General features: G+C 36.7%; 1 long non-coding RNA gene across 5 annotated transcripts; it reads right to left on the reverse strand.

The window, feature by feature from the left end:
• Positions 1-45,268: 45,268 nt before the first annotated feature.
• Positions 45,269-102,004, reverse strand: LOC123573042 (uncharacterized). Of its 5 annotated transcripts, none has more exons than XR_012433420.1 (8): positions 101,973-102,004; positions 97,972-98,166; positions 89,179-89,246; positions 73,110-73,150; positions 72,373-72,476; positions 71,211-71,275; positions 53,457-53,559; positions 45,269-52,493 (listed from the first exon to the last, which is right to left on the reverse strand). It is a non-coding gene; the product is annotated as an uncharacterized lncRNA (long non-coding RNA). The 5 variants fall into 5 exon arrangements; XR_010586225.1 differs by having other exon boundaries at positions 97,937-98,166; XR_012433421.1 differs by lacking the exon at positions 73,110-73,150.
• Between the last annotated feature and the right edge of the window lie 39,914 nt (positions 102,005-141,918).

The following is a 141,918-nucleotide window of genomic DNA, read 5'->3' on the forward strand; positions in this document are numbered from 1 at the left end:
GAATATAGGAGGAATTGACATCCACGGCCCAGGTTCCCATCATCAAGTGTTTGTCCTTTGTTTACACCCTTCCTTACTAGCTCCTCTGTGGACCTTATGTACGTTCTCCCCAGGTTGTGAGTACCTGGAAGACAGGGGACATCTTTTTCCCTTAAATGTTTACTTTCTTGGAAAACCTAACCTAATCATGTTTGTAATAATTACCAGTGATTTTTCAAAAATCCACATTTAGGTGCTTTTTTTCAACTATCATTGATTCTATTATTCGAACTTGTACTATAATTCCTACAGTCTGTTTTTTCACCATGGGAATTTTTAAGGTTCCTAAATTCTAAGGTTTCTAAATTTTGGCCCTGGAGGTGATTTTAGGACCATTCAGGGACAGGGTTTTTCTTTTCCATATGCAGTTAAGGGATTCCTACTCATTGGGAATCCTCTAACTTGTAAGATTTAGCTGAAAAGGTCACAGGCCTGGATTTTCATATCATTTAATCACATACTACTTAGAAATTCTCACAAATCAAAATTTTTCTAACAACCACTGGGACCCTGAAATGTATTATGGTTTGTTTTTTTCTTGTTCTGGATATTTAGATGGTCTCTAAGATATAAAGCAAACCATACGTATTGCACCATTTTTACATGAAAGCTGCATCTTTGTAGGACACAGGCAGAGTATTTAACCAATGATATACCTGATTGCGTTCCAAGCCAAACAACACAGCCTTTTTATTTTTGCCCATGCCGCAGGCTCTCTGAAAGTATTAGAGTTAATATGCAATCAGGTAACTAAACCCATATAACATATCTGTAATTTTCATCCAGTAGAAAGAAAATCTTATATTACAAGCCTCCGTAATTGCATTCAAATGTAATCAAATACAAGAGTTTAAGATCCCAAATCCTTTGAGTTACAAGATCTCTTTTTCTATACATATAACCAAACTTATAGCTGCAAAATGAAATTGAAATAATTCTCTAGGCATTTTTTTAAAATAACAAGATTAACTCATAGTGTACTCTCTGCCCCAGGCTCTGATTCTTTTATAGCACTGTTGGCAGCAGCCATTTATCTGCTTGGGCAACAAAGGCCTGGACAAGGATAGGACTAGAAAAATAGCCCTCTGGAACTAAATAAAGTTGCTTTGGTTGGGGGCGTTGGGTGAAAACCAATACTTTAATAAACAGAAGTTATATACTGTTTTGATCTCCGAACCAAGAACGTAAGACTAGAGGGTTCTTGCTTAGCATCAAAATTGAAGGAATCTGATTTAAAAGAACAGTCTTAGAAAGGAAACTCATCAAAACTATAAATAAGAATCAAGCTTTGAAAATTTAAAGTAGATTAAGCTAACAATAACTACATATTTACTATGGCATTCTTCCTTTCTTCCTTTATTAGTTTTTTTTTTTTTTTAAATCATGGAGGAAATACAGAACCACTTGAAACATAGGAATGGGATGTGAGGGTAGATGCTATTAACCAATGCTAAGTGCATCTGTTTCACTCTATTCTAAACTAGCTAAAGGAAAACAAACGTTGAGTGTGTAAAGGGGTTGGAGATACTGGGTACACTAAAATGCTACAAAACTACTTGGCCAAAAGAGTTTTTCCTCAAAATCTAGGTAATCAAATTACATGAATTAGAGACTTATTTGTTAAAAATTTCTACCTTTAAAATACAAATGCAATTTTCATGCTATGATTTCCTACTGTAAGACGTGATATCAGATGACCCTTTTCCCTAAGAACAATTACGAAAGCTGGACAGCACACACAACAAGCATTCGGGAGAGTCCATGGCATCCATGGGGGAAGACAACTGACCTGGTTCTTCAAAAAGTCAATATCATAGGAAAAAAAGTAAGAAAGATTATAGTATGATAAAAGAGACATGAAAACTAAATGCAGTATAAGAACATTGATTGTATGCCGATTCTAAAAATAGCCATCAGATATCTTGAGGACAGGTGGGAAAATCTGAATATTGACCAATTGTATATTATATTAGAGAAATGTTAATTTTTGTAGATGTGATAACGTGGTTATACAGGAGAATATCTTTTTTTAACTTTTAAGTTCGGGATAAAAGTGCAGGTTTGTTATATAGGTAGTGTCGTGGGGGTTTGTTGCACAGATTATTTCAGAACCCAGGTATTAAGCCTAGTAACTATTAGTTATTTTTCCTGATCCTCTCCCTCCTCCCACCCTTCAACCTCTGATAGGCCCAAATATCTATGAATGCATGTGTCCATGTGTTCTCTTCGTTTATCTCCCACTTATAAGTGAGAACATGTGGTATTTGTTTTTCTGTTCCTGCCTTAGTTTGTTAGGGATAATGGCCTCTAGCTCCACTATTGTTCCAGCAAAGGAAATGATCTCATGCGTTTTCTTTCTTTTTCTTTATCTTTTTTTTTTTTTTTTTTTTTTGAGACGGAGTCTTACTCTGTTGCCCGAGCTGGATTGCAGTGGTGCTATCTCGTCTTACTGCAACTTCTGCCTCCCAGATTCACGTGATTCTCCTGCCTCAGTATCCCAAGTAGCTGGGACTACAGGCACACACCACCACGCCCAGCTAATTTTTATATTTTTAGTAGAGATGGAGTTTCACCATATTGGTCAGGCTGGTCTTGAACTCCTGACTTCGTGATCTGCCCACCTCGGCCTCCCAAAGTGCTGGGTTTATAGGCATGAGCCACCGCACCTGGTGATCTCATGTGTTTTTATGGCTGCATAGTATTCCACAGTGTATATGTCATGCATTTTCTTTATCCAGTCTACCATTGATGGACATTTAGGTTGATTGCATGTGTTCACTATTGTAAATAGTGCTGCAGTGAACGTTTGTGTGCACGCATTTTTATGATAGAATTATTTATATTCCTTTGGGTGTATACCTAGTAATAGGATTGCTGGATGGAATGCTATTTCTGTTTTTAGGTCTTTGAGGAATCTCCACACAGTTTTCCACAATGGTTGAACTAATTTACACTCCCATCAACAGTGTATAAGCATTCCTTTTTTGGAGAAAAAAAACTTTATTCTTAGGAAATGAAGTAGTTAGGGGTGATATCTCAATATGACTGCATCTTACTTTCAAATGGTTCAGCACAGAATAATAGAAAAAAGACAGAAGGAAAAAAGAAAGGAAGAAGGGGGTGGAGGTGATGAAGGAAGAAGGGGAGAGAGAGAAAAAAATAGAATAGTGTAGAATCATGACGGTGGTTATGAGAGTATATTTTATATTACATATTCTTTCTTGTTTTGAATGCTTGAAATTTTTCATGATGAGAATCTGAGAAAAAAAATTCTTGTAAGTCTGGTACAGAACAACTGCTATCTTCAAGAAGACGTTGCCATTGTCTACAAGGAGAGAGTTTATTAGGGAAAACAAACCTCAAATCAAAATTAAGTCGATTCCTCCAAGTATTTTTTTAGAATGCCCCCAGGTGTAATAAACACTACAGGTAATCATGTACTCAACAGAAACAGAGCTCTCACTTTGCTCATATAGTATTAGAGCAGAAGAATTAGAAGGAAGGTTAACTTTTCTTCTATTCATTTCTGAACTAACTTTATAAAACTGACTCCAATATTCCTTTTTCAATTGCGAGCTTTTAAGGGTCAAATAGGTATATATTTCTACAAACGTATAAACATGTTCTCTAGAGAAGTTGGAAAACAGTAGCTTTCCCTCTTACTACAATTCATGTGCTTTTTATGAAATCGCCTGAAAATAAGTCTCTTTATTTTCTTGTTTCAAGTATTATTATAAGAACAAAAAGATTGCATGACAAATTGAGATCCTTCTTTACTTTCTGTCACTAGAATGTTTCAAGAGATACATACTATAAGATTTGAGTGGGTTGATAAAACTAATCAATTCTAGCAATTATGATTTTTCATACTTAGCCTTTGATTGTTTGTTTACCAGGGGGAAGGCTCAGATGACTTTCAATCCCTAAGGACCAAGTTCAACCATCAGTTATCCATGCACGGATCCCATTGGCTTCAGTGAGTCCCACTGCCTCCCATGGAAGAAAGCCAAATTGTACTTGAGGACGTGTGCGTGCAGCTCTATTTGAAGTTAGTGGAGATCACATATGTATTCTAGGGCAGAACTGGGCCCCAAAATTATATACTAATCAATAGCTGTCTTAGTATGCAAAACAATGGAAAAAAATATTGCCACTAAAAAAGTAAACCAAATGTTAATGACAATACTCCAAGAGATATCTAGAAAAGATTCCTTACAGAAATACAAAAGCATTGTTATGCCATTACTGCTCTGCTGGAGACTGAAAACAATTAGGATTCTAATAAGATATATGTTGCAGTAAAAAAAAGTCTTGGATAATAGAACATTCTCACACAGATCTGGCCCACACAGCCATTTCAAGCTTTGGCTTTCCCCTCTATGAATGTGTTATTCTTCTGACCTTCCTCCATCCTTGTTTCCCACTAATTACTTTAAATGACATCATATTACTTCGTATAAATCTAAATACAATACTAAAAGTGGATAGCCAGTTTAGTGTCTTCTGTTTTTTTTTCCAATTAGTTTCTTAACATTAGATACTCCCTGTTGGAAAGCAACAAATAAACACAGTGCAATTACTATGGTGGAAAGAAATATAACAATAATTATTTTGAATCTGTAATTTTCATCCTTTTCGAACTCCATTCATTGTAAGCATACAACTCCAACCAAATATACTCGCTTTATTCGTATAAGCAAAGAATGTGATGAAACATCCCTCTTTGTTACTACCTTAGCAATATTTCATCTTTTTTATAGTAAGCAATGCTGATTTTCCATTCTATCAGAGGTTAACCTATGCAAATCACAAGTGTATTTATGACGCTTCATAAAATTAACATGGTCATGTAACTACCACCAGATGAAGAAATTCGTCATTGCCAGCACTCCAAAAGTCTTCCTGTCCCCCTTTCCCAGGCACTTCTCTCTCAAAGATAATGACTATTCTGACTTTTATCGGCATAGATTAGTGACAGCCTGGAGTGTTTACCAGGGTCTCTCCTCTTTGTGTCCCTTTCCAGTTAAGACCAAAAAACCTCAGGCTGAGTTTTTATACTTTACCTATCCCTTTCGACTTGACTGTCTTGGCCTGGAAGAGTTTAGATATAAGCAAATTCCTCAAAAGAATTAGGAATGCAGAATGTCAGACTCGTTATCTGTGTTACCTTGTCTCTGGGATTTTGTTCACTAAAGTCCTGGCTGCCTTGGTAGCCCTGGACTCCAATTGTATCTCCCTGAACTGATTAGACAGCTAAAAGGCCTGAATTACTTATTTTTGCTAGGGCTCTTGGATCCCTGCTTAGGAGTCACAAATGCTTACAGGGAAAAAGTAATAGTGAATGCTGGGTCCATCTCAATGTGTTTTCCTTCTCTCCAGGATCTTAGCACCTCAAAACCAGGTTGCTTTGATTGCTCTCCATGACTTTAAAGAGCTGTTAAAACAATTGTATTATTCATCGTTATATTTATTTTCAGTGAGCAGGTTGACATAATATAAGCTACTTCATTCTATTCACAGGGCAAATATTTTAATCTATTTTCATCTGTTTCTCTACTAACTTCTTCAACTCTTCCCCTTGGAATACAAATTTACACGATTGTCTTCCTGGTTGCTTCCACTCAGTCATTATTATCACATCTTTCTTTGTTCTGTATACTTCTGTTGTTTGAGTTATTTAATTGATTTATATATTATTATTTTTACATTCCTATCTCCTCTACTGGCACTAGTAGTTTTACATTTTTGACCATCATCTATATAAGAAGTACAGTTGATATATTAGCCCAAAACACATACCTATTGTATAGAACTGATAATTTTACCAAACATTTGGTAATCTTGCATAACCTTGTTGCCTATGATACATCCTAACCTATTCTACTTCATTGTAGTCAATTTTATTTCAGTTTTAAGAAGTGCTTGCGGGGGCGGAGCAAGATGGCCGAATAGGAGCAGCTCCAGTCTCCAACTCCCAGCGCGCCAGCGACACAGAAGACCGGTGATTTCTGCATTTTCAACTGAGGTACTGGTTTCATCTCACTGGGGAGTGCCGGACGATCGGAGCTGGTCAGCTGCTGCAGCCCGACCAGCGAGAGCTGAAGCAAGGCGAGGCATTGCCTCACCTGGGAAGCGCAAGGGGGAAGGGAGTCCCTTTTCCTAGCCAGGGGAACTGAGACACACAACACCTGGAAAATCGGGTAACTCCCACCCCAATACTGCGCTTTAGGAAACAGGCACACCAGGAGATCATATCCCACACCTGGCCGGGAGGGTCCCACATACACGGAGCCTCCCTCGTTGCTAGCGCAGCAGTCTGTGATCTACCGGCAAGGCAGCAGCGAGGCTAGGGGAGGGGCGCCCGCCATTGCTGAGGCTTAAGTAGGTAAACAAAGCTGCTGGGAAGCTCGAACTGGGTGGAGCTCACAGCAGCTCAAGGAAACCTGCCTGTCTCTGTAGACTCCACCTCTGGGGACAGGGCACAGTAAACTAAGACACACAGACACCTCTGCACAGACGCAAACGACTCTGTCTGACAGCTTTGAAGAGAGCAGTGGATCTCCCAACACGGAGGCTGAGATCTGAGAAGGGACAGACTCCCTGCTCAAGCGGGTCCCTGACCCCTGAGTAGCCTAACTGGGAGACATCCCCCACTAGGGGCAGTCTGACACCCCACACCTCACAGGGAGGAGTACACCCCTGAGAGGAAGCTTCCAAAGCAAGAATCAGACAGGTACACTCGCTGTTCAGAAATATTCTATCTTCTGCAGCCTCTGCTGCTGATACCCAGGCAAACAGGGTCTGGAGTGGACCTCAAGCAATCTCCAACAGACCTACAGCTGAGGGTCCTGACTGCTAGAAGGAAAACTATCAAACAGGAAGGACACCTACACCAAAACCCCATCAGTACATCACCATCATCAAAGACCAGAGGCAGATAAAACCACAAAGATGGGGAAAAAGCAGGGCAGAAAAGCTGGAAATTCAAAAAATAAGAGCGCATCTCCCCCGGCAAAGGAGCGCAGCTCATCGCCAGCAACGGATCAAAGCTGGACGGAGAATGACTTTGACGAGATGAGAGAAGAAGGCTTCAGTCCATCAAATTTCTCAGAGCTAAAGGAGGAGTTACGTACCCAGCGCAAAGAAACTAAAAATCTTGAAAAAAAAGTGGAAGAATTGATGGCTAGAGTAATTAATGCAGAGAAGGTCCTAAACGAAATGAAAGAGATGAAAACCATGACACGAGAAATACGTGACAAATGCACAAGCTTCAGTAACCGACTCGATCAACTGGAAGAAAGAGTATCAGCGATTGAGGATCAAATGAATGAAATGAAGCGAGAAGAGAAACCAAAAGAAAAAAGAAGAAAAAGAAACGAACAAAGCCTGCAAGAAGTATGGGATTATGTAAAAAGACCAAATCTACGTCTGATTGGGGTGCCTGAAAGTGAGGGGGAAAATGGAACCAAGTTGGAAAACACTCTTCAGGATATCATCCAGGAGAACTTCCCCAGCCTAGTAGGGCAGGCCAACATTCAAATCCAGGAAATACAGAGAACGCCACAAAGATACTCCTCGAGAAGAGCAACTCCAAGACACATAATTGCCAGATTCACCAAAGTTGAAATGAAGGAAAAAATCTTAAGGGCAGCCAGAGAGAAAGGTCGGGTTACCCACAAAGGGAAGCCCATCAGACTAACAGCAGATCTCTCAGCAGAAACTCTACAAGCCAGAAGAGAGTGGGGGCCAATATTCAACATTCTTAAAGAAAAGAATTTTCAACCCAGAATTTCATATCCAGCCAAACTAAGTTTCATAAGTGAAGGAGAAATAAAATCCTTTACAGATAAGCAAATGCTTAGAGATTTTGTCACCACTAGGCCTGCCTTACAAGAGATCCTGAAGGAAGCACTAAACATGGAAAGGAACAACCGGTACCAGCCATTGCAAAAACATGCCAAAATGTAAAGACCATTGAGGCTAGGAAGAAACTGCATCAACCAATGAGCAAAATAACCAGTTAATAGCATAATGGCAGGATCAAGTTCACACATAACAATCTTAACCTTAAATGTAAATGGACTAAATGCTCCAATTAAAAGACACAGACTGGCAAACTGGATAAAGAGTCAAGACCCATCAGTCTGCTGTATTCAGGAGACCCATCTCACACGCAGAGACATACATAGGCTCAAAATAAAGGGATGGAGGAAGATTTACCAAGCAAATGGAGAACAAAAAAAAGCAGGGGTTGCAATACTAGTCTCTGATAAAACAGACTTTAAACCATCAAAGATCAAAAGAGACAAAGAAGGCCATTACATAATGGTAAAGGGATCAATTCAACAGGAAGAGCTAACTATCCTAAATATATATGCACCCAATACAGGAGCACCCAGATTCATAAAGCAAGTCCTTAGAGACTTACAAAGAGACTTAGACTCCCATACAATAATAATGGGAGACTTCAACACTCCACTGTCAACATTAGACAGATCAACGAGACAGAAAGTTAACAAGGATATCCAGGAATTGAACTCATCTCTGCAGCAAGCAGACCTAATAGACATCTATAGAACTCTCCACCCCAAATCAACAGAATATACATTCTTCTCAGCACCACATCGTACTTACTCCAAAATTGACCACGTAATTGGAAGTAAAGCACTCCTCAGCAAATGTACAAGAACAGAAATTATAACAAACTGTCTCTCAGACCACAGTGCAATCAAACTAGAACTCAGGACTAAGAAACTCAATCAAAACCGCTCAACTACATGGAAACTGAACAACCTGCTCCTGAATGACTACTGGGTACATAACGAAATGAAGGCAGAAATAAAGATGTTCTTTGAAACCAATGAGAACAAAGATACAACATACCAGAATCTCTGGGACACATTTAAAGCAGTGTGTAGAGGGAAATTTATAGCACTAAATGCCCACAAGAGAAAGCAGGAAAGATGTAAAATTGACACTCTAACATCGCAATTAAAAGAACTAGAGAAGCAAGAGCAAACACATTCGAAAGCTAGCAGAAGGCAAGAAATAACTAAGATCAGAGCAGAACTGAAGGAGATAGAAACACAAAAAACCCTCCAAAAAATCAATGAATCCAGGAGTTGGTTTTTTGAAAAGATCAACAAAATTGACAGACCACTAGCAAGACTAATAAAGAAGAAAAGAGAGAAGAATCAAATCGACGCAATTAAAAATGATCAAGGGGATATCACCACCGACCCCACAGAAATACAAACTACCATCAGAGAATACTATAAACACCTCTACGCAAATAAACTGGAAAATCTAGAAGAAATGGATAATTTCCTGGACACTTACACTCTTCCAAGACTAAACCAGGAAGAAGTTGAATCCCTGAATAGACCAATAGCAGGCTCTGAAATTGAGGCAACAATTAATAGCCTACCAACCAAAAAAAGTCCAGGACCAGATGGATTCACAGCTGAATTCTACCAGAGGTACAAAGAGGAGTTGGTACCATTCCTTCTGAAACTATTCCAATCAATAGAAAAAGAGGGAATCCTCCCTAACTCATTTTATGAGGCCAACATCATCCTGATACCAAAGCCTGGCAGAGACACAACAAAAAAAGAGAATTTTAGACCAATATCCCTGATGAACATCGATGCAAAAATCCTCAATAAAATACTGGCAAACCGGATTCAGCAACACATCAAAAAGCTTATCCACCATGATCAAGTGGGCTTCATCCCTGGGATGCAAGGCTGGTTCAACATTCGCAAATCAATAAACATAATCCAGCATATAAACAGAACCAAAGACAAGAACCACATGATTATCTCAATAGATGCAGAAAAGGCTTTTGACAAAATTCAACAGCCCTTCATGCTAAAAATTCTCAATAAATTCGGTATTGATGGAACGTACCTCAAAATAATAAGAGCTATTTATGACAAACCCACAGCCAATATCATACTGAATGGGCAAAAACTGGAAAAATTCCCTTTGAAAACTGGCACAAGACAGGGATGCCCTCTCTCACCACTCCTATTCAACATAGTGTTGGAAGTTCTGGCTAGGGCAATCAGGCAAGAGAAAGAAATCAAGGGTATCCAGTTAGGAAAAGAAGAAGTCAAATTGTCCCTGTTTGCAGATGACATGATTGTATATTTAGAAAACCCCATTGTCTCAGCCCAAAATCTCCTTAAGCTGATAAGCAACTTCAGCAAAGTCTCAGGATACAAAATTAATGTGCAAAAATCACAAGCATTCTTATACACCAGTAACAGACAAACAGAGAGCCAAATCAGGAATGAACTTCCATTCACAATTGCTTCAAAGAGAATCAAATACCTAGGAATCCAACTTACAAGGGATGTAAAGGACCTCTTCAAGGAGAACTACAAACCACTGCTCAGTGAAATCAAAGAGGACACAAACAAATGGAAGAACATACCATGCTCATGGATAGGAAGAATCAATATTGTGAAAATGGCCATACTGCCCAAGGTAATTTATAGATTCAATGCCATCCCCATCAAGCTACCAATGAGTTTCTTCACAGAATTGGAAAAAACTGCTTTAAAGTTCATATGGAACCAAAAAAGAGCCCGCATCTCCAAGACAATCCTAAGCCAAAAGAACAAAGCTGGAGGCATCACGCTACCTGACTTCAAACTATACTACAAGGCTACAGTAACCAAAACAGCATGGTACTGGTACCAAAACAGAGATATAGACCAATGGAACAGAACAGAGTCCTCAGAAATAATACCACACATCTACAGCCATTTGATCTTTGACAAACCTGAGAGAAACAAGAAATGGGGAAAGGATTCCCTATTTAATAAATGGTGCTGGGAAAATTGGCTAGCCATAAGTAGAAAGCTGAAACTGGATCCTTTCCTTACTCCTTATACGAAAATTAATTCAAGATGGATTAGAGACTTAAATGTTAGACCTAATACCATAAAAATCCTAGAGGAAAACCTAGGTAGTACCATTCAGGACATAGGCATGGGCAAAGATTTCATGTCTAAAACACCAAAAGCAACAGCAGCAAAAGCCAAAATTGACAAATGGGATCTCATTAAACTAAAGAGCTTCTGCACAGCAAAAGACACTACCATCAGAGTGAACAGGCAACCTACAGAATGGGAGAAAATTTTTGCAATCTACTCATCTGACAAAGGGCTAATATCCAGAACCTACAAAGAACTCAAACAAATTTACAAGAAAAAAACAAACAACCCCATCAAAAAGTGGGCAAAGGACATGAACAGACATTTCTCAAAAGAAGACATTCATACAGCCAACAGACACATGAAAAAATGCTCATCATCACTGGCCATCAGAGAAATGCAAATCAAAACCACCATGAGATACCATCTCACACCAGTTAGAATGGCAATCATTAAAAAGTCAGGAAACAACAGGTGCTGGAGAGGATGTGGAGAAATAGGAACACTTTTACACTGTTGGTGGGATTGTAAACTAGTTCAACCATTATGGAAAACAGTATGGCGATTCCTCAAGGATCTAGAACTAGATGTACCATATGACCCAGCCATCCCATTACTGGGTATATACCCAAAGGATTACAAATTATGCTGCTATAAAGACACATGCACACGTATGTTTATTGCAGCACTATTCACAATAGCAAAGACTTGGAATCAACCCAAATGTCCATCAGTGACAGATTGGATTAAGAAAATGTGGCACATATACACCATGGAATACTATGCAGCCATAAAAAAGGATGAGTTTGAGTCCTTTGTAGGGACTTGGATGCAGCTGGAATCCATCATTCTTAGCAAACTATCACAAGAACAGAAAACCAAACACCGCATGTTCTCACTCATAGGTGGGAACTGAACAATGAGATCACTCGGACTCAGGAAGGGGAACATCACACACCGGGGCCTATCATGGGGAGGGGGGAGGGGGGAGGGATTGCATTGGGAGTTATACCTAATGTAAATGACGAGTTGATGGGTGCAGCACAGCAACATGGCACAAGTATACATATGTAACAAACCTGCACGTTATGCACATGTACCCTACAACTTAAAGTATAATAATAATAAATAAATTAAAAAAAAAAAAAAAAAAAAAAAAAAAAAAAAAAGAAGTGCTTGCAGCCGGGTGTGGTGACTCACGCCTGTAATCCTAGCCCTTTGGGAGACCAAGGTGGGCTGATTACTTGAGGTCAGGAGTTTGAGACCAACCTGGTCAATATGGTGAAACCCCATCTCTCCTAAAAATACAAAAACTAGCTGGTTGTGGTGGCTCATGCCTATAATCCCAGCTACTTGGGAGTCTGAGGCAGAAGAATTGCTTGAACCCAGGAAGTGAATATTGCAGTGAGCCAAAATTGTGCAATTGCACTCCAGCCTGGTCGGCAAGAGCAAAACTCCATCTAAAAAAAAAAAAGTTCTTGCAACCCAATTAAGTTGATTTTAGTGACCATTAATTTGTTGTTGCTTAAAAACAATGAGCTCCCTGAGGTTAAGCTACCTATTTGTTTTATTCATATCCATTTGTCCCCTGGGCTCAGAAGAATGCTAGGCATATTGTAGGTGATTAATAAATGTTTGAGGCCTGAGCAAACCCTCGAAGTATACCCACAGGCCCTTCACTAATTTAGTGAAGATAATATTAGAAAAAAAATGCTAACTGAATCAGAGCTATTTAGTGTCATTAGAACATAGTTCCTATGGAAATGTATTTCTGAAATATGGTAATAGTAATTTGTCATTCTTGCACAAAGACTCTACAAATATCTGTGTGGTTTTAATTTTCACATTTATTTTTTATAATATTACTGAGTTATATGTGACATACAGTGAAGTGTACAGATTTGATACGTTTTAATATATTTGTAAACTTGTAAGAGCATTACCACAATCAAGACAATGACTAGTTCCATCACTTCTAAAAATCTCCTTTTGCCATTCTCTAATGGCATATATCCTATACCCCTATCCTCAGGTAGCAATTTATTTGACTTCTGATACTGCTATTTTTCTGGTTTTTTTTTTTTTTAATTACACTTTATGTTCTGGGGTACATGTACAGAACATACAGGTTTGTTATATAGGTATACACATACCATGGTGGTTTGCTGCACTCATCAACCTGTCATCTACATTAGGTATTTCTCCTAATGCTATCCCTCCACTAGCCCCCCAACCCACTGAGAGGCCCCAGTGTGTGATGTTCCCCTCTCTGTGTCCATGTGTTCTCATTGTTCAACTCCCATTTATGAGTGAGAACATGGCAGTGTTTGGTTTTCTGTTGTTGTGTTACTTTGCTGAGAATGATGGTTTCCAGCTTCATCCATGTCCCTGCAAAGGACATGGACTCATCCTTTTTTGTGGCTGTATAGTATTACATGGTGTATATGTGCCACATTTTCTTTATCCTGTCTATCACTGATGGGCATTTGGGTTGGTTCCAAGTCTTTGCTATTGTGAACAGGGCTGCAATAAGCATATATGTGCATGTGTCTTTATAGTAGAATGATTTATAATCCTTTGGATATATACCCAATTATGGGATTGCTGGGTCAAATTGTATATCTGGTTCTAGCTCCTTGAGGAATCATCACACTGTCTTCCACAATGATTGAACTAAATTACACACCCACCAAAAGTGTAAAAGTGTTCCTATTTCTTCATATCCTCCCCAGCATCTGTTGTTTCCTGACTTTTTAATGATCACCATTCTAACTGGTGTGAGATGGTATCTCATTGTGGTTTTGATTTGCATTTCTCTAATGACCAGCGATGATGAACTTTTTTTCATACACATATTGTTTAATCTATCTTGAGTTAATTTTTGTATAAAGTGTAAGGAAGGGGTCCAGTTTTAGTTTTCTGCATATGGCTAGCCAGTTTTCCCAACACCACTTATTAAATAGGGAATCCTTTCCCCATTGTTTTTGTAAGGTTTGTCAAAGATCAGATGGTTGTAGATGTATGATGCTATTTCTGAGGCCTCTGTTCTGTTCCATTGGCCTATATCTCTGTTTTGGTACCAGTACCATGCTGTTTTGGTTACTGTAGCCTTGTTGTATAGTTTGAAGTCAGGTAGCATGATGCCTCCAGCTTTGTTCTTTTTTTCTAAGGATTGTCTTGGTTATGCAGGCTCTTTTTTGGTTCCATATGGAATTTAAAGTAGTTTTTTTTCTAATTCTGTGAAGAAAGACAATGGTAACTTGATGGAGATAACATTGAATCTATAAATTACTATGGGCAGTATGACCATTTCACAATATTGATTCGTACTATCCATGAGCATGGAATGTTCTTCTACCTGTTTGCATCCTCTCTTATTTTTTTGAGCCACAGTGATTTGTAGTTCTCCTCGAAGAGGTCTTTCACATCCCTTGTAAGTTGGATTCCTAGGAATTTTATTCTCTTTGTTGCAATTGTGAAAGGGAGTTCACTCATGATTTGGTTCTCTGTTTGTCTGTTATTGGTGTATAGGAATAGTTGTGATTTTGCACATTGACTTTGTATCCTGCGACTTTGCTGAAGTTGCTTATTGGCTTGAAGAGATTTGGGGCTGAAACAATGGGGGTTTCCAAATATACAATCATGTCATCTGCAGAGACAATTTGACTTCCTCTCTTCCTATTTGAATACCCTTTCTTTCTCTTGCCTGATTGACCTGGCCAGAACTTCCAATACTATGTTGAATAGGAGTGGTGAGAGAAGGAACCCTTGTCTTGTGCCGGTTTTCAAAGGGAATGCTTCCAGCTTTTGCCCATTCAGTATGATACTGGCTATGGGTTTCTCATAAATAGCTCTTATTATTTTGGCATATGTTCCATCAATACCTAGTTTATTGGGAGTTTTTTAGCATGAAGGGGTGTTGAATTTTATCAAGGGCCTTTTCTGCCTCTGTTGAGATAATCATGTGGTTTTCGTCATGGGTTCTGTTTATGTGATGGATTATGTTTATTGATTTGTGTATGTTGAACCAACCTTCCATCCCAGGGATGAAGCTAACTTGATCGTGGTGGATAAGCTTTTTGATGTGCTGCTGGATTCAGTTTGCGAATATTTTATTGAGGATTTTCGCATCAATGTTCGTCAGGGATATTAGCCTGAAATTTCCTTTTTTTGTTATGTCTCTGCCAGGCTTTGGTATCAGAATGATGCTGGCCTCATAAAATGAGTTAGGGAGGAGTCCCTTTTTTCTATTGATTGGAATAGTTTCACAAGGAATTGTACCAGCTGCTCTTTTTACCTCTGGTAGAATTCAGCTGTGAATCTGTCTGGTCCTGGACTTTTTTTTGGTTGGTAGGCTATTAATTACTGCCTCAACATCAGAACTTGTTATTGATCTATTCTGGGATTCAACTTCTTCCTGGTTTAGTCTTGGGAGGGTGTATATGTTCAAGAATTTATTCATTTCCTCTAGACTTTCTAGTTTATTTGCATAGAGGTATTCATAGTATTCTCTGATGGTAGTTCACATTTCTGTGGGATCGGTGGTGATATCCCCTTTATCATTTTTTATTACATCTATTTGATTCTTCTCTCTTCTCTTCTTTATTAGTTTGGCTAGCAGTCTTGTGTATTTTGCCCCAATTAAAGACACAGACTGGCAAATTGGATAAAGAGTCAAGACCTATCGGTGCGCTGTGTTAAGGAGACCCATCTCAAGTGCAAAGAGACACCTAGGCTCAAAATAAAGGGATGGAGGAATACTTACCAAGCAAAAAAAGCAGGAGTTGCAATCCAAGTATCTGATAAAACAGACTTTATACCAACAAAGATTAAAAGAGACAAAGAAGAGCATTACATAATAAAGGGATCAATGCAACAAGAACTATCTTAAATATATATGCACCCAATACAGGAGCACCCAGATTCATAAAGCAAGTTCTTAGACACTTACAAAGAGACTTAGACTCCCACACAATAATAGTGGGAGACTTTAACACCTCACTGTCAATATTACACAGATCAACAAGACAGAAAATTAACAAGGATATTCAGGACTTGAACTTAGCTCTGGACAAGGAGACCTAACAGACATCTACAGAACTCTCCACCCCAAATCAACAGAATATACATTCTTCTCAGCACCACATCACACTTATTCTAAAATTGACCACATAGTTGGAAGTAAAACACTCCTCAGCAAATGCAAAAAAACAGAAATCATAACAGTCTCTCTGACCACAGTGCAATCAAATTAAAACTCAGGATTAAGAAACTCACTCAGAACTGCACAACTACATGGAAACTGAACAACCTGCTCCTGAATGACTACTGGGTACATAACGAAATGAAGGCAGAAATAAAGATGCTCTTTGAAATCAATGAGAACAAAGACACAACATACCAGAATCTCTGGGACACATTTAAAGCAATGTGTAGAGGAAAATTTATAGCATTAAATGCCCACAAGAGAAAGCAGGAAAGATCTAAAATCAACACCCTAACATCTCAATTAAAAGAACCAGAGAAGCAAGAGCAAACATTCAAAAGCTAGCAGAAGGCAAAAAATAACTAAGATCAGAGCAGAAATAGAGGAGATAGAGACACAAAAAATCCTCAAAAAATCGATGAATCCAGGAACTGGTTTTTTGAAAAGATACTACTATTTTCTCAATTTTTGTATGTGGGAATCAATCAGCATAATTGTTTTGAGATTCATCCATATTGTTGCGTTTATCAATAGTTCATTCCTGTTCATTCTATCATACGGATGTACTACAATTTGTTTATCCATTCAGCAGTCAATGAACATTTGGGTTTTTTCCAGTTTGGGACTATTGAAGCTGTTATGAAAATTAATACACAAATCTTGTTTGAGAATATGCTTCCATTACAGAAAGAAGTAGATTGGCTGGATTACAATTGCTTCTTAAGAAATTATAACATGTTTTCCAAAATATTTTCCAAAGTCTATAACTTTAATAGTTATGGACTTCAATGGTATAAATTATACATACCATTTTACATTCCTACCAACTGTATATGAGTGTTACAGGTTCTCTGCATCCTTATCAACAGTTGATTAGTCTTTTAATCTTAGTCACTCTAATGGAGATTTTATGTAAGTAGAGCAAGCCTTCCCATCCACCATTTTAGATACTTATTGCAGTGTACTAATTAAAAGCCTGGGTCTGCAATTACACAGACTTGACTTCAGCATGCTCCTCTCTAGTCATATAGGCTGGAAGGAATTAACATCTTAGAGTCTCAGTTACACATATTTAATGGAGGAACATTTATAATTTCTAATTTCTAGAGATGCAGTCAATTCTATAAATAATATTTTATGTCATCATTCTTCTCTCATTTCTCCTTTCTTGTAGGAGTGTGTGTGTGTATGTGTCTGTCTGTCTGTGTGCATGTGTGTGTGTATAACATTTCGGTCAATGATGGACTGTATATACAATAGTGTCCCATAAGATTATGGTGGATTTACCCTATATAGGTGTACTTTTTTCATTTATATTTCACTGTATTTTTATTGTATTTTTACTGTATCTACAGTAAAAATGTTACAGTTGTGGACAGTATTCAGTACAGTAACATGCCATATGAGTTAATAGTCTAGGAGCAGTATACATGTATACAGGTTATACCATGCAGGTTTGTGTAAGTACACTTTATGATGTTCACACAACAATTAAATCACTTAACAACACATTTCTCAGAAAGTACCCCTGTCATTAAGCAATGCATGGCTATATAAATTATTTTTCCAAAAAACTGAAAAAATATATTACTTTTGCTCCATAATTTAAAAAATAGTTATACACACTGTTCATTTCAGCTTTAATCACAGTTGACTTAAGCCACATTTTAAAATTATAGTCGATTACATCAAATTAAATAAATCTGTATTTTTTCATTACTCATAGCAGTATTTCTTTTTACTTCTCCCAAAATGCAGTGATTTGTTTTTTAAAAGGTCTAGTCATACAGTGATTAAAAGTTGAGTTCCTTTGTATTAAAACTTTTTGGCGTGTCATACTTTCTTATCTCTGAATTATGCCTTCCTGGAAATATCTAAAACAACAGTAATTTATTTTAGATTCAAAAGAAAATTTTTATAACTTTTGTTTCAAAAAAGTATTATAATTATAAAAACATTAAAACAAGAAAAGGAAAATTTGTGAAACTGAGAACATTTATTCATTAGCATTTCTTTCTTAATAGACTGCAATTAATCAGTTTTTATTCAATTTATGTTCAGGGTTTAATGAATTATTATACACAACATGAGATGAAAGTTTAGAGCAAAGGCAAGGTACAACACTGACACTGTAAATGTGAGCAGTTCTTAAGAACAGACAGTTCTTGGCAACTACAATTAAACTCACCACTCTAGCAACAACACCAATTCTGACAATTTGCAAATTAATTCTATTCTAAGAAAAACGTAAGTCATAAATAAACACATATGGTTGATTGCCATCAATGGTTAACTTTCACTGGTTGTCTCACCTCTTTTCAAATAACACCAACTTTCAAATTAAGACTACGTTCTTTTCATATATTTTTCCTTTTATTTTGTCACATGAATTCCATATGTTTTTAAGTTCTTCATTTACCTTCAGGATGAACAGTTTTATGTAATAATTTTTTATTAATACAGAATATCCAATGAATGCTTATGGAAAGAGCTTTCACTGATTGATTCTGTCTTTACTGCCATCTTATCTCCACTTCGAAAATTATGGAGCGTAGGTTGGTAATGCAAGGTCAGCAAACAAAGAAAATATTTCTCAAACATAAACTGATACTACACAGCGAAGTGCTACACAATGACATTTCAAACAATGATGGGCTACACATACTGCAGTGTTCCCATTGATTATAATACCGTGTTTTTGCTGTAACTGTTCTATGTTTTGGTATGTTTAGATACCCAAATATTTACCATTGTGTTCCAATTGCTGACAGTATTTAGTTCAGTAACATGCTGTACAGGTTTGTAGCCTAGGAGCAATAGGCTACAATATATAGCCTAACTTGTAGTAGGCTATACCATGGAGGTCTGTGTAAGTACACTCTATGATGTTTGCATAACAGTAAAATTGCCCTCCAAAATCCCTGTTGTTAAGCAATGCACGACTATTCTATACTCTCTTCCTAAGAATCATTCACTTGACCCTCTTTGCGTAAGGTTAATTCATACTCACTATCTTCTAAAGTGTAAATTAAATTCTGGACTACAAATATTTGCATGTGAATAGCCCCTGAACTGCACAGGTCCACAAAAAATACCATGTCTTATCAAATCTAAGATATTATCAATTATAAGATACACTGTTATATGACTAAAGAAGAAAATAACATTGAAAATTAAGGTATTGCACACATATTAAGTGTTACTGATTACAATATGCATCCCAAGTTAAGAGGTAAAAAAACTTGTAGGAAAATGTTCAGGTTAAAATTAATGAAATATGGTAGTTCACGTTAAGACTTCCGTGCAAAATGAGCACATCACTGTGTGAAGTTGGATGAGTTATTTAACTCCCTGTGCCTCACCTGTTTTATCTATGGAATGAATATAATACAGATTGACTATCCCTTATCTGAAATGCTTGCAACCAGAAATGTTTTGATTTCAGATATTTTCTCCAATAGTAGAATATTTGCATATGCATAATGAGATATCTTGGGAATGGGACCAAAACCTAAAAAAAAAAATTCATTTATGTTTCATATACACCTTATAAACACAGGCTGAATGCAATTTTATAGAATATTTTGTGTGTGAAACAAAATTGGTGTACATTGAACTATCAGAGAGCAAAGGGATCACTCAGCCACACAAGAGGACAATCTGTGGTTGTTTGGCATCGCCATCATTCCTGACTCCTAATTTATATGCTACTGATAAGCAATAATTTTCTTACGCTTATTCATGTATAAGTACTTAATAGTAAAAAATATGTTATTAATACAATGAAAAAACAATGTGTTCAGTTAACCAAACAGCACAGAATCATCACTAGAATACTTGTATCAGCTGCTAAACAACAGCAATAACAAATAAAGCAGACTTTCAGTCTCCACCTACAACACTGTGTTTGATTAAAAGGTTGCTGTACACTGTATTTTACTTTTCTAGATGAGAAGAAGTATCAGAAGCAGTTGGCAGACCAGGAAGTGGGTTCTCTAGAGATGAGGAAGCATTCTGCTGGATGGCTTTTTAATGCATTTTCTTCAGGGTTATCTGCCTCATTAACAACACTTTTGTCTTAGAGGTCCCTCTTTGATTTTATAAATGGATGCACGTTCTTATTCTTCTATGAATGCAAAGTGCTCTAGTCCCTCAATAAGCCCATAACACATTTTTGCTATGTTGTCTATAGGCACTTTTTTCCTTGAGGACATTTGGTAAACTATATGTTGTGTGCCAGCGTTTTGACTGTAGCCCATCACAGGATGTTAAGTGTGGACTTTTCCACTTGTGGTGCTATGACAGCGTTCCAAAAGTTTAGGATTTGGGAGCATTTCAGGTTTCAGATTTTCAGCTTAGAGATGCTCAGCCTGTAACTGTTTCTCAGTCAAAGGGATGAAAGGAGCTTGTAAAACTGTGATGTGTCAGATACATAGTAAGTTGAAAATAATCTTAAGTGATACGTTAGTGTTATTATCTTTTTTTACATTGATCTCTCACAGCAAAAATAAAAGGAAACAAACGTAAAATAGAACAGACACAATTGAGAAATTATGAAATAGACAACGGTTATGTTAAGAAGTAGGACAAGGCAGACATATGCAGTAAACCAGAAAGCTTGACAAGAGCTGACAAAAGGTTTCAATTTTACATGGGCAAAGTAGAAATAGAGTGAGAAATCCTAGTCTTAAGAACAAAGTGAGCAAAGGCATTGAGGTGAGAACAATGTGATACTTAGAATAAGTTCAATAAAAGAACTCCAGGTGTAATACATGAGAGCTGGATTTTACCCTACACTGTCATCAATAGACATGAGTCTTTGTAAAAGTAATTCATCCTCTTTTGGCATCATTTTTCTCATCTCTATAATGCTGTGTCTATAGAGATGACTTGTCATGACAATAATTTTAATGATCTCTTCTACCTCTAAAATTTCCTATGTCCATGTATACACATGTATGCACATAGAGAGAGGGAAAAAGGGAAACTTCCCAAGAGAAAGGGAAGAGAAGTAAGAAGGAAGGTGGACTATTGTGTCCTAAGATAGTAGATTTTTATTTTTATTATTATTGTTATTATTATTATTATTATTATTATTATTTTTGAGACGGAGTCTTGCTTGTTGCCCAGGCTGGAGTGCAGTAGCGAGATCTCAGCTCACTGCAAGCTCCACCTTCTGGGTTCACACCATTCTCCTGCCTCAGCTTCCAGAGTAGCTGGGACTCAGGCGCCCTCAAAAACGCCTGGGTAATTTTTTTGTATTTTTAATAGAGATGGATTTTCACTGTGTTAGCCAGGATGGTCTTGATTCCCTGACCTCATGATCTGCCCACCTCGGTCTTCCAAAGTGCTGGGATTACAGGCTTGAGCCACCGCGCCCGGCCAACAGTAGATGGTTTTTAACCAAGATAAAAGGGCAGACATGATGTAGGCTATTCAATTGATATTTACATTCCGTCGTTCCCAACATTATTCGTGAAAGTATATAAATATACACGTAAAAATATATATATATCCTCACATGTATTCACATATGCTGATAGAGATAGATTAGATAGATAGATAGGTATATAGATAGATAGATAGATAGATAGATAGATAGATAGATAGATGACAGGTAGACAAGGCAAACTGTGGAAACTCTTATAACAGAGAATTAATTCTCTGCCTAGCAGAATTTAAAATGGCATCTTCTTTTTAATTCAATATTTTGCTTGAGTTACTACAAATATATGTAAATTTTTAATTTTTAAAATACGATAAAAAGCAATTAACAATGATGGTCTGTTAAAATAGTTTATATTTTAACTGATAAATTGGGAGCCAATTTAGGAACTTTGAGGATAATTTTAATAATGTAAACTATTGCTTCCCAAAGTTGTGTGGAATTGCCATTTTAAGCGCTTGTCAATGAAATTTCCGTATACAGATTAGAACATATAACAATGGAAATTACTATGTCCCTTCCAATATTATACTGATACACATGAAAAAACATATAAGTTTTTTTATTCCATTATTTAGATTTCAATAATGATGTTTTAGTCCCCCAAAAAATTAAATCTAAAGAAGAAATCATACACAATGTAGTGTGGGAGAAGGTGGTAAGTAGAAAACAAAAAAACATGATGCAAAGACCATCTGATTGTAGTGGGACAGTCTTACAGATTGTAAGACCTAGAAAATTTTCTTTTTTTGAATATAACTCTAGTATTTATGAGAATGAATATCTGTGTGTGTGTGTGTGTGTGTGTGTGTTTATGTGTGTGTGTGTGATTTGACACTTACCAGCCACTATGGATAGAGAAGCACATTATCACATACTGATGGAGACACCTTGAAGAGGTACCTTGCTTGGAGATTTTGTTCCTACACTGGCCTGCACAACAAGGTCTAGGGTGCTAAGATGATCCCTTTCCGTATGGAGTGAACTGGATCACCCCAAAATGCATATGGTGATGCTCTAAGCCCCGGTGTGGCTGTACAGGAAGATAAGGATTTTAGGAATTAATTAAGGTTAAATAACATCATATGAGAAGGGTTCTAATCCAAAGGATTGGAGGTCATATAAGAAGAGGAAGAGATTTCCCCCCATACATACACCCTGGGTATACCAGCCAGGAAAAGAGCTCTCACCAAAACAAAACCATGCTGGCACCCTAATCTCAGACTTCCAGCCTCCAGAACTGGAAAAAAACACATAAATTTCTGTTGTTTGGGCCACCCAGTCTATGATATTTAGTTATGTCAGCCTGAGCAAACTAAGACACTCTCCTTCCTCTGAATTTATCTGACACCACAGTTTGTCTCCCTCAAGCTCTCTGGAGTGTTGGACTAACTCAGCCTTTTTCAGTCTTTTAACTATGGAGGAACATTTAAAATATCTTTCAAGGCTCAGGGAAACCTGCGTACAAATAATTGTATCTACAACTCATGTTACATTAGCATTAATCATTTGTAGACATAATAATTCAATAATAATTGTCAATGGTCTCTTGAGTTGAGAATGATGGTTTTCAGTGGATGTTTATTTAGGCTGTCTTCCTAGCCTACTCCTTTTGTGCGGCTGCAACTCCCCACAAAGGATTATCCACTCGAATGCAAGTCAGTAGTGTTGGGTATTGGAAACCTGAGTTTTACCTTTAAAAAATTTTTATCTTGATTTAACTATTTTATCCAAATAGCTCTAAAAGTCATATCACAAATTTCCACTATGCAAGATTCTCCAAAGATACAGCCCATGATGCATGGTATATACAAAAGTAGTTTTTTCTTTCATATTTAAAACTAAGAATTACTATCTAGTCAAACTTTCTAGAAAAAAAAATGTTAAACATAGTTCATCTTTCTTGAAATAAATCTTTCTTTCCTTTTTGTAAGTTAGGCAAACATAATAAATTTTTACATAACCTGCTAAAGCCAAATGGAATATTTTTCTAAAAGTAGGCTCAATAGATTTAATTTCAATAACTGTTGTAAATTCATTTTAGTGTTATTTACAACAGAAAAATTTATTAACAATGTTGAATAGTAAAGCTACTAAATCTATAAGTCGAAGAAGTAAAAATTTATAGCCTGACACAATTTTACAGACCTATAGATGCACAAAAAGTGTGTCTCCTTAATATGAAAATCATGCTATACAAATACACAATTATTGACTGAGCTTCAGATAGCTACATAAAGATTCGATTTCCAACTGAAATAGGAAGATTTCTGTACTTCTCATCCTCAGGAATTGGCTTATCTGACCATAAAACAAAACATAGTTATAATTAAAATATAAGGTATCACAAATAAATGATAAAAGCATTTAAAAAGTTAAACGATGAAATGGCAAGAATATAAAAGTTTCACAATGCAATTCTCTTCTAAACTACAAAATCCAGATTTTGTAACATTAGCAATAATAGCTAAGTGTCTGGAAATCAGCAAAGTCACTGCATATAACATTGTCTTCTTTCAAATGAAGTATCCTTAAATTTTGTTTATTACCCCAGAGGAGTTTGTTTGCTTTTGAATGTTCAATGGCAGCAAATAAGAGGCAGGTATGGCATGAGGGAAGATCTGACATTACTAGCCTTCCTTCCTTCCTTCTATGCAATTCAATGCTCATCAATTATAAATAGCCTTCCCCATGTCATATCAAAAGTGGGAAGAGGACTCAATCATTGGAACATGGCCCTACTGTGTGCTCACAAATGAAGCTGATGAACATTAACAAAGCTACAAATGGGATGCTTATTAAATGTCTGTCACTCTGAGTGCTCCTATCACATGGCAATCAAGAGCGTAAATTTTTGTTTTAAAAAATGTGTATTTTTTATTTCCCTTTCAGTCACAATCTCTTGTGGAATCCCAATTTACATTTCCTAGAATCCTAGAGTTCTGCAGAATCTTTGTTGACAAACAGACTTGACCAATTGCTCGTAGAGGAAGGTGCATTTATGAAAGAACTAAACATCATAACCAGGAAATGGGATTTTGTGAAAAATGATAGAGAACTGTAGAAAGGTGATTTAAAGAAGGATATACCTTCCAAAGGGAAGCAAGGAGCAAGGACCTGAGGACAGGGATGCAAAGTTAGAAATTTGGGATTCTCACGAGAGAGTCTCTGTAAAGAACTTTACTTCTTGTGGCTTTGCCTTTGAACTGTAAGAATAGTCATCAAAACATAATACTTTTTTCTTGATAGTTACCCTGATCAGGTCAGCAAACCTGATACATTTGTGCAAACTTATGTGATGGCATTGTAGAGAATAAGGTCATGAGGCAATCATGAGAAGCCTGGCTCCCCATACTTTCATACCTCCATTGGTTCCTGGATAGAGAAAACAGAGTCCAACCTAAAAAGGGAACTGAGTACAACCAGCAGTGAAGTGAGGAGTGGTTCCAAGCAAAAAAAGAAGGGCAGTTCCTGAATCTACAGCTTACAAGGAATTATGTGTAACCCTCCACTTGTTCCTTACTCTCTCCTTACTCTCTCCTCTACCTTACCTCTCATTTACATCTCATCACCTTCTATAATCTACTGTAGCATTTCTTGTAATCAACTGCCTTCTAATCACCAAATCCAGGAAATATTTTCCAAACACTATTTTTTGAAGCCCTCTCCTCATTTGGCACTATGATCTCCTTAAAATTTACAACTACTTTCACTTTCCAGGTATCACTCTCTCCCCATTCTCTTACTTCCCTGCTTCTTCTGTGAGGCTTTATTCTCTACTTCCTTTCCAGATTCATTTTCCTTTGCCCGCTGTTTTAATGTTAGCCTATCCCAAGCCATCTTCCATAGTTTATAACTTTACTCACTCTGCACAAAGTCCCTGGATCATCTTATCTACTTTCACACATACATACACACACACACACACACACACACACACACACACAGAATGGTTAATTCAGAAAGCCAAGTCATGGAATTGCTAGAAAAGATGCAAAAGCAGACTTTGGTGACCTGAATTAGTGGAAGGACACTAGGCAGCAGAGAATGTGGCCAAGGCCACCCAGCAGGAAGTTGGTTTGACTACTTTGCTCATATTGCCCCGTGTGATACTAGCTGCCATAATTGGTGGACCACCATGGGCCAGCTACCACTGTTATGAGCACTCACTCAATGTTGTTCCATCTTGGCACATCGGATTCAAAATCCTGAGCAGGCACATGTGAAACGGTCATACTACTTTGCCGAGAGATAATGTTGAGTCCTTCTGGGAGCCCTGATTCCCATCTGAACTCACACAATGGGGAATTCCTCAAGGAAAAATAAACACACTGAGGTAACAAGAACCTAGAACAATACATACATACATACATACATCAGAGCATCCCAGAGTTCTCATGGCCCTAAACTGCCCCCCTCATCTCCATGGTAATCACTGTCTTCATTTTCAACAGCATAATTTAGTTTTCTCATGTTTTGAACTATTTGTGAGAATTACTAGTGGCATCATATGTGTTTTTAAATCATTTATTCCCATTTTACATAAAATTCAATTATACAGATTTGTCAAAATGTGTTTTCATTTTGTCCATGTTCAACTAATATGATTAGTGTTACTATGACCATTCTTGTATATGTTTTATGGTAAATGGGTGAGCATGTTTCTGCTAGGCTTATACTGAGGAAGAGAACTGTGCTTTTTAACATTTTTCACGATACTATTTTTGCTCACATTTATTTTATTTTATGGTTTTTGTAATTTTAATTTCAATTTTAATTTTTTTTTTTTTTGAGACAGAGTCTCTCTCTGTCACCCAGGCTGGAGTGCAGTGGCACGATCTCGGCTCACTGCAAGCTCCACCTCCTGGGTTCACGCCATTCTCCTGCCTCAGCCTCCTGAGTAGCTGGGACTACAGGCGCCCGCCACCAGGCCTGGCTAATTTTTTGTATTTTTAGTAGATAAGAGGTTTCACCTTGTTAGCCAGGATGGTCTCGATCTCCTGACCTCGTGATCCACCCAATCCCAGCACTTTGGCCTCCCAAAGTGCTTGGGATTACAAGCATGAGCCACCGCTCCCAGCCCATTTTTGCTTAAATTTAGAACTACACTGTAGATATACACATTATTTCAGTTTCCAGTACAACACAAAAGTACAATGGAAAGAAAAGTGCAAAAAATTACTTAATGGATGTGATACATTCTGTTTCCCATTCTATTTTTTAATGCGTTCAATTTTTTTTTTTTTCAAACCTTGAGCTACAGGATTCAAAGCCAGAGGCCTTGGAGTGGTACCCATTGCTGCTTCCATCCCTGTCCATCTTGTCAGCCTCATGTCCTGTCCTTCCCTATCCAAACTTTTTCTGTCTTAGCCATAAATGACTTCTTAGGATTTCCTGCTTCTCCGCTCCATACATGCATTTGCTCATTTTCCCCCCTCTGTCCTTAGTGGGCTAATCCTCATCTCCATTTTATCCAAATGCCTTCTCTTAACCAGACCTCCCACCCCAAGGCAACTTTAGGTGGCCTCATGAGTATTCCATCATGCATTGGAAGTATCTCTACTATTTTATGAACTACTCTACATGATACTGATTTGTGTACCTGTGAGGCCCTTGAGGGCAGCAACTGCTTCTTTCATTATTATAGCTCCAGGATTTAGCAGAAAACCAGCACGAAACATATAGTCAATAAATATTTATTATATAAATGATTTAACTTAAATTCAGAAACTGGGTTTCAGTTCCAGGTCTGCTTTTTATTATCAACTTGTGTTTTGGCAGGTTGCTTATCTTAAGTGAGACTTGGTTTTCTTATCTGCTAAAGAGAGGGATCATAATATCCATCCAACTGACTGAGGTTGTTAAGATCAAATAAGACAATGCAATTACACAACCCCTTATAAAAGTATATATATAGATATATACACATATATACACATGTATGTGTATATATACTGTGCTAACAGATTAGAACATTAAGATTCATGTCATTTTTTTGTGTGTTTTATTCTTGGTACATTACATTTGTTACTTGATGTTTCAGTTAAGTTGAATCTGCTTTATGAAACTTAAAATCCTCATGTTATTAAATGTCAGACACGGTGCTTAAATATATAGTTAGGAGAGTCAAGGAGTCAAGTATTCCATCAACCGGTTGAATCTAAACTAAGACCATATCTAACTGAAAATACATAAATTTTTTTAGTAGATATTGCTTATCCAAACCAAATCTTCAGCTTTCAATGTGTGTGGTAAGCTGTAATATATCTTAGAAGAAATTAGGACACATGCAACATGATACTTCTGAAAAGGTTCACACTGTGTAAAAAGTCCATTTGTGTCCATACACCACCTGATATATAATCCCAGCCGCATTCTGCATTTTTAATACAGGCAAAATTCCCATTAAAACAAATACATTGGTAACATAAAAGTAGCTATTATTCACCCTATTGGCTGAGTTAATCTTTAAATATTAAAAAGCAAATATAACTTTCTTTTACTGAAAAAAGCATGGTAGAAACAGGATAAAGTCATCAGGAATAAAGGCAAGATGCTAAATTGAAGAATGGAAAAGGATTTTTAAAATCCAGATAAAACTAGGGAAATTTAGGACAGGGTTATAAACTAAAATGTAGATGTTTACATACAATATGTCCAGGCAGATGTTTCTGTAAGTAAGTGAAGCCTGTAGCGTCCGAGGGTTGCAACTTCTGAGTACTGGTGATTGCGGCAAAGCAGCTCAAGCCCAGGCTGAAGAAGGCAGGCTCTATCAGCTTTTGCTCATAACCATGCCGGAAATACAGACCCAGCATTGCCAAAAGTTCTGACTTTGCACAGAAAATTATTTCAATTTTATGTCAACTTTCTAGATTTTAAATGTTATTTGCGTTTTTAAGCTGTACAGGCCAAAAAATACAGCTTTGAATCAGATCCAGGCTTCTCATTTACCAGTGTGAAAAATTTAGCATGCCCACTCCCCAAACCAAAACCAGAACAAATAAGGATAACACTGAATATAGATTATCTGCCAATAATAAAGTGATTTTTAAGTGAAGAGAATGCTTATTATTATGGCTAACAAGCATTGGTATTATAGTTAATATTAGTTGTCTCATTAGGTTATTTGATACACTTTATTTTTTTAATTTTAGAGGAATATTTAGCAATTAGAATATGTCTAGAAAAAATAATCTAAAATAGCATGTCTGGAAACACTAGGGAAAGGTTACACCAACTTCTGTCAAGAGAGTTGTAGTTGTTTACCCAACTTCTCATGAAAATTGAGTAGGGTGACTGATTGCCTCCTCTTTGGGCTTTTGCATTTGCTGTTTTCTTTACGTGAAATGTCCTTCTGTCTAGTCTTTTACCTGATTAATTCTACATGGATAACATCTCCAGAAAATCTTCCCTGCACTCCCAAAACTCAGCCACTCTTATGTCTTTTATTACATTTAGTGTATATTCTTACTGTAGTACATCCCCCGTTGTTCCTTCTTTATTTCTCCTTCCTCCTCTAGATCATTCATTCCTTGGGGATTATGTCTTGTTCATTTTTAAATCCTAGGACCTAGCCTAATGGTAACATATAAAGGATACATAATAAATATTAATGAACAGATAAATCAATGAATAAATAAATCAATGGACAGATGACTCTTTCATCTGACATGGATATACATAGGCTACTGTTATTTTGTAAGTTTCTCACTAATTTACATTCTACCCAGGAAATATACTTGGTCTTGCAAACATTTATAACATGTTGAAAAAGTATACTTGCAGATGTTATAGGAGAGTTAAAGGTACTAGCATTTATTGATTATCAATGATATGCCAAATTTCTTTCTTTTTTTTTTTTTTTTTTTTTTTTTGAGAGGGAGTTCCACTCTGTCACCGAGGATAGAGTACAGTGTCGCGATCTCTGCTCACTGCAATGTCCACCTCCTGGGTTCTAGTGATTCCCCAGAGCCTTAGCCTCCCAAGTAGCTGGAATGACAGGCATGCACCACCACACCCAGCTAATTTTTCTATGTTTAGTAGAGACAGGGTTTCACCATGTTGGCCAGGCTGCCCTTCAATTCCTGACCTCAAGTGATCCACCCGCCTCAGCCTCCCAAAGTGCTGGGTTTACAGATGTGAGCCACCACACCCAGCCCCAAATTTCATTATGTAGTCTTCAAAATAACTCCAAAAGTTAGTCATTATTATTCTTACTTCACAAATAAATAAAAAGGGTTATACAAATTCAGTAAGTTGCATATGATCACAAATTAATAAAGTGAGGGAACCACAATTCTAAAGGTTCTTTTAGGCTCCAGAGTTCATGATCATTCCCTGATAGCAATGCTGCTTTTACATAAGCTCTGATGGAAAGGAGGGCTTCCTTGATAGAGTTGCACTGACTTTCACAGGATGTTTCTAAGAATAATTTACTCTTAAAGAGCCATAACTGTGTGCATGGTAAGATGGATGCACATGTATCTGTTAAAAAGAGGCTGTTACTTAAATTTCACTTAAAATATGCTATAATGTTCTTGTTTCTGGAAATTTATTTGTTCGGATGAAACACTTCGTGGTCTCTATTATTATGTAATATTTTTCATTATCTTTCCATTATCTCAACATCTAATCTCTTGCTAAGTGGAACACAGATGAGAAGAAGTGGACACATCTGCATAGGAGTTCTAAGAGTCTACTGAGAGGAAAGGGGTTAAGTCATTGATAAAGCTCCTTCCCTTTCATGTTGAACATCTTCAGAAACTAAGTTAACATGCTTCAATTTGGACTCTTGTCATCAGATTTGAACAAAGTCTCTGTCTGATTCTCTTATTTGCTTAGATAATGCCTTCTATCCTTGAAAGACTCAGTTCAGATTTTACCTACTTTAAAAAATCTGTATGTATCAGGATCTAAAGAGAAAAGCAGATACAAACTAATCTAAGTATGTAAAACACAAGAAATTAGAACAGGAAATTGACTTTGCATAAGAGAAAGAGTCTAAGAATCTAGCTAGGGCAGAGCAGGTCAACCCTAAGAATAAGGAAAACAGGAAACTATCCCTAAGCTTAGAAGACCAAAGGAGAAAATGGCATTACTAGAAACAACTGCAGGAAGCTGGAATTCCAGAAGGGTTTGCCTGGTAGAAACTGGAATCACAAAAATAACCTCCCTCCTCATGTCCCATCAGCGGCAACCACTGATGACTAGTCTCGTTTATAAGGTGGGTTGACTCAGGAGGCTAGGAAACAGAGCTTCCTGAGGTTAGTCCTGAGAAAAAGAACAGAACAAGGTAAGGGTGAGGAGTGGAAGGAAGAATAAAAACCCTGTCTCTAACCCTAAACGCTATCCCAGCTTCTCCACTTCCATACATGTTAGTTGTCCTTCTTATGCTCCCGTGAAATATGATTACATCTCTTTGCACTGTGGTCCTCTCACTTGTGTGGGAGATGATGAGGTGCATGAGATCAGGGACTGTGAATATTTTATGACTAAATGAATAAATGAATGAATGTCCCATAGTGCTTTCCTGCTAATAGATACTACTGCTTTATTTTCGGTTTCATATTACTGATTGTTTTTCAAAAGTGCACACCACTGAACACTGAGGCTTGCCCATGTAGTAGAACCTGGAAATCAGTTGGGCCTAACTCCTGGATGTTATAACTGAATGTTATAGGGGATTTTAGTAATTGCTTTCCATCCTGTCGTACTATAAATGTACTGCTATGCCTTAGGGTATTTCAAAATAGACAGTATAAATTTTAGGAGTCTTAAAATATTTACTAAATAAGGAATAAGATGCATCATTTATGCAAATTTTGAGAAAAATGCCTGAGAAACAATAAAATACTTCCCTTGTATTAGAGAACTGACAACCATATGTTTTCCTGTTAATCTTTCATATTATATTATTGAAAAATCATGTGATTTTCTTGTAAAATATTTTCAATATGTAAAATATCTTCCTTCTTAGATGAAAAAGAAAATAAGATATCACATTAAAAATTATTTAGTTTGGCCGGGCGCGGTGGCTTAAGCCTGTAATCCCAGCACTTTGGGAGGCCGAGACGGGCGGATCACTAGGTAAGGAGATCAAGACCATCCTGGCTAACATGGTGAAACCCCGTCTCTACTAAAAAATACAAAAAACTAGCCAGGAGTGGTGGCGGGCGCCTGCAGTCCCAGTTACTCGGGAGGCTGAGGCAGGAGAATGGTGTAAACCTGGGAGGCGGAGCTTGCAGTGAGCTGAGATCCAGCCACTGCACTCCAGCCTGGGCGACAGAGCCAGACTCTGTCTCAAAAAAAATAATAATAATAATTATTATTATTATTTATTTTAATTACAAGACACAGTTTCTACTTTCTTTTTTTAATTATTATACTTTAAGTTTTAGAGTACATGTGCACAACGTGCAGGTTTGTTACATATGTATACATGTGCCATGTTCGTGTGCTGCACCCATTAACTCATCACTTACATTAGATTTATCTCCTCATGCTATCCCTTCCCCTTACCCCCACCCCACAATAGGCCCTGGTGTGTGATGTTGACCATCCTGTGTCCAAAGGTTCTCATTGTTCAATTCCCACCTGTGAGTGAGAACATACGGTGTTTGGTTTTCTGTCCTTGCGATACTTTGCTCAGAATGATGGTTTCCAGCTTCATCCATGTCCCTACAAAGGACATGAACTCATCCTTCTTTATGACTGCATAGTATTCCATGGTATATATGTGCCACATTTTCTTAATCCAGTCTATCATTGATGGACATCTGGGTTGGTTCCAAGTCTTTGCTATTGTGAATAGTGCTGCAATAAACATACGTGTGCATATGTCTTTATAGCAGCATGATTTATAATCCTTTGGGTATATACCCAGTAATGGGATGGCTGGGTCAAATGGTATTTCTAGTTCTAGATCCTAGAGGAATTGCCACACTGTCTTTCACAATGGGTGAACTAGTTTACAGTCCCACCAACAGTGTAAAAGTGTTCCTATTTCTCCGTATCCTCTCCAGCACCTGTTGTTTTCTGACTTTATGATCACCATTCTAACTGGTGTGAGATGGTATCTCATTGTAGTTTTGATTTGCATTTCTCTGATGACCAGTGATAATGAGCATTTTTTCATGTGTCTATAGGCTGCATATATGTCTTCTTTTGAGAAGTGCCTGTTCATATACTTTGCCCACTTTTTGATGGGATTGTTTGATTTTTTCTTGTAAATTTGTTTAAGTTCTTTATAGATTCTGGATATTACCCCTTTGTCAGATGAGTAGACTGTAAACATGTTCTCCCATTCTGTAGGCTGCCTGTTCACTCTGATGGTAGTTTCTTTTGCTGTGCAGAAGCTCTTTAGTTTAATTAGATTCCAGTGGTCAATTTTGGCTTTTGTTGCCATTGCTTTTGGTGTTTTATTCATGAAGTCCTTGCCCATGCCTATGTCCTGAATGGTATTGCCTGGGTTTTCTTCTAGGGTTTTTATGGTTTTAGGTCTAACATTTAAGTCTTTAATCCATCTTGAATTAATTTTTGTATAAGATGTAAAGAAGGGATCCAGTTTCAGCTTTCTACATATGGCTAGCCAGTTTTCCCAGCACCATTTATTAAATAGGGAATCCTTTCCCCATTTCTTGTTTTTGCCAGGTTTGTCAAAGATTAGATGGTTGTAGATGTGTGATGTTATTTCTGAGGCCTCTGTTCTGTTCCATTGGTCTATATATCTGTTTTGGTACCAGTACCATGCTGTTTTGGTTACTGTAGCCTTGTAGTATAGTTTGAAGTCAGGTAGCGTGATGCCTCCAACTTTGTTCTTTTTTTCTTAGGATTGCTATGCAGGCTCTGTTTTGGTTCCATACGAACTTTAAAGTAGTTTTTTCCAATTCTGTGAAGAAAGTCATTGGTAGCTTGATGGGGATGGCAATGAATCTATAAATTACCTTGGGCAGTATGGCCATTTTCATGATATTGATTCTTCCTATCCATGAGCGTGGAATGTTCTTCCATTTGTTTGTTTCCTCTTTTATTTCATTGAGCATTCTGTTGTAGTTCTCCTTGAAGAGGTCCTCCACATCCCTTGTAAGTTGGATTCCTAGTTATTTTATTCTCTTTGAAGCAATTGTGAATGGGAGTTCACTCATGGTTTGGCTCTCTGTTTGTCTGTTTTTGGTGTATAGGAATGCTCGTGATTTTTGCACATTAATTTTGTATCCTGAGACTTTGCTGAAGTTGCTTATCAACTTAAGGAGATTTTGGGCTGAGATGATGGGATTTTCTAAATATACAATCATGTCATCTGAAAACAGGGACAATTTGATTTCATCTTTTCCTAATTGAATACCCTTTCTTTCCTTCTTTCTCCTGCCTGATTGCCCTGGCCAGAACTTCCAACACTATGTAGAATAGGAGTGGAGAGAGGGCATCCCTGTCTTGTGCCAGTTTTCAAAGGCAATGCTTCCAGATTTTGCCCATTCAGTGTGATATTGGCTGTGGGTTTGTCATAAATAGCTCTAATTATTTTGAGATATGTCCCATCAATACTTAGCTTTTTGAGAGTTTTTAGCATGAAAGGCTGTTGAATTTTGTCAAAGGCCTTTTCTGTATCTATTGAGATAATCCTGTGGTATTTGTCTTTGGATCTGTTTATATGATGGATTACGTTTATTGATTTGCCTATGTTGAACCAGCCTTGCATCCCAGGGATGAAGCCGAGTTGGTTATGGCAGATAAGCTTTTTGATGTGTGGCTGGATTCAATTTGCCAGTATTTTATTTAGGATTTTTACATTGATGTTCATCTGGGATATTGGTCTAAAATTCTCTTTTTTTGTTGTGTCTCTGCTAGATTTTGATATCAGGATGATATTGGCCTCATGAAATGAGTTATGGAGGATTCCCTCTTTTTCTATTGATTGGAATAGCTTCAGAAGCCATGGTACCAGCTCCTCTTTGTACCTCTGGTAGAATTTGGCTGGGAATCCGTCTGGTCCTGGACTTTTTTTGGTTGGTAGTCTATTAATTATTGCCTCAATTTCAGAGCCTGTTATTGGTCTATTCAGGAATTTATCTTCTTCCTGGTTTAGTCTTGGGAGGGTGTATATGTACAGGAAATTATCCATTTCTTCTAGATTTTCTAGTTTATTTGCAAAGAGGTGTTTATAGTATTCTCTGATGGTAGTTTGTATTTCTGTGGGGTCGGTGGTGACATCCCCTTTGTCATTTTTTATTGCATCTATTTGATTCTTCTCTCTTTTCTTGTTTATTAATCTTGCTAGCTGTCTATCAAATTTGTTGATCTTTTCAAAAAACCAACTCCTGGATTCATTGATTTTTTGAAGGGTTTTTTGTGTCTCTATCTCCTTCAGTTCTGCTCTGATCTTAGCTAATTCTTGCCTTCTGCTAGCTTTTGAATGTGTTTGCTCTTGCTTCTCTAGTTCTTTTAATTGTGATGTTAAGGTGTCGATTTTAGATCTTTCCTGCTTTCTCTTGTGGGCATTTAGTGCTATAAATTTTCCTTTATACACTGCTTTAAATGTGTCCCAGGGATTCTGGTATGTTGTGTCTTTGTTCTCATTGGTTTCAAAGAACATCTTTATTTCTGCCTTCATTTCGTTATGTATCCAGTAGTCATTCAGGAGCAGGTTGTTCAGTTTCCAAGTAGTTGAGCGGTTTTGAGTGAGTTTCTTAATCCTGAATTCTAGTTTGATTGCACTGTGGTCAGAGAGCTGTTTGTTATAATTTTAGTTCTTTTACATTTGCTGAGGAGTGCTTTACTTCCAACTATGTGGTCAATTTTGGAATAAGTGTGATGCGGTGCTGAGAAGAATGTATATTCTGTGGATTTAGGGTGGAGAGTTCTGTAGATGTCTATTAGGTCTGTTTGCTGCAAAGCTGAGTTCAATTCCTGGATATCCTTGTTAACTTTCTGTCTTATTGATCTGTCTAATGTTGACACTGGGGTTTTAAGTCTCTCATTATTATTGTGTGGGAGTCTAAGTCTCTTTGTAGGTCTCTAAGAACTTCCTTTATGATGGCTGCTCCTGTATTGGGTGCATATATATTTAAGATAGTTAGCTCTTCTCGTTGAATCGATCCCCTTACCATTATGTAATGACCGTCTTTGTCTCTCCTGATCTTTGGTGGTATAAAGTCTCTTTTATCAGAGACTAGGATTACAATCCCTGCTTTTTTTTTTGTTTTCCATTTGCTTGGTAGATCTTCCTCCATCCTTTTTTTTGAGCCTTTTTGTGTCTCTGCAACTGAGATGGTTCTCCAGAATACAGCACACTGATGGGTCTTGACCTTTATCCAATTTGCCAGTCTGTGTCTTTTAATTGGAGCATTTAGCCCATTTACATTTAAGGTTAATATTGTTATGTGTGAATTTGATCCTGTCATTATGATGCTAGCTGGTTATTTTGCTCGTTAGTTGATGCAATTTCTTCCTAGCATAATGGTCTTTATAGTTTGGCATGTTTTTGCAGTGGCTGGTACTGGTTGTTCCTTTCCATGTTTAGTGCTTCCTTCAGGAACTCTTGTAAGGCAGGCCTGGTGGTGACCCAATCTCTCAGCATTTTCTTGTCTGTAAAGGATTTTATTTATCCTTCACTTATGAAGCTTAGTTTGGCTGGATATGAAATTCTGGGTTGAAATTCTTTTCCTAAGAATGTTGAATATGTTGAATATTGGCCCCCACTCTCTTCTGGCTTGGAGAGTTTCTGCCGAGAGATCTGCTGTTAGTCTGATGGGTTTCCCTTTGTGTGTAACCTGACCTTTCTCTCTGGCTGCCCTTAACATTTTTTCATTTCAACTTTGATGAATCTTACAATTATGTGTTTTGGAGTTTCTTTTCTGGAGGAGTATCTTTGCAGTGTTCTCTGTATTTCCTGAATTTGAATGTTGGCCTGCCTTTCTAGGGTGGGGAAGTTCTCCTGGATAATATCCTGAAGAGTGTTTTCCAACTTAGTTCCATTCTCCCTGTCACTTTCAGGCACACCTATCAGATGTAGATTTGGTCTTTTCACATAGTCCCATATTTCTTGGAGGCTTCGTTCATTTCTTTTTCCTCTTTGTTCTCTAAACTTCTTTTCTTGCTTCATTTCATTAATTTGATCTTCAATCACTGATACCCCTTCTTCCACTTGATCGAATCGGCTACTGAAGCTTGTGCATGTATCATGTAGTTCTCATGCCATGGCTTTCAGCTCCATCGGGTCATTTAAGGTATTCTCTATGCTGTTTATTCTAGTTAGACATTCATCTAATCTTTTATCAATGTTTTTAACTTCTTTGTGATGGGTTCGAACATCCTCCTTTAGCTCGGAGAAGTTTGTTATTACTGATCATCTGAAGCCTTCTTCTCTCAACTCATCAAAATCATTCTCTGTCCAGCTTTGTTCCATTGTTGGCAAGGAGCTACGTTACCTTGGAGTTAAAGAGGCACTCTGAGTTTTAGAATTTTCAGCTTTTCTGCTCTGGTTTCTCCCCATCTTTGTGGTTTTATCTACATTTGCTCTTTGATGATGTTGATATACAGATGGGATTTTGGTGTGGACATCCTTTCCGTTTGTTAGTTTTCCTTCCAACAGCCGGGACCCTCAGCTGCAGGTCTGTTGGAGTTTGCTGGAGGTCCACTCCAGACCTGTTTCCCTGGGTATCACCAGTGGAGGCTGCAGAACAGCAATTATTGCAGAACAGCATATGTTGCTTCCTGATGCTTCCTCTGGAAACTTTGTCTCAGAAGGGCACCTGGCCGTATCAGGTGTCAGTTGGCCCCTACTGGGAACTGCCTCCAGTTAGGCTACTTGGGTGTCAGGGACCCCCTTGAAGAGGCAGTCTGTCCATTCTCAGATCTCAAACTCTGTGCTAGGAGAACCACTACTCTCTTCAAAGCTGTCAGACAGGGATGTTTAAGTCTGCAGAAGTTTCTGCTGCTTTCTGTTCAGCTATGCCCTGCCCCCAGAGGTGGAGTCTACAGAGGCAGGCAGGCCTCCTTGAGCTGTGGTGGGCTTCACCCAGTTCGAGCTTCCTGGCCCCTTTGTTTACCTAGTCAAGCCTCAGCAATGGTGGATGCCCCTCCCCAGCCTGGCTGCCGCCTTACAGTTCAATCTCGAACTGCTGTGCTAGTAGTGAGCAAGATTCTGTGGGCGTGGGACCCTCTGAGCCAGGAGCAGGATATAATCTCCTGGTGTGCCGTTTGCTAAGACCCTTGGAGAAGCACAGTGCTAGGGTGGGAGTGTCCCGATTTTTCAGGTACCCTCTGTCACAGCTTCCCTTGGCTAGGAAAGGGAATTCCCCAATCACTTGTGGTTCCCAGGTGAGGTGATGTCCTGCCCTGCTTTGGCTCATGCTCTGTGGGCTGCATCCACTGTGTGACAAGCCCCGGTGAGATGAACCCCGTACCTCAGTTGGAAATGCAGAAATCACCCATCTTCTGCATCGCTCACGCTGGGAGCTGTTCCTATTCAGCCATCTTGAAACCTAGTTTCTACTTTCTTATTGTGAAAATACATCCTGTAAAGTCATTTGGCGTAAAATATTTGTTCAGCTTGTGTGTTTCTGAATTGAATCATGCTGTTTTACAGAAGGGCTTATTAATTGAACATTGTTTCCCAAATTATGTTCTGTGGTGCACAGCAATGCAGGGATTTAAAAAGGTGTTATATTAATAGACAATTCCATGGCCAATTAATTTTGGGAAATGATAGATTAAAAAATGAATAATCACGTTTATTTACTGGAGCAATTATTAAGAGTCTGATATGTTAATACACTGTGAATCTCCAAGGAAGAAAGAGAATATCATTTTTGGCAGAATACTTATATAATGTGAGAAATTCTATAAAAGAAGAAAATACAAATTTACAGTAAGTTACAGAACACAACTAACAAAACATTACTTTCTATTGAATAAATAAATGAATATATAACCATAGTGAATAGAAGTTTGAAACTGATTGGATGAAAATGTTCTGTCTAGAGGGAAGTTCGATGAGTAAAACAAAAAATTTACAGGCAACATCTCAAATAAAATGAGGTGATAACATATCCACAAGAAACCCAGAATATGGGCAAATAGAGCTAAATCACCAGCAGTAAATGTAAATGCTACAAACATTTTGGAAAGTAAAATTCAACAAATTCTAATACAGTAGACATAGGTGTCCTAGGCTCAGTCTCATTTCTAGGTATGTATTTGGGAACCTAGAAAAAATATCTTAAAATGTCTGTAGAAACATTGTTTTTAACATCAAAAAACTGGCAACAACTTAAATGACCCTCAGCAAAAGAATGGATAAATGAACTGCTATATAATCATACAGTGAAATAAAATAGATTAAAAATTAAAGGAACATGGATGAAGATAAAGAATTCTCACAAATTATATTGAATAAAAAATTGTTAAAAATAGACTGCAGAATAATATAAGAGAATTATAACTATGAAAATTTAATAACTTGCAAAGATATTATATATGATTTAAGAATATGCCCTTATTTAAGAAGATATATGTGTATATATGTGTGTATATAAGTATATATATAGATGTGTATATACATGGATTTGTGTTTACATATTTATATTTTTTTATATATATATGCATGTATATGTATATATTTACATGAAAATTGTGGGAAAAGATACACCATGGTAGCATATTGGTAGCTCCGGAAACAGGGAGAAAAATATTGTTGGAAAAACTTATCAGCCAGGCACGGTGACTCATGCCTGTAATCCCAGCACTTAGGGAGGCTAAGACAGACTGATTACTTGATGTCAGTAGTTTGAGACCAACCTAGTCAACATGGCAAAAACTTGTCTCTACAAATAAAACAAAAAAAATTAGGTGGGCATGTTGGCACATGCTTGTAATCCCAGCGACTCAGGAGGCTGAGGCACAAGAATTGCGTGAACCCAGGAGATGGAGGTTGCATTGAGTCAAGATCGTGACACTGCACTCCAGCTGGGAGACAGAGTGAAACTGTGTCTCAGAAAAAAAAAAAGAAGAAAAGAAAGACTTACTAACCAATTTTACATGCATTAGTAACATCTCATTTCTCAACTAGGTGGTGGCTCCATATGCAATAACTGCATTATCTTTATACTTTTCCATGCATTAAATACTTTATGATAAATTCAAAAGCCAAGCAAATCCATATTTCTTCTATGACTGTATGACACAGGGTTCTCTAGTTACACCCGTAATCTGGAGCAAATTTCTCTGTAGTTTCTTTGAGTTCCGAACCCCAGTGCATTTACTCTCCTGAGCTACAATCCCTTCTCTTTCCTTTCTCCTCAGAAGAAATTAATCGTTAGTGTTTAGTAACAAATGCCAGGTAGGTATAAGTAATAAGTTGCTCAGAGCCATCATAGAAAATGGTCTTTGCCAAGAAGTTGTATTTATGCCCTGCATAGTATACTGGTACCAAACCAGTTACGACAAATACACTTTCTCTGCTCAGTATTGCAGAAAGATAATTAAATAATGATCTTCTAGTTACCAACTCTCTTGCACTACCAGACATTCTGCCCTCCAATGTCTCAGGTTTCTTTAATGTTCCTCTAAATATCAGAACTTCACACGTGGTTTTGCACTAGCTTCTTCTTTCCATTTAAAACAGAATGACTAAAATATACAAAGTTCCAATGTGGTTGCCTCATACCACTCTTAGGCTTCAAGTGGCTATTGTCATATTATCCCAAATGCTGTCTCTGATTTTATTACATAAACCTTGCCATTTTTCTTTAGGGGAATAAAAGGCAATTTTGTATAGGATGGCCCTGGTCTATCTCTGTTATTTTCAACATACCCAGATTTTTTTTTCATTGTGACATGCTTGCAATTCTGGGAGACAGTGTATACTGACAAGGAGATTTATCGCCAGAAGCTCCCTAGTGGAGTCAGCGGCAGGAGATAAAATTTGGTCACAATTCACATGTGTTTGAAATGAGCATTCCAAGAGAAGATGATTAATTTTCCTTTAAAACCCAGAGGATAAAAATGCCATATCCATAGGCATTACCACCTCTCCATGGGCTCTGGTTTTCCTTTTTCATTTGCTGTCATATTTACATTTCCCTCACTTTTGTTGCTTTTTTTTTTTCAGGCAAAAAACCACCAAATTATTGTTATTCAGGAGAAAAACATTATAAACAATGTAAAAGGACTTTATTCTGTCATGGATGCCCTTAGAAAACAATGGAATGGAGTTGGAAAGTTGATGAAGTACCATAAAATGCTAACACTAAAAAGTACGATAACAACCACCGAGTTCAAGACCCTTGTTTTGTAAATGTGGAAACTGAAACCTAAAAAGATAATCTGCCTTCTCCAAAATCCTTTCACCCATGTAGAAGGCTGAGGAGGCATCTAGGGAACCAAGATCTTTTTGACGATAAGGAATCACCACTCTTGAAGGATGATGCCAGAAGTTTGACTACCAAGCCTTCATGTTTTTAGCTTAAAAGTTTAATCAATATTAAAAATTTGCCTGCTCCTTCCCTCCCTCCAAGAAATCCCTGGAATAATTAACATTTAAGTCTCTGTCAAATATACCGTGCCACAAAGTTGCTACAGATAAGAAGAGGAAGAGAAGAATTTTCAAAATAAATTATGTTAACCATCAGAATATCTGATATAACTGACTTATAAGTCAGATTGCCTAAATATTTGAACTACATTAAAGAATACATGTATATATTATTGCCCCATATGGGCAAGTAAGGTACAAGGATTAACTAAGAGGATGCGTGGTAAGATTTTTGTTTATGTAGTAACTATAAGGTACTACTTGTCTATTTTTTTAGCATTGATATCTCACTTTCAAAAATATTTTAAGAGCTAATGACATAGAGTATCTTGAAATAGTAAACTGTCAAAACTATTAAAACAATGATTTAAAAGAAAAAAATATAAGAGCCAAGACACTGCCATTAAATTCTGTAGGCTGATCTTCCTTCCTGAGGATACAAAGGTGAATAAAATCTGGTTCTTATCATGGAGCAGCTCATATCCTAATAGCCTATTTTTATAATGCAAGTAAACTCTATCTATAGAAAAAATCGATAAAGCACTTGTCAGAATGTCTACAAAAGAAGTAGGCAGCCTGTAAGTAGAAATAACTTTTATCTAAAGTTCTAAATGGTTTTAGAGCCAAAGAATATCAGAGTTAGAAAGAATCTTAAGAGGTCATTTATTTCTATACTTTAAAGGAATCCTTTATCTAATATATCTCCACTGAGTGACTGTTCAGTCTCTGTAACCAACTCCAGTTATCGATGCTTTATTCCATTTTGGCACCTCTTTGATTATAAAATTGTCCCTTAATGTAAACTGAGTTATCCTACACAATAACCATCTATGGATTCAAATAGGGTCCCATTTAAAGCAGTATCCATATTCCACAGCCTGCTGCCCCACACTGGCTCACATAGTAACCTGAATCTTTCCACAATGCTTCCACTAAGTCCTTGAATTTCTAGTTGTTCCAGAAAATATCTCACAAGCATTGATCAACAGGTTAGATTGACAGTTGTCATGTAGAACCTACCACTTCTGCTGGGCATGGTTGTCTCACACTGGGAACTTGCTACCTTCCACTCCGTTCACTGCGATGGGAGTAGTTAAGGCAGCCCTGAGCTGTGCAGTAGCTTGTGGAGCAACCAGGGACATGTCTTGGCCCTTCCTGTTGTTGTGGTGCCCTCTGTCATTACTTGTGTGCTAAATGCCACCTCTTCCCACCTCTGTGTCTCTCAGGGTTTTTTTCTTTTTTTTTTTAGACAGTCTTACTCTGTTGCCCAGGCTGGAGTGCTGTGGCGCCATCTCAGCTCACTGCAACCTCTGCCTCCCCAGTTCAAGCGATTCTCCTGCCTCAGCTTCCCGAGTAGCTGGGATTACAGGCATGTGCCACCACAACCACCTAATTTTTGTATTTTTAGTAGAGACACGGTTTCACCATATTGGCCAGGCTGGTCTTGAACTCCTGACCTCAAGTGATCCACCTGCCTCTGCCTCCCAAAGTGCTGGCACAATAGGCGTGAGCCACTGCGCCTGGCTCCTCTCAGGGTTTTTACTTTAATGCCCAGTATCATCTCCATTCACAGTCAGGCAGATATGACTCCAAAGGGAGTTAAGTGCCAAATTAATGTTATTGACAGATACAACACTGCACTCAGAAAACCTCCTCTCATACAATTTCTAAGGCTTTATAATACTAGATGCTCCTGAGTTCTTCCTGCCCATATACTTCTGGAAGGACCCCTCTCAATCAACGGACTAGTCAAGTCTAAATTCCAGAAATAGGCACAGCTTAGTCTCATGCTTGCATCTGTGATAAATTTGAATTGAGTAAGTAGGTGCATCTTATTCATCCAAATATCCCCTACAGGTAGCACAGAGCCTCACATGTAGAAAAAAATAAAAATAAAAATAAACATTTACTGAATATTGCAGCCTTGTAGGTAATACTTTATTTAATCCTCATAGAAATTCTATGAGGCAGATACTACTATTATTCCTACCTTAAAGATTAGTATACTGAGTTATGAAAGGGTTAATTCATGTGTTCAAGGTCACAAGGATAATAAGTGGTGGGACTGGGTTTTGAACCCAGGCAGTCTAACTGCTGAGCTTGTGGGCTTACTCACCCACCACATATTCTTCCTTCCTACCCTCCACACAGAAGCAGCTCAAGAAGTGTTTTGAGGAAATGATTGTAACTGCCTCTTGCAAAGTAAACACATTGATTCTTGACTTTCCCCTAGGGATATACGTTAAACACAGTGGTATCACAAAAGAAACATGTGTTTGAAGATAATTCTTATGCCCCTTGGCTCTTCTGTTTCAGTCCTAAAGAGAGTTTAGATATTGGGTTCCCAAGAGCTTCTTGGGGTGACTTGAAGCTCAGAATGGCTGAAATATTCCAGGAATCTGAACATTTTTCCATTTCTTTTGGAGTGAGTGGCTTGCTTGAGCACGTATCCATTCCTTTTTAGAAAACCTTTCCAACATTTTGCTTCTTCTGTCCTTCCCTGCATCCTATTTCCCACCAAAGCCTTTAAACCTCTATTGGCCAATACCCAGAGATGCCCTGCTGCATAACAACCCAAGTTCTTCACCTTTCTCTGCCTTTCTCTACACTGCTTCTCCTGTATCTAATCACTGGCTCACCATGGCCTCCAGGCGACATGCTATTTCGCTCTATCCCTTCTTGGAAATATGTAAAGGGGATACAGTTACAGGAGGATTGTAATTTATAATCCTTAATGTAATTTGTAAACCATAATGTATTGACTCCAAGGGGGTCTTTGGTTTAAACAGTGTTTATAAATAGATGAGCCAATGCTGAATCCAAAAAAATTAATCTCTAACAATCTTAATTGAGAATTGAGAATTCCTAAAATTCCCAATAATTTTAGGAATTTTGAGACCTAGAGAGGATTATAGTAGGATAAGATGTCATCTGGAATCCCAAAAGAATAACAACTACTTTGAGATGTGGGCATATTTGGAGGTAAGTGAGACTTCCTCTCAAAGCACAGTGTGGGAAAAGAGCTCTTTGACTATAAAGGAACTCAGTTCTGCTCTGGGAATCTGTTAGAGAAAGTGATCTCTACCTAAATGTGGAACGACGTTGGTTGTATCAAAACTTCCTTTTGTCAGTAACATGCTGTGTGATTTTACTTAGCTTGTCTGTTCTTTTGTTTCCTCTGTGTAAAGTAAGGATGTCAGACTGGATCAGAATGCCTCAAATCTGCGAGCCCACAGAACCCACCGGCACGTCATTTCCCAAAATATTCATATCTGTTTTCCTTTTCTGTCTTCCAAAATTCTCTTTCAAAGCCTCTATGCATCCCTATGAACAGTACTTACATAATGACTGACTTTATTAATTCCTAAACTTTTGAGAGTTATCACTCTGGGCATAACAGGGAAATTAAAATAAATCTTAGCATGTCAAAATAAATTTGTACTAGCAGAACTTCCTTTCCACGATAATTATTTTTACTAAATATCAGAGCAACTAGGTAAAAGGTTAACAAAAATGTATATAATGTCAGCGGTTTGGCCGGGCACGGTGGTTCAGCACTGTAATCTCAGCACTTTGGGAGGCCGAGGCGGACAGATCACCTGAGGTCGGGAGTTTGAGACCAGCGTGGCCATCATGGTGAAGTCCCATCTCTACTAAAAATACAAAATTAGCTGCGAGTGGTAGTGCATGCCTGTAGTCCCAGCTACTCAGGAAGCTGAGGCAGGAGAACTGCTTGAACCCAGGAGATAGAGGTTGCAGTGAGCCAACATTGTGGCACTGCACTCCAGCCTGGGTGACAGAGTGAGACTCCGTATCAAGAAAATAAAAATAAAAAGTCAGAGGTTTGTTTGGCCACTTTGCATTTTACTTGTTAAACAAGAAATATCTACGTATGATGTTGATACACTGCCATGATTTAAATCACCTCAAGTTACTTTCATCTTCTCTTTGTTTTCTTATGAAAAGATTTAATCTTACACCTGGCGGTTTTTTTTTTTTAAATTGAATTATATAGAAATGTTCTCAAATTCAGATAATTCTATATTGCGCACATGATGTCAAATAACACACTTAGTTAAATTTTTTCATTTTTAACCAGTTACTTCAGCAACATTTATTTTCCATGTTTATTCTGTTCTTTCAACATTTTAAATTCCTTAATTATTGTGATATGATTTGGATATTTGTGCCGCACAAATCTCATGTTGATAGGTAATTCCCAATGTTGGAGGTGGGACCTGGTGGGAAGTGCATGAGTCATGGGGGCAGATCCCTTATGGCTTGGTGCTTTCTCCAAGATAGTGGGTGAGTTCTTGTGAGATCTGGTCATTTAAAAGTGTGTGGAACCTGCCCCCGACTCACTTGCTCTTGCTTTCGCCATGTGATGTACCTGCTCCTGCTTCACCCTCAGCCATGAGTAAAAGCTCCCTGAGGCCTCCCTAAAGCTGGGCAGATGTTGGTGCCATGCTTCCTGTATGGCCTGCAGAAACGTGAACCAATTAAACCTATTTTCTTTATAAATTACTGTCTCCAGTATTTCCTTATAGCAATACAAGAATCACTTAATACATACTGATATCATGAGTTTCACTGGACATTTAAAATACTTTCTTCATGAGGGAAAATTCCCACCTTGACCTGACCTCTCACCAGTTTTATATATCTGCAAAACAATCCTTCTAAAAGATTGAGATGAACAACAATAGGACAAACTTTCAAATGGTACTGTTGACTGAGAATACAATGGACAATGCCAAAGTGTTTACAGATGTTACACTTGGCCTCTTTCCCAGTGCCAGATATTTGCATGAAAGATGAAGAGCATAACCTATTTACATACAATGGTTTTCTTCCCCAAAACCTTTGAGCTTTGTTATGCTTTAATAACCATTTGTTCTTGAAAACTGATTTCTTTTTTGAAAACCATCTGCATCTAGCTAGGCACCTATTTCTTACATTTCTTCAAAACGGAATGTTGCCCTCTTTTCACACTGCATTCTCCTCACACTACCAGTGCCCCAGTGGATTATGTTTTGCTACAGTGAAGGAAAATAAAACTCTGAAAGATGTAGTGTAGTTGCTGTAGGTTGAATGTATTCCTCAAAGTTTATCTCCAATGCAACAGTGTTGGGAGGTGGGGTTTAATAAGGTGATGATTAGTCATGAGAGCTCTGTCTTCATGAATGGATTGATGATGTCATTATCACAAGAGTGGGTTGGTTATCATGCGAGTGGGCTTGTTATAAAAGCAAGTTCGGTCTCCTCTTGCTCTTGCTCTTGCTCTCTTGCCCTTCTGCCTTTTGCCATGAGATGACACCAGATGCAGACCCCTCAACCTTGTACTCCTCAGTCTCCAGAACTGTAAGACATTTCTTTTCCTTATAAATTTCCAGTCTATAGTATCCTGTTATAGCAACACGAAACAGACCAAGACAGTAGGGTTGAATTTTTTTCTTCGGGGCATGATATAACCATGTAGAGCAGTGGATAAGAGGACAGGTTTTGAAGTTAAAGGATCCATCTTCTTATTCTGGCTTCACCAGTTATGTAATCTTGTATACATTACTTACCTTCTAGGCTCCTTATAATTCATCTTATGAAGGAGATGATGCTACATATCTCTTTAGAGTTGTTGGGATGATTAAATAAGAGAATGTATACAAAGGATGAGTGCTTAATAAAAGGTAGTAGTTAAGCTCCTGCAGTTTTACAGCCTTCAAACTCATGTAGCACAAAAAGTGCTAATGTGGAAGAAAAAGTGGCTGTCCAATATAGTGGGAGGGGGCAGCTAATTTATTTTCTGGAAGTGAAGAACCTATGTCTTAGTTTCAAAGAGTCTGATGAATGAACTAAAGTATATTTATACATTAAAACTTGAGGTGCATAAAACCTTCTTTGAAGAGTTATATACAGGACAGAGATGAGAGAATGTAATTTTCACATGCATCTCTCTTCTAAGAAGAGCTTAATATTCTTTAGCCAAGTGGTTCTCAAACCTACTTAATTATAATTATTAGCTGTAGAGCTGTAAATACAAATAAAAATAGATAATATAGTTGGCCCAACCATAGGCCAACACTCTCAGGAGTTCAGTGGGTAGGGAAACAAAAGGTAATTTTTTAAGAGCTCCACAATTAATTCTGATACCTATTATTCTCTCGGTATGCCCAGAACAAGATACTAATTATGACACAGATAACTCAGGGGAATCATATTCTTTAGGTAATTTCTCTATGAAAATAGAAGAAAACATAATCTATTTCTTTTATATTTTTCATAAAACAGTGTTTAGATGAGGATACAAGAACAACTGATGAAAATATGTCAGCAAGTATTAATTTTGGGCTAGTTAACAGGCAGTTTGAACCAAAATGACAAACCAATTCATTGAAAAATATTTAAAAGTTTAAAAAATAATAAAAGTGTCAGACTATTATCAGAAATACAAAGATAATTGAAGGCAATAAGAAAGAACAGAATTATGGAAGCAGAAAATTGAACCAGTAATATAGAAGTAAATTTGATAAAATTTTCCATTATATAGGGTGTCTTAGCACAACTCTGCTGCTATAACAAGATACCTAAGCTGGTATTTTATAATAAGCAGGAATTTATTTTCTCACAGTTCAGAAGACTGAGAAGTCCAAGATTAATGCATCAGCAGTTTTCTTTTCTTTTTCTTTTCTTTTTTTTTTTTTTTTTTTTTTGGTCCAGCGAGGGATGCTCTTGCTGCTCCCTTAATGGGGACTTGTTGCTGCATCCCCAGAGGGAAGAAATGCTGTTTCCTCATGTGGCAGACGAGACAGAAGGGCAAAAATGAATGAACTCCCTCCATCACACCCTATTTTAAGGACACCGGATCCTAGTCATGAGAAACTCAATCATCTTCTAATGGCGACACCTCCTAATACTGTTCTATTGGGAATTAAGTTTCAACATGAATTCTGAAAGAGACAAAAATATTCAAGCCATATCATATAAATTACATGAAAATAATAAGAACAAATAAAAGAGACAAAAACATATGGAGAAGATATATAACTTAGAATGAACATATTCAATGTAAGAAAGAATAGAAACAAAACAGAAAGCAATAATCAAACATATAATTGAAGAAATGTTCTGAATTGGAAAAGAGAAAGGGTTTTGAAATATTTTTGATCACAATAATAATAACAGCATACCAAAAATAATAATAATAACAGCATACCAACCAATAGCAACATCTAAAAATTTTAATATTAAATAATTTTTTAAATCCAGGTGAAAGAACAGATTATCAACAAAACACAAAAATTAAGCTGGTTTAAAAATTCTCCACAACAACATGAGAATCAAATGAAATGATTTGTACAGCATTTGTATTTGAATAACCTAATACACATTCACTATATGGAAGCCACAGAAAATATTCTCAGATTCATTAGAAAAAAGAAAATAAGCCACCCATAAATGTTTCTGGAAATATTTTGTTCAGTTTTGGTTTTTGTTTTTCAAGATTATTGAGATATAATTCACAAATAAAAAGCATACCTATTTAGAGGTATAGAATGTGAGAATGTGATGTTTTGATAAAATAGTCCCCCCTTATCTGTAGGGCATAGATTCCAAGATTCTGAGTGGACACCTAAAGCCATGGATAGTACCAAACCCTAAATATATTGTCTTTTCATATGCATACATACCTATGATAAAACTTAATTCATTAATTAGGCACAGTAACAGATTAACAACAATAGCTAATAATATAGTAAACCTATTATTAAAACAACATACTGTAATCAAAGCTATGGGAATGTGGTCTCTCTCTCGCTTTCTCTCTCTCTTTCTGTATCTCTCTCTCTCTCAAAATATCTTATTGTATTGTTTTACAGGTAACTGACACCACAGAAAGCAAAACTGTGGGTAAGGGTGAACTACTGTATATGTATACATTGTGAAAAGATTACCACAATCAAGCTAATTAACATATCCATCATCTCACAAAATTATCTATTGTGTATATGTGTGTGTTTGTATGTGTGTGGTGAGAATTTTTTAGATGTACTCTCTTAGCAAATTTCAAGTATGTAATATGTTATTATTAACTATAGTCACCATACTGTATATTAGGCCTTCAGAATTTATTAGTCTCATAACTGAAAGTTTGTACCCTTTGACCAACATCTTCCATTTTTCCCACACCTTCACCCTTGCTTCTGAGTTTGACTCCTCTCCTCTCCGCTTCTGTTTGACATTTTTAGATTCCACATATAAGTGAAATTATTCAGTATTTGTCTTTCAGTGTCTGGCTTATTTCTCTTATTATAATATAGTACAATATGGCAGGGTATAATATTGTACATGTTCATCCATGTTGTCACAAATAGCAGGATTTCCTTACTTTTTTGTTTGAATAATATGCCATTGTGTAAATATATGATGGAATTGTATATCTGTACACACCACATTTTCTTAATTTTATCTGTCAATGGACACTTACCTTTTTTTCTATTATCTGTTAGAGCAGTGCTTTGAAATGCTCAAGTTTGTGTGTCTTTTTTCTATCCTTCTTTCATCCAGGCGGTGGGAGAAGTGTGAAAGGCATTTGCAGTGGTCTTGGGCCACTGGGGGTGTCCGTAAGTGAGACATCTCGAGCGCCTCATGGACAAACTTCCTGATGGAGTCCACTGGAGAAATTATGAGAGTCCACAGCCTCTCTTCTCTGGTTCTACCCTCTCCCAATCTCTCACCTGTGCCGAATCACCTCGGTAATTTGGGTAAAACAAGAAAGAAGTGGGGCTCTTGGACAGCATCTAACACAGTCAGGGAACTGACAGTTTATTTACTATACTCTCACTTTCCTTTATGGGAGAAATGGGCTTAAGGAGGTCTCTCTTGGCACTGAGCTTTGACACCTTGGAGGAGAAAAGGTGCAGGTAAAGTGCAACTGTTCTTACTGTCTTCTCTGTATGCATACTGAAACCTTTTGCTCTGAGAATGTGCTGGAACTTCTTTGCTGAACTCAGACTCCTACAAAGATAATCTTGTCCATGGGTAGTTGCAAAATTGATGCTTCTGTTGAGGAATAACAGTAGAAAACTCTCTTTTCATCATCTTGCTGATGATCTGAAAAAATTTCTTAAGAATATATTCTGGATACACTCAAAAGCAAAACACTCATAGCACTAAAAAAAGTAGCAGTAAATATTGGAGACATTTCAGTAAAGGAGATAAGACTGTGTAAGTACAATAACTATAATTTAAAATGAGTGCAAATATCATAAAAAATAATTTTACAATATTTGTGAACATTTACAATTTTTGATTAAATTTACAAAAAGTGATAATCATATATGAGGAGAAAACAGCGAAAAATTCAAATATATATCTTATAAAGTAAAAAGTCATATTTTTTTCCTGCAGTAAGTTCTTAAAAAAAGTTTGTTTAATTTGACTTCAAAAACTTAAAGATAACACTCACAGAATTTTAAGTACCCACTGGAACATAAAAACAAAGGAAATGTCAATCATGGAGCAAATGACAGACCACAAGGAAAACAGTGTAAATGTTTACAATACAAAACAAAAGCACTCTATTAGGAAGTCAGAGACACAAACTTTAGCAATAACCATGAATATGACTAATTTAACTTCCTTTGTTAAAGGGGAAGGCAATTTGTTCAATAAGTAAATTTAACTTTTGCTTTTCAATTTGCTTATTGAAAGCAGCATAAGCAAATATGCTGCTCACAAAAGGTATCTGGAAACCAAAATGGTACAAAAGGTTGATAGTGTTTATACTTTATATAAATGGTTTAATAGATAAACATAAATAGATATTAGAAATGGTTATATTAAAATCAAACAAATAAAATTAATGGTACAACAAATTAAAGGAGCAAGAAGGGATCATACTAATTTGATCTTAGACACAATTCACAATTAAGGCAAAATAGTGATTTAGGCAAGAATAAATTGACTAAGAAAAGCTTTAGTACTATGAATTACTACTGCTATATGAGTTCAGGTCAAATGTGATAAAAATTAATGATATAAAGGATTTGATTATTTTAACGCTAATAGATTAAGAAGTAAAAGTAATGCTAATAGATTAAGAAGTAAAATTAATGCTAATAGATTAAGAAGCAAGTATCATATTTATATACACACTCATAAAACACACTGAAAATTCTCAACAAATTCCAAATAATACAAGTTTTTAGGTAATATTTGACAATGATACTGACACATCCAAATTTAGTAGCAAAATTGTAAACATAAGCATCCTTTTATCTGGATATGTAATTAAAATTTTTGTATACAACTAGAACAATAAAAAGAAAAATATAAATTCACTTTAAATTCAATAAATCTAAGAATAATAATATCCACATATATAGTATGTGACCAAAGCTATATTAAAAAGTAATTGCATGGACTTAAGGAATTATGTTGTTTCCTTCTGTTTTAGGAGATGATAAATAAACATAAACACCAAAATCATTTACTTAGAAGGTAGTAAAAATGAAATAAAAATATAATTAATAAATAAGTCTAAGAAGTAATTCTTAGAAGAAAGCAAATAAACTGAAAAATACAAAATTTATTTCAAGTTCTAATGAAGAAATTAAAAACAACATATTATATTAAAATACAACAATATTAGAAATCAGAAAGAAGATATAATAAAACTGAATTCATAGTAAGCTTCTTAATATCAGGGCATTGTTTTTTTCATTTTATTAATTTATAAACTACCACATCCTTAACCTAACAACTCATAGGCATAGTAGGCTCCTACAAATATTTATAGAATAAATGAAAATGGAAGACATTCAAAAATTGAAAGAGAATACATTGCAGAGCCATGTAGTCATTAACTCTTAAAAAAAGTTTCAATTTCAAGGAGTCATATGCTTAATTTTTCAGTCTTTTAAGGGTTAAATGCTTTTTATTTTATAGGACATAGAAAACACGAAAATGTTCTTAGTTATTTTACAAAGTAGAAAATACAAAGAAAGTTTGACCAAAATAGAAAAGAAAGAAAACAAATTTTCATGTGCACACACAAACACAATAATAATAAAAAAAGAGAACAGTTGCACTTATGCACAGGGAAAGAACAATAATGTGCTAACAAACTTAATTAAAATATTAAATATATAGTTCACCATATGAAAATAGGATTTTTTTCCATGGAGGAAATCTAATATGAGGCTGTTTAGTCTCCAGTTGTCAGCATGACCTTGGGATCCAGGCAGCTTGATTTAATTCTCTGTTCTCTCACTTAGTAGCTGCCTGACCTTGAACAAATGACTTCACTTCTTCATGCCTTAGTTTCTTAATCTGAAAAATGAGGATAATAATAGCATAGATCTTAAAGAATCACTTGTGAAAATTATATGATATATAAAATGCTGAGCAGGGTACCTGGTATATAATCAGCATTATTACTATCGTTGCTGCTACTAATCACTATTATTATTTTAATTCATAATATCAGGAGCCATCTTTATTAGATTTTTATTCCAAAGCAGTAATGCATACAATTGCTGCAATGTGTTGTTTTATGTTATTTGGATTAGCAATATAAGTAAAGAAAATCAAAAGAGCAAAGGAATCGTGTATTATGTAAATGAAAATATGTCAAATTCCAATATTCTTCTTTTTGCAGGACCAGAAAATCTTTCTCCTGCAGTCTGTGTGATTCATTTATGCCCAGCGGTTGAATCTAGCCTGGTAAAGTCTGAAGCTCCAGGGTACCTCTACATCATTGGGCCTATGATACACTGTTTCAGAACGTACTTACACATGGGGTGGGAAGATTTTCTTAACTAATACTTGTGACTACTCCACAGTAAAGCTGGAAACAAGGTATTGGGTGAGTTATCTTCCAAAATCTGGAGATGGTTTTGAAGATAGTACCATTGCCATAAATTTAAAGGGGGATTGGATTTACTCAGGAAAAATTGCAAATAGGGGTAGGAGATAAACTAGCAAATGTCATATTTGGCCCATCGGGCACAAAGAAGGGCTATAATTGGCTCCTTTAAGTCCTATATGCAGATATCAAATCCCTATGCTTGCTCTTTATTGTATAGAATAAATTTACCTCACTCCTTACCTTGAAATATGAAATGAGAATCAAATTATACTTTCAATTATTGCAAATAGTTGTGCAAATGAAAAGATTGTCTTATTGTGGGCACTACACAAACCTACCAAGGAATAAGTAATCTTTAAATTCTATGAAGTGATTTGTAATCTGATACAGTAAGAAAAAAAAAATCTAAGACTTTGATTCATTACCACCATGCTCACTGCTGTATAACTGTCCAATATCATCATAATTTTGGTGCCACTTAAAACTACACTGCAGCCATAGGAAGGTAGAAGTTGGGGCACTGGCGACCTGTTCAAAAAAAAAAAAGAAGCAGGAAGTGGAGAAATACCACCTCATAAATTTCACCCAACCACATTTAACAGCCACCTGGAGTTCACACCAACTAACTGTTGGATCTCCTATGACGAATATGCCTCTATCACAATGTTGAGGCCACTGAGTTTCTCATGTCCTAAAATTTGGCTTAATGTGGTTACTCTTTCTGTCTGGAAGTTTTAAGAACGACTTCATGGTCATAACATTCTCTTTAATAAACATGATTCATCTGAATGTTAGATTCATATTTAAGTACCAGGATCTTCAGAAGAAAGGTTATAGCTCTTACTGACTTCAGAAGCTGCTCTGGACAACTTTATAATTTATCCAAATGGAAGACATTTGACAGTGAAAGGAAGCACTAAAATATTAAATGTCTATAATTTTTGGAAAATGTTTATTGCTTGAAAATATTGTTTATTGTATGAAACTTTGTTTATTTACATTCATGTATCTATAAAAACAAATCTATTCAAAAATTACATTTAAAAAAGGTCTTTAAAGATATAAATATATTTGTATACTTTAAAAGAGGTTGAAATATTGATTATATAAACTATTAAAAATTATATAAGCAGGGGGATCCTGAGCAAGATGGCCAAATAGGAACAGCTCCAGCCTCCAGCTCCCAGTGCAAGCAACACAGAAGGTGGGTGATTCTGCATTTTCAACTGAGGTACCGGGTTCATCTCACTGGGGAGTGCCGGACAATCGGTGCTGGTCAGCTGGTGCAGCCCAACCAGGGACAGCTGAAGCAGGGCAAAGCATAGCCTCGCCTGGGAAGCACAAGGGGGAAGGGAATATCTTTTCCTAGCCAAGGGAAACTGAGACACACAACACCTGGAAAATCTGGTAACTCCCACCCTAATACTGCACTTTACCAAGGGTCTTAGCAAACAGCACACCAGGAGATTATATCCCACACCTGGTCCAGAGGGTCCCATGCCCATGGAGCCTCCCTCATTGCTAGCACAGCAGTCTGAGATCTAACTGCAAGGCGGCAGCGAGGCTGGAGGAGGGGTGCCCGCCATTGCTGATGCTTAAGTGGGTAAACAAAGCCACCAGGAAGCTCAAACTGGGTGGAGTCCACCGCAGCTCAAAGAGGCTGGCCTGCCTCTATAGACTTCACTTCTGGGGACAGGGCATAGCTAAACAAAAAGCAGCAGAAACCTCTGCAGATGTGAATGACCCTGTCTGACAGCTTTGAAGAGAGCAGTGGGTCTCCCAGCAGGGAGGTTGAGATCTGAGAATGGAGAGATGGCATGCTCAAGTGCATCCCTGACCCTTGAGTAACCTAACTGGGAGACATCCCCCACTAGGTGCAGACTGACACCTCACACCTCACACGCTTGGGCACACCTCTGAGATGAAGTTTCCAGAGCAAGAATCAGACAGCAACATTCGCTGTTCAGCAATATTCTATCTTCTGCAGCCTCCGCTGCCAATACCCAGGCAAATTGGGTCTGGAGTGGACCTCAAGCAAACTCCAACAGACCTGCAGCTGAGGGTCCTGAATTTTAGAAGGAAAACTAACAAATTGAAAGCACACCCACACCAAAACCCGATCAGTACGTCACCATCATCAAAGACCAAAGGCAGATAAAACCACAAAGACGGGGAAAAAGCAGGGCAGAAAAGCTGGAAATTCAAAAAATCAGAGCGCATCTCCCCCTCCAAAGGAACACAGCTCATTGCCAGCAACAGATCAAAGCTGGACAGAGAATGGCTTTGACGAGTTGAGAGAAGAAGGCTTCGGTCGATCAAACTTCTCAGAGCTAAATGAGGAGCTACGTAACCAGTACAAAGAAACTAAAAATCTTGAAAAAAGAATGGAAGAATGGATAACTAGAATAATCAATGCAGAGAAGGGCATAAATGAACTGAGAAAGTAGAAAACCATGACACGAGAATTACGTGACAAATACACAAGCTTCAGTAACCGACTCAATCAACTGGAAGAAAGAGTATCAAGGATTGAAGATCAAATGAATGAAATGAAGTGAGAAGAGAAGTCTAGAGAAAAAAAGAGGAAAAAGAAATGAACAAAGCCTCCAAGAAATATGGGATTATATGAAAAGACCAAATCTACGTCTGATTGGGGTGCCTGAAAGTGAGGGGGAAAATGGAACCAAGTTGGAAAACACTCTTCGGGATATCATCCAGGAGAACTTCCCCAACCTAGTAAGGCAGGCCAACATTTAAATTCAGGAAATACAGAAAACACCACAAAGATACTCCTCGAGAAGAACAATCCAAGACACATAATTGTCAGATTCATCAAAGTTGAAATGAAGGAAAAAATGTTAAGGGCAGCCAGAGAGAAAGGTCAGGTTACCCACAAAGGGAAGCCCATCAGACTAACAGCAGATCTCTCCGCAGAAACTCTCCAAGCCAGAAGAGAGTGGGGGCCAATATTCAACATTCTGAAAGAAAAGAATTTTCAACCCAAAATTTCATATCCAGTCAAACTAAGTTTCATAAGTGAAGGAGAAATAAAATCCTTTACAGATAAGCAAATGCTTAGAGATTTTGTCACCACCAGGCCTGCCCTCCAAGAGACCCTGAAGGAAGCACTAAACATGGAAAGGAACAACCAGTACCAGCCACTGCAAAAACATGCCAAAATGTAAAGACCATCGAGGCTAGGAAGAAACTGCATCAACTAATGAGCAAAATAACCAGCTAATATCACAATGACAGGATCAAGTTCACACATAACAATATTAACCTTAAATATAAATGTACTAAATGCTCCAATTAAAAGACACAGACTGGCAAATTGGATAAAGAGTGAAGACCCATAAGTTTGCTGTATTCAGGAGACACATCTCACATGCAGAGACACACATAGGCTGAAAATAAAGGGATGGAGGAAGATCTACCAAGCAAATGGAAAACAAAAATAAAGCAGGGGTTGCAATCCTAGTCTCTGATAAAACAGACTTTAAACCATCAAAGATCAAAAGAGACAAAGAAGATCATTACGTAATGGTAAAGGGATCAATTCAACAGGAAGAACTAACTATCCTAAATATATATGCACCCAATACAGGAGCACACAGATTAGCAAGTACTTACAGACTTACAAAAGAGACTTAGAGTCCCATACAATAATAATGGGAGACGTCAACACCCCACTGTCAACATTAGACAGATCAACAAGCCAGAAAGTTAACAAAGATATCCAGGAATGGAACTCAACTCTGCACCAAGTGGACCTAATAGACATCTACAGAACTCTTCACCCCAAATGAACAGAACATACATTCTTCTCAGCACCACATCACACTTATTCCAAAATTGACCACATAGTTGGAAGTAAAGCACTCCTCAGCAAATGTAAAAGAACTGAAATTATAACAAACTGTCTCTCAGATCATAGTTCAATCAAACTAGAACTCAGGATTAAGAAACTCAATCAAAACTGCTCAACTACATGGAAACTGAACAACCTGCTCCTGAATGACTACTGGATACATAACGAAATGAAGGCAGAAATAAAGATGTTCTTTGAAAGCAATGAGAACAAAGATACAACATACCAGAATCTCTGGGACACATTTAAAGCAGTGTGTAGAGGGAAGTTTATAGCACTAAATGCCCACAAGAAAAAGCAGGAAAGATCTAAAATTGACACCCTAACATCACAATTAAAAGAACTAGAAAAGCAAGAGCAAACACATTCAAAAGGAAGCAGAAGGCAAGAAATAACTAAGATCAGAATAGAACTGAGTGAGATAGAGACACAAAAAACCCTCCAAAAAATCAATGAATCCAGGAGCTGGTTTTTTTGAAAAGATCAACAAAATTGACACACAGCTAGCAAGACTAATAAAGAAGAAAAGAGAGAAGAATCAATTAGACGCAATAAAAAATGGTAAAGAGGATATCACCACCAACCCCACAGAAATACAAACTACCATCAGAGAATACTAGAAACACCTCTATGCAAATAAACTAGAAAACCTAGAAGACATGGATAATTTCCTGGACACTTATACTCTCCCAAGACTAAACCAGGAAGAAGTTGAATCCCTGAATAGACCAATAATAGGCTATGAAATTGAGGCAATGATAGCCAACCAACCAAAAAAAGTCCAGGACCACATGGATTCATAGCCGAAATCTACCAGAGGTAAAAGGGGGAGCTGGTACCATTCCTCTGAAACTACTCCAATCAATAGAAAAAGAGGCAATCTTCCCTAACTCATTTTATGAGGCCAACATCATCCTGATACCAAAGTCTGGCAGAGATACAACAAAAAAAGAGAATTTTAGACCAATATCCCGGATGAACATCGATGCAAAAATCCTCAATAAAATACTGGCAAACCAAATCCAGCAGCACATCAAAAAGCTTATCCACCATGATCAAGTGGGCTTCATCCCTGGGATGCAAGGCTGGTTCAACATATGCAAATCAGTAAGCGTAATCCATCATATAAACAGAACGAAAGACAAAAACCATGTGATTATCTCAATAGATGCAGAAAAGGCCTTTGACAAAATTCAATAGCCCTTCATGCTAAAAACTCTCAATAAATTTGTTATTGATGGAACGTATCTCAAAATAATAAGAGCTATTTATGACAAACACACAGCCAATATCATACTGAATGGGCAAAAACTGGAAAAATTCCCTTTGAAAACTGGCACAAGACAGGGATGCCCTCTCTCACCACTCCTATACAAGATAGTGTTGGAAGTTCAGGCTAGGGCAATCAGGTAAGAGAAATAAATAAGGCATATTCAGTTAGGAAAAGAAGAAGTCAAATTATCCCTGTTTGAACATGACATGATTGTATATTTAGAAAACCCCATCATCTCAGCCCAAAATCTACTTAAGTTGATAAGCAACTTCAGCAAAGTCTCAGGATACAAAATCAATGTGCAAAAATCACAAGCATTCTTGTACACCAGTAGCAGACAAACAGAGAGCCAAATCATGAATGAACTCCCATTCACAATAGCTTCAAAGAGAATAAAATACCTAGGAATCCAAATTACAAGGGATGTAAAGAACCTCTTCAAGGAGAACTACAAACCACTGCTCAGTGAAATAAAAGAGGACACAAACAAATGGAAGAACATACTATGCTCATGGATAGGAAGAATCAATATTGTGAGAATTGCCATACTGCCCAAGGTAATTTATAGATTCAATGCCATCCCCATCAAGCTACCAATGACTATCTTCAAATAATTGAAAAAAACTGCTTTAAAGTTCATGTGGAACCAAAAAAGAGCCCACATTGCCAAGACAATCCTAAGTCAAAAAAACAAAGCTGGAGGCATCACACTACCTGACTTCAAACTATACTACAAGGCTACAGTAACCAAAACAGCATGATACTGGTACGAAAACAGAGATATAGACCAATGGAACAGAACAGAGCCCTCAGCAATAATACCACACATCTACAGCCATCTGATCTTTGACAAACCTGACAAAAACAAGATATTGGGAAAGGATTCCCTATTTAATAAATGGTGCTGGGAAAGCTACTTAGCCATAAGTAGAAAGCTGAAACTGGATCCTTTCCTTACTCCTTATATGAAAATTAATTCAGGGTGGATTAGAGACTTAAACGTTAGACCTAATACCATAAAAACCCTAGAAGAAAACCTAGGTAATATCATTCAGGACACAGGCATGTGCAAGGACTTCATGTATAAAACACCAAAAGCAATGGCAACAAAAGCCAAAATTGACAAATGGGATCTAGCTAAACTAAAGTGCTTCTGCACAGCAAAAGAAACTACCATCAGAGTGAATAGACAACCTACAGAATGGGAGAAATTTTTTGCAATCTACTCATCTGACAAAGGACTAATATCCAGAACCTACAAAGAACTCAAATTTACAAGAAAAAAACAAACAACCCCATCAAAAAGTGGGCAAAGGATATGAACAGACATTTCTCAAAAGAAGACATTCATAAAACCAACAGACACATGAAAAAATAGTCATCATCACTCGCCATCAGAGAAATGCAAATCAAAACCACAATGAGATACCTTCTCACACCAGTTAGAATGGCAATCATTAAAAAGTCAGGAAACAACAGGTGCTGGGAAGATGTGGAGAAATAGGAACACTTTTACACTGTTGGTGGGACTGTAAACTAGTTCAACCATTGTGGAAAAGAGTATGGTGATTCCTCAAGGATATAGAATTAGAAATACCATATGACCCAGCCATCCCATTACTGGGTATATACCCAAAGGATTATAAATCATGCTGCTGTAAAGACACAAGCACACATATGTTTATTGCAGTACTATTCACAATAGCAAAGACTTGTAATCAACCCAAATGTCCATCAGTGACAGACTGGATTAAGAAAATGTGGCACATATACACCATGAAATACTATGCAGCCATAAAAAAGGATGAGTTTGTGTCCTTTGTAGGGACATGGATGCAGCTGGAAACCATCATTCTTAGCAAACTATCGCCAAGAACAGAAAACCAAACACTGTATGTTCTCACTCATAGGTGGGAACTGAACAATGAGATCACTTGGATATGGGAAGGGGAACATCACACACCGGGGCCTATTGTGGGGATGGGGGAGGGGGAAGGGATGTCATTGGGAGTTATACCTGATGTAAATGACGAGTTGATGTGTGCTGACGAGTTGATGGGTGCAGCACACCAACATGGCACATGTATATATATGTAACAAACCTGCACGTTGTGCACATGTACCCTAGAACTTAAAGTATAATAAGAAAAAATCACATAAGCAGAAAGAATACCACCTCCACATATTTATGTACTTTAATCTGCTCCTTAGCTGAATCTGTCTCTAATATGTTTTTTAAAAATATTTTTAAATTATTTTTATTTTTCCTATAAAATTGTCTGCAATATTTGAAATCTGAAAATTAAAATTCTTCATTTAAAAATTTCAAGTCACTGATATCCTTACTCACTAGACACGTCTTTGTAAAAGAACCAAAAAAAAAAATGAAATCTCTGTAAATGTCCCAAGGGAACTGCTTATCTCCAAATAAATTCTGCTAAATGTGATATTATCTCAATTTCAATTTATTTTAAGCTGAAATGCATAAATATTTCAGCCCAAATATTTTCATGGGCACTGCCTCTTTTGCCTCCATGTAGCACAGCTTCCTCCAACAAATTTTTTTTAAGACACACTTGTCAAATAAGTTGTCTCTATTTACAATATCTTTGAAAACTTAGCCAAATTAAGACGCCGAAATATCGTAGGCTTTCTCACTTTTCTGTCATTCTGATACAAAATACCCATTTATTCAATTAAAATTAGGAAATCTATCAACAAATTCTTTCCACAAGTCAGATGTTCCAAAGCTGTTACGTAATTTCAAAACTAAATGTTAGAGCTTGTCTATGAGCTCATTCTGCAGTTCGTTCAGCTTCCCCTTGCTTTTGTAGAGATAAATGTTTTCCTGCTTGCAAGATATTGTCTTCAATAATTTCAGTTTGCAGAAAGCTTCAACCAGAATTGCTGTTTTTTCTTGCCACATCATTTTTAAATATGTTGTTTAAAATTTTTCAGCCGATTTTGCATACAGTGCAACCAAAAGTTAGATAACTCATTTATCAAAATATGGATATCATTGTAGGACATTAAGGTTGATTTAGAAACTAGTTATTCAAATGATCCAGCATTCCTAAAATCTTACTGATAAGAGGCTGCAGAAAAAGCATACTGTTATGCTGGAGATTTTTAAATTCAATATTAGCTTTATCACAAAAGTTTAATTATTCTAGTTGTGTAGATATAAACATATTTATGGATTTTGACATCTTTAGTTTCTATTTCAATTGGTACATTTTTTTTTATTATACCTAAGTTATGAGATACCTGTGCAGAACGTGCAGGTTTGTTACATAGATATACATGTGCCATGGTGGTTTGCTGCACGCATCAGCCCGTCATCTACATTAGGGATTTCTTCTAATGCTATTCCTCCCCTTCCCCCCAACCCCCTGACTGGCCCCAGTATGTGATGTTCCCCTCCCTGTGCCCATATGTTCTCATTGTTCAACTCCCACTTTTAAGTGAGAACATGGGGTGTTTGGTTTTCTGTTCCTGTGTTAGTTTTCTGAGAATGATGCTTTCCAGCTTCATCCATGTCCCTTCAAAGGACATTAACTCACTCTTTATTATGGCTGCATAGTATTCCATGGTGTATATGTGCCACATTGTCTTTATCCAAATCGATCATTGATGGGCATTTGAATTGGTTCCAAGTCTTTGCTCTTGTGAATAGTGCTGCAATAAACATACCTATGCATGTATCTTTATAGAATGATTTATAATCCTTTGGTTACATATCCAGTAATGGGATAGCTGGGTCAAATGGTATTTCTAGTTCTAGATCCTTGAGGAATCGCCACACTGTCTTCCACAATGGTTGAACTAATTTACACTCCCACCAACAGTGTAAAAGCATTCCTATTTCTCCACATCTTCTCCAGCATTTGTTGCTTCCTGACTTTTTAATGATCACCATTCTAACTGGTGTGAGAAGGTATCTCCTTGTGGTTTTGATTTGCATTTCTCTAGTGACCAGTGACGATGAGATTTTTAACATATGCTTGTTGGCCACATAAATGTCTTCTTTTGAGAAGTGTCTGTTCATATCCTTTACCTACTTTTTGATGAGATTCTTTGTTTTTTTCTTGTAAATTTATTTAAGTTCCTTGTAGATTCTGTATATTAGCCCTTTGTCAGATGGGTAGATTGCAAAAATTTTCTTCCATTCTGTAGGTTGCCTGTTCACTCTGATGGTAGTTTCTTTGGTTGTGCAGAAGCTCTTTGGTATAATTAGATCCCATTTGTCAATTTTGGCTTTGTTGCCCTTGCTTTTGGTGTTTTAGTCATGAAGTCTTTGCCCATGCCTATGTCCTGAATGGTATTACCTAGGTTTTCTTCTAGAGTTTTTATAGTTTTAGGTCTTACATTTAAATCTTTAATCCACCTTGAGTTAATTTTTGTATAAGGTGTAAGGAAGGGATCCAGTTTCAATTTTCTGCATATGGCTAGACCATTTTCTCAACACCATTTATTAAATAAGGAATCCTTTCACCATTGCTTGCTTTTGTCAGATTTGTCAAAGATCATATGGCTGTAGATGTGTGGTGTTATTTCTGAGGCCTCTGTTCTGTTCCATTAGTCTATATACCTGTTTTGGTATCAGTACCATGCTGTTTTGGTTACTGTAGCCTTGTAGTTTGAAGACAGGTAGCATGATGCCTCCAGTTTTGTTCTTTTTGCTTAGAATTGTCTTGACTATACAGGCTCTTTTTTGGTAGAATATTACAGCTTGTTTGGATAAAATTACAAATTATGAGGATACTACATCCAACTCTAAATACATTTCTCCTCCATAGATTTCTTAATTTAGTAAGAACATTACTGTTACCAGGATGATGTGCTCCATCAAAATTTATATCTGTATTATCACCACAAAAGCAGATACTTTAATTTCAGGGTCACACTTTTAATATTCACAATAATCTCAAGATATTTCACCTTTGAGAATGAATTTTAAAAGCACATGGGGAAAAAACATATATTGGAATTAAATGATTTTCAATGTGAAGCATCTGCTGATACAAAACGGACATCCTTTGAGCTTAAGAAATTCTGCTACTAATGGAGCCACATTTTCTGCTGTTGCTTCCTGCTTCATGCATACACAAAAACTTGAAAGTGAAAATGAGCAAAATTAACTTAAACCGACAGCCAATTAGTAGAAATAAAAACTCATGCTTTAAAGAGTGATATACAGGCACACCTTCTGTGGTCACATATGTAAAATTCTCCTCTTGAGCATAATCTTCCCAAAAATAATAACTTTGAAATAACTTTGAAGGCTGATGCTACTGACTTCCCAGAAGACTTTTTGTCTGCCAATTGTCAGTTGGTGTGTGAAATCATTATGGCTTTAATGATGTATGAAAATCCTACTTGTATTATTATTATTATTATAATTATTATTTTTTTTTTTTTTTGAGACGGAGTTTTGCTTTTGTTGCCCAGGCTGGAGTGCAGTGTCACGATCTCCACTCACCGCAACCTCCACCTCCCAGGTTCAAGCAATTCTCCTGCCTCAGCCTCCCAAGTAGCTGGGACCACAGGCATGCACCACCATGCCCAGCCACTTTTGTATTTTTAGTAGAGACAGGGTTACTCCATGTTGGTCAGGCTCTTCTCGAACTCCTGACCTCAGGTAATCTGCCTGCCTCAGCCTCTCAAAGTGCTGGGATTACAGGTGTGAGCCACTGCACCTGGCTTTACTTTTAATTTTTAAATTAAACATGCACTTTCATTTTTTAGTTCATTGTTGCATGTATTGCAAAATTTAGAAAGTGTTGCCAAATAATGTGATAGATAAATCACTACACACTTAAAACTGGTAGATGACAAAATCACTGTAACAACAGTATCCAAACTACTTCGCTATACATTTTAAGACTGGACTGTTCAGTCTCTATGTTTTACATGTATGTGATGATGTTTATTTAGCTATAATATTCTACGTTTCCCAGTGACTTTTCTAGGGTCCTGGTGGTTTTGGTAGCTTGCAGTCCCCACAGGCTGCAACAAAACTTGCTGTTACACTAAGGGGAGCAGCATCTAATACTTCTTCCATGATCTCCAACACAAAAGGAATTTGTTACTCATACCTGAGTGCCTTGCCCATTCTTCTCGCATCTGGAAAGGTCTTAAAAAAAATTAAAGGTAGACAAATAGGCTACTGCTGATTATGCTTCCATGTATGTATGTCTCATACCTACTACCAGTAAGAAAATGACAGAAGCTGGAAATAAAGTAGAGGTCTACCAAACTTATTCTGACTTATTTTTGTACAACTATTAATAATAATACTTGAATAAAAATTAAGAGACTTGGATATATACCAGCTGAACAGGATGCAAGGACAATAATGTGAACTAAGACTGTCTCATGCAAACTGGGATGGGTGATCACCCTTCATAGAAGCAAGCTTCTAATGGTATCAGATATTTAAGGACCATTTGCTAAGGGCCAAGCCTTATGGTATTTTGATGATAAAACAGTAATGAAAATAGAATCCCTATTTCTTTCAGTAGGCCCAGTTTTCAGAGTTCACCTTTGTAAAGCATACAGTTTTTAAAGACCATTCTCACCATTAACTCCTTTGTTTCAAGAAGCACACTGTCCCCTCTAACATCACTGGCTTCCAGAGCTTTCCCAACAATCATCCCAAAGGCAGCCAGCATAGTGGAGCACAATGGGCAGCACCTCTGTTTACACCGCTGTGAGTATAGTACACCCTGCCAGCACCGACAGGATGGGCCATTGCTATAACCAGGCTTTCTCACTCAGCCTCTTCTCTTGGTGCAATTCAGCAGCTTCAAAAGCAGCCAAAGCCACAGGAATGTCAGGGTGATTATTGGCCAATGTCAAACTTACTTTAGAGCAGAGGCCCCTTGAGTTCAGGAGACAGATTTACCTTTCTTACAGGCTTAATAGAATTAAGCAAATCAGCACTTCCTGCTAAAGGCGGACTCCACAGCCACCATGCTACCAGGATCATTAAGGAACCACATGTGTTTAAAATAAAATTGTTTCTAACAGTGGGTCTCAAATACCTGCTATTCTGACATACTTTTTGACTTTTAGATTGCTGTCAAGCTGTGATGACTTTAACCTTATTCTTTGAAACATTCTCCTTTCCCCTTTCTTTCTCTATTCATCTCTCAAATTAAATTTCTTCTAATGAAAAGAGAAATAGAATATACTCCAAATACACCTGCGGGCCAAGTTGGTGTCATTTTTTTCCCTTTCTTCTAAGACATTTGCACTCCATTTCAACCAGTGGTCCCATTATTCCTCATGTTTCCAAACAAGGAACACTGGCCTTCTCACCTTTCTCAGATCATGTAAGTTGCCAGTCTCCAGGCTTTGTCATATTTTTCAAAGTTCCGACTCTTAAATTTCCTGCTTACTCATCATTCCCGTGCTATCTGTCCAGTCTGAGCCTTAATAACCTCTTCTCTGTGGGAATGAACCCAAACTTCCTCTTTTACCACCCTGGTGTTAAAAGCAGGAGAAGCCAGAATGGCTTGGTTTCTATCCCCATTCTGTTATCTAGTAGGTAAACTTTGATTATTTAATCTCTCTCTGCCTCAGTTTCTATCTGTAAACTGGGATTGATAATAGTACTTGTTTCATAGCAAGGTTGTAAGGATTAAATGAGTTATATGTAAAGTACTTAGCTCTGAAGTACTTGGCTGTTATTTCACCCCTTATATCTCCAATCTGAGGCTCTACAGGGGAACAAGTAGTATAGAGACACCATCCACCAACAGTGAATGTAGGAAAGCTTTGCAAAGTGCTTAAGGCAACTTTCTTGTCTTAACAAGGCCAAGGTTGCTTGGTATAGAATCAGAGTAGTGTTATAAGAAGGAATATGAGTTCCTCAAATAGAAGAGAGGGTGGTCTTCAGAAGGAAATCAGTCCTCAGGGTTTGGGAATATATGTTTGATTTCAGATACTTCAAAAAGAACTGGACCTCAATCCAGAATGCAAACCTTGCACAAAAATCAGAACTTTTCCTCCATAATTTATCCAAGTAATTTAATTTAGCACACTGATCGCTGTTCTTTTCTGAAGGAAAGTAATTAACTTGCTTTTGCACACCATAAATGTTCAAAAAATTTTCTAAAAAGCTGTTACCAAATACACATCTATCAGGTTTTTTTCCCTTTTAATGGGTCACACACTTATAACAAATTTGATACTTTATACTTATTTTGTGAGACACACAGCAAAGGCGTCTCAAGGATCCTGGCAGAAGATAGGCAGAAACACATCCCTGAAAAAACTTCAATCATTTATTTACTCCATGTTACCAATAACCAAGCACAAATTCAAGCTATTGAGAAGAGAGGCTGAGGACTGATAATCCTGTGTTCTTAGTCAAACTCAGCCCTACTATGGTTGTTCTTGAGCCTGCAGCCTCACTACCCAGACCTTCAGTGTGATCCTTTTATGGGCATCCCTCAGCTGGACATTCCTCCAGGGAGCCCTCTCCATGCCTACCCACTTGACCTTCCACTTGACCTCCAACCAAACCAGTGCCTTGGTTCATTCATGCTCTCATCTCCCTTCCTTTCTGGGCTCTGGTCCTTCACCAGTAGTCATCATACCCCCTTCCTCATCTTATATCTTATACATCCTTATGGCATCCTGAGATTAATCATAGCATTTTTATCTCCCATCTGTTTCTTCTACCAGGTAATTAGAAAGGGAAACTAGAGTTTTGAGAATAAAAGATACCAGGAAAGGCACCAGGGTGAGTGTCTGCTTTGGTTTGCTGCATATTTTGGTATTTACTGTTTTCCTTTGCATATTTGTTCACCTATTCCTCTTGTCTTAAAAAAAAAAAGTGTTTCATCTCCTGCCACCAGAACTCACTAGTTCCTCATAGAAGATCCATATCTCCTTGAAATCATAATGTTTGGATCTTATTAAATAATAAGAAAACCATTTCCTTCCTAAATGTGAGCTACATTAAAATCCCTCTTCAATTAACTTCCATTATTGAGAAGAATCACTATTCTAGGACTGAATCACTTCTTCCTGTTTGTTTGCCCTTTTATTATATGGAAAATGAGAGAGTTCTGTTATAGAAAAATGTGTCTCTAATCCTCACATCAACATTCCAAATTGGGCACTGGGTCTTAATATATGAAGATCTGCTAAATTTATTCAAATTTTATACTAAATCATTGGCAGAAGTAGAAAGTTCGATGCAACGTTTATTAAACCAAGTTTTTGGAGAGGAAATGGCATCAAAATATATTCAGAAGGAAATTTTAAAATATCTGAATTTCTGACAATATGCAGAGTACTACTAATACTGTTACTATTACAAGTAACTAATACCATAACGATCATGTGATATAAGGCTCCTCAAAGAGACATGTTGACCTCATTTGCTCAGAGTGATAAAGGAAACGCCTCTCACTATTCTTATCACGCTCAATCTTTTATTCTCTTGTGGCCCACTACCTTGTTGTTCTCTTATCTGTGCTTCATGAACTGGCCTGTCCTCCCTATTATCAGAAACCAATTTACAAAGAACAGTTCTCGTGAATGTCACCCTGCTAGGTAATCAGAGAATTATTACTACAGAAAATCATTAAGAAATGATGTTTAAAACTACAGAGAGCTAATTAGTTATATTTCTAAAAACAGAAAAGCTGACTCTGGGAATTTCATTGAGCTAACTTTGCCTGTCAGTATGCGGCTAGAGATAGAAGTTGTAGTCTGTACTGATTGTAATCTTTACCATGGTTCTTATGCAAATGTCTACACTTGGAGGTAATCAAATGTTTACTGTTTTTGGTTTGCATCAGTCAAGATATTCTTCTATCTTTGGGGTCTAAACAGAAACAAAGTTACCAAAGTCACTTTAAGTAATTTTACTTCTTACTAAACATAAATTATTTAGTGATTTTAAATGAAGTTAAATACTACAGATACAAGATCAGGCTATAAGACTGTTCTTGGCACTTGATATGGATAATTACACCCTATATTTTATTAATCAGTGTGGCTTTTATAAGGGGACATCACCATTCTGGGATGACACAGTTATGTTTAACTTTGCCTGGTGATTCTGCTGCTGCCTGATGGAAAGGTCAGGGCCCTGCAAAAGCAGCTGGCACCTTGCCAGGTGGGATCCTGGAGTAGCAGAACCTGGCCTGGCAGCAGCATGGCTGACCCCAGCCTTGCAATGCCGTGATTTCATATGATCCAAGATGTACCCCAAATCAGGAGGAGTGACTTTTGGTATGCATGACTATCACAAACATTTTAATGTATATTTAGCAACAGCCTATAACAGCAACAAGGATTCGTGGAAAAGCCAAGTCAGTCTGATCCAGTAGTCTTCATTTCTTATTTAAATAGAAGTTCCTATCCATTTTGAAATCACTGCCCAGATTTTTTTTTTTTATCTTGAATATATACTATATTCTGGCTAAGCACAAAGTGTCTTTATAAACATTTTACAGAACGTTTTGCCTAACTCTAGTAGAGTAAGGTAGAAGACAGCCAGTAGAGGTTTCTTTTTTTTTTTCTTTTTTTTTTTAATGCAGAAGTTTTAATGAGTGGGTTCAAATAAAGTATTCTGGAAGATATTGTTCAAAATATTGTACTTACTCCTGAATTTAAAGCTCCTGAAGATAGGGCCGGGCATGGTGGCTCACGCCTATAATGCAATCTCAGCACTTTGGGAGGCTGAGGCGGGCAGATCACGAGGTCAGGAGATCGAGACCATCCTGGCTAACACGGTGAAACCCCCATCTCTACCAAAAATATACAAAATTAGCCAGTTGTGGGCACCTGTAGTCCCAGCTACTCGGGAGGCTGAGGCAGGAGAATGACCTGAACCTAGGGAGGCAGAGCTTGCAGTGAGCTGAGATATCATCACTGCACTCCAGCCTGGGCGACAGAGTGAGACTCCATCTCAAAAAAAACAAAACAAAACAAAAGATCCTGAAGATAAATAGAGATTGCCAATGAGAGTGAGGAGGTCTGAGCATGGAGATCCAGGGCTACTTATCCTAAAGTGAAAGAAACCAAATTCAAAAGGCAGGCAAATGAGTTATTCCTCTGTAGGAGCAGGGGAAAACTCTTAACAGAGAAAGGAGTGTTTGGAAACAAGCAGGATGAATGTTTTGGCAAAAGAATGAATGCTGATTTTTTTTATGTGAAGAAACTTGTGAAAACACAATCAGTTTCAGAAAAGAACACGGAAGAGAAAATTAAGTTCATATGGAAGAAATTGAAAATAAAATTAGCTGAGTCATAGGTTGTAAAAGTGATTATCTACCTGCTCCTGATTCTCTTGCATTCGCCACACTAACAACGTATCTGTGAAAAATCTTTCAACATGCCAAATTTCAAAAGCACTCTAATTTAAACTTACTGATCAATCTTTTTAATTTTTGGAAATTATAATCTGTAACTGCTGCAACATGGGTATCCATTAGCTGACTCAAATTTAGACCTCAGAAACACAGCAACCCGGTGACGTGGTTAGGCTGTGTCCCCACCCAAATCTCATCTTGAATTGCAGTTCCCATAATCCTCACATGTCATGGTAGATATCCAGGGATAGGTAGTTGAATCATGGGGTGGTTACCCCCATGCTATTCTCTGATAGTGAGTGATTTCTCATGAGATCTGATGGTTTTATAAGGGGCTTTTCTCCCTTTGGCTCAGAACTTCTCCTTTCTGCCATCATGTGAAAAAGGATGTGTTTGCTTCCCCTTCCACTATGATTATTAGTTTCCTGAAACATTCTCAGCCGTTTGGAACTGTGAGTCAATTAAACTTCTTTTCTTTAAAAATTGCCCAGTCTTAGATAGTCCTTTATAGCAGCATTAGAACAGACTAATACAGTAAATTGGTACCGGGAGTGTGGCACTGCTATGATACCTAAAGATGTGGAAGCAACTTTGGAACTGGGTAACAGGGAGAGGTTGGAACAGGTTGGAAAGCTCAGTAGAGGACAGGAAAATGTGGGAAAGTTTGGAACTTCCTAGAGACTTGAAGGGCTCAGAAGACAGGAAGATCTGAGAAAGTTTGAAACTTCCTAGAGACTTGTTGAATGGCTTTGGCCAGAATGCTGATAGTGATATAGACAACGAAGTCCAGGCTGAGGTGGTCTCAGACAGAGATGGGGAACCTTTTGGGAACTGATGTAAATGTCACTCTTGTTATGCAAAGAGATTGGCAGCATTTGTCCCTGCCCTAGAGATCTGTGGAACTTTGGACTTGAGAGAGATGATTTAGTGTAAGCAGTGGAAAAAAATTCTAGAGACAAAGTGTTCAAGAGGAAGCAGAGCATAAAAGTTTGGAAAATTTGCAGGCTGGCAATGCAATAGAAAAGAAAAACCCCTTTTTCTGGGGAGAAATTCAAGCTGGCTGCAGAAATTTGCATAAGTAATGAGGAGCCAAATATTAATCACCAAGACAATGGGGATATGTCTCCAGGGCATGTCAGAGTTCTTCCCAGCAGTCCCTCCCATCACTGGCCCTGAGAACCAGAAGGGAAAAATGGTTTCATAGGCCACGCCCAGGGCCCCCTTTCTCTGTGCAGCCTCAGGACATGGTGCCCTGTATCTCAGCTGCTTCAGTTCCAGCTGTGGCTAAAAGAGAGCAAGGTAGAGCTCAGGGCATTGCTTCAGAGGGTATAAGCCCCAACCTTGGCAACATCCACATGGTGTTGGGCCTGCAGGTAGGCAGAAGTCAAGAATTAAGGTTTGGGAACCTCTGCCTAGATTTCAGGGGATGTACCGAAATGCCTGGATGTCTGGCAGAAGTTTGCTGCAGGGGCAGAGCCCTCATGGAGAATCTCTGCCAGGGCAGTGTGGAAGGGAAATGTGAGGTTGGAACCTCCACACACAGTCCCCATGGGCACACTGTCTAGTGGAGCTGTGAGAAGAGGGCCACCGTCCTCCAGACTCCAGAATGGTAAATCTACCAACAGCTTATGCCATGCACCTAGAAAAGCCACAGACACTCAATGCCAACCCGTGAAAGCAGCCAGGAGGGGAACTGTACCTTGCAAAGCCACAGGGGCAGAGCTGTCCAAGGCTGTGAGAGCCCACCTCTTGCATCAGCGTGACCTGGATGTGAGACATGGAGTCAAAGGAGATCTTTTTGGAACTTTAAGGTTTAATGACTGCCCTATTGGATTTCGGACTTGCATGGGGCCTGTAGCCCCTTTCTTTTGGCCAATTTCTCCCATTTGGAATGGGCGTATTTACCCAATATGTAAATTTAGGTATATAGGTGTATTTACCCAATGTCTTTGCCCCCATTGTATCTAGGAAGTAACTAACCGGCTTTTGATTTTACAGGCTCACAGGTGGAAGAGGCTTGCTTGCCTTGTCTCAGATGAAACTTTGGACTTGGACTTTTGAGTTAATGCTGGAATGAGTTAAGACTTTGGGGGACTATTGGAAGGGTATAATTGTTTTGAAATGTGAGGGCATGAGATTTGAGAGGGACTACAGGTGGAATGATATGATTTAACTGTGTCCCCACCAAAATCTCATCTTGAATTATAGTTCCTATAATCCCCACTTGTCACGGGAGGGATCCTGTGGGAGATAATTGAATGATGCAGGAGGTTACCCTTATGCTGTTCTTGTGATAATGAGTGATTTCTCATGAGATCTAATGGTTTCATAAGAGGCTTTTCCCCTTTTTGCTTGGCACTTCTCCTTCATGCTATCAAGTGAAGAAGGTTGTTTTTGGTTCCCCTTCTGCCATGATTGTAGGTTTCCCGAGGCCTTGTAGGTCATGTGGAGCTGTGAGTTAATTAAACTTCTTTCCTTTAGAAATTACTAGTCTTGGGCAGTTTTTTATAGCAGCATGAAAATGGACAAATACACCTGGCTAGGCAGATGAAGAGTAAGACCAAGCATCCACTCTATTTCCTGGAATATCAGAGGCTCAGGTGCCGGACCACTGGTCAGAAAGCCTGGAAGCTACTCTTCTCTTATGAGGTGTCCATGGTGATTTATTTCTTCCTCACCCACACATCTATCCAAATGCTTTTAAACCTTAATACACTGACTTCATTATAACTTGAACTTCTACTCATCTTATATTGACCTGACTAAATTCCCTCTCATTCACAAAGTGTCATCTTTCATCAACTGCCTGATGAATGATGATTTTTGAGAATTACCAATAGTCTGGGAATTCTGCTGCTTACCTGGGAGAAAGGGGTCTCTGTCTAAGAAGTAGTGAACAATATTTGGATGGAGCTGGTGTTAGTACCAGGCCCTTGCTAGGAAGAAGCAAATCTGTGGCTCTTTCCTACAATACAAAAATAACAAAAAAAAGTTTTTTTAAGGAAATAGTTTCATTGATATGCAATTTATATATCATAATGTTCACCTATTTAAAATGTACAATTCAGTCAATGATTTTAGTATATCTACAGAGTTTTACAGAGGAATGAATTCAAATGGTTCAGGAAGAGTGGAGTTGACATTTAAGTCCTACTCACCCACACCAAGGGGTTCAGACAACATACCTTTCCCCAATACTTTGTGAAATACTTTGTGAAGGGAGTCCTAGTATCCCTGGAGAGCTTGGTGATAGTGATTGTGCTTCTCTGTAGGCCAAACTTTAGAGAGTGAGAACCACATCCAGCCACTCAACTGGAAAATCTAAATGCAACAGGAGTAATTGGATCCTGGGGTGCCCAAGTGGCAGCACTCAACAAGCAAGGACAAGGCGATCATAGTTACTCTAGTGCTCGGAAGAGTCACAGCAGCATCAGAAGACTGACGCACAGACCTATAGCACTAGCTAATTGATCATGGTGTTCCTGGAAGGGAAACACATCGGAAGCCTACTACATTTTTACTTGGTCTGTATAAGCAGAAAAATTCTGGGTCCAGTGAGCAAAAGTCTAACTTGAATCATAAAGACAGAGTTACTGACCTCAATTCCCGGATTTGAGCCAGGTTGCAGACCGAGAATCCCTTGAATAAAGGAGAGGATAGGTTCACTCGAGAAAGGACCCTGGTACACTACCAAAAATGTATATTGTTAATCTTTCTCCCAGCCTTCCCCAAACAGACCCACGGCCTTTTACTAGGTAACTATGCGTTGAAAAAAAGGAAATAATCAGACTTTTCAGGGATTTTTGGTCACTGGCTCTAAACTTATACTGATTTCAGGATATCCAAAACATTACAATGGCTCTCCAGTCAGAATAGGGCTTTATAAAGATCAGGTGCTTATAATAGTTTTAGCTTAGGTCCATCTTAAACTAAAGTGGGTCCTTGAGTGGTCACTAACTGGGTCCCTGAACCCATCCTGTGATCTCTTCCCCAGCTACTGAATGCATAATTGGAATAGACTCACTTAGAAGTTAGCAAAATTCCAAAATTCATTCCTTGATCCGTAAGATGATGGCTTCTATTGTGGGAAAGGCCAAGAGGAAGTCATTAGAACTACCTGTACCTAGGAAAGCAGTAAATCAAATGCAATACTGCACTCCTGGAGGGATTTCAGTGGTTACTGCCATCACCAAGGACTTGAAAAATGCAAGGGTGTTGATTCCTATCACATCCCCATTCAATTCTCCTACTTGTCCCTGTTCAAAAGACAGATGGATCTTGGAGAATGACAGTGGATTATCATAAGCTTAACCAAGTGGTGACTCCAAATGCATCAACTGTACCAGATATGGATTTATTGTTTGAGTAAATTAACACATGACCTGCTACCTGACATGTAGCTATTGATTTGGCAAATGCGTTTTTCTCCATCTATGTTCACAAAACCTACTAGAAGTAATTTACTTTCAGTTGGAAAGGCAAGAAACACTTCACTGTCCGACTTCGGGGGTCTATACAGCCCTCCAGCTCTATGGCATAATTTAGTTCACAAGGATTTTGATCATCTTTCCCTTCCATAAGATATTACACTAGTCCATTACATTGATGACATTATGTTAATCGGACCTAATAAGCTAGATGTTGCAGCTTCTCTACACTAACTGACAAGACATTTGCATGTCAGAGAATGGTAAATAAATTTAGAATCCTTCTACCTCGGTGAAATTTCTAGGGCCCCAGTCATGTGGAACATATTGAGATATTCCTTTTAAGGTAAGAGATAAGTTGTTGAATCTGGTCCCTCCTACAACCAAGAATGAGGCGCAACATCTACTGGGCCTATTGGGTTTTTGAATAAATTGTATTTCTCAATTGGGTGTGTGACTTCTACCCATTTACTGAATGACCTGAAAAGCTTTTAATTTTGATTGGTGCTCAGAAAAAGAGAAAAGCTCTGCAACAAGTCCAATCTGCTGTACATGTTGCTCTGCTACTTGAGCCATACAGTCCAGCAGATTCAGTGGTATTTGAAGTGTTAGTAGCATGTAAGTATGTAGTTTGGAGCCTCTGACAGGATCTTACAGGTTACCTGCAGCACAGGCCTTCAGAATTTTGTAGCAAGGTCCTACCATCATCCCCAAATAACTACTTTCATTTCGAGAGAAAGCTCTTGGCCTGATAACAGACCTTGGTAGTAACTGAATTTCTGACGGTGGGCCATCAAGTTACCATATGATCTGAGCTGCCCATCATGAGCTGGGTATTATCTGACCCAACAAGCCATAAAGTTGGGCATGTACAGCAGCACTCCATATCAAATGGAAGTGGTATATATGTGATGGAGCCTGAATAGGCCGTGAAAGCACAAGTAAGTTACATGAAGAAGTGGCTCAAATGCCCATGCTTCCTACTCCTGCTACACTGCCTTCTCTCTCCCAGCATGCACCTGTGGCCTCATGAGGTGTTTCCTACAATTAGTTGATAAAGGAAGAGAAGACTCAGGCCTGGCTTATAAATGGTTCTGCATGATATATAGGCACCACTCAAAAGTGGATACTATAACACTACAGCTACTCTCTGGCACATCCCTGAAGGGCTGTAGTAAAGATTAATCTTCACAGTGGGAAGAATTTCAGGTAGTACACCTGGTTATGCACTTTTATTGGGAGGGGAAAGGATTAAATGTGTGATTATACACTGACTCATACACTGTAGCTAATGGTTTAGTAGGAGCATCAGGGACTTGGAAGGAATAAGACTGGAAAACGTAACAAATGGCTGGGCACAGTGGCTCACGGCTGTAATCCAAGCAGTTTGGGAGGCCGAGGCATGTGGTCACCTGAGGTCAGGATTTCGAGACCAGCCTGGCCAACGTGGCAAAACCCCGTCTCTACTAAAAAAATACAAAAATTAGCTAGGCATGGTGGCATGTGCCTGTAGTCCCAGCTACTTGGGAGGCTGAGGCAGGAGAATCGCTTGAATCCAGTAGGCAGATTCAAGTGACAGAACAACACTCTTTCTAAAAAAAAAAAAAGAAAAAGAAAAGAAAACTGGTAACAAATACATTTGGAGAAGAGGTATGTGGATAACCCTCTTTTAAATGGGCAAAAATTATACAGACATTTGTGTGGTTGTGAATACTCACCAAAGGATGACATCAGAAGAGGAATATTTTAATAATCAAGTGTCTGGGATTACTCATTCTATGGGTACCAGTAAGCTTCCTTCCCCACTCACCCCTGTCATTGCCCAGTGGACTCATGAGCAAAGTGGCCCTGATGGCAGGATGGATGTTATGCATGGGCTTAGCAACATGGACTTCTATTCAGCAAGGACAACCTGGCTGTAGCCACTGATTAGTGCCCAATATGCCAGTAGCAGAGACCAACACTGAATCCCTGATATGGCACCATTCCCCAAAGTAATCAGCCAGCTATCTGGTGGCAAGCTTATTACATTTGACCACTTTAATCATAGAAAGGGAAGTGTCTTATCCTTACTGAAATATGCACTTACTCTGTATATATATTTGCTTTCCCTACACAAAAAGGTTCTGCCAAAAATACAATCCACGAATTTACAGAATGAATGATGCACTGTAATAGTATTCCATACAGCATTGCTTCTGATTAAGGAACTCACTTCACAGAAAAAGAGATAAAGCAATAAGCCCATGCCCATGGAATTCACTGGTCTCACCATGTTCCCCACCATCATGAAGTGGCTGGCTTGATAGAGTGGTAGAATGACCTTTTGAAGACACGGTTACAGTGTCAGCTATGTGGTAATGCCTTGCAGGTTGGGGCTAGGTTTTCCAGAAGGCTGTATATGTTGAGTCAGTATCTAATATATGATGCTGTTTCTCTGATAGCTGGGATTTATAGATCCAGGAATCAAGGTGGGAAAATGGGAATGAGATCACTTCCTCTTACCCCTAGTGACCCACTAGCAACGTTTCTGCTCCATGTTTTCGTGACTTTATGCTCTGCTGTCCTAGAAGTTTAAGTTCCAGACGGAGAACTACTTCCACCAGGAAACACAATAATCCATTGAACTGTAAGTGAAGACTGCCACCTGACCTTTGGGCTCCTCATGCCTCTGAGTCAACAGGCAAAGAAGAGAGTTATGATATTGGCTGGGGTGATTGATCTGGATTAGGAAAGGGTACTTGGACTACTTCTATACAATGGAGGTAAGTAAGAGTATGTCTAAATACAGGAGATCCCTTAGGGCAGTGGTACCCAACCCTTTTGGCATCAGGGAGTGGTTTTGTAGAAGACAATTTTTCCATGGATGGGGTACGGAGATGGTTTCAGAGTGAAATTGTTCCACCCCAGATCATCAGGCATTAGATTCTCATAAGAAGCATGCAACCTTGATCCCTTACATGTGCATTTCACAATATAGTACGTGCTCCTGTGAAAATTTAATGGCACTGCTGATCTGACAGGAGGCAAGCTCAGGTAACAATGCTCACTCACCCATCATTCACCTTCTGCTGTGTGGCCTGGGTTCCTAACAGGCCACAGACCGGTATGGGTTCAGAGCCTGGGGGTTGAGGACCCCTGCCTTAGGGTGTCTCTTAGTATTGCCATGTCCTGTGATTATGGTCAATGGAAAACTATAACAACATTACAACTAGCCTAGACTCTTCAGGAATGAAAATTTGGGTCACTCCATTAGATAAGGACCCATGATCCACTGAGGCGCTTGCTGAAGGTAAAGGAAATAGAATGGGTAGAAGAATGAGTGACAGAAGAAGGAGTTACAGGCATCAGCTGTGACCACACGACTAGTTATAGCAAGAAGGACTGTAATTTTCATGACCATTTCCTCTTTTTATGAATATATTTGTGTGTGTCTCTCTCTCTATATATAGACACATACACATATATAAAGCAAATATCTTCATTTTCTTTCCCTTCTAATTCTTTTATCATGTAACATGAGACGTGTTGACTTTACATTGTATTTAAGTATTATTAATTTTACATTATAGTATTTGAGTTATAGGCTATCAGGAGAAGAATAGACATCACTCAGGTACTTTACCTTCCCTCCTAGGGAAGGAGTTAGTACATTTTTTATTGTATGCAGGATAATTGTGTCATGTCAGGCAGAATTATGACCTTGTTTTTGGAGATTAAGTATAGTTTAGGAAGATGTATACAGGTGTCAAGTTAACAAGGCATTAGTTTGTGATTATTAATTTTATGTGTCAACTTGACTGGACTAAGAATTGCCCAGATAGCTGCCTAAACATTATTTCTAGGTATGTGCATGAGAATGTTTCTAGAAGAGATTAGCATTTGAATTAGTGGACTAGGTAAATAAATTTTCCCTTACCAATGTGGGCCTGAATAGAACAAAAAGGTAAAGGAATGGGTGGATTCATTTTCTTTGCGGGAGCTGGAACATCCATCTTCTCCTGTCCTAGGACATCGGCACTCCTGGAGCCTCTGGACTCAAACTGAGTTACACTACTAAGTTCCCTGGTCCATCAACTTGCAGATGACAGACCATGAGTCCTCTGGCTTCCATAATCACATGAGCCAATTCCTACAATATATTTCTATGTCTACATTAATATTGATATCTATCATTGCAAACACGCTCATCTGCCAAAGCTGAAGTATGGCACCCCTACTCAAGGAAGCAGTGTGGCTTCTACCTTCCAAATCTCATGTGAATGACCCTCATCAGCAGAACTTAAACAGTATCCAGAGTCCTGCTGGCAAGGGATTTTGGGAAATTCAGTTTCCACACTTCCAGACCTTGCAATACAATGAGACCAGAGGTGAATGGAATGAATGCTGTTTGCCAAAGACAATATCCAACATGAAACCGTTAAGGAAAAGAATCAGCATTGTTTGAAGAACAGATAGAGTGTAAAAAGTACAAGATATAGTAGGTCTCTGAGAATACAGAGGAAAAGAACCTTAGAAAAAGATGAAGGGGTTATAGTAGATGTGAATGACAGAGACTAGTACTCCAATCTCATTCCTGAGAGGTGAGAAGCAACACTGAAGACTATAGTAGAAATAAATTGTCCTCATTTGAAAAAAATATGAGGAGGTAGATTGAAATTCATTTTAAAAATTCACACTTAGATGTTCCTAGCAATGTTCGATAATTTCAAGTATTATAAAAGAAACAGGTCGAGAAGCATCTCAAGCAGATTTTTTAAAACTAATTTGCAAATGCAGAAAATTTATATGCTATAAATGAATGTAAATTTACACACAAAACTTTCTATAACTGTCATCTTGATATAAAGTCTATTGTCACTAATGGTTAAAACATAGGTGTATTGAAATGAGCTAATTTTAGATTTGTCTGATGTTCTTTTGGGTTATATGTTTAGGTATCTTTCTGTCAGGTGATCTCCATTCTCAAGGATTCTCTTTTCCCTCCTTTTTCCCCAGATGACATATGCACAGGGAAAAGTATCCATGTCCTCACAATAAGACAGAGGCCAGAAAATGGCCTCTGAGCTGCATAGATCCTCATGTGCTCCACTGGAAAGTAAATTCCTTATTTCACCCAGTTATTGGACATGCTACATCTGTGTTTACAAAGTCACTGCTGTCTCCGTTGGTTTTGGGGAGATACTGTGCAGAAATACCCCGCCGAAGTCTCTGACTTTGGTATAGCCTGCTTTCAAGAGGTCCCAGCATTCCAAAGCTTCCTTTTCTGGACCTCAGGCCTTTTTTGGTTCACAGTTCTTTTTGCCTGACTGTTTTCCCAAACAGAAGTCTCCTAGATGCCAAACAAAGGCAATGGTAATCTTGAATCTAACTAAGGGCTCTCCGTCAAGATACCTCCCTCGGGTACTTCTACTATGTCACTTGGTTGACATCATTTTTCTTTTAGACAGTGCCAAACACAGAGTTTCTCTATGTTTTTCAGTTTTCTGGTCCACTCTTTAAAAAGTGAGACACTAGGCTTTCTGCTTAGGATTTTTTTTTAACTTTCCATTTTTATTGTGTACCTTTCCATGCCTCTTTGAGATCTGACCATAGGGCAGGGATGAAGAATGAAGAGAAAAGAACAAATAGAAACATTTAACAACAACTTGGTCCTTCTCAAACCTTCCTCTTTCCTATTTTCTGGAATTTTCCGACAGCAAAGCAAACTTCACTCTCTATTTTGGTGCAGAGTAAAACAGTGATCAGATTTGCAAAATCTACTCTGATATCTAAAAGGAAGATTTGGAATTTATGGAATGCAACAAAGCCTACCTTTCAAAATTAGTGTGTCATTATATAGACTGTGTTTTAAATTTAAAACTCAAAGCTGAATAATCACTTTTTAAAAATCTTTAGGCCCTTCTCTACCCATGAGCAATGATGATTGTCAGTGGGTGTGAGAGCTGTGAGAAACCTAAGAAAAAATATATGGCTTAAATATCTCAAAAATTATTCCTGTACATGCTCAAAGGAACAAAACTACAATTAGACTTGTCCTATACAAAATGGAAGAAAGTGGAACTATAAATAATATTGTGAGATAAAATATCATAATTCGTGAATTCCATATGAAGTCAATAGTAAAGTATGATCAACCATACAAGAGGTCAGAAAATATACAATTCATATTCTCCTCCTGAAAAACTCAAAATCACTGAGTGACAGACTAATTTATTAATTTAAATTTCAGTATGAGAAAGTAGCTTTAAGAAGATTCTCATTAGCATTCTATTCCAATGAAATGCTTTAACTTAAGTGTAATTGTTTTATAAACAAAATATTATTGAATTCAAATAAAAACTATTCTTAAAAATATATATAACGTAAAAATATAATTTAATAACAAAAAGAACTCAAGTATGTAGGCCTAGATTTTATTTTCAAGGTTATTAAGTAGTAGTGGTAGACATAACAAAATTACTAAATTTCTTATTTTACATAATAAACAAAGTCTTTATATTGTTCTTTCCCTATATTATACTTTTCTCTTTGTAACAAAATTATGATGATAACATAAGCTCGTGAAAACAGGTTAAATAAAATGTTGGGTGAGAAAAATAGCTTATTTTATTTCATCACATCCTGAATAAACTTCTACTAATTACTAGCAGTTTCTTCTTGCCTTGACTTTCTAATTATTTTGTTTTTAAATTATATCAGAAGAGAAAATGTAGGTTCTTTTTTGTAATTAAAAGTTTGAACTTAAAACAGAATTTAACATCAATGTTTGTGAACTTTTAAATACTGTAGTGAACTTTCAAATACATGGGACAACATGAAAACAAATAAAACATAGTTTATATCACAATAAGAAAAAATAAATGTTAATGGTGTTAATATGGCATAAAAAATAATAATAAACAAAAAACATCACCCACAGCTCTTGAACTAGTTAAATCCTCATATGCAAAGCTTTGCAGATTAGGATAGAACAATTCAACTCTATGCTACTTCCAATAACCGCAATGACAAAGAATAAAAATGAAAGGTAGATCAAAGAGTTATCTGGCAAAAACAAAATAATAGGAAACAGTCCTAGAGGAGTCAATGAAAAAGCCCACATTCATAGGAAACTTCGCAACTTTAAAGATATACATTATCAAGCAAAAATTAACAAAACAATAAAATAAAATAAAATAAGAATAAAAGAAAAAATATCTTAAAAGAAAAAATAAATGTATTAAATCAGGAAAAAATAGAATAAATGAACCCATGAATTATTGGCAATAAAATTAAGTCAGACAGGTTTCTTAAAAATCTGATTAAGGAAAAGAAGACAAATAAATAGAATTAGAAAGAGAAAGGGTAGAGACAGCAAATAGAATAAAATGTATAAGAGATTACAATGCAAGACTATGTAATTGTAATAAATATGTAAACTCTGAAAAGGAAGATGTTCTTGAAAGATATAAACTAGCAATAAAAATGTATAAAAATTAGAAAAACATGAATTGAATAAGAACCACTGGCATAATGGAAAACTTTTCAAAAAATTACTCCAAATTCTCCAGGGATTGCTTTACTAGTGAATTGTTCGAAACTTTAAAGGAACTAGTAAATTCAGTTCTTTATAATTTGTTCCAGAACATAGGGAAAAAAAAACATGGAAAGCAATCAAATCTATTACATAAATCGAGGATAATTCTGACAGCAAAATCTGACAAACATTACAGAAAAAATTCTGCTAAATACAGATCTCTCGTAAATGTAGATTCACAGATGAATCAATATTTGGAAATGTATATGCCTGGCATTTATTAGCTACCCAATTAATGTCTCCTACATCACTAAAGAAAGCAAGAGTATCAGAATGAATTTTCTCAGCTTCCTGACCTGACATCTACACATTTGATTCACATATGAATCTATCCTCATCTCATTTCCATTTCAGAGGGAAAAATATCTTTTCTTTGTGCAAAAATAAAAACTTCCAACTATGCTTTGGACCCCAATCTACAGGCAAATAAGGATCCCTGCTCTGTCAGTTACTTCTTCGTGACTTTATCTTAAGCCTCTTTCGCTCTATTGATTATTTCCTTTCAGCTATTGAAAAATTATCCCTCAGTTCCACATCCTCCTCATTCATGACTTACTTAGTGAGCACTTACAAAGCATCAGATGGACTTAAGAGTCATAACCAGATAAAATACACTCCTTGACTTCAATAATCTTTCCCTCAGAGGAAACCAGCTAAGTCCACCAATTGCAGGGCAAGAAGGTTAAGTGTTAAAATGTGGCTATGCTCAGGTACCACTGGAGCTAATGAAAGAAGGGTTTGGGAAGTCTTCCTCTCTAGTCAGTGCCATGTCTTTATTCTTTCCTCCATTGATTATTTTCTAAAAAACAGTAGATTCCATTTGTCATCTCAATTCTTTACCTCCCATTAATCCTTCCTTCCACTGCTCTCAGAAATTCCCTGAAACTCCCTTGCCAGAGTCAAAAATAATTTTGTGTTGAAAATCCAATGATATTTTATTCCACGTGATGTTTTCCTTCCTTGTTGCATTTTATACTATAGATCATTACCTCCTTGAGACTTCCATAACTACAAGCACTTCTGCTTTTATTTCTTCCACTTTGGCCATTCTTACTTACTCTTTTTGACAGATTCCTATTCTTCCAGATAGCTCTTTATTATGGGTGAACTGTGCTGTCCAGGAACACTGGCTGCTTTCATTTTCTCAATCTGCACACACTCTCTCAATACACATTCCCTCTCATCAAGTTTCATGGTTCCATCCACTACCCAAATGTGGCTTCTCAGTCCCTATCTACAGTCCAGATTCAAAACTACAGCCCTCTACTGAATTTCTCCAAATGAATGACTAATTGGTATCTCAAAGACATGTCCAAAATGAACTTAGTATCTTCTCAAATCTTGCTGCTCTCTACGCATTCTACCACAATGTAAAGCATCACCGTGTACTCCACTGGTCAAACTGTCCTCTGTTCCCTTCTCTAGTCCGCTCCCCAATCAATCTTGGACATCAGGTCCAAGTCTCTGTACTTGTTTGTGTCTTTTGAATTTGTCACCTCTCTGCCATGATATCCTCAGGTTCAGGCCATCAGTAATTATTACTTGTATTACCACAAAAGCTGTGTACATTGTGTCCTTGTACATTAGCATCCTGCTAATATACCTTTTTAAAAATTTTCCACTAGGAATATATTTTAAAGGGCAAATCTGCTAACTAAGGTCACTCCCTATGTGTAAATTTCTTCAATAATACTTCCAGATTTTTAGCAAATTATACAAGGCCCTCATGACATCACTCCTATGTCCCTCCTGTCTCATCTCCTGTGGTTGATAGTTTTGTGACTATGGTTTTTATTTCTTAGCCCACAGTAGGTATATGTTTTGACCAGAGTTTGAAAACCAAAGTCTACATGCACATGAATGCCCTCAGCTAACTCCCATCTGTTCTCTTCACTCTCCTTGTGACTATGTCAATCACTTTTTTACATAAAAACTGTCATTTCCCACTCCTCCCCCAGATTATTTACAGGTTCTGATTTCTCTTAGTAGTGAGATACTAGTGGCCCTTTAGCAGCTGGTTCTATCTCTACACCATCAGTAAACACTCTTCTCTAAGTATTCTGCACTTCAGGTACACTGGACACGCCTAATTTGTAATATATTGCAAGGCAGTTAGATGTTCTCTAAAAACTTGAAAATTTGTTTCCAATTAAGGATTCAAATATTAAAATCAATATAAAATGAATAAGAAAACATACAAAATCAACATAAAACCAGAAATACATTTCATTATTAACTTCTTGGAATAATGGAATGACCTTTTGGTTTTTGTTCTTTTTAGAGACAGGGTCTTGCACTGTCACCCAAGCTGGAGATGGGAGTGGGGAGCTATTTGGAAGAGGGGAAGCAAGAGGACATAAGTTTGGCCATAAACATTTTATAAGGAGATAGTGTCCTGTGGGCCAGGATGTCACTGACATAGGGACACACTCTTCATGTTATCACGGTGAAAGGCTCACATGCCTTCTGCATTTAAAGCAGATGACCTTCCTCTGATCTCACAAAGCAATTTTTGATCATCCTAGTCTTTTACATGGGGACAGACTTCTCTGTATAGGATGACACAAAAGTTTTGGGCAAATAAATTATATTTATCATAGTAGATAAATAAATTGGAATTCTATTTCCTTATATTGTGTTTTGTGAGTGAGATTTGCTGGTCTGCATTTATGTTCCCCATTCTTTTAAATCTGGAACACTAAAGAGACTGAATGATTAAGTCCGCAGGGCTGAGTATAGACTGAAAGGTACTGAATTCGCCAGGAAAAACAAACAAACAAACAAAAAAACCGATAAAATACTATGAAGGACTTGGATGGCCTTTCCAGGTGACACTTCCTTTGTCTCACTCTGAGTCTGTGTACACATTGCCCTCTGTCAGCAGAAATGTGATCTTCTCTGAATCTTTCCTCTCTCAGGGTTCAGTCGCTGCCTGGTGCACTCTCACACCACTTTCTTATTGCCTTTTCTCCCTTTATCTTGCAATCACTTGTTTATATGTCTGTGAACTCCCATGCCTGGCACATACTAGATACTCATAAATGTTCATTTAATCAACTAACTCACATCCTGGTCTTTGGTACAATTCTTTTCCCTTTATTTTCCTTTAATTATTAGACTGAACACGAAACAAGGTGCTTTCTTGGGAACCAAGACTGATGCTATTATCAAATAAGACTTTTTCAATTCACTGCATCTACTCATTTATCTTCCAATTATTTTCAGCCTCAGTTAAGCACAGCAGCCTCTATGGCATGGTTACTTAACTCTTCTTGCCATAGGATCTAGATGTGACTATAATTTTTTTTTGTTTTGGTTTGGTGTGATTTGTAGCCATTAATACCACTGGGCTCACCGTCATGTACCATTTTGTCTTTCAGCAAAGTAGCCATTTAATATATAATAGAGGAAGGCTTTGAGTTCTAAAAGGTCTTGACTGTGTAAAATACTCTTGTAACCTGCAGCTTATAGAATCAGGGCATGTCCTAATGGTTCAGTAGTTTAAGAGGTGTTTGAATTATTAGGTGAGGGAAGTCACTGTAACAGTTAAGCAAAATAACTAAATACATCTGAAGCTATATAATTTAATGTATTAGGAGCAGATCTTTTGAAAATTTCCAGAAAGTTATCCAATATCCTATTGACCAGCATTTTAAGACAAATTTTATAGCTCAAACCCTCAACTTAAGTGCCTATGTCGTCTACTGAGGGAGAAAGAAATGGCATAATGGTAAATCTAGCCATAGAAAAAGAGCTGTTTTTTTGGTACGCTACTGTTTCCCAGCAAGTATTGTAATTGAGAAGAAACTTCCCTTAAATGTGCTAAATCAATTAATTACCCCCACACACTTGCTTTAATATCCTGCACTATTGAAACAACTTCCAGATGTCACATTTGCTAATAATTCTTTGTTCATCATGTTTCAGTAAGTCTACTGTATTACTGCAGCTAGGAACGAAGAGAGGCACAGAACCGTGGCCCTTTGATATTTTAATCACTCTGGTGATCAGCTATATCTTGGCATGGACACAAACTAATTTGCTATCTTGGGTAAATAATTTACTCATTTTCTACCTTCCTTGTCTGTAAAAAATGGGAGTAGTGATTGGTGGTGCTGAGGAAGCATTAACAAAAATGGATATAAGGAATTTAGTGTTTTGCAAAGAACTACACATGTGCTTAGTAGTAACCATAGTTTGATGTTCCTCATGTTCTTGCATGAGGAGGACCTCATTAACTCATTTTCCCATTGAGAAAGTGTGTATGGCAACATTGTGCTCTGTTTGCTATTAAATGCAGTCTCTTTTTGTTTAGAGTCAAATGCTTGTTTTATTTTAGCACACTTTAAAAAAATGTTATTCTAACATACTCAACAAATTAGATTTCTGAAATCCACTGTTGTGAAGAATCTGAATAACATCGTGTTTACCCTAATAGTAAGTTTTATTCATTAAATGCCATTTTACAACATGAAGAGATACATTTGGAGTTGTTTTGCTGCTTTAAATTTTTTAGAACCTTTAAAATCACATCATCATTAGTTGAACTTATTCTTAAGTTTTGGACATTCTACTAACATAAAAGCATGAGGCAAATTTGCTTTCAATAATTTTCTTCAAGCTTTGTATTATATTAGAAATAACTCATTTATAGAAAATCTTTTATTGGATTGGTGGTGAGAATAAATACATAGTTCTCAGTGACTTTTATTATTTATTATAAAGTAATTTGGCAGGGTGTTGTGTAGGCAAGTAAACGAAATAAAAGATTAATCAGAACTACCAATCTTTTTCTGATTTGCAGAGTAACAGAAAACAGCAGCCCAGCCCTGTTTTAGTCCCTGAAGGTTTAGTTCAGTATGTGCCAGTGATGGAAAACATCGTCCGCCTATAAAGCAACAATTAGGGCTGGTTTCCATTGACTCAATCAGTTAAATGTAAAAATACAAAAGACCAATATAAAATAAGCCCTCTTCTGTGAGGCTTCACATGCCAGAAACGTGAACACCCTTCGATATGTGTTACTCCTGCTATTTACCAATGCTCCAGTGGAATTTTCAGGTTTAAAAGTTCATATTTTAATTGCAGAATTGAATACATAAGGGTAAAAATCAGCAGGTTTTTTTTCCCTCCGTTATAGTAGAGTTTAGGGAAAAAGACATGGCTGGAAGAAAAGAGACCGGCTATAGTCAAAGTAAAGCTAACAGAGAAATTATTGAGCTTCTTGGTATATTTGTTTTCTTACATGTGCCTTCTATTAATGCATATAAAATATTAGAAAAAGTGCAGCCTACTCAAATTTGCCAGCATTCTTGGAAAGAAGCACTTTACTCAGAAATATTTTTTGAAAGAGGCCTTATTAACATATACACAGCTCTCCATGTATTTTGATGACAGGGCAGTCGAAGTTATTTGTGTTAACATCTAACTATACAAGGTAGAACCTTAAAAATCACCTAGAAAGAAATGTTAGAGAACAATTTCTGGCTTGAGAAAGATGTGAAATTAAGATGTTTTCTGGAAAAAGGCTAATATGATTACAACAGCTCTAGGTCTTGAAATGCTACTGTACATTCACTAATAATCAAGTATTTATTATTTACATACACATACATTTTGAGTTATATAGAATGAATTTAGTTTAAATGAATGTCTGAGATATATAGAATGAATTTAGGCTAAATATAGGAAATATCTACCTGGCATTGAAGGTAGAGAATTGACAGTAATCACTAATATAGTTGTCTTCAGTTATAGCAAATAATATTGTGGCATATTAGCTACGTTTCTGCTTGAGAGGAAGGGAGGTAACTGGTGGTGCTTAAAGAGTTTTTTAATTTAGCTCTTCTTTAAAAGTGTACGAAGAAGTCATTACATTAATAAGATGTTGCTGTTGTTATCGGTCACTTTGTTAATAACCTTTCAACCAGTTTGATGTGTTCCAAAAAGATCAAACATTTTTACAATTGCCTCAGAGGATGTGAAAAGTACTTAATTCCTATAAATGCTTCTTCTTCTAAAATTTTGCAAAAACTGATATATTATTAAATTAGCATAATTCTGCATCACTTGCTCCCTGATGACATAGGGCCTTTGCTTCAGATTGGTAGGAATACGTATAGTTTTTCATTATTCTTGGTGGGTAGAATAAAATAAAAGCTTCATGTCTCTGGGTTCTCTGCCCCAGGCCTGGTGTCATGAGTATTTGTCCAGTTTTATTCCAAAACAAGAAATTAAAAGTGAAAGAGGGGAAATTTCCATTCTGGTTAGAATGAGAGTAGGGATGAAACAGAGAATGACCAGGCTTCCTGCTGAACCTCCATAATTTATGGAATAAGAGTTAACACTTCTTAATGAGCTGATGATTACCAGGCCTTTAGCCATCTGGCTCTGCTTATGTCTCTCACCTCATCTTCAGTCCCTTTTCTAGTGTTTCTACCCTCTCAGCATACCAAACTACTTTCAATCTCCTCAGCGTTACATCCTTTCATCTAAGAATCTTTTAAGTATGACTTCTTCTGCCCAGGACGTGCTTTCCTCTATTCAGGCAGTAACTAACTTTAGCATGATTTTCTTCTAAGAATCTTGAGTTAGCTGGTTTTCTTTACTTGTATTCTCATTATGTTACCTACTGTAGATTGGTGTGTTCAAATTCTAGCTCATTGTTCTGTAATGGGCTTTCATGCAATGCAGTATCTTTTTCTAGAAAGTTCTTTGTATCTAAGATTCTGGATAAAAATTAGATTCTGTCACTTAGATGCATCTGTGGAAGATATGTAAGAAAGTGAGATGGGATCATCTTTTCACACCTTTCAGCTATTTCTACTGGCTCACAAGGTGATAGAGACATAAAACTTTTCTACCATAGCAAGCTAGTTGCAAGGGGCAACAATGATATATTTGTATTAGACCACAGCTATGAAAAGGTGGAGTTCTTGTGTTCAATAATTATAATGGCAGCTCAAACAAAAGTCCATTAAGGTAATTATTTCATATTATGTAGAGGAAAGAGTGACACAGTTTTTCATTATGTCCTATAGTTTCTAACAATCATGTTTATCATTATCATAGCAATCTTTTAATCAAGCTCTGTAGAAACTTTGTGTTGCAAATTTAAGAGCAGTAGGTAGAAGGTAAATTGATGAAACATAAGTTAATCCAAGGTAGAACTATTAAACACAGATCATCTTTGTTATTTGCATCTCTAGGCAAGCCTCAATATAAGGTTATCTATGACACTGTTTTACAAGCGTTACTTTGACATTTGCAAAAGAAACTCTATCATTCTATCTCATATAACATTATTCAGATTCTCAACTACATGAGAGGAAATAGCAGTTAAATATTGATATGTTTTGGCTGTGTCCCTACCGGAAGCACATCTTGAATCGTAGCTCCCACAATCTTCATGTGTCATGGAAGGGACCCTGTGGGAGGTAGCTGAATCACGGGGATGGGTTTTTCCTGTGCTGTTCTTGTGATAGTGAATAAGTCTCACAGGATCCGATGGTTTTATAAGGGGCAGTTCCCTTGTGCACACTCTCTTGCCTGCCACCATGTAAGATGTGATTTTGCTCCTCCTTCTCCTTCTGCCATGATTGTGAGGCCTCCCCAGCCATGGAACTGTGAATCAATTAAACCTCTTTTTCTTGATAACTTACCTAGTCATGGGTATGTCCTTATAGCAGTGTGAGCATGGACTACTACAAATACTGTTTTGCACTTCTATCTGTGTGAAAAAAGAAAATGAAAACAACTTGTATCACCAAAACCATTTCATAATAACTCCCCATTACCTTAAGTACTAGACAAGGTAGTATCTTAATTTTCCCATTTTTTTCTGAGACTAAGCTCTATAAAAACTGAACACAATCAATTATTCAGTGCTAATATAAACAAATTAATAGAAGGCACTCAGAAAGTGACAGGAGAAATTAAGAGTGTGCTGTCATAAAAGGTAGAAGCAAAACAAAAGGCAAATCTATATAAGGGGATTGGAAATGATAACAGGTTAAGTCATTGAACAACCAACAAGGTGATTTTGGGGGTATGACGGTGGAAGCAAGCAGATGGTCTAACCCTTGAAGTCATAAGTTAACTTTGAAGCGCTGTTTGGAAAGGGTGTGGCTATCATAAATTTGAAAATTATTACATAAGTTCATTTGATTACACATTAGGATCCATCATGCTGTGAACTCTTAAATTTCTCTAACCACTGTCCTGTCGTGCTCTTATTTTGAAGGGCTAATTTCTTCATGATCATTTAGCTCCCCACTAAAATCCTACTTCTGCAAGGTATCTCCTGAATACCTCTAAATAAAAGGATTCTATCCCTTCTTTCCTTTAATACATTGTTGCACTCTTTCTGAGGTCAACATTATAGTCTGTTGTATGCAGTTACTTAACTACAGCACTCTGTAGTCCCCTGCCTCAATGCTGCTGGTAGCATTATGCATTTAGATGATTCCCTGTGAACCTTTATTGAATGAATGAAAGACCTGGTACAGTTTGCCAGAGCAGATATAGTGAGGCACATCCTAGAAAACAAAGCCCCATAATAAGAGAAATGAGTCTCAGCTCAGCCAGTAGCTGGCTTAGTAACTAAGGCAGTCACTAAGGCCTTTAGCACCTTGATTTCCTCATCTCTAAAGAGATCTCTAAAGCCTCATCCAATTTAAATGCTCTTGTAAAATCTGGATGCTATCATATACTGGAATAATACCTACTTGAGTAGGCATCACCAGTACATAAGTAGGTATAGAAATAAACAATAATGTGGTAGTTAAAGGAAACCCACAGAATTATATATTTACTTCTTTAGTTTGTACACATAGAAAGGGTGCCATAAGATATTCTTTTGTATGGAACATAATTCTGAAAACAATTTTCCACTAAAAATGCTACATGAACTGTAAAACTCCTTTAACTGAAAGTGTTTCATATATCCTAAAAAGATACAGAAACCCAAAAGAGAAGACCATGTTAATGTTATGTAAACTGATGGTAGGAAAGGATTAATGGCATGCAATCTTCTTTAATGAACATTTTGTGTCATGACATAAGGAGGTGTCATTTCACCAAAGGAAAACAGAGGTTACAATCTAATTCCTCTGTTAATGGTAGCTGGTTATGATTTTTTTTTGTTATAACCTGGTACCATCCCTACTGATGGTTATGATTTTTATATAAAGATTGATACATGTCCAGAAATATTTAACCAATCACAGCCTAAGAAGTTGAATCCTTCTTAAGCTTCAAAAAAAAAGAATAAGATAATAAAAGAAAATGTGGGTCGTGCATGTCTATGTGTGTGTGTGCATCTGTGTGCATGCACGAGTGTGTGTGCATGTGCACTGGTGGCAAGGACAAAATGGAGACATCTTCCTTTGATTATAAGGCTGGTGATTTTGTTACATTATAACTTTTACTTTTTAAAATACATTGTTGACTTAAAGGAAAAAGTGTTGTGAGTTAACTACAAAAATTGTGGTGTGGCTTTGAACCACTGTGAAGTCTTTGGATGTAAAGATGACATCTCACATTTTCTTTCAGCTCATGGCACCTAGTCCAGTACCTGGCATATATTAGGTGTTCAATACATGTTTATTGAATTGGGTTTCCATTTGTGAGACCCACTCACTATTGATATATTTTTATCAGGGCAGTAATCATATGAGCAATCACAAGACCATTAAATTGACACAAGGAGTATTAATTAGAAAGAAAATTTCAACATTCACAGGCCCTATTTGGCCCTTAAATTATATGGTCCTTTATGATTACATGGTTCTTTATAATAATTATATGGGCCTTATCCCATATGGGCAGCTCTGACTGATAAGCCAAGGTAATCCTTTCCCCTTTCCAGGTTCTAGGATTCACCAACACCAGAATGGTTGCTATGCCATCCTTTTCCTTACTCACAATGCTTAGTCATTTGTGACATAGATGAGTGACTCCACTGCTGGCTCAGACAATATCCCAATCAGGTGGCTCATTCTCAGATTCGATACTAATTTCCGCAACCAATACTTGTGAATGTGAGTACATAAACCAGTCCCCTTTCCATTTAATGTAAACCTTTATTTTTATTAATTCCTTGAATTACCATATCTTTTTTCTGTATTCCCACCAACAGAATCATCTCAAGCATTTATGAGCTTTAGTCATCAAGTAAAATACTGACTCTATCATCACTCCACTCTCAAACTTTATGACCTTCAACTTTTAAGCCTATCATAATAGCAAAGATCGTCTAACTCTTTGATCAACTCCTAGAGATATCTTAGAAATATCTGCCCTAGATTTAGAAATAAGTTGTGAATAGGAGTATAATCTAGAAAATGGAATTTTGTTTAAAAGTAAAAGTGAAGAGAGAGAGAGGGGACGACAGAGAAAGAGGAGAGGAAATGAAAAAAAGAGAAAAGAGGCAGAGATAAGGAGTTTCTACAAATTCACTGAAAAACTTGGTCAAGCTGTAATTTCAGCCACTGTAAAAGCTGACCGATTTCTCATTGAAAGCTATCAGACACTCTTCTGTTTAACAACAACACATACCATGTATTCAAGAGCAAAAGTATGCCATTCATCTAGGAAGATAAAAAGCTGTTTGTCTGATTTCTTAATATGGGAAGGAATACAAATAAAGATTCTTTATCCTCCTGTTCTTTTTCTAGGACTTTCAGCTGTTTAAGCTGAAAAATGATAGTGATGATGATGGTTATGATGCATCAATGGGAATATTGCAAATATCTCTGCCAGTAAGAAAGAAATAAAGTTTTAAAAGCTGCAGAATTTCCTACCCCAACTCAAAGATAAAGCAACATTAAAAGGCAGAAATAGGTCCTTCTATGTAGGCGTAGATATCCGCATACATTTACTCGGTCTACCACGAATCCCATGTGGTTTTTCACTCCTCTGAAGTCCAGATAATGAGTCAAAGTGAATGGTACAACCAGCTGACTTAATACATTCATTCCAACTGCTGATCAAGTCCAATCAAATCAAAACAACAACAAAAAATTAGCCAACTGAGTTCTTTAGCTGTAATGGTTGATTGAGCAAATAATATAGCCAACAGTGCCAGCCAGACTAAGATCTCAGCCACTCATTGGCCAGTTAAAGGAAGGCAGCCTCCTGTGACTGGCTATGTAATGGCTCTTTCTTCAGCTGCTCAGTCTATCTTGGGGTAAACCCAAAACAACTGCTGAGTTGAGAGGTTTATATGTTTTAAAGAACCTGGAATAAAATATTATATTTTGCTTAGATTTAGACCAGTGTCAAATCTTATCACTCCACTGGCTGGCTGTCACTTTTGAGTTTTCTCTGAATGTTAACTCAACATCAACAATTCAAATTTTTCAACTGGGTTCATTTGCAGCCAAAAGGATCATGTTATTAGAACATTCAAGATACAGATTAAATTGTGTATCAAGGGCTGCCTGCCATCTTAGCAGTATGGAGGCATGTATTTTCAGGGCTGTAGCTGCTGCTTGTTTTTGTGCATGAACAGGAAATATTGGTAAAAAAAAAAATTGTGCTGTGAATGACAAGAGTAGAAATGAAAAAGTATCATTGAATGATTTTCTATAGTGATGAAGAATGAAATTTTTATCACTTTCAGCTTTGCTCTTACATCTGTTTCCTGGAAAGAAGGCATTCAGTGCCAGTAACAAGTATGCTAATTACAATTTGGGCCATAGCTTCAAAATCTTTAAGTAAATGCTGAATGCTTTAGTTCAGTCAGGAAATTTGCTAAGACACATTTCTTCTGACAGCTGCCAAGGAGAATGTCTGTTTTCAATACTTGAAAGATATACTATATTTGCACTTTTCAATAACTGCAGTTTTACAGCTCCTATTGGAGTCTTGTTGAGCTCCTGACTACATTTTCAGCATTGAATGTCATAAGATAGTTCACTTAAAATAGGTTTTATTATCATTATTACTATTATTATTATTATTAGTGCCAACCATTCAATGTCTCCAGAGAGCATTTAGTTCAGAATCAAAAGAGCTAAATCTTTTGCTTTTTTATTCCATGTAAACTCAGTGTCATTGAATGACAACAGACCTAAATGTCCAACCTACTGGTAACCCCAGCGCTCAGGTTTAAGAGCCTAGTGGGAGTACAGCCCAGCCAGCCTCATTCATTCTGGCCATCTTCATGGGCAATAATGGTCTTCATAACCAGGTCCATTCTACCACGATCCTTATAATTTTCAGATAGTCAGAAAAATAAGCATTGCTGTACAATGATGTCTTCATTTCCTTTGCTTAAAACTGGCATAGTACTTCAATTGAAGCAACCAAGTTAGTGACAAGTAAGAAAGACTTTCCAAGTCTAAGTTTCTTGCTCATTATGCTTATTAAAAAAGTAGTATAGGCAAAAGTAGGCTTCATTTCAAAGAATCTAGCTCATTAACATATCAAAGAAGGCTTGTGTAAATATTTTACATAAGCTTCTTTCATAGCTTGTACCTATTCTTCCCTATGGCAATAAGGAAACCTGACTCTTGTCCATCAAGAAAAATCCAAATTTATTTACAGCTGGATGGACGTGGGCCAAGCTATGTTTTCCTTAGCATGACTTTGGGTTGTCCTTTTACTGTAGACTTGCTCAGCATATGATTTCAATATGGTTGAAATGAATGCTGACTTTCCAAAACAGGCAACAGTCTGAAAATCGTGGCAGTTTATGGGCAAATGACCTATTTTTCTGCTTGTTTAAACTGTTTAATAAAACCTCATGAGAAATACTAAAAATAGTCAATGCCTTGAGATTGTTCTTTTCACTTAAAACCAATTGAATTGATCTTCTTCACAGAAGGAGAGGAAGCAAATAGATACTTAATTATCAATAATTATCAACACCACCAGCAATGCCTTTGCCATTTCTATAGTCTGCGGTATGCCAGGAATTGTAATAGATACTTAAAGTGCAATATCTCACTTAATATCCATATAAATCATGTAAGGTATATACTCTTACTCAATTTCATAGATAAGAAAACTAAGTTAGAAAAGTAATGTTGCTTGCCTTATGCTATACAACCGAAATACGGCTGAGCTGAAATTTATATCCAGGAATGTTTAACTACAAAATGTTTTCTCTTTCCAATCACTTTTCTTGCAGCAAGAAAAGTAGTAGAGGGCAGGGCAGGTTTTTCCCAGATGAATTGAGTAGCAAAAGATGTGCTTTATTATTTGATCTATCTAATCACCTGATGGCATCTGGACTTAAAATATTGATAAAATATATCAAAACTGTGTAAGTCAGAAATCTTGCTTTATATGTCACATGACAGCAGAACACAAAACTCGGGAGGGTGTTTATAGATTAGAAATTCTGTGAATACTTACAACTGACTTTAGACTATATCTAAGTGAACATCTGGTCCAGAACCAAAATAACAAAGAAGCTAGAGGCATTATTGTTAGAAGAAGGGACAGTAACTTAAAGAAGAATCTCAAATTTTCTCAGATTTTTGAGATAATTTTAGGCCCATTTAATGCCTGAACTACCTATAATGCCAATTATGGGGAATAATCAAGTAAATAATCAGATGTGATAGAGTTATATGCAATCAGTTGCATAATCAAGTAAATAATCAGATGTGATAGAGTTATATCATCTGATGATTTACCAGATTATCCCCCATAATTGACATAAACAGCCTATTTCCTCTTCTGAGTCATTTATTTATTTAATTACTCACTCAACACATCAACAAGTATTTCTTGAAATTACTATGTGCCATGTACAGTCCCAGGCCATGAAAAGATACAGAAAACCAAGAGTCCTTTCCCTCAGGTTCTTTCTTGTATTGAGCCAGAATCTCTTTCACTACTACTTCCAATTTGTGTACACGTTTTACCCTCAGAATTATTCAAATATGTTTTTCCAAGTAATATTACTTCAAATATCTCAAGTCACTGAATGAATGTGCCACTTTGGATGGGAGTGGGTACTTCTCCCACTGTTGCTGTATTTTTTTTTTTTTTTTACTTTCACTTTTAGAAGAGTCATCATGGGAAAACTTTGTCCTTAAGAGAAAATCTTTGGATTTGGAGAATGAGAGGAGCCATAGGGACAACAATGGGGAAGGGACACCTAACTGGTTGTTTGGGCCTGGCTCTAGTTTTGCTTTAAGGGATCACAATAAAGGGCATCTCTAATGTATTTTAGTATTGTCCTGAGACTAGGAAGCAAACAGAGGTTTTGAAGAAAGTAGTAAACACGTATTCGGCTAAACTAATCCATGTCGTATCTCTCCTGAGGATCTAATTGCAGACATGAGTGGCTAGATGGCATTGAAATGCACTAAAGCAAGGGATACAGTATAGACATTTCCTGATATGATGCGGCTTCCCACTCTATACTTCTCCTAATAACTATCCTTGGAGCTTGTTCTATTTGTCTGTATATGTTATATTAGTTTGGTGCAAAAAGAATTGTGGTTTTGCCATTAAAAGTAATGCTTTTTATGGCAAAACCTGCAATTACTTCTGCACATTACTTGTAATGGTAAAAACAGCAATGACTTTTGCACCAAACTAATAAAATGTGTCACCCAAAGCTCAACTCAATAGTTATTTCTCAGTATCATTTGGAAATTGCTTCTAGGATCCCTGTGGATACCAAAGTCTGTGAATGGTTAAGTCTCATATAAAACAAGGTAATATTTGTATATAACCTACACATAACCTCCCATATATTTAAATCAGCTCTAGATTACTTGCAATACCTAATACAATGTAAATGCTATGTAACAGTTGTAATGTTATATTTTATGTGTATTCTTTATTGTTTTACATTATTTTTTTCAATTTTTTTACAATGTTTTTGATTGGGGAATGCACAGAACCTTCAGATACAGAGGGTCAACTGTATTATATTTCTAATGTGAATAGTGGAGGCAAAGCAGAATAAGTTATTATCTAATTCTAAATATATTATTTTTAACTAATATAACCAATCCTTGCATTGTTTTTTTTTTTAATTCGAATCAGTCTTTCACTCTTTTAGCCCTAAAAATATTATTAACCAGAATAGTCACACTTTTTCTTTAATTTATTATCCATAAAATTGATGAGCATAACATATATATTTTATTCATATCTTGGCTGAATAAAAAGCCAAGAACAAAGGTATGTCATTCTAATAACCATCTACCTCCAGAGGGACAGAAATCTTATAATCAATTAGATTGGACATTCAGTTGTTTTTGTCCTTACATCTGGTTAGTTTCTTCATCATATTCATAGGACGAGATAAAAATAGATGTCTGAAATTTACTTTTACTTTTTACCACACTTTCTTATTCCATGGTTTAGAAGCCCACTCAAACAAGAAAACAAGACATCTTATTTTTAGGGAAGCCATAATAAGCTAAATAATTCTGTTTTTACTTATGGTATTCATAAATCGTTACTAATAAATAATCACATCATTACTTATGAAGAATCCAAAATAAAGGCACTGCTGTGGTATTGGTGGAAACAGCTCTTGTTCTCTGTCTCTCTCTCTCTTTCTTTCTGAAGAATCAAAACATGACAATTTCTTACTTTCCTCTCATCTCATTCATTGCAATTCTTCAGAGACCACTATATTTATCAATTTAATATTTTATTTTGTCAGCGTTCTAGAATATAACTCTACCATATCAAGTAGATTCTAGAACTCTTTGATCATCACTTTGCAATTTCTCTTACTTTGATCAGCACTGAAACTACCTTTGTCATGTAGTAGTCTATGGCCATGAAGTCAGTATCCAAATAAGAATTAAGGACTGTTGAAGTCATTCCTGCCATTTCCTTGGAATACATTGAAGTCTTACTTACTGAATCTATCTACAGAGTTCAGGAAAAAAAGAGTCAAAGGGAGGAAGTTCAGGGAATCCAGAAGCAGCTGACCAGTTAGCAAAGGACAAACGGACTTTATGATTAAACTACATCATCTATCCCTCACTGTGTAAACCAGTGCAGCTCAGAAGTGTGGTCCACGGACCAGGAGCATCAGCATCTCATTAGAGTTTACTGGAAATACAGATTATCAAGTCTCTTTTCAGACCCACTGACTCAAAATCTCTGAAGATAGGGACCAGGAAATTGTGTTTTATCAGTTTTCCAGATGACTTATCCATGCTAAAGTTGTGATAACCACTCTTCTATGCCAGATTATATGGGAAGATGTCTCCAGGGCTAAATTCTCAGTATGGTTGTAGGGCTGTATGGGTAGAATAGAAAGGAAAGAAGGTAAACCCAATACATTTATTTTTTCAATAATGTTTACATAATGCTGTATGTTAACTCCCTCCTTTCACTTCTCAGATGTTTGGAATAGCAAATCTTCTAAGTGAGTTATGATACATTAGTGAATTAAATGCAAAACCTGGATGAAAGTTGGGATGTACTTACTCTTTGTTCAGATACAATCCATTCTTTTGATTTACCTTCACAAAGTTCCCATTTGACTCTCCTGAGTAATCCACTGGAACTACTTTCTTGTCATTAAATGTTAGGATCTACCAGGAGCCAGGTCCAGTAACATGTCTTTACAATGATTCGATTCTTGATGTCATTTCTATTACAAGATCTTGCTAAAAGCTTATTCTCCACTGCAAAATCATGTGCTGATTCACTGTTCACTGAAAGTTGAGAAAAACCAGGGATATGCCTTAAGAGACAGCAAAGCATAGTAGACAGTGCATCAGCTTTAGAGTCAGACTGTGACTCATGGTTCTGCCACTTACCAGCTATGTAATCTTAAACAACTTACTAAATTTCTGAATTTCCATTTTTTTTGTCCATTGGGTTTGTTGTGCAATACTTAATTGTTTATTTACTTATATGTCTGTCTGTGTATGGATTTATTTACATGTGCTTATCTCACTACAAATGGCTGTTGTGGTGACTAATGAAAGAATAAATATAAAATATCCAGCCCTTTGCCTGGAGCCCAGATGTTTAATAGTAGTTAATTCCCTTTTATGTTTTCTTATTTCTTCTTCTTCTTTTTACAAAGAAGTCAAAGCACTCATCTTTGGAGCAGACTGAATGTGTGCAGTAATAAGCAACCTGACCATTACAATCCAAACATAAGAGGCTTTCCACTCTAAGTCTCTGCTATCCAATATAGTGGCCTTCTGTGGCTCTTGAGGACTTCAAATGTACCTAGTTTGAATTGAGATGTACTATATGTATAAATAAATAGTGCAATTTACAGTTAATATGAAAAATGAAAGAATGTAAAATACCACACGAATACATTTTTATGATTAGGTATACATACATATTTTGATTATGTGTTAAAATTATATTTCAGATCTATCAACATAAATAAATATATTATTCATTTTACCTGTTTCCTTTATTTTTCTAAATGTGCCTACTAGAAAATTTAAAATTGTATTTGTGGCTCTCTTTATATTACCATTGAATAGCACTGTTCTAAGTTATTGGCCTTTAGACCACATTTTCCCAGCAAGTAAGTGGTTTTTTTATTTTAACTCTTCTTGTCTACTTTAAATATAGCAATGTTGGTAGACTGGAGAAAGAAAATGTGATACATATACACTATGGAATACCATGCATCCATAAAAAAGAACAAGATTATGTCTTTTGCAGGAACATGGGTAGGGCTGGAGGCCATTATCCTTAGCAAACTAATGCAGGAATAGAAAACCACATACTGTGTGTTCACTTATAAGTGGGAGTTAAATGATGAGAACACATGGATATAGAAGGGAAGAATAGACACTGGGGCTTATTGGAGGGTGGCGAGTGGGAAAAGAGAGAGGATCAGGAAAAGTAACTAATAGGTACTAGCCTTAATACCTGGGTGATGAAATAATCTGTATAACAGGCTCCCATGACACAAGTTTACTTGTATAACACTTAAAAGTTCAATTAAAATAAATAAATAAATACAGCAATATTTCAATCAATGGTCTCACATTAATAATTTATCAAATATTTGTTAATAACTACAGAGAGAACAAGTCTTCAGTGAACTTGCTTGCATATCGCTGTTCAAGAAATTAGAGGCATAGGCAGGGCAGATCAAATTTATGTACAGCAACTCCCTCCTCTGGTTTTTCCTAAGAGAATTGCATCCTTCATTGCCAGTTTAATAAACATTCTACATATGAGAAAGACGGTAGAGCTAGAAGTTAAAATTATACACCTGGATGGATGTCTACTGGTAAGCTGTCATTCTTTTTACAACCAACATTATGAGCAAGTTATTTGCTTAGGTAGTACCATATTTTAAGGCATACATTATATTAAAACTATAGATAAAATAGCCTATTTTCCCTTGCTTTCTGCCCCCAAATTAGAAATGCCCTTATCTAGCATCTTTCCCCGTCTTTACCTTATTGAAACCAATTATCAAGTCCTAGTTTATGCATGAAGTTTTCCCCAGTTCAGTTCAACCTCTCCATTATTTGACATCCTATAACAGGTGCTGTTTGTTATATATACATATATTACAAATTGGAAAGGCATACACATACCAGTTACATATACACATATTACATATATGTTGTTATATATATACATATATTACAAGTAGAAAAGACATATATATGTGATATATACATATATCACATATATAGTTGTATATACATATGTTACAAACAGAAAAGGCATATATCTAACAGCACTTGTTACAGGGTGTATATATATACTCTTCCCTAAACATGACTCTTTTTGTTACCTAATTGGTTTTTCAATGTAGATCTTATCTACCTATCCATGCTCTTAACACCTCAAGGAGATTGCCTATATTCCTTTGTGTACCTCACAGCCTTTGTTTAAGCAGAGTAGGTAACTTTGACTGTAATGATTGATAGGAATGAAGGCAAAAGAGAGCAATATAAAAATGAATGCCTACGAATATGTGAATTACAATTACAAGGTCATTATGAACAAGAAAGATCTGTTTTGCATTTTGGCTGAAATGTGTTTCTGCATTTCAAATTCATCAAAGCTGAAATTGAATCCATGAACTTCCTTTTTTTAACTTGATCTTGCTTCTCTATTTCCTATTTTAGTGAGTGGTGCTACCTTCCCTTGATTCAGATATACATACCTTTGACTCACTCTCCCCTAAACTCCCTACATTTAGCCAGACTCCAGTCCTGGTGATATGCTTCAAATTCATTTTAACGATTTCAATCCTCTGTCAATCCCCTATCTCCACGCCTCCTGTCTTCCCCCAGCTCCCAGCCCCATCAGTGGGAAGCGTTACAAACACAAATTTGAGCATGCCATGCTTCTGCTGAAAATCTCTATTCTTTTTCATTACTTTGGAGTAAAGTCTTAATGTTTTTACAATAACGTGGTTCATTTATAACACTTCAATGTCAACTCTCATTCCTGTTGCTCCTGACCCCAACTTTGTGTTAACATTATTTTGGTTCTCCTAATCTGCCTCTCCTTTCCCTACCTCTGGGCCTTTCCCATGGTATTCCCTCCACAAATGCACTCATTCCCTCTTACTTGATTAGCTCCTCCCACCACCTCCAGTCAGTTGACACTGGATTATATGTTCCAGTGACATTGCATAGGGACCTGATTATAATTCTGCTTGTCTGACTCTTCCACTGAAATGCAGGCAGAGTCAGGGTGTGCCTCTTTTGGCCTTATAGCTCTTCCTGTTAGTACTGTGTCTGTCTGGCTCATGTAGAGACTTGATCATTATTTTTTGAAGAAAGAACAAAAAATATGGTAAGGGTAAAGAAAGCAGCGAGATAAAGAAATTTATTTTATTATTCTACTTGCTTTCAAATATGTAATTTGTTAAGGTCATTATTGAACCACCATTTGGGAACATACCCTTAGGCTGTTGCTTTTTGCTGTTGATTTCATTACAGGCTTTTTCTTGCAATAGGTTCACAATTTTAAGAAGAGGATGGTTGAACACAATAGCTAACACTCATAAGTCAAATTGGTCTTTCTAGGGACCAACACCGACCCTTGTCCAGTAAGCAAGAGCACCATGCCCTTACAAATGGAGCTAATTTGTCCACTGTAAATACCTGTTCATTACTTCCATTGTGACAGTCAATGGCAAGTGAAATCAATTAGTCAATCGATCCATTAAAAAGTTAATGAATGTTTGTTCTATATTCAGCACTGTGCTAAGCAAGGAACAAATACTAAATGAATATGAGTCTGGAAATCTGGAGCATAAATGTGAGAAATTCTGTCTGGGTGAAAAAAAATAAATACAAGAAGTAATCATAGAGAAATACTGCACTAAAGGGGTACTCCTGAATCCACACAACAGAGTAAATTGAGAAAGAAATGTCAATGTGGTATTTTATCAATAAATATCAAAGAACTGTCAACATCAACTAGAACTTCAAAATGAGCAGGTGAAAGATATTGACCGCCTCCCCCGCCACCGAAAGGCCCAATGGAGTTAACAAGGTAGACGTTTACTCACCAAAATCTCTCAGTCAGTAAAGCTACAGTCATGAACGTCTGCTCTTTTCTCCATGTTTATATGAACAGTAGAATGCCAAATATAGGGCATTCAGCAATCACTGACTCAAGCCCTTGTTCTCAGCCAAAAAGTCTCCCTGCGTGGGAGCAGCAGCCAAGGTGTTTTGGTCAGGCACTGTGAAATTGCCTTGGCTGACTAGGCTTTATGTTATTCCAGCAAGGAAATAATACTCTGTCTTGCTGCTGCATCACATGTGCTCCAGAGGAAGAAATGGTATCGAGGATTCCAAAGCATCCTATCTCATGTCATGCTCAAACTTTCAAACAGTACATGCTAAAGAGGTATAAATGCTTTGGGCCACTTTCTTTTTCTAACCAATAAAAGACAGTATTTGTCAAACTGTTCAAAGAAAACATGGCAGCTTATATAATTGGTTTAAGTAAGTAAAAAAATCCCTTGGATGAGGAACAATTTTACTCCGTAAACACTGAGCTTACATAGAAGCCACAGATAAGTCTACTACCTGCATGGATTGCTGATGATAGGGGCTGGAGTGTAGCGGGATGATGCTATAATGAACAAAGATAGAAAGAAAGGGGCAAGGTTAAGAATATGTCCTGATAATACACTATGTTGGTTCAGTCATTAAAGTTGTTTCTTAATAGGGTGAAACATTTCAAATACCTTATTTTCTTCTTTTGATAGTGCAAAGTATGAAACTAATCAGAAAAAAAAAACCCCAACTTTGTAACTAGATAAGGTCACTCTTTGCAATTAAGCTTAATGATACAGAAGAGCATGGTAGAACAATAGAGTAAATCTACAGTTCGTTTTGCGTCTTGGCTCTACTAGTTTTCAATCTTAGACAAACGATTTATTTACTTTCATTATTTCTTTCACTCCCATTTCTCTTTATCAGTGTTTCTCTCAAGGTACATTTTTTAAACAATATTTAAATATTTTTATGTCTCCTACATTACCAAGTACAGAGTATTGCACAGAGTAGGTGTTCAATGTTTCTGTGAAAAGCAACCAAGTCTCTATCTCAGTTTAAAATGTCATGGCTCAACTGTAAATGGCCATGCTAATAACACAGATTCTTTAATTTGCAATAGAAATTCCAGGTTCTAGAAACTAAAATGCTTCCTTTAGAGAAGTATCTCAACAAAATTTGTTGGTGCTTATAAAATAGTATTTTTGAAATTTAGCTTTTTTTCTTATTGTTTGATTAAAACCAATAATAATGTCATTTAATATTAAGAAATCACTAGAACAATATTAAACTCTTGATAACATTATCACGTATTAGTCCATCATTGCTATAATTATATATTTCAACTTTAATATAGTACTTATGTAAGTCCAATTAAGTATTAATTTGGCTTAGGATTTTGAACCTCATTCTTGCATTGCCAAGAGTGATAACAGAGGCAGGAGAGAAGTGCATCAATGAAAATCACAGAATACAAAGCCCCATTGCAAGAGGCTTAATTTCATTACATACGTTGCCTTGCAGACTTGCAGGGAGGGAAAAAAATATATGTGTGTATGTGTGTGTACATATTTTAAAAATAATTCTTTATATACAAACATCTTCCTTAATTTGCTAGGACTTCTACTATTACTTTTATTTACCTTCCCAGTAAATCCTCAAGATAGAATTATTAATACCTCCATTTTACAAAAGACTGGGAAACAGAAAGATTAATTTATTTACTTAACGTCAAAGTGAATGCCAGCCTTGGTATTAGAAGCTATCATCACCTGATTCACACAGTCTTTGAATCTTTCTACTATTCTATTTTGACGTAAGAAAAAATGTACCATGTGCCAGTGCACATTTCTACATTTCGGTAGCAAAAATACACCCCTCACCCCATGTGACCAGCAGCCGCAACCACAGCAGCAGCACAAGTAGTGGCTGTAATAAATTGAGCCATATCAAAATGGTTTAAATCCCTCATTAGATTTTGTAAGAGTGAATTGACTTTTTGAAGAGCTCTGGTGTTTTTTTGGGTCAAATTGTAAGGAATGCCTTTTTCCTTTTCAAACCTACTAAAGACGTTCTATTGCTTTAGAAGAGTTGAAGAATGCCAAGGACTTAAATTCTGATCAGAGTAGATATGAGGCGGCCTTAAAAATGAACAAACAAAACATGCCTTTCACATAGCACATGCTTAATGCATGCTGATTTCATAAATGAAGTCTCTAAAAAATGTATTTCTACCATCAGCTGGGATTGTAGGCAAATCCCTGTTTCCCTCCTACTTAAAATTTGCTGTTTCAAAAACAGCTTTTCTGAAAGTGAAGAAATTAAAGCATTGGGCAGGTTTCCATGGCCACAGCTGCTAATAGTAACTACCCCTTTTATTAACTCATCAAGCATTTTCAGTCTATACTACTATACCTATATTTCAGTCTATACCTATACTACTGTTTCGCATAGGTATCTTGGAATAGATTTTTCTTTTTGAGGGTAGGTTGACACAATAAAATATGAATAATATGAATAATCTATGAAGTGTACTTTCCTTTTGACAAATGTTGGCTGAGTGATAGCACATTTTGTTAATGATGCTTTTCTCACAGCATAGTTCTTAGACCACCTGAATGAGGAGCACCTCGGGTGTTTGTTAAAAATGTAGCCTCTAAGACCTTGCACCAAACTTCTGCATCAGGCTCTCTGTGGATAAGGCCTAGGAATGAGTCTCATGCACACCTGGGTTTGAACATCAGTGAACTAGATGATAACAGTGGGGGCACAAGAAGTTACAAATGCAGACACAAAAGAAGGTGTAAGGTTAGGGCAGGCTAAGTAAAAGCAATGCACCAAAACCAAAATGCTCATCTCTAAACTTTGCCTGACCACTTCTCAATTTCCTGCTCTGCAGGTTCATAGCCCAAGTCATTTCTCACCAAAGATTATTAACTTTCCTTATGTGATGAGATTTTACTAGAAATGTGAATCGTTTTGCCAGAAACATCACCAGTGGATTCTAAAGAAGCTGGCTCCAGACAGCCTGAATGACCATGTGGACTGCTGTAACTTAGTTCCCCAACGGACTCAAGGAAGTTCTGTAGGTTGGATGGTCTCTGCAAACAGTAGTTTAAGGAGTAGGACAGAAACCACTAAATGTAACTTAATATAGCACACAATTTCAGCCCTGACAAGGACCAGGTCTGATCCTATGTGGAGATCGAATTACAGAGGGACACCCCGGCCCCCAGCACCATTGGCAGCCTCTATGGGAAAAGTTACCAAGCAGCTGTACTACCTTATCTAGTCAAAGGAAAGAAAGAGGTCATCAGATTCCAGGGCTGCCAGTTGTTAAACCTTTATAAAACCCACTAGGGGAAAAAAATGCCTACAGGGTTTTAAGAAAAAGATACACAAAATAATTCTAATTCCTTTGAGAACATAATCCAGGATTTATTTTCTGAAATAAAAACCTGGAAGAAAAAAATAAACACACATTAAACTATTAATGACCAAATATCACTTAGGGATTTGACTGTATTTTCTTTCCTATACTAACATTATGGAGCCAAAGGCAGAATACTCTGAAAGACTAATTGCAAATGAAATTGAGACTGCCAAGCATTTGCTCAGCTCCTGTCAAATTTATTTTGTGTATTAATACTGAGTTACATTAATAAAAATAAATTAATTAATTCAATAGATATCTTAGCCTAACCAAAAAAATAAATAAAAATAGAAATAAAACCATTAAATAGACCAATGGAAACATCTTGGCATCGTATAACAATCTACTCAGGAAAATATTTAAAACGAAATTGGTAGCAAACCTGGCCTAGATAGTGATAAATCTCATCTATATAATGTTAACTGAAGCTAAAACAACCACATTTTGAATTGAATATCTTATTTCCAACTTTCCCTATAAAAGCCTAAAACTAAAAACCTCAAGTTCTAAACTATTCTTGGATCTGAAAGTAACCAGGGTTTTCTAGAAGTCGGTTTATTTTGTGAGGTGCTAGAAGTGAATTCCACTCTGCTTCTGCACAGCCTCTAGGGCTGCTGGCTCTCCAGCCTTGAGATTGACTCTGTTTTAAAGTTATCTTACATTTGTTTACCCCATCTTCAAGCTTAAGCCTCTTAGGTCAAGGACCCTGCTTTTGGTGGTTTATCCTTTCTGAAGCAATATACTCCTCTGTAGATAATTGTGTTTGGCCATCCCAAGACACTTCAGTTGAATTTTCCCATAGAAGAGAAAGTTATTTAAAGGGTGCTTTGTAGTTAAAGCACAACAGAACTCTTATTGAGTCTTTTCCTATGAGTTCCATCAATACATACACCGCTTGGGAAACTCGAGGCATAGCGAAGCCAAAGTCACAATCAAGGAAGGCTTAAGTGTTTCTTAGAGAAGCTGAACAATGGTCAAAGTACTACTGGCAGAACCCTCCAAACCAGGTAAAAAGTGATGAATCTATTAATTATGATTATTTTGTGAAGATTTGAGATCAAAGAACTTATGTATTTCAGTAAATTGGCTATTATTTGAGGCATTAAAGATATAACTAGACCTTTGTTTGTTAGCAGAGTTACTATCATAGTACGTATTTGATGAATTTCCCTTTTCTCTAGCTGGTATGCATGCTGTGGTTTCAAACTTGGTGGGGCATCAGAATCACTGAGAAACATTTAAAAGCATTAAAACAACAACATCCAGATTTCAGAGCCTTGCCTACCCACTGGTGGTACCTGCGAATCTGTAGGTGTACAAAATTCCAGAGGCAAGTCTGATTTCTGAAGCTTTGCTGGGTTGGCAACCACTACATATGCCAAAGAGTAGAATGGATTTCCACAAGGTGCTGCCTGCACTTCTCCTAAATACCTAATGCCCCTCTGGTGTGTCATCCAAAAGGAGGACCTGGAGCCTCAAACTCAGAATTCAGGTGCACTTGCAATTCAGCACCATGCAATTCCCCTTATATGAGAAAAAAGTCACCTGAGAAGCTTTAAAAAATACCCATCCCTGGTCTCCTTCCCAAGATATTTTTATGTGATTCATCTGAATGGAACCCTGGCATCCATGAGTATGTTTTAAAGGTTTCCCAGGTGCTTGCAACATGTAGCCAAGTTTGAGACCTGCTGGAAGGGATGAAAAGATGCTTCCACAACGAGCATCCATGAAGTACTTAAATAATAACCAGGGTCCATTGCGTAGATTCTTGGTATTTAAGTTTCATAAGAGTACTTTGAGATTAAGCAGAAAATATGCTCGAATATGCCTACTCAGTGTGGTCCATGTATCAGCAGCATTACCTGAGAGCTTGTTAGAAAGGCAAAATACCCAAGCAAGGGTTTCTGTATCAGAATAACAAGATTCTCCAGTGATTTGTATGCATCTTCAAGTTTGAAAGGCACTCTGCTAGAGGGAGGATGCACACTCATGAGGCTTCTATGAAGAGTAGACGAACCGTCCCTGCAATGGCTTGCCTTGCATATGAAACTGTTCAGTTAGTTCCAATAGAAAGGCATTCTTCAAAGGAGCATAACTGAGTAAGATGGGGCTATATCACCTGATTTCCCTACCTGGGCTTTTTCTGTCAAATAACTATATGTTACTTAGTATACAGGATGCAGGGAACTTAAAAACAATAATAAAATAATCTATAAAAGCTCAACTTTTGTCAGATACTTTGAACTATGGCCTTTGCATTACTTACCTTGACCTTTGGTTTCATATCAGATACTGCAACCTCTGTTTGACCTTTCAACTCCTGGCCTTGACCTTGCCTCTCCTTAAATCACAGCAGGGCAAAGGGTAAAGGAATTTTAAATCCTACATACAGATGAAGTACTTGTGCTAGGTAGTATTAATTCTTTCAATGCTCACTATCTCAACTCTGGTGTTAGCATTCAATGATGAATAGGGCAGCATTCCTGATTGTAAGTAGTTTATAAATTAATGAGAGAGACAGATAACAAATCACTATGATATGTGTGACATATGAGAATACTGTATGTTGGTAATGGCATAAGATCCATATCTCGTACACGGCTTGTTGGAGTATGAATTGCTGCTACTTTCCTGCAAGCAATTCAGGAATATATATTAGAAGTCTTAACATGTTCTTGAATTTGGATAGTTCACTAGTTCACACATGACACATTGAGGAGCTATTGTGTGAGGTTAGTAGGGAGGACGTGATCAGATTTATAGTTTAGAAAGTTTATTTTGGCTTAATACAGGGAGTGGATTGGAGGGGTGCGAGACTGGATGCTGGGAGATTAATTAATAGGCTGTTGTAGCAATCCCACATTTTTCTAACTAAAGAAAAATGAGAACCTGGAATAGGGCCATGATTATGTCTGACTTCTTTGATTCTAATATGTTTCTAGTTTTACCTTAAGAGTGCCTCTTCTAGGAAAAATTCAGAGGTGGACAAGAAGAAACAAAGGTTTACAAAGATGTTTACCATTGTGATGTTTATAATAGTGAAAAAAAATTTTAAAAATACCAAAATACCCAACATCCAAGTTATCCTTAAACAAACAATATAATAACATATGAATTGGATAGAAATAGTCATTCAAACAATATTTATAAAGAATTTTGATTAAGTTTTAATTTTAAGAATTTTAATTAAATTTTAATTTTAATTAAGGTCAACTTAATTAAATTAATGATATATTAGGCAGAATCCTGCAATCAAAATTATTCAAAGGTTTTAATATGATCTACAAATTCACTTAAACTTTAATCTCTGCCTAACTCTTCTTCCTGTATTCATGACACTGCAGCTATAGGGAAATACTGTTTCTTCTCTAAATCTACAAGCTCTCTCACAATTCCACCCTACTGAAAATGCTAGGTTTGGGGTTTGTTTTTTACAAAAGTACTTTCATTTTTTTTACAAGGAAGAGAAAAGCTATGAGGTTGTCACCCCCATGTCCCCATCTCCCCTCCTATATAAGAACAGCTCAAGTTTCTAGAGTCATTTGTTAAATTAATTAGGTAAGTATCTACGTTATTATCCCTTATCATTTTATGATCATTAAATGGTTTTACTTTCTTTCAGCCTGATTCTGGTAGGCAGATTCACAACAGAACTTGGAACCATATTCTCCCCCATGCTGTTATTCAGAATCTCTTCCTCACGGTGATCAATTACCTTACTGTCATAAAAGAATTTTCAGAGAAGCTAGACTCTTCCTTCTGAATATTTGAAAGCCACCAAACATTGCAGAGTATATCTTCAATATGCTTTTCTGATTCTTCAGAAATTGAGTAAAAATGCTTATAAATAAGTTGATAAATAAATATTTTTTTACTGTGCAAATAACTGCATGGTAAATAATCAATTATTAAAGACAGTATAGAGGAAAACTTCTTAGGCTTTTTTTGCGGTTGGAAAAGAAGTTTTTTTAAGTTAATTTAAACATCATAGTAATAATTGATTTTAATAGTAATAAAAATACTCATACAAAGGAAGGATTAAAAAATGTTTAATTTATGTTTGAGATTAGTGCCAGAAACATTTTTTTTTGAGTAAGGACTATTTGCTAAATTTAAGAGTATAGGGACTATGGGGCTTCTGCCCTCTGAAGGTCCATAGTCTGGGTGCAGAGATGGACGTGAGCCTAAATAACACTTGCCAATGTTACACCAGTAGAATACAAAAGCTGTACTGAGGGAGAAATTCACCTGGGAAAATGTAGAAAATCTTTTTTGGAGTAACCAAGATTTTTAAAGGGCCTTGATAAATAAATTGGATTTCAGCAGTTGGTTAGTTACGGGGAAATGCAATCTAGACTGAGAAAATGGTCTGAGCAAAAATCCAAAGGATTTTGCCAAACATGCTTGCAGTCAAATGAGTACATGGGCTGATGCCACAGCTCTGTGGAAAGTCAGGGGCGGGGAAATTGGATGGAAAAGTTTAGAAAGGGCCAAACTTTGGTATTTGAATGCTTATGTTGAAGTATTTAAACTTTATTTTTCATATCCTGGGGATTCATTGAAGATTTTTGTATATAGGCAATGACATGATTATATCCATGTTTTGGAAAGATTACTGAAAGTATGTAAGAAGGATGCCAGAGGGGAGAACCTGGAGGCTGGTCGCTCCTAAATTGATCTCTTAAGCCCAGACTGCTGTCACATCTCTCTGCTGTGCTTCAATGTAAACATTTGGGAAATCATATGATGTCCTTTATTTTATGAGACAACTTTCTAGAATATTCCTGTACTTTCAGTGCTGAAATGCTCTAATTCCATATTGACATTTATCCTCCTCCTGTGTTTGCTTGCACTGTTTTATCTGAACCAGTTTCTTCCTTAACATGTTGTCTAATTCTTTTATCCTCACTTTTTTCCTGCTTCATTGCATTGAATTTCATGCTTTGATTTCTTTCCCTGTCTTATTAGTGGCATCGTAGTATGAGGCCTTTAAGTCTAAAATTTCCTTTCACTGACATTGGTTTCTGATTTGTGGTCCATGTAACCAAGAATTTTCTAGATGAGAAACCAATATTGATATGAGGTAGTGCTCCACCCATGTGCAGAGATTAGTCATGTCCTTCGAACCTTTGTCTTCCTGCCTGGAGTCAGGCCTTTGCTGAGTACCAAGCCTTTCTCAGATTGTGTCCCAAGCAAGTCTCCTTCCTCATCGAGAGCTGCCTGGGTTGCACTACAAATCATGGACCACTCAGGCTTTCAACATTGAATCAGGAAGTGATTCCAGCTGCAATACCCCGCCACCAATGTGCCAAGTATTCCCCTAACAATAGGGACACATCGTAAGACTTTCAGACTCTCACAGTATAAAAGGAGGAGGTTAGACAGTTACACATATGATTGTAACATAGTGTAATTAATACAAAATATAAACATACTGCATTAATTTTTCTAAAAAGCTGCATCATGAATTGAGTTCTCACTCTTGCAGACCAGTAGTCACTTCCTCCTAGGGTAGCCACACTTGGTTTCCATGCGGGACAAGGCAGTGCATTAATGCATAGTTTTGTACACATTTACACATCACTGGGTGACATAATTCAAATTTGACTTGAACATTTTCACTTGGTGAGTAAATTAGAGCTCTGTTACACTGGCAGTGAGTTCACTAGCTGGCTGTAAATAATGCATCAATTTCCTCTCCTTAGTGAACTTACACAATCATAAAGATGGAAGAAAAAATGATTTACTTTTCTAGAAGAGAAAAAAATGCTGCAATCAATACTATTTCAGGACATCTGCATAAAATGGCTGCTTATAAGACCTTTGTGATTCTGACGTTCCCACTGACAATTCTTCACTCCACACCAGAGGTTACATGAGAGACCTACTGTCTCTCCGTTGGCACTTGGACAGGAAAAAGTTTGTTCTTTCCTCCCTTGTGACATGAGAATGTTTAAGGTCTCAGTATGCATTTAGGGCAACTATGGGTCTTCCACAATCAGTTGATCATATTCAATGAAAAGAAGCTTATATCATTATAATATTATTACTGCAGACTAATTCGTCTTTATGTAGTGCTTGAGAAATAACAAACTGCTTCTCTACTATTACGTTCAACAGCCCTATAAAGCGAGTAGAACTGATTTTGTTGTTGTTGTTGTTGCTGTTGTTGTTGTTGTTGTTATTAAGACAGTCTCACTCTGTCACCCAGGCTGGGTTACAGTGGTATGAGCATAGCTCACTGCAGCCTCAATCTCCTAGGCTCAAGCGATCCTCCCACCTCAGCTTCCTGAGCAGCTGGGACCACAGTCATGCTTCAACCTGCCTGGTTAATTTATTTATTTTATTTTTTTGTAGAGACATGGTCTTTACTATGTTACTGGGGCTGGTCTTGAACTCCTGGGATAAACTGATCCTGCTGCCTTGGCCTCCCATACTGCTGTGATTACAGGTGTAAGCTACTGCATCTGGCCGTGGAGCTGATTTTTAGTATTCATTTTGCTTATAAGAAAGTCTGTCTTTCTCAAGGCCACACCACTGGTAAAATCCTGATCCAGGAATTTAAATAAAGACACATTAATATCTATATTTTAAAATCTGAGAATTCTTGTATTGCCCAAGATCGTTCTACCCAATTAAGGTGCATGAGTCTTTCCCAAGCTCCCATGTGTCTTTTATTTCCCAGGTTTGTAAGAGGGACAATAATCTACATGCTGAGGTATTCTTAGAGTAGAAATATTATTTCAGGCTTGTTCTAAAGAGCCCTGTTCTGTTTTTTATAGAGAAGTAAAACATGCCAGTTTTTACCTTCTTAATAAAGTACTTGCAGGAAAAGAGAAAACAGCCAAAACAAAAACACATCCAAAGTAAAGAAAACTGGTAAATAACATTATTTCATTTTTTTTCTGAAATATTATATCCTGATAGCACAGGTTTCTGGATGAAGCCTGGGTTTATAAGTCAATTATACTGGCAATTCTAATTTCTTTTAACTTGTTTCAATTTTCCTTTTATGAGTAGCTTACCAGCCTCTCACAGACCACATAATTTACATTTTCATTATTTTAGTTTATTGTCTCTCTCCTTCAACTTGAATTCAAGCTACACGTGGCCAGGGATCTTTCTTTGGTTCTCCAATATACTCCAGCACTAGCATGGTACCTGGCATATAGTAGGAACTTAATAAAATTTGCTGATTGAATGAATGAACATGTACCTGGGTTGAAATTCTCACTTTCCTATTTATCAATGGAAGAACTTAAGAACACTAATTAACCCTCCAGGTCTTGTTTTTTGGTTGTGGCAAAATATACATTACACAGAATTTACCATGTTAACAATTTTTAAGTGTATAGATCTGTGGCACTCAATACATACCTTGTTCTGTAGCCATCACAGATTAAAGTCATGTCCTAAACCTTTGTGGCAAAATATGCATTACATAGAATTTACCATATCAACATTTTTTAAGCATACAGATCTGTGGCATTCAATACATAACTTGTCCTACAACCGTCACCACTATCAATATCCGGATCTTTTTCATCTTCTCCAACTGAAACTCTACATCTTTCAAACAGCAACTTCCCATTCCCTCATCTCAGCCTCTATCAACTACACTTCTACTTTTTGTCTATGAATTTGGCTACTTACTGCAGCCATGACCTCCTAGGCCCAAGCAATTCTCTTCCTTCAGTCTCCTTAGTAGCTGAGACCACAGGTGGGCTTCAACACACCTGGCTAATTTATTTATTTTGTTTTTTGTAGAGACAGGCTTTTCACCATGTCTCCCTGGCTGGCCTTGAACTCCTGGGCTCAAGCAATCCTCACATAAGTGGAATCACATGGTATTTGTCTTTTTGTGACTGGCTTATTGTTTCACTTAGCCAAATATTCTCAATGTTCATGCATCTTGTAGCATGTGTCAGAATATCCTTACTTTTTAAAGCTGAGTAATATTCCATTCTATGTGTATACCACATTTTGTTTATCTATGAACACTTATTGGCTATTGTAAATAGTGCTGTGATGAACACGGGTGTATAAATATCAGTTTGAGTCCCTGTTTTATATTATTTGGAGTATTTACACAGAAGTGGAATTGTTGGATTGTGTTAGTAACTTTATTTTTAGTTTCTGAGGAATCGCCGTACTGTTTTCCACAGTGGCTGCACCATTCTACATCCCCACCAGCAACACACAAAGCCTCCAACTACTTCAATTCTTTGCAAACACTTAGTATTTTCTTCTGCTTATTTTGATGCTAGTCATCCTCATGTTTATTAGGTAAACTTTTCTGAGTTTAAATAACTTTACTATATAGTAGGGATATATCAGAGAAGGCATTAATTAAAAGGAGACTTTCTTTTATTTACTGTTATATTTCAGAATAAATTTTCCATGTAAATGTTGAGTGACTCCCATTGTTCTTGTAATTATCTAAAATTCATTCAGATTGGTATAGCAATAAATCAAACTAGAAGATTTAAAGAGAAGAGAACAGAGATTTTGTCTTGATTTTTTTCTTCTTTCACCCATGAAAGAAATTATTCATGACTGGATCTAGTGGAAAGAGTTCAAATGATTATAAACTGAGACATAATTTTAGTGACTTACATTTTCTTTTAGTGAGAAGGACCTGAGGATACCCATGAATACAGTAAGAGAAGGAATAAAATAAACTTTATTGTAGCAATTTCCAAGTATGAAAAGAGGATTGGAGCAATATGGAAGAAGGAACATGTATGTCCAACTGCACTTCTGTCTAAAATGCCATGAAATTTAAAAAAAAAATTGTATTTAAAATAATGAATCTGCAATAGCTCATGAAAACCAGGAAATTTAGTGAGGAAAATTAAAGATATTAAGACAATCTGATTCAAGTATGAAAAATTCTACCCTTGAATTAAAATATGTAATTACTTCAGTTGATCAAGTTGCCTATTTACACATTTTAAAAATCACAGAAAATGATTAATTGATTCAAGTGAATATTTGATTGATTTCACAATTATACTATTTATGAAATGTTAACACTTCATAATTCTTCTTTCTGACCCTTTGGCGATTCATGCTTAGCCTAGAGTTAATAAACAAAGTTCCTGGTGCTTAGGAAACTTTTATCTTTACCTCAAATCAATTCAGCAAAAGCTTAGCAAACAGACATCACGGGCAAGACATGTGCAAAACACAAAGAAGAATAAGATGTAATCTACACTTTTAGGAGCTTGCAATCCGCACAAGAAGGAACATGATAATCATTATTTTAACCATTTAAAAATATAAGAGAAGATTGGATCGATATGGCAGAAAGAAACGTCCATCTCCACCTCTTCTTAAGCCTAAAATACCATGAAATCAAAGAAAAAGGGTATCTGTCTCTCTAACATTTCTATATTGATATCTATCTATGAATACAGAAAGAGAAGGAATAAAATAAACTTTATTGTAGCAATTTCCAAGTATGAAAAGAGGATTGGAGCAATATGGAAGAAGGAACATGTATGTCCAACTGCACTTCTGTCTAAAATGCCACGAAATAAAAAAGAATATGTATATTTAAAATAATTAATCTGTAGTCGCTCATGAAAAACAGGAAAGAGGTCTGAAAGCTGTCTACAAAATCTGAAATATTTTTATCTTTCACCCCGAATTACAAAAGCAGTTTATGATTAAACATAACTAGAACACATACTAAAGTGGGCAGAGTACTCAAAAAAATTAATAAATAACAGAATTACTAATAATTTGAGAAAAACCAAAACAAAGAGACTTCACACAAATAACAAAAAAAGAAAACAATAACGAAAAAGAGATACAATAAAGAAAATAAACTTTTAGAATAGAATTCTGTATCAATAAGATATCAAATAAAGATTGTGGAAATACAAACTAAGATAGTTGAAATGGAAAAACAAAAATAAAACCCTCTGCAAATGGATTGAATAGAGAATAGGTGCAGCCAGATGTTAACTCTGTGAGCTGGAGAATGGAACCACGGATATCTCCCAAAACATAACACTAAAGAGCAAAGAAATGGAGAGAATAAGAGAAAGGTCGATAAATGAGGAAAAGAAATTCCAACATCAATTTAATAGGAGTTCTAAAAGAGCAAAGAGAACGGAATGGGGGAAATGACAAAGAACTCATGAAAACCATACAAGAAAATTTTGGATCTAATTGCACAGCTGAAAGGTCTTAGAGTGCCAAGAAAGATGAATAAAAATAAACACCTAGGCCACCATACTGAAGTGTTAGAAATTCAAAAATGAAAAGAAAATCCTACAAGATTTAGGAGGGAAAAGAATTAGTTAACTACAATAAACAACCCACAAATCAGATGAACAAGAAATTATCTTCTTTACAATACTGAGAGGTAGAAGATAATGGTGCTGTATCTTTAATGTTATCATTAAAAAAAAAAAAGTTTTTGAACCTAAAATACTTAACTAAATTGAAATTCAAAATAGTAACACTTAGAAATGTGTAATGAGTCAGAAAGTTTCCTAACCATAGTTCTCTAAGAAAATTACTCATGTAAAACATAGGAGAAAAAAAGCCCAAGCAGTAGGAAGAAGCAGGCTAGCAGAAAAAGTGGTGAGCCAAGAAACCAAGAAAGCCAGTTTAAATACTTGTTGAACTGTAGCGTAAAGAAATTAATTAGGAATCAAATTCTGGAATAAAAATTCAGATGATTTTAGCATAGGAAGATGATGAAGGTGATATTTAATCACCAAAAAAGCAAGTTAAAGTGTTAAAGTGATACATTAAAATACAGAGCTGATCTGGTTTTGGAAATTAAGCTACATGCTATTTACAATGGGATAGTATATAGCAGACAAACAAATTCACTTTTATGCCTATGACAGCACAGCTATATGTTGACAAACTCATAGAAATATATGAAAAAATAAATATAATATTATAATTTGAGAATAATATACCCATAATAAATCAACAGTATACAAAAAATAAAAATGTAGAGGCTTTAAATGACACAATTAACAATTCTTATTTAATAGATAATAAAGAAATTTACATACTAAAAACAAAGAATTCATATATTAAAAAATAAAATAAATTCAGCAATTCACAATTTATAAGGTCCCAAAGAACAGAAAAGATAGCAATTAATTTTGACTGAAAAGGGAGAAGATATGGAATATTCCAGATAGACCAAAGTATTCCAGGAAGAGTGAACAGCACATGCAACGCTTATCCTTCAGTTTCTGCCCAACCCTATTTCTCTAAGTACACTGCATCCCCTGTGGCTCTTTACTCCCTTGTGGCTCTTTAATTATTCTCAGGAAATGTGTTAGATGTTGGACAAACTAAGTTCACAACATTAATATTGTACCAGTGGAAGAACGACAGAGAAAAGATAAACATTCATATTTAACTTTTCCATCTTAGCTGTAGTAGTGCCCTGAAATATGCAATAAACAATGTTATTTTTAGTTTTTAAAAACACTAGAGATAGGTGATAATAGTTTGGATTTGTGTCCTTGCCCAAATCTAATGTCGAATTGGAGAAGGGGCATGGTGGGAGGTGACTGGATCATGGGGGCAGATTTCCCCTATGCTGTTATCGTGATAGTGAATGAATTCTCACGAGATCTGATGGTTTAAAATGTGTGGCACTTCCGCCCTCACCTTCTCTATCTTGCCAACCTGTGAAGAAGGTCTTTGCTTCCCCTTCACCTGCCACTGTGACTGAAAGTTTCTTGAGGCCTCACAGCCATACTTTCTGTTAAGCCTGCGTAACTGTGAGTCAATTAAACCTCTTTTCTTCATTGACTACTTAGTCTCAGGTAGTTCTTTATAGCAGTGTGAAAATGGACTAATACAATAGGTATGGGTATGTTTGTATTTATTCATATATGTATATATGTACATGTATATACACACATGCATTTACACATATGTGCATATATGTAGATACACATATGTGGGTGTTTTGTATGTATATGATTACACATGCACACATATGTTCATATATATGCATGTATGTATTATGTATCTGCATGTAAGTATATATGTATCATTTTCAATATATAAATATAGAGAAAAATATTAACAGATATTCAGTCAGGATTCTGAAATGTAAAGCCAAGTGAATAATGAGCAATTACTGAATTTAATTGGTAGGTCTCAACTACCTATAAGATATGTGGCATTATTCTTTAAACTATAGAATGGTTAGTTATCACACATAAGTGTTGTGTTTGCCATCCATGCCTATAATATGATAAAAAGTTTCAAAAAGCAGTTTAGGGAATAAGACTGCTCTAGTGTACAATGGCAAAGTTAGAACTATTGAGTAAGGCCAGTAATAGCATCGAGGAGAACATACTTCATGATACCAAGCTCATTATAACAGGTATTTTATTAATTTTGTTTTGTTTTGCTTTTGAGATGGAGTCTTGCTCTGTCGCCAGGCTGAAGTGCAGTGGTGCGATCTCGGCTCACTGCAACCTCTGTCTCTCGAGTTCAAGCGAGTCTCCTGCCTCAGCCTACTGAGTAGCTGGGACTACAGGCGTGCACCACTGTGCCCAGCTAATTTTTTCGTATTTTTAGTGGAGACGGGGTTTCACCATGTTGGCCAGGATGGTCTCGATCTCCTGACCTTGTGATCCTCCCACCTCAGCCTCCCAAAGTGCTGGGATTACAGGCGTGAGCCACTGTGCCCGGCTTGGTATTCTGTTAATTTATTGACTCATAGAATATTCCCATCAATGACCTCAAAGGTCAACTATTCTCAGAGATTTATCAGTGATGCTGCACTGTAAAGCTCCGAATAAAATGAGACAAAATACAAAGCTCTGTGTAAACCATTGTTGCTAGCACAGAGTAAAAAGAAAAGAAATGTTTTGAGATAAATTGGAAGGTAAATACTGCTTGGACTCTTGCTGACATGGCAGAACTCACTCTTCAAGGACATAGTTTGCACTTTTTGACTCTATAAATATTTCTTGGTTTAAAGAAAACATTATCCTGGAGTCTGTCTGTAGTCCTACTATTCCAAATAATATAATGCTGAATAACTACTGCACCTTAATTCAGTAAGTTTTATGGACATGATAGGGCAGGGAGGGAGATGACACTCCTAAGAGTAGAGCTATGGACGGGAATTGTGTTCCTCCAAATTCATATGGTGAAGCCTTAATCGCCAGTATGATGGCTTTTGGAGATGGAGCCTTTGGGAGGTAATTAGGTTTAGATGTGGTCATAAGGGGGGCCTCACGATGGAATTAATACTTTTAAAAGAATAGACACCAGAGAGAGATGGCAGTCATCCATAAGCCAAGAAGAGAGTCCTCACCAGCCCTTGACCATGCTGGCACCCGGATCTCAGACTTCCCGCCACCAGAATTGTGAGGAAATTCATTTCTATTGTTTAACCCACCCAGTCTATAGTTAGAATGAGATAACTAACACAACTAGTGTCATAAACTAGCCAAGGACAAGAAAAATGTTCTGGGTTAGCTGGTTTTGCTTATATAAGGATGAACTTACCTAGATGTAAATTCAAATATGAAATATATACTTTATAACTCATCACAAATAAAAACACTCAAATAAGAACCCCAATAAAATAGTGTCAAATGACACCAATAGAGATTTATAAATGCAAACATTTTCGGTAACCTCCTTGATTGCACTAATCACGTAGAATAGCATAGATCCCGTGTCCTACACTGCAACCTTATAAACCTTTCTCTTGGCCAAATTCCCAGTAGCTGCTTTCACCCAGGTTTCTGTGTGAGACCCCAGAGACAGTCTTCTTAACCTGCACAAACCCACAGTAAGCATGAAGCTCTAAGAAGTCCTTGCCAACATATTTTTTCTAGCTTTTGCACAAATATGCATGAGACAAAATGTGTCTCAGAGGTGCAGCAAGCCCATTAATTCTGTTTCTGTGGCCAACTAAATAGGATGAGAATCTTTCTAACAGAGGGTGTCTTACATACCGTACAGTCCTCAGTCATCTAGCTCTCCTGCACACACAGAAATCAACTTTGAAACATTCGATGACTATGACGGAAAATCTTTTTGTGAAATCCTCTTGTGAATCTTTTGTGTTTTACTTTTATCCTCTTTTCTCATTTTTCCATAGTTTTTAGATTTAATCATCCTCCTGTGATATTTCTCCTCTTTTTTTCTCATGATTGTTCAGTTCATTGTTTCTTTTCACATCCATTTTTAACTAATCTACTTTTTTAGCTTAGAAAATTTTTTGTCTTTTCACCCACTAACTTGAAACCATGTAAATGGTTGCATCTTATCCTAAAAACGTCCTACTTTTTTTCCCCATGTTTCCAAGAATCTCCAGTTCCTCACGTTGTCCACAGAACTTCCGTTATTGTGGGATTTGGGGACTTTCTACTAACAAAGATTACTTTTTCCACCCCCATGCTAGAACAAGATTAAAAACCAGGAGTAGGGTGAGATTAACAACCAAATGAAGTTGAGAGGGAGAAAAAAGTAAGAAGTTAGGGAGAGTTGCTTCTCCTCACTGAAAGTATGGCTATTTTTAGGGTATCAAGCATGGAGTCTTTATGGATTACACTGGTTCATTCCCACTGCACCTCACTGAAGCCTACATCTCTTTTATCAAATTTAAAGATGTGTTCTTGTGAATATTTCCCATACGAATGACATTGGATTTAAACACATTTTCTGAATCTGAATACTTTACTATGGACTCCTTAATTGCAACAAAATTGATGAAAAAATACCTCGGAATATCAGTAGTCTATCAACCTGTGATTCACTCTAAGAGAGGGGGAAATTGGACAGTTAAAATTTTACCAAATGCAAAGCTTCATGTTTTAATATTCAGAGTTTCCTTGAAGATTGTGTAAAATGCTGGTTGCTTGCCAGTGGATGATACTGGGATGCTGAAAGTTACTCCAGAGAATAAAGACTCCCAGATTCTGAGATCTAACTTTGGCCATTTGTTTAACTAATGAAATGTCTTGGACTAAAAAGTTTTTCTGACTACAAAAAAAGTTTGTCGTGTAGCATAGTGAAGCAGCACACACAGTGGTTGGAACAAAGACCGTGTTCCAATGTTTGTCCTGACTTTGCCATTCTTATATGACATTGGGCATATTACTTCTCCTAGCCTCAATTTTCCCATCTGTAAAATGGGGATAACACTGGTACCTGTTTATTAGAATTTTTAGAAAATTTAAAGATAATTTAGAACAGTCCCTGGTATATAAGAAACACTAAATATAATTTTGCTATTATTTTTAAGGCTACCTCAGTAGTCTTCCTTAAAACTATACGGGATCCCTCAGACATAATTCTGCACCCCTGTGCAGTCATTTAAAGTTACAAGTTTTTCAATATTTAGGGGAAAGATCTTTGCCCCTGTCCAGAAGCTGAACAATATATTAAACATGTCCTAGGGCATAGTTTTGTGACCATGAAGAAAGAAAAAACCTGGAATCAGAAACACCGGAGTTTTAAGTTTTCTTTAAGAAACCAAGAAACCATTAACCAATTATTTTTTTTTTCGTTAATTTTAGTAAACATAAAATGTGAGACATGAAGGCTGGCTGACCTAAGAAACTGTGTAGCATGAACTTCGAATCATGAACACTGGTTATTGAAATATGAATTTTGTTATTCAATAAAATTAAAAATGCAGTAGCTTATTTGGTACCTACATCATGATATGCTTTTAGGTAGTTATGCATAAATAAGAAATTAATTTGTTAGCATTGCATTTATAATACTATATCAAAATTTAGCTACTCAGGAGGATGAGGCAGGACATTCGCTTGAACCCCGGGGGCGGAGGTTGCAGTGAGCCGAGATCACACCATTGCACTGCAGCCTGGGTGACAGAGCGAGACTCCATCTCAAAAAAAAATGCTTTTTATTAATTTTTGAAGAGGCTTCATGGATTTAAGATGGCAGACGTGGGAGCTCAACTGCTGATACTAGAAACCCACCTCTACTACCTACTTGCTGCATGAGCTCTGGGAGCTTACTTGACTCCCCTCTCTACCTCAGTTCCCTTATTGTAAATGGAGAAATAATTAAACCTCCCCACTGAATTGTGATAATAACTAAATTATGTAATATACGCAAAGCACCTAGAATAGTGCTGGACACATAGTAAATTCCCCAAAATTGTTAGCTTAACATTATTATTTCTCACTTAGTATTTTTTCTAGCCAACATTAGATACAAATCTTAATGGTTTTATTTTAAAACTGCATGGCATTTTAATGGTCATTTAAATTTAATCTATTATAATGGATCATTCAGTGGTTAGATTTTACATCATCAGCATTATGTACACCCACAAGAAAATCGGGCTAAGACACAATGGCTTGGAAACTAACTTGAAAATAAAATAAGCTTCTTTTGGCCATGTCCATGATCTATGGCTACTTCTTCTGGACACATCTTGTTCAGTTCTGCCTTCCATCTCTTCTTCGGTGGGACTCACTGGGTTCATGCTCTGGGCTCTATTTCAGGGTGAAGTGTTTGGGGGCTGAAGGCTCCGGATAGCAGATTCTTAGGTTCCCTGGACATTGAGTCTACCAATTTCCTTCCTGGAGTTGTCTGCAAATGTAAACATGTAGGGAAGACAGAGGAAGAATTTAGAGATCTCAGACAGAGAAAAAAGGGGAAAGAATACAGCGAAAATAGGCTTAGAAATAAGACAGCATTAAAATTGTAGGGACATGGATGCAGCTGGAAACCATCATTCTCACCGAACTATCGCAAGAACAGAAAACCAAACACTGCATGTTCTCACTCATAGGTGGGAATTGAACAGTGAGTACACTTGGACACAGGAAGGGGAACATCACACACCAGGGCCTGTTGAGGGGGAGGGGGAAGGGAGAGGGATAGCATTAGGAGATATAACTAATGTAAATTACAAGTTAATGGGTATAGCACACCAACATGGTACATGTATACATATGTAACAAACCTGCACGTTGTGCACATGTACCCTAGAGCTTAAAGTATAATAAAAAAGAAAAAATATATATATTAAAAAAAAAAAAGAGTTAAGAGGAAGGCCAGGCTCAGTGGCTCACACCTGTAATCCTAACACTTTGGGAGGCCAAGGCAAGAGGATCACCTGAGGCCAGGAGTTCGAGACCAACCTGGCCAACAGGGCGAAACCTTGTCTCTACTAAAAATACAAAAATTAGCCAAATGTGGTGGCAAGAGACTATAATCCCAGCTACTAGGGAAGCTGAGGCACGAGAATCGCTTGAACCCGGTGGTAAAAGTTGCAGTGAGCTGAGATAGAGCCACTTCACTCCAGCTTAGGCAAAAGAGCGAGACTCTGTCTCAAAAAAAAAAAAAAAAAAGAAAAGAGCTGAGTAAGAGGAGGAAAAAAAAAAGAAGAAAGAGAAAAGGGCTTTACCAGCCCCAGTATCTTTTAGCTACTTCTCATCAACCGCCCTCCAGGCATTCTAAAACTGCTCATTCAATTCAGATTTATGGCCGGGTGCTGGAGAGAAGGTGTAATATTTCCCTTCCTTTAGTACTTTGGTCATTTTATCCTTCATGCATTAATTCAGCATGCCACTATGTAGCACTTTCTTTGGGCAAAGCAATCATTCTATTAGACATTAGGCCTGGAGAAGGGAAAAGTGATTACCAGAATGAAAAAAAAAAAAAAAGACACAGGGGTTTATGGTTTGGTGGAAGAAACTATATAAGGATATAGAAACATTACAATCAAGTTAGTGATCATAAGTATTAGGGTTGCTGAGAGAGAGGAATGACTAGTTCTGCCTGGGTAACTAGGGACATTTTCCCAGAGGATTTATCACTCAAGTAAGTCTCTAAGGACAACGAGGTACTCCTCAGCCTAAAATAAACTATATTTCACTGGGTCTGAGGCATGCAGAAGCATGATGTGTTTTGGAAGCAGTAGTTCCTTATGGCTGTAATAGAGGGAGTGCGGGTGAAGGCAGAAGACATGGAGGAGGATGTGGGGTCGTTGAGAAATCACGTGCCCAAATAGGTTTAATATGTCGTTTTCATCTTTCTTCTCCTCCCACTATCCTCCCTAGTGTGACTAAATGAGAGATGCTTGGAAGTACCTGTTTCTGGTTCCAGGGAAGTCAGTGAATCCATGCAGCATGGAGAACGGCCTAGGGTGACCTGAGCATCTGGAAGGTCCATTTTCAGTCTCCAGGCTGGGACTGCTGAGTGGCTGGTGGTGTCACTAAGTTACTAAACAGGATAGGGGTCTGTTATTGGATTTTCTCATGCCATAGTTAATAGTGTCAGTAAAACATAATACATAACTTAGACACTACTGTTAGATGTACTTTTTTAAGTTGCTTTATTGAAAATTGCGTGTATACTGCATTGGTATAGATAGCCAGCCCTGTATGCATGTGTGCGTGTATGTCTGTCAGCTTTTTATGCCTGTAAAGTCTCACAAACCCTGAAGAACAAGCATGCTTTTCTAATGTTCTTAGTTGTACATATATCTATGTATTCAGAACAAGACTACAGTGAGGGCTTTTTGTGCCCATGGAAGTGTCAAACCAGGTACCAATGGCCCAGGAAATGCTGAGAATCTCACAAGACATGACCAGTTATTTATTCTCTGGTGACAGAGTGTGGAAAGGGATCAGCTTTCCTCTAGCCAGTCTTAGTCTCTGCTTAGGAGGACAATTGCAGTATGGTTGAAACAAATACTCTTTTCTCATATATTCTACTCTAGCTTGTGCAAAATCCTTCTATGTGGCAGAAAGAGACAGATAATTCTTTGCTCATGTTTTCCTGGGACTCACCCCAGTAACACTTCCTGGAAACTCCACCTGCCAGGCCATATAAGAACACTGAATAGCTTAGAAGAAAAGGAAACTGATATGAAAACTGGACAAGAAATTACCCAAAAAGGTCTTATTTGAATCCAAGCACCAAAAAATGCAGAAATGCACAATTAACTGATTTCCTAATGCATTAGGAAGTAACTCAATCCCTTGCTACCTAAAATTGAGTTAAACTAGGAGAAAAATAATATCAACACGTAGTTTGCATAATGTGATGTGCTTATTAAGGAAGTCTACTGGATGGTGATGCTACACAAAATAAAATGTCCACATTTCAACATGATCTGCTTTTAAGTTACAGAAACTAAAACTGAATATACTTTCTTTTGGCATCTTATAAAAAAGTTCTTACAGAATCTTAGCCTAATAGGTCAATACCAACAGCACCAATTTTGTGCAGTTCTCCTGAAAGCTTTCAGCAGTAAATCTCTAAAAATGTCCACTTAAGCAGTAGGGGTCATAAATATTTTGCGAGAGCAATAAAACAGAACAGAAATTTGGAAGTTATAATTTTAGTGGATATAACTGCACTTTATAAAAGGAAGGCCTCTGGGACCCAGAATAAATGCAAAACTCTGTCTGACTGAACTGCAGTACTAACCCATCTGCAAGTGGTAAATTATCCCCAGTCCCAGGTGTGGTGCATTATCCTAAGGGTGTCCAGTGATTAAAGGTAAGAACGTGGCTAAAGTCCAAGGGAGCACTGAACATTAATGATGACTGGAAATCATCAACAATTTCTCTGGAAGTTTGATTATTTTCTATTTATTCACATCAGCCAGGCCCAAGGTTCAATAGATTGTCTATGATCAGTTCCTGGTGTGTAGAGATACACCAGTGAAAGAAGCCCAGAGGCTCTTTATTTGATCTGAAAGGAGTTCACACGGAAAAATAAAGTGATAATCCTATTACCAGTAATCCCTCAGGCTGCCAGAAAGACAGACATTTACTGAAGCCTTTATCCTAAAATTCTACTGATGATTGCAAAGCAACATAAAGATGTCCTTACTTTTGTGCTTTCCCTGATACATCACTTGTTCTGTTTAGTACACATTTGCATAAAGGTTCTTTTACATTTAAATCTGTGTCTGAGAGTTAGAATCTATCCAAGGGCCAAGGTTAAGCTTAATTGATTTCCTAAACTCTCCCACCATCCCACCTCTCCACACGCTCATGTGTACATAAAGAGCACTGTGGATTTTAAATGCAAGTGACTATTATTTCACAATTAAATCCATAGTTTTTGTTAACATCCTTTACACTTTCCACCAAGTTCTTCAATTGTCTGTCTGCTTGGCCCCAAACTAATTTTAATTGGTGTAGTCTAGAAAACTCATAATTACAATATTGAATGAGTGTAGCAGGAATAGAAAGTTACATCTGAAGAGCAGATGAAAAAAATGTTCACGCAAGGCGGCTCAAGCTTCTGATTTTTAATCAACATTTGATTGTAACCTATTAAAATGCCAAATCACTTGGCAATATTGTGCTATGTCATCACAGCTTAAAATAGTCACTGTGAAATAGTCATTCCACCCTAGTTTTCTCATATGAAAATAATAACACGTTGTACCTTTTGCTGTTGTTTCTAATTTTTTGGTTTTTATTATTGCGTAACTGAAATGTCAGCCTCTTGCATCTAAGGGTCACCTTCTAGTTTGTTTGGAAAATAAAGGGTAAGAGAGTTTGTCTCATGTTTCCTCCTGAGTCATTGACTTGGCAGTGTTGGCCATATCATGTGTTCCACTCTGCCTTGCTTTCAGCATGGCCTTTGGTCACGACTGTGTTCACTGCTGTTTACCACCTGGACTTTCGTCTCCCTTGGTGGTATAGCACTAGTACCAGAAGGGACACACTTTCTATAACTGACCTATCACTTTGTTCCCATTAATACTCAACCACAAAGTTTATGTCTTATGGATTCTCCTGCAGTTTTGGGGATTGTTCCAAGTAAAATGCTCTAGGAAAAAAAAAAAAAAGAAAGAAAACTTGTTGGATACTCTCATGGGTCGGTTTTACCCGTGGCCTTTTTTCAATCTGGGCACTGCTGGGATACAGTAATCATTCCGCAGGGCCTTTCCCAAAGACTGAGATAGAGAATCCAAGGCAAGCCTACAAGAATGGGGAGTGGGTGTTGGATTTGGAAGGAGAGAGGCCTGCAGAAAATAGTCTATAATGGGTTCTGCAGATTAAAGTCTGATAACCATCCGGGCCCCTCAGTCAGTGTGAAGAGAAACCAGCCTAGGTTCCTGGGTGGATGTGTGTTGTTTTTGCACACCCAGAATTATTATCCTTATACTTGTAATAGTGACTTGAATTTCCTTGGAGATCAACCCTATATACTTCCATTCCTTGGGGTTTAGGTGGGGCTGGCCCAAACCTTGGACTCAGAGGTCAGCTCATGACCCAGATCTGGACAATTGGTATTGTAGTCTGGACATGGTGATTGGTTAGTTACTCTTTAATCTAAGTAATCCTAGGAATTTTTTTTTTTTTTTTTTTGGAGCAACTAGAAAAGACAGGTTGTGTGTGTGTGTGTGTGTGTGTGTGTGTGTGTGTGTGTGTGTGTGTATCTGTCCTAAGACAGCAGAGAGGATGAAGTGAGTCTGAACTGCCATCAGGCACCATAAAAGCATAAAATGAGGACAACCGAGAGGAAAGCAGGGCTGAAGTGTGAAGACAGACTGGTTCTAATGATGGAATTTGAGACCCTTGGATCTAGCCATGATCAAAGCTGGTAATGCTGAAGTTTTCAGTGTGAGAGCAAAGTATTTTTTTTTCCACATTAGCCAATTTGAATTGATTTCTTGTCACTTACAATCCAAAGTTTCCCGAATGATATATTTTTGAATTTTTTCCTATTTACACAAGTTACATGGATACTCACTGACACACACACAGAGACACACACACCTCCCAAGGACAAACAATAATCTCAAAAATATTGCAATCTAGATCCATAGTAGGAGAGAGAAGCACTTTTTTTGTGAATCTAATATGCACCGATACCTGTGAACAATATCTATAGTAGTTTATAGTATTATGCAAAACATTTCCGTTTCCATGTCTTCTTTCCAGACATTAATGCTAGCCCTTAGTGAAGCAAAAGAAATTGGATCCATTGCAGTCCCATGACAAATAACAAAATTATTTTTTAGTTATATAAAAGTTAGCTGGAATTGAAATTAAAATTTTTGAAATTCAAGGTCAAATTATTAGGCAGGCATCCATCTCCCTAACTCATTATATCTTTGGAAGCAGGAGGTCACAGTATAGGATTTATTTCCCTCTTCAAATTCCTAAGACAAAGGAATGAGGGAGAGGCAGGACAAAAGACTAGTTCTTCCAGTAACATTTGAACGTAGGCAACTTTAACCAATGTTTATAAAGAAGAGAAAATCTATTTACATTTTTCCAAATTCTTTATGATCTTTCTCTATTACACATACATTCATCTCCATTTATGAGGGAAGAGTGGTTTATATTAGATAGGAATAGACCAATGGAGAGAAGAAAGGTTGAGAAATCAGTGCACCACTCTAGAACAGATAGGGTTTGCTGAGATATCTTTCTCATTGTGTTGAAGATATGATTTAAGTCGTTACGCTCAACTTGAATGGAAAAGATTTCCAAATTTTCTTATGCTAAGGGTGACTATTTGTCCAAAGACTAAATATTTTAGTAAATCAGAGTTTGGTTGCCTATACATCTGTTAACTTGTTCTTGGTGTACTGTGTTGTGTGTGTGTGTAGTGAAGAGGGGTGATGAAGGCAGAGAATGGGAAGTAAGAGCTTTTATTTTCTTCATTTATTCTATCTCCCTTAAGAAGGAGAATTAAGTAGTAAACCAGAGATGGAATTCCAGTTTGGGTGTCAGAAATTATTCCTATTCCAAAAGACTTCAGTCTATGTTTCACATTCATACGATACTGAATAACTTGGCATTCTTCTCATGATCAGTGATGGTCAAGTATGACCCTTGCCTGCAGGATACTGGCATCAGTAACGAAATTTGTTTAGCTCATCAATAGTTAGTTGGTTCTTAGCCCAGTGCATATTTTGACTCAATTTATACATATTGAGTCAAAATATGTTTATAAACAACTAAACTAAATATATGTTTTATGTATATATTTAGTTGTATGTTATATATTATATATATTTGATTAGCATATAAATATTTGTTTAATATAGTTTAACATACAAACTTATATATGTATTTAGTTTAGTTGGTTTTAAAATATACATATCAAAGTATTGAGGTCAGGAGCAAGGATTTTTGTGCCTTCTTAAATATGCTCTGCTTTCTGGCAGTCCATTTCAGCAATTCCTTTTATCCAGTGTAAAGTTGATATAACAATTCTAATTCCATCAGGGCAGAGCATGATAGTTATTTACTTATCTTAGGCATTTTTTAACTGCCAGGATATCTTAATCTCTGGGACATTATTGACTTTGGCCTAATCTGTGATACTTTTCTTTGGGACGAAAACCCTTCCCCTCTCCTTTCCCCTTCCCAGCTAAGCAGATCTGTTCCACTCCCGTGAGTTGCTATCTGTTTGGTTTGACTGCTCACTGAAGACTATTTATTTACTCCCTAGGCCTCTCCTCTTATAATAGAGCCTGTTATTGATCAGTCAACTTTACCTCCCAGAGTAAAATCCAAAGTCTTTAGCATAGTACTTGAGAATCTTCTTTATCTCGAATCCCTTCTTTTTATTAGATTGAAACATCTATAGTTCCTACTCATGCAGACTTCCAGGTATCTGGTTTTAAATGTTGAGAAAATTCTCTATTCATATAACATCATACACAATATATGATCCTGTTAGCTTTTTAATCAGTGATTGACATGTTTATTATTTTTCTTGTGGATGCGTTAGATTCTACTAATGGTTTTCCTCGTGTTATATGAGTCTGCTTCTTAGAACAAATCCCGTATCTTCACAGTGGAAACTATTTCAATATGATGTACCCTATTTTAAAAATTTTATATATAATTTTCCAAAAATACTCATAAATGAAGCTAAATTATATAATTTTTTGGACTCTCTGAGTTCAGGTACCAAAATTGAATCTGTTTCATAAAATGAATAAGATAATAATTTTTAAATTAATGCATCACTTTGGTAATTTTATATTTTTGTTGGAGCATTTCTTCTGTATGTATAATTGTCACATTTATTCACCTATTTTCTATTAAAAAGAATAAGATTTCCTTTGCCCCAATGTCTGGTTGGCAGATCCATCTAAAAAGAATATTTCTCAGTGGTTAAGAGCATAAACTCCTGAAGCCAGATTTCCTGCCACGTTAGTGTCTTCTTAGCTAAGTATTCAACCTTTCTGTTTCCATATCTTTAAAATGGGGATGATAATAATAATAATATTGCAAGTATTGCAAAGTTGCTATAAAGATTAAATGTATGACTATATAGAGAGCACTTACAAACACCTAGTAGGAGAAAGGGCAGCCATTTCTTATCTACTGATTGCTTAGTAAGCACCTCAAACTTGAGAGGTCTAAAACAGAATTTTGATCTACTGTTGATCTCAACCTGCTCCTTCTATAATCTCCTTCTCAGTAAAATGTACCATATTTTCACAAAGTTGCTTAGTCCAGGAAACCGCTAGCTATCAGTGATTCCTCTCTTTCCCTCATTTCTCACAATTGATTCATCAGAAAGTTTTATCTGCTTTGAATTTTAAAATATCCTATAAATTAGACAATTTCTCACTATTTGCATAATTGCTGTCCAAGTCTACAGTGCTATCACCTTTACTATTCCATGGCCTCTTTAATGATCTCTCTGGTCCCACTTCTATGCCACTTCATTTCATTCTCCAAAGAGAAGCCAGCATCTCCTCCTTAAATAATTGGATTGAATTTTCTTCCTGCCAAAACTTGTTAGAGACTTCCTCTAACATTTAAAATAAAACTCCAATTCTTTATTCTAATCTGAAAGGCCTGGATACCCTTGCCCCATATCACCCAACCTCATTTCTTATCAGGTCCTGACAATGGGTGTCTTCAAATACATGAAGCTGGTTTCTACCTTAATCCTTAGGGTTTGCTATTTGGTCTGTCTGGAATGCCTTTCCCCAAGATCTCAAATAGCTGTTTCCTTCTTTTCGTTTTCGTCTGTACTTAAGTGTGATCTCAGAGAGGTCTTCCCTGATCATTCATTCTAACATAGTCCTCTCTGTAATTATTTCTTCTGTTTATTTTCCTCATGGCACCTCTTACTTTGATCTGAAAGTGCATTATTTGTTTATTATCTACATGATTATGGTCTTTTTCTCCCCTAGAGACATAGGGACAGGGGTTCAATCTTTTCATTTTCAACACTGAAACACTCAGTGCCCACACTGATGCACAGAGGTTCTCAATCAATATTTATTCAATCAGTCATTATTTAACAAATACTTTGAATAACTACTTTTTCCCTTACAGCTACTCACTCCTCCCATCCCGTGCAGATGGGGTCAGGCCTTTGTTCTCCAGGGAACACCCTTGTCTTTTCCTAGATTGAGACTTCCCCCTGGTTTTAATGCCTTTTAGCAGAACTGATCCAGGTTTATTCAGCACTTCAAGATTTGAGTAAAAAGTAAATGTAGACCACCAGGCTGTCAATGTCTGGCATGATGCCATCACCACATTAAAGAAAAAAAAAGAATTTGAGGTGAAACCTTAACTTTATCCATACTCTTATCCAATAGAAAAGAATATGAAAAAAAAAATGCAGTGAGAATTATATTTGGAAGCAATGAGACAGAAGATATAAACAAAAGAAGAATTGTGTTCCAGAAAATATACCCAAGCATTCTAAAAAGATCTGGCTCTGAGAATTTAAAAATACCAAAACACAGACTTCTCTGTCCACACAACAGGACACAACATTGTAAATATCTTACTAGGTTCATATTTGCAATGGCAGGAGAAGGAAGTGTTATGCTGATGTGTTACAATGCAATATCAAAAGGCCGTGTAAACAAAATCCATTTGCCACCCTTTAAAAAAAAAAAGAAGAAGAAGAAAAGAATCTTACCTGAAGCCACTCATGAAAAATATCAGAATCTAATTTACTGTTTGCATCAGGCTGCTTTTCAACCCCTGTTGCTAGATATTCAAGACCCTTCTCTTGTATTCCCCTCCTTTCTTCCTTTCTTGCTCATTCTTCATTCCTGAGTCCTCCCTTCATCCTGCCACCATCTATGGGCCCAAGGCAAAGCTAAATTCAAACAAATAAATGTACCGTATATCCACATTTCCCTTTGAGTGGAGTAGCTTCAAGACCAACTCCAACTACTGCTCCTTTCCTTATTGTTAATACTAGTTTTCTATCACAGCATAATTTTGATGCCTTTATATACAGTAGGCATGGAATACCAATATCCACAAATTAAATGCCTAACCTTTAAGGCTTTTCATCTTTTTCTACAACTCAATTTAATCACATTTCATCAAATGGTAGAAAATTCACTCAACATCGCTCCAGACAAACTTGACAATTTTGGGCTTAAACGCATGAAGTTTTTATAAGCACTAAATTTAGAAATGTGCTTAAAAACTCTTTGTAGAACAAGAAGCTACTTAAAGTTTGCCATATAAAGAAGAGGTTATCTTCCTCTTCTTTCCATATATCTTCCATATAAGACAAACTACTCATTATAATTTTTCCCTGACTTATTCAGTTTATAGTATATGTTGAGAGGCAGTAGTTTGTGCAATAAGGAGGAGGGAAATGAGATTAAAAATAGGTCATAGACAATTGTATTTCTGCTAAAATTCCACATGCTTTATGTCGTTTAACCGTCACCCCAAAATCTTGGGGTATAGGTCTGCATTTTAGGTATGAGGAGATTCAGGTGCAAGAAAGTTGAGAAACTGATCAAAGGTACAGAGCTAATAAATAGCAACCCAGGGTCTCTGCTCTTATACTTTTATCAGAGCATTTATTCATTAGGTATATTTGTGTGGCTTTTTTTAAAATCTGAATTTCTTTTAAGTCTTTTGTACAACTTAGAGTGGGGGAGAGAGTTGGAGTAGAAAAATGTTATTAATCACTGAAAATAAATAAAAAGGATTTTATTTATAAAATTTATAAAGAGGATTGAACTGAGTTGGTGTCTGAAATATTGGGCACACAGAAAACCTTCTAAAGAAGATTTAAGCTCTATAATAATATATGTGAACAGTGGAGTTACAAAATTTCCTAGTTGATATTTACATAGCACTTATCACTGGTCTAAGTGAGAGATTTATTCAACATAAACATGCACTAACTCTTATCCCCACAATATGGATGAGAAAACCAGAACATAGGAGTAATGAGTAATATTCTTAAGTCAGCCTCTGGTCATCTGCTGTATACTATAATAAATCCAAAAACCCAAAATTAATGTTTTGTCTCCTCCGTGAAAACAGACTTAGAAATATAACTTTCTTGATTGCCTCCACCACAGAATTTCTGTCCTACTGATAGGTGCAGGATGTGTGAGTAAGCGTGAAGGTAAAGTTTAAATATTTTGCACCTCAAGTATATTTTTCGTATATTTTTAGGTTTATAAATACAACCAACATTGGAATCTCCAAACAACAAATGTATCAATATATTAACTCTGGGGATGCAAAGAAAGGTGTTGAATATGTGGCTAAGCTTCATAATAAAGAATGAATCATTTTAATTGTTTAATAAAACATCACTTGAGTAAATACATATATATCTATGTTTGTCTATATCCATGTCTAAAATATGACATTAAAATAGTTCCTAAATGAGGACAAAGATCTAAAGTCTTCTCAGAGTCAGATAATTCTTCTATTGAATTGCAAAGAAGAAAGAGGGCCCACAAGAAATATTTTTCACTGATATTAGAAAAAAAAAAATGAGCCAGTTCCTGTGGCTCATACCTGTAATCCCAGCACTTTGGGAGTCCAAGGCAGGAGGATCCCTTGACCCCACGACTTTGAGACCAGTCTGGGCAACATGGCAAAACGCTGTCTCTACAAAAAACACAAAAATTAGCCAGGCTTGGTGGCACATGCCTGTAGTACTAGCTACTTGGGAGGCTGAGGTGGGAAGATCATTTGAGCCTAGGAGGTGAAGACTGCAGTGAGCCATGATCTCGCCACTGCACTCCAGCCTGGGCGACAGACTGAGCCCCTGTCTCAAAAAATAAATAAATAAAAACTAAATTTAAAAAAATGTATACACACAACTAAGCCTCCTTTTGTTACCAGTTGTTTTATTTAACTCACTTCCCTTACTATGAAGATAGAATTAATTCACAACAAAGAGCAGAGAAGAGGTGTCAAGCATCAATCATTTTGCCTGTTGCCAAAACAATAAAGTCAACTCTAGGACAAGATTAATTCCTTCCACAAAGATGCCTGCTTTATATAACACTAGATAGCCTCCAATAGTTGATGTTATACACATACTGATAATGGAAATGATATGGAAGAATACCAATAGATCTAGATACTGTAACAAAAAGGCAAATCTACAGCTACAAAACTATGGTTTAATATCAAAATATTTGACTTTCAAAGGGCAGTTCTGTCTTTAAAAGACATACTATTTTAGAGCACTTACCTCCCTTTATAGAAATCTCATTTGCATCAGTGTCTGTTTCTCTCCATGGACCTTTTTAATGGCTTGCATTATGGCTTATTTATTTTCAACCCTTTGATTTCCAATAAGCTGTTTGCCACCAATTTGCAACCACAAAATGCATTGAATGAGTATATGAATAAGTACCTGTATTTGTAAATCCAAGAAGTATTTTCCTCCTTTTTCTGGTAGAAATATTTGGGCATTTCTGAATCATATTCTGAGTTTCTTATTATTTTAACTAATACGTAGAAGAATTGCTGCCATTATTTTTGTATGAAAATACAGTAAGTAGTTGATAAAACAAAAGAGAACGGCTTAGTCATTTTAAATAAATCGAGTATGATAGAAAGCATTGGTGTTACAGAAAAGGGGAAAAAATTAAGCCTTTATATTGAAGTTACCGCTCCACGCTCAGCACAACCACATGAACCCATGAATTTACTGTAGTATAGTTTTCTACTCTCAAAAAAACATAAGTTAGTCAAGGATAAGAGAACTGACCTTCAGCTTCATGTTTGTGTACTGAATTGCCATAAGGAATCAGAATATATTTTCTGTGGCACAATATTTTTATAGTGAAGCAGCCAAAATACCACAAATGCATAGCACAAGCTCCAAGCATTCTGGACCTTCCAGGCATTTTTGTGGCTTGGCATTGATGAATGCAGGTGAGATATAGGTTGCAGTTAGGATCAAATTACAACAAACACTGCCTTTTCCAAAAATATGAGTTGCTAAAACAGCTTCCCTATTACCTTGGGAGAAGATGCCTGTCCATCAACAAGCAGGGACTTTAGAGCAAGTTCTCACAATTGCATCTTTTCAGTGAGCACAACATCTGAGCCCAGTCAAAATAAAAACAATAATAAATGACCCTTCCCTCACATTTCCACAACAACCTTGTGTGGTGAACAATGTGACTTCCTTCTCTCTTTTCTTCTCCTTCTCTATTCTGAATGGTATACTTTTACTTGCAACTAATTGAATTTAGGTATAGAATTATTTCTTAATTTCAGAAATGACCAATAAAAAGAAAGGAATAAGACTAGTACACATATGTATCTTATAGAATTATTCTCATTACTTTCCAGGTCAACCTAACAATGACATTTACCTCTTATATAATGCCCCTAATACATAGGCTATTATTTATAAGCATACAATCTGTTCTTTTCTTATATTTTTCCACTAATTTCTTCCTAGTTTGATTATACCAAATAACAACACAATATAGCTTAGAAAACACCATGTGTGACATATATGTTATGCTCAATATTTTGTGGTTATTATTATTATTACTATTTTGAGACAAGATCTGGCTCTGTTGCCCAGGCTGGACTGCCTTGGCACAATCTGCAGCCTCAACTTGGGTTCACGCTATTCTACTGCCTCAGCCTCCCAAGTAGCTGGGACTACAGTCTTACACCACCACACCCTGCTCATTTTTGTACTTTTTGTACAGATGCAGTTTCACCATGTTGCCCAGGCAGATCTTGTACTCGTGGGTTCAAGTTATTCACTTGCCTTGGCCTCCCAAAGTGCTGGGATTACAGGCATGAGTCACAGTGCTTAGCCACTTTGTAGTTATTAATATGCCATTTAATATAAGATATTCCTTCTTAAGGTTAAAAAATGTATAGCCTGTGATTTTTTCACACTCATATTATTTTGTTTTCCTGGTATAATTTCCTGGTATATGGTATGAATATACTATATTCATACTATATTTCCAGTTATTCTTTGTGATTGATTGTCTAAGATTAAATTTATGTTTTGAAATACAGTGACTTTTCTGAAGTTGATAGATCTGTACATTCACCACTTCTTATGTGGGTTGATTTCTCAGTATTTTGAGAATATGTCTTGAGAAAAGTATTTATGTGGTTTTTGACATAACAACTAAGACTGCTGTTGCATTTCAAACAGTGAATCAAATATTGTGGGGTCCAACATTTGGATCCATATTGTGCTAAACACAGCTCTGATTTATAAGAGAAAGACTTTAAAACACTCAGAAGACAACATTAAAAGTTTTAGATTATTCTTACAGAATGAAGTCCTCATACATCATCAATCATTTTCCTTTGTTTCACTTCTCTGTGATGTTTCTTCTTACCACTTTCAACAAACTCCCTGTGGATATTTTGTGGATATTTTGACCTTAAGACAACTACGACCATTCTTATAGCTACACAAAAAGGCATTTATTACAGTCAGATCAATGCAAAACTGATGCAGTTAAATGATTTTCTAATTATCTCCCTCTCCAATACATCTCTGATGAATGCTTTCCACTAACTCAAACGTTCCAACCAATTTGTGTTTGGTTCTTTTGTTTTGTTTTGACAAGCATAAATTGAATTTCTCATTGCCCAGGAACATACTTGCAACCAACACAATTATTTATATGTGTATTGGTAAAAATTTCAGCCCTTCAGAATATTTTTTAGTCACAGAAGACTACTCATGTTGGAAACAACAGAAAGTTACCACATAGTATAAATTCAGCCTTTGTATTGAATATTTCCATTAGCAATGTAAAAGATGGTGAGAAGTTGCTGCTAATCAAATAGGAAATGTCAATCAAATGGGACAGGCTGGAGATTAGATAATGAAACAGGCTTCTGATTTCTACATCATTTATGTGGCCCTATGAAGTGTGACGGAACCATAATGATTCATCGCCTCCTGATATTAGAATCAAGCACTTGGGTTCTGAAGTTAGGAAAATGTCTGGGTAGCTCAGACATAGTTTTGACAATGCCAAAACAAGCTTGGAAAGGGAAGCAGTCAGTCTAACCAATGATTTGGCAGCGTAAAAACCGAACAAGTATGTTAATTGATGTTTATTTTAATATCAAATGTAGTCAAATCCTTTTTATGTAAAACCAACCCATTTAAGGAGACACCCTCTGAAGAAGAATAATTGAGCAACATGGGTCAAAGTATCAACTGAGCTGTTCTTGAAAAGTAACAAAAAGAGGCTGAAACTTTTTGATGAGGTTTTAAAATGAAAGGCAAGAGAGAAGTACATGAAAACTATGAATCCCTTTAGATTGCGTATGTCAGCATTAGTCAACATTTGGAGAGTAAAAAAAAATTCTCACCAAATTTTAGTGCTCAAAGACTATAAAATATGAATGTGTTAGTTAAATATTTGCAAAAAGCCTTTAAAATATTAAAATATTAACATTTTAATTCAACAAAGAGGGTCCTTAGAGTTGTGAAATGTTATGCACTACGATTCCAATCTTTAATTTGGGGAATTTATCTACATTAAAAAATATTTTGAACAAACCAGCTTTTTCTCTTATAACTGTTTGTGGTTTTACTTTTGCTAACTCTGCTAACATGTTGCAAGATATATTCATTCAATTGATAAAATCATGATATATATGGGCACCTTACTAATTCCTAAGCATATCCATTACACTCAAAACCAAAACACCACATTATGCTTGATACATGACTAGTTATGGCTTATTCTACTGCGAGTACTACTAATCAGTGCTTCCTGGTCAAACAAGGTAAAAGTTTCATATCAGAAAACACATAACATAAATGTAACATAAAGTCACATATCAGAAAACACAAATCAAGGTGAGTAATACTTTCACTTAACTAGGATGATAATAATGTAATAACATTATAATAATAACCATATGTCAAGAACCCACTAAATACCTGACATAGAAAATGGCAATTTAGATGTTCTTTTTATTCAATCATTAAACAAATCTTAAGGTCAGTATTAATTATTCCAATTTTACAGGTAAGGAAACTTGCTAAGTAGCTTGTCCAAAATTAATCACATAGTTCATGTGAAGCTGAAACCTAGATCCAGATGTGACTGAACTGAGAGCCAATCGTGCCTAAGAAAAAAACACAAAAATCAATAAAGTGAAACTCCAGGGCTAGAGAGATAATGTGATATCTTTTAGTCAAGCCCATATTTTGATTTCATACCTTGAAGCATGCTCCTCCACCCCTACTCCACTCTGAATACAGTGGTTATAAAAAAGAAATCTTTTTTGGATACCAAAAAAATGGTGGAACGAAATTAAGAAAAATTGAGACAGAGATCTCCGTGAACCTGAAGGCAACAGAAACAACCAGGAGAGAGGAGAGAGAAAGAGAGAGGAGAGGGGAGAGAGAGAGAGTGTGTGTATTTGTGAGAAGGTGAGAAGAGGTATAATGGTCATTTGCCTGTTTGTACTCAAATGCATTTCCTCCTTTTCTCTTGGTCTTATTGCAGATTGCCATATTTTCCGGGGTTTCTTGATTGGTGGCTTTGGCTAGCTGAGCCAGTGTAAAGCAATGGCAAGAAACTGGGTAGCAGGAGAAATAAATGCTAGGGCAACATGCCTCCTCTCTCTGCCTTACTGGCATCTGACAGCAACTGTGTCTCTCTATTTAGATCCTCCTCCCTCCTGCCCCAAGCTCCTGCAGACCTATTTCTCCATGGTCCCAGCTCCCATCCAGGCTGGCACCCATGGCCCTGTGGCTTGTTTCTGATAACAGCAACTTGTTCTCATGTCTCCTCAGTCATAGGAAAAGTATCTTCTTCTTACTGTTGGTAATTTCTGTTATGATTTACTGTTCTGTGTAACCAGTTATCTGAATCAAATGTGACCTCTGAAATAGCTAGAGTGATTGCTGTTTGCAGGGTACTGACTGATATGCATGAGGTGGTAGAGGGTGGTGGGGAGAGTAAAAGGTACAGCCATAGGTGCATTGGTTTATGAATCCAAAAACCACGGGAATTTTAAATGCTACCTATTACACAAATAAAGGTGTTCCCTATTCAGTGGAGGGATTAAAGAGACAGTGAGATGATTTGTAGACGACATTATCGAAATGCCAAGCTAATCACTATGTGAGAAGCCAAAGTCAACAATAAAAAACATGGTGCTGGAGCAGAGGTCCCAGGATGGAGGAGGAGCTAAATTGAGGGAACTGTAAACTAGGGAGGGATAAAGAGAGGGGGAGAGAGAGAGAGAAAGAGAGAAAGAGAGAAAGAGAGATAAATACAATATGCATATCAGAACGAACTTACCCAGATGAGCAACAAAACTAAAATTTCAAACTATTAGAACTAAATAATACTAAGAAAGAGTGCCTGCAAAACTCAGGATATTAATTCCCTACAATAAAATAAGAGAAAAATATACAACTATCTCAAAAGGAGCGTTATAGAATTAAGACCATTAAAGAAATAAGAATAAGATCAATTTAAAAGAAAATTATAGAAAATTGCAGGATTATAAAACTAGAGGTGATACTTATGAAAAATAACAATCAGTAGAAACAATAAGCATCTTACCCTCTACCAAAATCTTGAGATTTCAGAATTACCAAACACATATTATAAAACAAATATAGTGACCATGTTTGATTCTACTTCATTGGGTAGATTCAGACAAATTGAGCATACTGTAAAGTTTTCTCCTTCCGATTTTGCCATACAGCTGGTCAATTTATTAGGATAATGACAGCAACCAATTCATACTGGTGGATTTCCAGTCTACTCATTTAACCAAACTAAATGTGATGTGAGTACATTTTGTAGATTTCAAATGGACATGGATGACATATCATGAATTCTGCTTTGAAAAAAGTTCGAGTTGAAATCAACTCGACTGTGTTTTAAGTTGTTAACATTTGAGGAATTATTGTTTATTTATTTACACATTGTATAAAATAATTGGCTGATTTCTATTTTTATTTGTTTATTTATTCCTTAACACAATCCTAGCACTGCCTATGGATGCTAAGATGGCCACCTCTGTGCAGAGAGGCTTGGCTATCTGTTTACATAACAGTCACGGTTGGGAGCCTCAATTTTCACAATGAATATATCAATTCTATCATTTACTTTATTCTAGTGAATAAATAGAATTTCTATTGATCAGCAACACAGAATACCTGGATTCCAAGCATATGTCTTCAATTGACCTAAATAAAACAAACAAGAGATATGATAGTTCTAATTGATGTGACAAACTCTGTATGTACCTTGGAAGCAAATAATGTGCCTTTTTACAAGTAGAATGACCGTTCACAAGATTTAATTATATATTGACATAGAAAAAATCGATACAAGCAAAACAACAGAAATGATACAGGTAGCATACTTGGATCACAATGCAATACAAGCAGAAATAGCCAAATTGAAAAGTAACAAATACCGACCCTTTGAAATAAAAAAGTAAAAACTTTTCTTAAATGACAACAGAAAATTTAAACCAAAATAGAAGAATAGTTAGAATATGACATGAAAACATGCATATCAGAGCTTATGAAATATAGCTAAACAATTGCTTATGGAAAGTCTCAGCATAAATATTTATATAATGAATTGAACATTTGCCACAGGTAGGTGGGAAAAGAACAAAATACTCTCAAGGAAAGGTGAAAGAATATAATAGAGAGAAAAACAGAAATTAATAAATTAGAAAAGAAAAAAATTGAACTGCTGAATAAATCCATGAACAAGTTTTGGGTTTTTTTTAACTAAATAAATAAAAAACCTAATCAGTAACAACAACAACAAAAAAAACAGGAGAAAGTACAAATCCACAAATAAAAATTGATGAGGGGGAAATAACTACAGATTAAGAAAAAACTAAAAGGATCATGTAATATTATTTAACCTATTCAAATAATTTTGCACATCTTGATAAAATTGAAGATTTTCTAGAAAAGCATAAATTTCCAAAACAATTTCCAGAAGACATACAAATGTGAACAGTTCATTATCATAAAAGCAAGGAAAGAATTTGTATTTTGCTAACTTCTTCTCCCTCCATCCCAAAGCACTAGGCTAAGATTATTTCTTAGTGTATGGAGCAGAAATCTCTAATTTATTTAACTGTTTCAGAGTATAGATGAAGAAAACAACATCTGAATTGCTTAATTTTTATGGCCAAACCTGACAACAAATGTCACCAAAAGTAAATTAAAAGATCACGCATACACAAAAATACATAAAATACGTTGATAATTAATCTTTATTTACTCCTCTTAGCCCTTGATAGATTTAGTAGAGAAAGATTATTAAGAACCCTATGTCTATTTTTGTGTGTTTGATTTTGTTTTTGCCTTAAGAATGTCAATGCTATGTTTTTAGTGAATACTCACAAGTGTCATGTTTTCATTGAAGAATGCACTATTTATTATCGCTAAACTCTTTTTTGTCCCATTTAATACTTGTGCCCTGTTTGTAACCATTTCTGATATAATGGTATTTGAATTGCTATAGTATGTCATTGTTTATTCTTTAATTTTCAATCTGTCTGAATCATTATGTGTTAAATAAGTCTCCTGTTATAGTTGGTTTTGCTTGTGATCCAACCTGATAATGCCTTTCTCTTAATATTAAGGGAAAATTAGTTCATTTGCACTTACTGATAGTGCGTGTATGCACTGATAGTGCAATGTATGATAGTGCATGTATTCTTAGTTGTGACATCATACTTCATATTATATTTTCTATTTTATAGTATATTTGAACCTTCTTTTATACTTTGATATTCTGTTCAAGTTGTATTCCCAGCTCTGAAATTTCATTTATTTGTACTATTTTGGATTTACTGTCAAACACTGCTTGAAATATGGAATAAGAAGGCATATTGTGGAATAATAAGACAACTAGTTACTTAAGTGGATCTAATGTGTGCATAGAGAATATACCATATTCAAATACGTGTAACCATTTTTAAATTTCTCTGTCAAATATACATTTTTACATTGACTATGTAAACATGGTTGAAGAGGCAATTCTATAATTGGAAAAACAAAAAACAACTGGAGTCAGACTCAGAAGACTTGGGTTCTTATTCTGGTTTCAAATTGTACTACCCAGAATACTTTGAAGGATGTCATTAAGCTTCTCTGTAATATTTTTCTAAATGCCATCTTTGTTTCTTTTATGGTAAGACATTAAAGACATCAACATTGTGAAAGTTTTTTAGAGAAAATATTTTAGAATATAAAGTATTTTTAGAAATAGCTCTCTAATTTTTTTTAATTTCTCAAATAATCACCTAAAACAACAAAATTAGAAATCAAAA

The sequence above is a fragment of the Macaca fascicularis genome, chromosome 4 (genome assembly GCF_037993035.2).
Source record: "Macaca fascicularis isolate 582-1 chromosome 4, T2T-MFA8v1.1".
Classification (NCBI taxonomy): Eukaryota; Metazoa; Chordata; class Mammalia; order Primates; family Cercopithecidae; genus Macaca; species Macaca fascicularis.